The sequence below is a fragment of the Nuphar pumila genome, chromosome 1 (genome assembly GCF_984573655.1).
Source record: "Nuphar pumila chromosome 1, dmNupPumi1.hap1.1, whole genome shotgun sequence".
In the NCBI taxonomy this organism is placed as follows: Eukaryota; Viridiplantae; Streptophyta; class Magnoliopsida; order Nymphaeales; family Nymphaeaceae; genus Nuphar; species Nuphar pumila.
Window position 1 is genome coordinate 133788587 of NC_143249.1, and position 144179 is coordinate 133932765.

Sequence of the window (144179 nt, forward strand, 5' to 3'; positions counted from 1 at the left end):
GTGCGGAAGTGCCGCCCAAGCCAAAGCTAGTAGTGCCTGCACCAAGGCCATGGGGCAATAGATGGACCTTTTGGAGTTCGTCTTCATCAAAGAAATCCAAGTCTTAAAGAGACTGATGATGTTTTGGGGTAGTAGACTCATGTATATAGTTTCTCAACGCCTAAAGTCTGCCAGTGCGGCATGACGTTTTGTTTAAGGCGATGCTTGTGTAAATGTGATGTATATTAAGTAAATAAAGCTTTTACTTCCTCATATACATCGAGAAACTAAAAACAAGTGCTTGTGTGTGCATAGATAAATGGCTCCTACGACGAGGAGAACCATACCAAGCGAGGAGTCCCATACGCAGGGATTCCTGTTGGAGACACTCAACAACCTGGTTACAGTCATCCGTGAAACGAGGCCAGAACCAGTCGCACCACGAAACGAGCACCTGGGAGGAGTGACTTATGAGAAGTTCCTCAAGCTTGACCCGCCAGTTTTCATTGGCAGAGCCGATCCTGAGCTCGCGGAGAGTTGGATCGAAGAGACGGAACGTGCCTTCTTAGTACTGGGAGTACCAGAGGAAAAGAAGACCAATTTTGGCACGTATCGGTTGAAAGACAATGCACGGAAGTGGTGGGATACCACTAAACTTATCCAGTTCTCACAAGTCGAAGTCATTCCTTGGACTGACTTTCGGAGGACTTTTATGGATAACTACTTCCCATTGCATTCCAGAAACAAGAAAAAGATGGAGTTTCTAGAGTTGGAACAGGGCGGTATGAGTCTAATGGACTATACCATCAAATTTCAGAATCTAGAGCGCTACTGCTCTCGATTGTTCGAAATAGACCAAGAAAGGGCCGACAAATATATGAATGGTCTGCGATCTCGAGTGATAACAAGCATGCCTTCGACTTTTCAGGTTGCGGTAGCAGCAGCTTCAAAAATCCAAGAGGACTGGGCACGATCTAAAGTGATTGTAGCAAAGAAGCCCATAGTGAATGGTGGGAATCGTAAAAGGACATTCCCAAGTGGTCAGGGTTCACGACAACCCTTTCAAAAGAAGAAGTTCCAAGGAGGGAACAACACTCAGCAAGTCGTGAGGCCAAGACAGAACCCAACTCCGAATGGTCAGCAGTCCAACTTCAGCTGCCCAAGGTGTCGTATGAACCACCCTGGAAAGCCATGTCCTCGTGACATTGGTGGGTGCTTGTATTATGGCAAGATGGGCCACTTTATAAGGGATAACGCCAAGAAGGCTGCAGATGAACAGAGGAGTAATGCCGGATCTACCGGACCCTCTCGACCAGCACCACAACGTTCTCAGTTTCAACGACCTCCACCTAGAATATAACAAAGGCCTGCTGTAGGTCGTGTATATGCTGTAACGACTGAACAAGTCGAAAATGGTGACCTGATTGAAGGCACCGTACCTGTTAATGGACATGCAGCTTACGTCTTGTTTGATTGTGGTGCTACTCATACGTTTATCTCTGACGATTTCACCGAACAACTCCACGCTTCGGTGCAACCGATTGATAAAATGATCGAAGTATATAACCCGTTGGGTTCACGCACCAAATGTATCCGGTGTGTGAAAAATTTGGATATTGAGATAGCAGGGCAACACTTGCCTACTGACGCCGTCCTGATCGATATGATACAGTACGATGTCATTCTAGGAATGAATTGGTTGGCTCAGAATAATGTCAAGATTCTGTGCCGCGAGGGCAGAGTAATTCTATCTCGACCCGGATTGCCTAAGATGGAATACCGGTTATCCAAACCTGTTCCGCAGAAAAGGCTCATATCAGCACTTAAGGTACAAAAATACCTTAGGAAGGGTTGTGTGGCCTTCCTGTTGAGTCTCTCGGTGGAAAAATCCAACGACCAACCCCTTGAGAGTTTGGAAGTGGTACGGGAGTTTCCCAATGTATTTCCTGAGGAATTGCCAGGACTTCCGCCACTTCGTGAGGTTGAATTTGGAATTCAATCCTTACCTGGAACAGCGCCGATATTCAAAGCCCCGTATCGAATGGCGCCAGCTGAACTCAGTGAGTTGAAGTGTCAGTTGGAAGAACTGATGGAACAAGGGTTCATCCGTCCTAGTGTGTCACCGTGGGGAGCCCCAGTGCTGTTTGTAAAGAAGAAGGATGGATCCCTTCGGTTATGCATCGATTATCGGATGCTTAACTAGGCAACTGTTAAAAATAAGTACCCGTTGCCTCGGATTGAGGACTTATTCGATCAGCTCAGAACAGCGAGGGTGTTCTCCAAGATCGACCTCAGGTCAGGATACCATCAACTCAGAGTAAAGGAAGAGGATATACCTAAGACCGCCTTCAGAACGAGATATGGCCATTATGAGTTCGTAGTAATGCCCTTCGGACTCACTAATGCGCCTGTTGCCTTTATGGATCTAATGAACCGGATATTCAGACCATATTTGGATAGCTTTGTCATCGTCTTTATTGATGACATTCTCGTATATTCTGAGAACAAGGAACAACACATGGAGCACTTGAAAATCGTCTTGAAAACCCTTCAAGATAACCAACTCTATGCTAAGTTTTCAAAATGTGAATTCTGGCTAGACAAAGTGATGTTCTTTGGTCATGTGATCTCAAAAGATGGAATCGCAGTGGATCCTGCGAAGGTGGAAGCTGTGATGGACTGGAAGCAGCCAGAAAATATCACTGAGGTTCGTAGCTTCCTTGGACTTGCCGGATATTATCGGAAGTTCATACAAGACTTCTCCCGAATCGCCGTACCGATGACGAAATTGCTGAAAAAGGGAGTCAAGTTTGAATGGACTGACCAGTGTAAGGAGTGCTTTGAGGTTCTCAAACAGAGGCTTACCACTGCCCCTGTCCTTACCTTACCTTCTGGTCAGGGAGGCTTCGTGGCATATACCGATGCCTCAGGAACAGGTCTGGGTTGTGTGTTGATGCAGCATGGCAAAGTAATCGCCTATGCGTCACGACAGTTGAGAGTCCATGAGAAAAATTATCCAACCCACGATCTTGAGCTTGCCGCGGTAGTCTTCGCACTTAAAATTTGGCGACACTACCTTTATGGAGAGAAATTTGAGGTCATGTCGGACCATAAAAGCCTAAAATACCTCTTTTCTCAAAAAAAACTCAATATGCGGCAACGGCGATGGCTGGAATTCCTCAAAGACTATGAATTCACGCTTTCCTATCACCCTGGAAAGGCGAATGTTGTAGCAGATGCCCTTAGTCGCAAGACTGTTGGCACTCTGGCCAGCCTAACCGGACAATGGAAGTTGATGGAGGATTTCGTCAAGTGGAAGCCATTTTTGGCTGATTCTAGCATAATCCAAATGTCATGTTTGACGATCCACATTGAGTTCCTCGATCGCATCGTAGCCGAACATTTCAAGGATCCCCAGTACTTGGAATTGAAAGCTCGTGCTGAAAAAGATGATACTCTCTTCCATTTGAAAGGAGATGGAGGAATATGGATGGAAGAAAGGATTTGGGTTCCAAATAACCCTGAGCTAAGCCAGGAAGTACTCCAGGAGGCTCATAATAGCAAGTACACCATTCACCCTGGAGGTACGAAGATGTTCCGAGATTTACAGAGAAAGTACTGGTGGAGGGGTATGAAACGTGATGTGGCTACGTTTGTCTCGAAGTGTTTGATCTGCCAGCAAGTTAAGATCGAACATCAGCGCCCTGGTGGAAAGATGCAACGGATCGAGATTCCAGAATGGAAATGGGAAGGCATTACGATGGATTTCATCGTTGGATTGCCTCGATCCAAGAGACAACATGACTCAATATGGGTGATCGTGGACAGACTCACCAAGTCTGCTCATTTTCTGCCAATCAACACTCGATACTCAACTGAACGATTGGCGGAGATCTACATTCGGGAAATCGTTAGACTCCATGGAGTGCCGATTTCGATCATATCTAATCGTGACCCGAAGTTCACCTCTCACTTTTGGGAGCAGCTTTAGAGAGCCCTGGGGACGAAACTCAAGTTCAGTACAGCATTCCATCCCCAAACAGATGGGCAATCAGAACGAACCATACAGAACTTGAAGATATGCTAAGAGCCTGTATGCTGGAATGGAAAGGTGATTGGGATTCCCACCTAGCGTTAGCCGAATTTGCTTATAATAATAGCCACCACGCTAGCATTGGGATGGCGCCGTATGAAGCCTTGTATGGACGACCCTGTAGATCACCAATCCATTGGGGTGAAGTGGGTGAGCGAACCTTGGACTCGCCCATTGTGTTGCAGCATTACACTGAGCAGGTCCACATGATCAGAAAGAAGCTACTGACTGCTCAGAGTCGACAGAAGAGCTACGCCGATCAGCGGCGTAGGGATCTCACTTTTGCGGTTGGAGATAAGGTTTTTATAAAGGTCTCTCCAACCAAGAGTGTGTTTCGTTTTGGAAAGAAGGGGAAGCTCAGCCCCAGATTCGTTGGTCCCTTCGAAGTTTTGAGCCGGATCGGAGAGACTGCCTACCGAGTAGCATTGCCACCACAATACGCGCAAATACATGATGTATTTCACGTATCAATGCTTAGAAAGTACGTTCATGATCCTTCTCACGTCATTCAACATGAAGACATTGACATCCGAGAAGATATGACGGTAGAAGAAAGGCCAGTGGAGATCATGGACCGACGGGAGCAAGTGCTAAGAACGAAGGTCATTCCACTTGTTAAAGTGAGATGGCAACATCACGGAGTCGATGATTGCACTTGGGAGCCCGAATCAGATATGCGGGATAAATATCCTGAACTCTTCACTTGTAATCTTAACTGAATTTCGCGGACGAAATTCCTTTAAGGGGGTAATGATGTAAGACCCGCAATTTTTCAGGAAATATCTGAATAAAATTCATGAGGCATTCACCGGTAAAAGTAGCATTTTTCTCATAATGCGAAACGAATCAATTCCTGCGAGCCAGTTATACTTAGGATATTCATCGAATCACGAATATATCCTCAAACACTCTGGAAGCCATAACTTCCTAACTAAACAAAATTAATAGATTCGTACGAGCCAACTTTCTTAGTTACGTCAATACGAAGAGAATGGCGTACTCAGAATTTTTCGGAAAAAAATCACCGGAAACCCGAAATTCTTGCGGGACCCACGGAAATATTGGTGGGACCCACAGAAATATTCCTCAGAAAATATCTGGTGGGACCCACAAAAATATCCCATGGAATATCCAAGTGGGCCCCACACCAAGGAACCTCTTGGAATTAAAAAGAAGCCAAAGGGGTAAAATGGGCATGGAAAAACCCAAGAGGAGGTGGGCTTGGGCTATAAATAGCCCTCCCCACTCTCTCTCTTCTCATAATTTCGACCCCCCTCTCTCTCTTGCCTTCTCTCTCTCTCCTAAACCTCCCCTACCTAGCCAAGCCCACCTGACCTGGTCTAAGCCTGCCTGACTTAGCCTGAGCCTGCCTGACCTGGTCCTAACCCACCTGACCTGGGTCTGAACCCACTTGACATGGTCCAAACCCAGTTGACTTGACTTGAACCTAGTTGGGTTTAAAGTCAAAGTCAAAGTCCTTTTTAGTCCAGATTCCGGTTTGGGTTTCTGAACCCAGACTTAGCCTACTTGAGCTGAGTTCGAACCTGCTGAACCCAGTTGACTTGGATCGAACCCTGTTTGGTTCAAACCACTTAGGTTGAGTATTTTGACCTGCTCTACCTCTTTCTCAACTAAGTCAGCTTCATCTGACTTAGTCTGACCTCTCGAAGGAAGGCTCGAAGCCAAAGAAGCAACCCGGAGCCGTTTCTTCCACGATTTGAAGTAAGTTCGCTTCGTTGATCCATCTCTCTCAAGTATTTGATTGTTTGTATATAGAATATACTTTCTGAAGTAGTATCTTGCTCTAGTTCTTGGTTGAGCCCTCTAGGACGCTTCGGTGTTCACGCGCTCGCCTCGTAACTATCGTCGGATATATATGTTCGAATGTGCAGTATATGCGTTCTTCAAAAATAGTATCTCACCCTAGTTCTTGGTTGAGCCCTCTAGGACACTTCGGTGTTCACTCGCTCGCCTCGTAACTATCGTTGGATACAGATCTAGGTGTATATCTGCTGATTCTGCCGACGCATCTTATATCGCACAGGCTATGTAATTTACCTTTGCCGTCGCGTCGTATGATGCCAAGGCTCCCTATTTTCTGCACTTCCGATTACTGCACTTCCGATTATGCATTTACTTACGCCGTCGCGTCGAACGATGCCAAGGCTCCTGCTTTCTGCAATGTATTTACTTACGCCGTCGCGTCGAACGATGCCAAGGCTTCTGCTTTGTTATATATGTAGAATATTTCGTTCAGTTACACACCCTGAACAATAGTATATGCATTTCTTTACGCCGCCGCTGTATAAAGCACAGACTTCTGCTTATACTACATATATAGCGCATAAATGAGCGTTCAAATGGAGATCAACTCCAAATCGCCCATGCGATTCCTTGACCGCTCCTCGTTCAAGATTCTGCTTGACGAATGAAGCCCCTATTGGAAAGGCTTCGCTTTTTGGCAAAATGCTCTTTACGTAAAGACTAAGTTAATTACGTATGGCCTGGCTATGGCCAAGGGTTCCTGCAACCTTGATGGATGCAAAGTACGCACAACGGTGCGCATCCATTTCCCCGAATTAAGCGTGGCGATTTCCTACCAAAGAGGGGAGATGCCGCTGAAATGGATAAAAGAAACGCACGCTTTCTCCGTAAAAGAGAGGAAGTGCTGCTGAAATTTCTAAAGAAACTAAGAATAGCTCAGAAAGAACGTAGCAGGATACTCTGACATATAGCAGAGTGCTACCCAGTTCATGGTTTGCCCTCTACAACGTAGAAGGGTTCGTCGCACCACTGCCGGTAGAGCAGGGGAGGTGCTGACGAAATGGTCGGCAGAAGAGCTGCCGGAACCAATGGAACGGCATAATGATGTCCGTTGATGGAACGATGCCAGATCGGCTCGTATCCTTGTGCCTGCAAGGGCACCTTGCTCGTAAGGGCCGCTGAGCCGGAGTAGAGGTTGCGCCTTGGCTAGGTTTGGACTCGTTGCGTAAAAATACGTCGAGTAGCCGATCTATTTAGATCGAGTCATATGCATGCTCATTGAGAACGGTTACACAACCAGACTCGTAAGGGCCGAAGAGCCAGAGTGTGTTGTTTCCACCCAAAGAGGTGTGATGCTCGTGGTGGCCGAAGTGCCAAAGAGCGGTGTTCTGCATGCATATGAATAAGACTTAAGGTCGCACATACCCCGCGGTTGAAGATCGTGTTAGGGGTACCCCCTCAGTAATGACTGTGTTGGGGAAGACTGAATGGGGTCGGGTACATACTCCCGTAGTGCTGAAAGCACGGGCTGCCTAAATGGCATGCAGATTCTGTCCAAGTAATTATAAGACTGGCAGACCCCTTCAGGAATTATGCGCACTGTGGAATGATAGTGATGGTACAGCCTTGAGTGACATGTATTTTACTTTGGACCTGATAGAGTCCACGATGGCCTCAGTCACTCATGGGTTTTGGGGTCGTGGTTATCCTTAAGATCTAAGGATTGAACCTAACTACTGCAAGTAGAGGATGCATCCGAATATGGGCCTAGTAGGATTCTCCCAGTTGAAACACACTGCCCTACTATGGATAGGGTCAACAGGCCTCTGGGGTATCTAAAATACATAGAATAATCAACCCCCAGAACGTCGCGTTGATGTCCGGACAATAGCTCTACCTGCGTACCAAAGGCGGGAGCGGTTAATTATCAAACAATGCATTAGCTCTAGGTACAGCGATGCTTTGAATGTATGAGTGGATGACGTGTTGAGTCAGTCCTGCATAACCTTTGTGAAGGTGTCATGTTCGGTATACTACTGGACCGACTGGGCAAAGACCCGTGTTGTATCCGCACGACTAAGCGAAGCTCGAGGAGTTGTCCTTAGATGCGTGGGATACGGATGTGCCAAGTATGAAGACTTGAGCTAGACATCACTTTGAGACACGGAAGAGGTCATGGCTAAGTCATGGAGACTTAAGCGGCTATTCAAATCACAGCCCTGAAAAGGCTTGCTCTAAGTCATGAGGACTCGAGCGGATGTTCAACTCATAGCCCTACGGAGGCTCTTGCGATATACGCTAAGTCTTGGAGGCTTGAGCGTCGTTATTGCGTATTGCGACCCTGAGTGGTCATTATCGTACTTGAGTTGAATGGATGTATGACTGCATGCTTACCAGACCATCAGTGGTTCTGACCCCGTTTCATGGGGTTTTCAGGTGTTGTACCTGCGGTGCGATATGCGGAGCAAGGCGGCATCGAGTTCCAGGGTTTCTCTAGACAGAGTTGTACTGCTTCCTTTTATTGAACCTATACTGCTTTTCTAAGCAGTGATGTTGTAATAAACAAGTGGTTTTTGATAAAATGGAACACTTTGGTGGTCAATGAGTTGCTTGGCCACATACCTGCAACGTGCTCGGGGTCTTCTAAAACTGACGACTCATTATCATCTTATTCCGCTGCTAAAAGCTTTTCTAAGTTCCGCTGCAATGAAAAAAAAAAAGAAATTCATGAAAATTTTAACTTAGCTTCATTTTGGAAATCCGGGGCATTACAAACCCCTTTCCTCTTTTGGGGGCTGCCTAGAAGCAGCTGGAAACCGGGTGCACTTGGCACCCAGATTTCTTTTTCTTGGCGCACCCATCTGGTGGGGTGTAGGTTGTGGGTTGGACCTGGTCTGGACCCTCCCTGGGTCAGACCAGAGGTGCAGGCCCCTCCAGTACCTCACGCACCTCCTTTGCCTCAGCGGGGTCTGGACCCACAGGGTCCAAACCACGCACTTTGGTCGGCACCACCCAACTGGGTTCTAGTCACCCTTGGGCGCACATAGGTGCGGGTGCAGGCTGCGGCCTGCAGCCTTGGTCGGGACCCTCCCTTAGGGTCCGACCAGGGGCATGGGCCTAGCACACACCCCTGTGTGCTACCCTGCCTTGTTAGACCCAGCAAGGTCTGGACCCACAGGGTCCAGACCATTCTGGTTTGTGACCCACTGGTTGGGGGTCCTATTGGTTAGTCGCTCCCCCTTTGGGAGTTGAATAGGCATGCTACCCTAGTCTGAACCCCCTGGGTTCAGACCAGGGTCACGACTTGTGACCCAGTTGGGTCTGGTCACCCCTAGACCAGACCCTGCTGGTGGGGTCCTAGCCAGCCCCCTTGGGCATTTAGCCCAGTCGAGCCCACTTGGGACTCCCCTTTTGCTTAACTGGGTGCTAGTGCACCCGGGTGAGCTTGGTTTTTGGCCATTGGGCCAATGCTGCAGCCCAGCAGCACTCGGTCTGCACGTAGAGTGCAGACTCCGGGTGGACTTGGGCCTAGTGGCTCAGTCACGCAGCAGGCCCTAACTTTCCCCTTGGCGCGAATTTGGCACCGGGTGCTAAGGCACCCGGCAACCTTGCTGCCACTAGTGCGGGACTGAGTTGGACTGCACTCAGTTCATGGCCCGTTGTTGGGTTCAAACGGGTTGCCATGACCACGTTGAGCTTCCCGCAGAAGCTCAACAGGTGGTGGTGACTCCTCCTTTGTTGCCGCCAACCTACAAGACGAAGAAACTTGTTAAGCGAGGAAATTCGCTTGTGAGCAACATGATCATTGCGATCTTGGGCATCAAATGCTCGTGCCTCGTTGCCCCATCATGGCAGCGAGGTGGTTGAACTTGTAATGTGTGTCACACTACACACTTGCACGTTTTTTCGCTTTCGTCGGACACTTCTGGCAAATAGTATTGTTTGTGCCCCGTTTATGCGGGCAAAGTGCGGCCACACACTTGGATATGCGAATGTAATTCCCATACGAATGGGTTTAATTTAAGTCTCGTTTTCGACACTTGTGAGTGTCAATTTCGCGAAGGTCCTTTGCAGAAGGCTTCGCTATGCGAGATTTGTTGCAGAGTGACGTTTGGAATACACGTATTTGAGAAATATGTATTCCAAGCTCGGGACAATCTTTGCATGTACAATAGTTATTGTATATACATTTTGTGCCTTGTATCGCTAAAAAATAATGAATTGTGCCATTTTAATAATATATTGTTGTATTGTTGTTCATTACTCGATACTTGTGCAAATTTGAGATTTTATAGCTTTTCTTGTTTCGCACATGCACACTGGCACATCCTAACATGTATGTCACTGGTTTTGGTTTGTCGAGTATTAACTATTTTGGTTCACGTTCGTATATTGATGAATATATGATGCACTAGAGGCGTGCTACACACTCAATGTGACATATGCTTGAAAACTGAAACACCATGAGGGTATAGCACAGCTTGACCTGTTGAGGTTTGGAACTCAGTTGGAGTCTTCGGGCAATGGCCCCATGTTCGTGAGAGTGAGAGGTCATGTATTGTGATACCCTAGGTGTAAAATGAAAATGGTTTTGAAATCGTCTTCACAGGCGATGTGCTCTTTTGTGGCCGTGTGAGGCTGAGCACATGGATGGGCATGCTAAGTCCTCGTTTGCGTACCCCGCGAGGACCACGAGGCATGACTACCTTGAGAGGAGGTATGACTTGATGAATGAGCCTAAATAGGATAAACCTGTTGTGCCCCATTCACAAAGATGATCACCCAGAGAGAGGGTGAATGGTACAGCCTTGAGTGACACATCGTTACTACGACCCGTTTCTTTGAGGACCTGTAGCGTCCTTTGACCTCCAGTCACTCAAAGTTAGGGAAGTCGAGGTTACCATTTTCAGGGACCTCTACTACTGCAGTAGTATGGATTGCAATCTTTTGCTCCTGCGAAAGGTTTCTCCTAGTTGTGCACTGCCCGCAGGCGGTTTACTCAGTCTGTAGCATCTCCGGTTATCACACTAGAATTTGAATAAGAGACGTCGGGTGCATGTCTCACAGAATGCGAGGTTTCCTTCACGTACCCGAAGGAGTAATTAGAAGAACATAAGTACTAACCAAACAGATTGACATATTGTAGTTGTTTACTTGCTTTAGCACTGCTCGTACTTCTGTTTAGTTGTTGTTCTTTACTGCTTAGTTCTTGTTCTATTGTTGCACTTGTTACTCACTTCATTGTTTTACAGTCTTGTAGCATGTGCACCTACCTGACACACACTTGTACTTTTATTTCAATGTTTCTAACTGTTCAATCATGCTAGTTATAGTCTGTTACTTAGCATATTTGTATCATGCTACTTATTGTTTACTGTATGCTTTTCCATAAAAATGATAATGTATGGATGGTTTAGCTCACCAACTCGCAAGAGTACTGACTCTGTTTCATGGGGATACAGGTGATGAGTAGACACAGTGTGTGCGATGGCGCACAATAGGAGACTTGAGACTCACACTTAGCAACGGATCTTGGCTTCTTCTGGTTTTGGGGTTTGAGGGGTTTTTCTTCTCATTTTGAGAGACTGCTTCGTTTTGTTGTACCCAGTCTCGTTTTGTAATTTTGTAAAGATTATGGTAATGAAATATATTTTGTTTGACTCGTGGTTTGCTTTACTTATTGTGGCTCCCTCATACTTGCGGCCTTTGCTTTACCCCTGTTTCCCTTCTGTACTTTCGTTGATTGATTTCAAAACTATATATTCAAAAAAAAATTGCTACAAAACCAAAGGTTTTACATGGTCGGGGTTTGGGGCATCACAGATATTGGTATCAGAGCTATTGTGTTAAGTGTGGTCCAAGACTTCTGCGTGCATCGTTCATCGCACTGTAAGTGTGATTAAGTAGTTAACTTTGTTGCTTATGGATGATTATTGTTATAATTAGTTTTGCATGCTTAATAAAATATATAACTTGATTAGATGTTTGTTGATCCAAGACACGTAAGGATTCTTGGAGCTCTGCATGACTTGGTTTGAGGCTTAGAGGCCCTCGACCGAGTGGTTCAACAGATTGTGCGAAGTGCACAAGTGCTTGCACATCCGTGTGGGAGATGTGAGCAGCACCACGTGGGACAGATCTGTCCACGTGCTTTGAGTGATTGCCCCTACTGTGGCCTTAGGGGGCATATCGAGATCGAATGTTAGTGTAAGTTGGGCGATGTACTCGCGATGGGTAACGCTGAGACCGTAGAGAATGAAGCTTCTAAGATCGGTCAGGTAGAGACAACAGTTGACCTGGTGGGAGATGCACAGGTTGCACTAGGTTCTCCCGAGTACACGCCAGCTTCCTACTCACGATCAGTTTCTCCTGACTACACGCCAGCTTCACCTCTGTTGTCTCAGGCTGAGAGTCCTTCTGAGTACACACCTTCTTCTCCTCCTCGTCCAAAGCGGAGACGGTGCAGAAATCAGAACATCTACCGTGACCACTACACCCGTAGACAGTGAGGATGTGTGTTCAAATGCAAACATTTTGTGGTTGTAACACTGAGTCAGTGTTCATTTTGTTAGACCTGCTTTTGTTCTTGGATTACGGAGGAATATGTTTTGTAACCCTATTTTAGTAAGGGTATTTTGGCATATACGGAATATATGTATGCCTCTCTCGTTTCATGTAATGAAATTATATTTTGGACTTGTTCTTTTGCTTATACGAGTCTTCTTTTTGTTTAAGATGGTCTGGCGAGAGTGTTGTAATGATATTATTGACACCCTCAACAACCTGGCAAAGGTTGTTGGCAGGCAAGCTGAGGCCATGCGTGCTATGGGTGAGAATATTCAAGCCAACCAAAGACGGGAAACTCCTACTCCTACTTCAGTTCTAGTGACGACAGCAGTACCTTATAAGCAATTCATGAGTATGAATACTCCGTCCTTCGACAAGAAGTCTACACCGAAAGCAGCAGAGGACTGGATACGAGAGATTGAGCAGATCTTTCGAGTGTTGTAGGTCAGTGACGACAAAAAGGTAGACTTCGGCACATATAGACTTTGAAAGGATGCCGAAAGGTGGTGGGCAACCACCTTAGACATCAAGTTCGCAGGCGGTGTAGTTACATGGGACCAGTTCATGGAAGTTTTCTACGCAGCCTACTTCCCGACCCACGAGCGCAATCAGAAGATGCAGGAGTTCCTCGACCTTCAGCAGGAGAACTCTACCCTGGCAGACTACGTCACAAAGTTTCGAAGCCTGAAGCCTGCATTGCATACAAGGATGTTTACTCGTGCCCCTATGACTCTTGAGGAAGCCCTGGAGACTGCTACACTTTTAGAGCAAGACTGGACAGAGTCATAGAAGATGCAACATTCTAGAGAAAACCAGCAGTAAGGCCAAAAGAGTTGGCTTAAGAAGAGATCGTTTCAGCAGAACTCTGGTGGGAAGAAATCCACTCCACCAGCTAAAAAGAACTGTCATCAGAACAACAACCGTCAACAGCAACACCGGCAGCCCCAGCAGTATCAGCAGTAGAGGCAGACAGCGGCAATGCCAGGTTGCCCAAAGTGTCGTACTGATCATCCCGACAAATTGTATCCTCACAACATTGGAGGATGTATTTACTGTGGCAAGATGGGCCACTATATCAGAGATTGTCGGAAGAAGCAATTTGATGATAAGAAGAGGAATACGCCTAGAACACCGCAGCTGACCTACCAGCGACTGCCTCAGCAGCAGCAGTCTTACCTGCTACAGCAATCCTCTCAGCAGAAGATAGGTAACCAAAAGATAGTGGCAGGATGGGCCTACGCAGCCACTGTGGAGCAGGTGACCAAAGGAGACTTGGTCCAAGGTACTATCTCAGTTGCTGGACATGCAGCTTTTACTTTGTTTGACTGTGGTGCTTCGCATTCATTTATTGCTATTAGATTTGCTAGATCTTTGCCTATGATTGTTGTGTTGTTGAATTACCCGTTGGAGGTTCATACACCGACTAGTGATCACTATTTGTGTACTTCATATATTTCGAGCATTGAGGTGTCAGTGGCAAGTCAGAACTTGCCAGCTGATGTGATCTTGCTAGACATGACAGAGTTTGATGTCATTCTAGGAATGGATTGGTTGTTTGAATATCATGCTCAAGTTTTGTGCAGAGAAGGCAAGGTAGTTTTGTACCCTTCTGATCGTCTGATTTTGGAGATCAGCATTGCCTGACCCATTAGAGACAGTCGCTTGATTCGTTTAAAGTTCAAAAGTATCTGCGGAATGGGGGTACTGCATTCTTGGTCAGTATCACCCCAGTTGAACCAGTGTTAACCCCTATCGAGGATCTTGAAGTAGTTCGAAAGTTCCCCGATGTGTTTCCTGAGGAGTTGCCCGGATTACCTCCGAAGCGTGAGATCAAGTTTTGTATTGAGTTGTTACCTGGAACAACTCCGATCTCAAAGGCACCATATCGTGTGGCTCTAGCAGAACTCGAAGAACTGAAGCGTCAGTTGGAAGAGTTGATGGAGCAAGGGTTTGTTAGAAACAGTGCATCGCCATGGGGTGCACCTGTTTTGTTCGTGAAGAAGAAAGATGAAACCATGAGGTTGTGAATCGACTATAGAATGCTCAACCAAGCAACGATTAAGAATAAGTATCTGTTGCCGAGAATCGAAGATCTCTTTGATCAGTTGCAGAGAGCAAAGATATTCTCAAAGATCAACCTCAGATCGGGTTATCATCAACTCCGGATCAGAGAGAAAGATGTCTTGAAGATAGCGTTTCGAACTAGATACGGGTTGTATGAGTTTGTTGTGATGCCATTTGGGCTCACAAATGCACCAACAACATTCATGGATTTGATGAATCGTATCTTATGTTCGTTCGTGGATACATTCGTGATTATATTCATTGATGACATCTTGATCTACTTAGAGACTCCTGAGCAGCACCGAGAGCATCTGCATATCATTTTGGAAGTACTTCGGGAGCACAGATTGTTCACCAATTTCTCCAAATATGAGTTTTGGCTTCGGCGAGTCATGTTTTTGGGTCACATGATATTCAGTGATGGAGTGTCAGTTGATCCTACGAAAGTTGAAGCAGTGTTGGATTGGAAGCAGCCTCAGTCTGTTACCGACATTCGCAGTTTTCTCGAGTTAGCTGGTTATTACTGGCATTTCATTCAGGATTTCTCCAGAATTGCACTTCCATTGACGAAGCTTTTGCGTAAAGAAGTCAAGTTTGAGTGAACTGACTCTTGCAAAGAGAGTTTCTGGATCATGAAGACGAAGTTGACTACCTCTCTGGTGTTAACTTTACCTTCTGGTAGAGGTGGTTTTGTGGTGTACATAGATGCCTCAGGTACAAGATTGGGATGCGTGCTAATGCATCACGGTCAAGTTATTGTGTATGTTTCGTGACTGTAAGACCGCAATTTTTTAGATAACTTTTGAAGAAATTTATGAGGCATTTTCAAGTAAAAATAGCATCTGAATCCGAAATATGAATTGAATCGATTTGTACGAGCCAGATATACTTAGGATATTCGTCGCTTTACGAATATATGCTCAAATACTCTGGAAGTCATAACTTTCTACCTGAACAAAATTAAGAGATTTCCATGAGCCAACTTTCTTAGTTACGTCAATACGAAGAGAATGGCGTGCTCAAAATTTTTTAGAAAAAAATCACCGAAAACCCAAAATTTTTGCGGGACCCACAAAAATGTTGGTGGGACCCACAGAAATATTTCTCAGAAAATATTCAGTGGGACCTATAAAACATCCCATGAAAATATCTGGTGGAGCCCACAGGATAAAATCAGTGACTCATCTGGATAAGATCAGTGAGTCATCTGGATAAGATCAGTGACTCATCTGGATAAAATCAGTAAGTCATCTGGATAAGCTCAACTTGGATTTCCGAAAAAGGCAAGAGCATTAAGGTAAATGGGGTTGCTTGGGGGCTAAGCAACCTTGGCTATAAATAGAGGAGCCCCCCTTTAAAATAATTGCCAACCCCCTCTCTCCTTTGCCTACTCTCTCTCCTAAACCTCCCCTAGTGAGCCCACTTGGTCTGAGCCTGCCTGACCTGGCCTGAGCCTGCCTAATCTGGTCTAAGCCGGCCTGACCTGATCCTAGCTCACCTGACCAGGTCCAAACTCAGTTGACTTGACTTGAACCGAGTTGGGTTTTAAGTCAAAGTCAAAGTCCCTTTTGGTCCAGAAACCTGGTTTGATTTTCTAAACCCAAACTTAGCCTGCTTGGGCTAAATCCGAACCTGCTGAACCTAGTTGACTTGGACCGAACCCAGTTTGGTTCAAACCACTTAGGTTGAGCAGCTTGACCTGCTTTACCTCTTTCTCAACTAGCTTGACCTCATCTGACCTAGTTTGACCTCTCGACGGAAGGATCGAATCTCGTTCGAACTGTTGGAGCATTCAAGAGTCGTTTCTTCCATAATTTGAAGTAAGTTCGCTTCGTTGATCCATCTCTCTCAAGTATTTGCTTGTTTGTATGTAGCATATACTTTCTGAAGTAGTATCTAATCCTAGTTCTTGGTTGAGCCCTCTAGGACATTTTGGTGTTCACGCGCTCACCTTGTAACTATCGTTAGATATATATGTTAGAATATGCAGTATATTCGTTCTTAAAAATGGTATCCCACCCTAGTTTTTGGTTGAGCCCTCTAGGATACTTCGATGTTCATTCGTTTGCCTCATAACTATCGTTGGATACGGAACTTGGTGTATATCATCTGGAAATGAGTCGTTGCATCTTATATCGCCAAGGCTGTATAATTTATCATTCATCGTCGTGTCGTATGATGTCAAGGCTCCCTGCTTTCTGTAATTTTCAATTATGCACTTCCGATTATGCATTTACTTACACCGTCGTGTTGAATGACGCTAAGGCTTTTGCTTTCTGCAAATACATATGTAGAATATTTCGTTTGGTTAAACACTCTGAACAATAAGTATATGCATTTCCTTTATGCCGCCATTGTATAAGGCACATGCTTCTGCTTATACTAAATATATGGCGCGTAAGTGAGGGTTCAAATAAAGATCAAACTCCAAATCGTCAATGTGATTCCCTTAACGTTCCTCCTTCAAGATTATGCATGACGAATGAAGCCCCTATTGGAAAGGCTTCGCTTTTTGGCAAAACTGCTCTTTACGTAAAGACCAAGTCATTTACGTATGGCCCAGGGTTCCAAACAACCTTGATAGATGCAAGGTATGGACAACGGTGTGCATCTATTTCCCGAGTTAAGCGTAGCGATTTCCTGCCAAAGAGGGGAGATACCGCTGAAATGAATAAAAGAAACGCATGCTTTCTCCGCCAAAGAGAGGAAGTGCTGCTGAAATTTGTGAAGAAGCTAAAAGTAGCTCAGAAAGAACGTAACAGAATACTCTGTCATATAGCAGAGTGCTACCTAGTTCATGGAATGCTTTCTACAACGTAGAAAGGATCGTTGCACCACTGCCGATAGAGCAGTGGAGGTGCTGACAAAATGGTTGGCAGAAGAGCTGCCAAAACTGGTTAAACGTCATAATGATGTTCGTTGTTGGAATGATTCCAGAATGGCTCATCTCCCAAATATCTATAAGGGCACCTTACTCGTAAAGGCTACTGAGCCAGAGTAGAGGTTGCGCCTTAACAAGGTTTGGACTCGTTGCATAAAAATACGCCGAGCAGCCGATCTATTGAGATCGAGTTATATGCATGCTCATTGAGAACTGTTACACAACCAGACATGTAAGGGCCGCAGAGCCAGAGTGGGTTGTTTCCACCCGAAAGAGGTGAGATGCTCGTGATGGCCACAGTGCTGAGAGCAGAGTTAAGCATGCATATGAATAAAACTTAAGGTCGCACATACCTCACGGTTGATGATCGTGTTAGGGGTATCTCCCTCCGTTGATGATCATGCTTGGGGCATATTGAATGGGGTCGGGTACATATTCCCATAGTGCTGAGGCATGGGTTGTCTAAATGGCATGCAATATCTGACCAAGTAATTGTAAGACTGGCAGACCCCTTCAGGAATTATGCTCAATGTGGAATGACAGTGATGGTACAGCTTTGAGTGACATATATTTACTTTGGACCTGATAGAGTCCACGATGGCCTCAGTCACTCATGAGTTTTGGGGTTGTGGCTATCCTTAAGATCTAATGATTGAACCCAACTACTGCAAATAGAGGATGCATCCGAATATGAGCCTAGTAGGGTTCTTCTGGTTGAAACACACTACCCTACTATGGATAGGGTCAACAGGCCTTTGGGGTATCTAAAATACATGGAATAATCAACCCCCAAAATGTCGAGTTGATGCCCGAACAATGCTTCGCCTGCGTACCAAGAGTGAAAGAGGTTAAATATTAAAACAATGCATTAGCTCTAGGTTCAGCGATGCTTGAATGTATGAGTGTATGGACGTTGTTGAGTCAGTCTTGCATAACCTTTATGAAGGTGTCATGATAGGTATACGACTTTATGGACTGGGCAAAGACCTGTGTTGTATCCGCATGATTAAGCGAAGCTCGAGGAGTTGTCCTTAGATGCGTGGGATACAGATGTGTCAAGTATAAAGACTTGAGTTAGACATCCTTTTGAGACCTGGAAGAGGTCAAGGCTAAGTCGTCGAGACTTGAGCGGTTATTCAAATCACAGCCCTGAAGAGGCTTGCGCTAAGTCATGAAGACTTGAGCGGATGTTTAACTCATAGCCCTGAGAAGACTCTTGTGATATATGCTAAGTTGTGGAGGCTTGAGCGTCGTTATTATGAACTACGACCCTTAGTGGTCAACGCATTTACTTGAGTTGAATGGATATGTGATTGATTGCTTACCAAACCATCAGTGGTTCTAACCCCATTTTATGGGGATTTCAGTTATTGAACCTGCATTGCGATATGCGGAGCAAGGCGGCATCGAGTTCCAGGGTTTCTCTAGACAGAGTTGTACTGCTTCCTTTTATTGAACCTATATTACTTTCCCAAGCAGTGATGTAATAAACATGTGGTTTTCGATAAAATGAAACACTTTGGTGGTCAATGAATTGTTTGGTCACATACTTGTAATGTGCATGGGGTTTTCTAAAATTGACGACTCATTATCGTCTGATTCTGCTGCTAAAAGCTTTTCTAAGTTCCGCTGCAAAGAAAAAAAATCATGAAAATTTTAACTTAACTTTGTTTTGGAAATCTGGGGCGTTACAGAATTGGTATCAGAGCATGTGTCTGAGAAACCTGGTTCAAGATCTGTCATGTTTGCGGTATCGTACTGTAAGTATAAAATTTTATACTTTTTCTGATTTGAGTGCATCTGTGTGAATAGATAAATGGCTTTTACGACAAGGAGAATCATGCTGAGCGAGGAGTCCCATACACAGGGGTTCCTACTAGAGACACTCTACAGGCTTGTGTCTGTCATTCGTGAATCAAGGCAAGAACCAGCACTGCCTCGCAACGAGAACCTTGGAGGAATAACTTATGAGAAGTTTCTCAAGATTGACCCACCAGTTTTTGTTGGCAGTGCCGATCCAGAGCTTACAGAAAGCTGGATCGCGGAAACAGAGCGCGCATTCCTGGTACTGAGAGTACCGGAAGAAAAAAAGACAAACTTTGGCACATATAGGCTGAAGGATAAGGCACGAAAGTGGTGGGATACCACTAAGATTATCCAGTTCTCACATCATGAAATTATCCCTTGGAATGATTTTCGGAGTGCGTTTTTAGATAATTACTTCCCGATACACTCCAGGAATAAAAAGAAGATGAAGTTTCTGAAACTAGAACAGGGTGGTATGAGTCTTATCGACTATACTACCAAGTTTCAGAACCTTGAGCGGTACTGCTCTCGGTTATTTGATACTGACCAGGAGAGGGCCGATAAATATATCAATGGATCTTGAAAAGGGCTACGGTCTTGTGTGATAACTAGCATGCTCCAGACATTCCAAGCCGCTGTGGCGGCAGCTTCAAAGATTAGCGCAGACTGGGAGCGATCCAAAGGGGTCGTAGTAAAGCGACCGGTAACAATGGAAACAATAAGAGGACGTTCCCCGGTGGCTAGGAATCACGACCACCATTTTATAAGAGGGATTTTCAAGAGCAAAACTTTACTCCACATGTCGAGCGGCCATTACAAATGGTAGAAGCCAATCAGCCCTACCAACAGTCCAATATCCAATATCCAAGGTGTAGCTCAGATCACCCAGGAAAGGTTTGTCCTCGCAATACATGAGGTTGCCTATATTGCCATAAACTAGGGCATCGTATAAGTGAATATCGCAGGAAGGGCTCAGATCTTCAACGAAGAAATATGGGATCTGGAGGACCCTCTCAATAAACACAACAACAACAACTGCCACTACTCAGGGCAGAGCAGAAACCTGTGGCAGGTCGTGTCTATACAGTAACAATCGAACAACTCACGGATAATGATCGTATCAAGGAATCTGAATATCTTGATAGATAGAGTTGTAATGAGTAAAAAGTGATCGAAACACAAGATCCAATAAATGCTTGAGACAAGAGGCTCATGACCTTGTGTATGGTCATCTGAATTGATATGTATCCTTGCTCTCTAAAGTAATTTTGGATTTGTCAAATTAAATCTTAAGTGCTTATGCCCAAAATTGATGGCTATAGACCCCATGATTGAGAAAGTAAGTTTGTGTAATTAGAACGTTAAAAGTCACTGAATAAAATAAACCAAGGAATTATTCCCAATAAGAGAGTCATGTGAGGTTTTACATATTCAAGATCAGATAGTCTAGCTAGGGCGAGCCTGTGAGGGTATACAACTCCGTGTGAGTGTGTATGTTCCAAAACCAGTAGCTTGGCTAGTATGATTCTGTGAGGGTGTACTGATCCAATATCAGGTAAGTCTGACGAGGGCGAACCTGTGAGGAGGTACGTTTCCAATACCAGGCAGTCTGACGGGGGACTTGTTTCAAAATGGTTAAATCCTAATGAGAATGATCTGTGCGTATGAAATAGTTACACAATATGGCTATGTTGATAGCCAGTTGGAAGAACATTGATTCAATAAAACTGTCATGGTTGTAGCGTAATTTAAACTCAGATATGAGAAACATACATCATCGATCATGAATCATAATATGAGGTTATGATTGGAATAAATACGATGTTGAACTAAGTGAATAACATTATGAATCTAACATGTGGGAGAAATATACCGAGTTACACACTTAGTACTCTTAACTGAATTTCGCAGAAGAAATTCCTTTAAGGGGGTAATAATGTAAGGCCCGTAATTTTTCAGATAACTTTTGAAGAAATTCATGTTGCATTTTCAAGTAAAAATAGCATCTAAATCTGAAATACGAATCAAATCGATTTGTACGAGCCAAATATACTTAAGATATTCATCATTTTACGAATATATGCTCTAACACTCTAGAAGTCATAACTTCCTACCTGAACGAAATCAAGAGATTTCCACAAGCAACTTTCTTACTTACGTCAATACGAAGAGAATGGCGTACTCAAAAATTTTCAAAAAAAAATTATCGAAAACGTAAAGTTTTTGCAGGACCCACGAAAATGTTGATGGGACCCACAGAAATATTTCTCACAAAATATTCAGTGGGACCCACAAAATATCCCATGGAAATATTTGGTGGGGCCCACAAGATAAGATCAGTGACTCATCTGGATAAGATCAGTGAGTCATCTAGATAAGCTCAACTTAGATTTCTGGAAAAGGAAAGGGCATTAAGGTAAATGGGGTTGCTTGGGGGCTAAGCAACCTTGGCTATAAATAGAAGAGCCCCCCCTTTGAAAAAATCGCCAACCCCCTCTCTCCTTTGCCTTCTCTCTCTCCTAAACCTCCCCTAGTGAGCCCACTTGGTCTGAGCTTGCCTGATCTGGTCCTAGCTCACATGACCTGATCCAAACCCAATTGACTTGACTTGAACCTAGTTGGGTTTGAAGTCAAAGTCAATGTCTCTTTTGGTCTAGAAACCTGGTTTGATTTTCTGAACCCAAACTTAGCCTGCTTGGGCTAAATCCGAACCTGCTGAATCCAATTGACTTGGACCGAACCCAGTTTGGTTCAAACCACTTAGGTTGAGCAGCTTGACCTGCTTTACCTCTTTCTCAACTAGGTCAACTTCATCTGACCTAGTCTGACCTCTCGACGGAAGGATCGAACCTCGTTCAAAGCGTTGAAGCATTCAGGAGACGTTTCTTCCATAATGAAGTAAGTTCGCTTCGTTGATCCATCTCTCTTAAGTATTTGCTTGTTTGTATATAGCATATACTTTCTGAAGTAGTATCTGGCCCTAGTTCTTGGTTGAGCCCTCTATGACACTTTGATGTTCACGCGCTCACCTTGTAACTATTGTTAGATATATCTGTTCGAATACACAGTATATGTGTTCTTAAAAATGATATCTCACCCTAGTTTCTGGTTGAGCCCTCTAGGACACTTCGGTGTTCACTCGCTCGCCTCATAACTATCGTTGGATACATATCTTAGTGTATATCGTCTGGAAATGAGTCATCGCGTCTTATATCGCCAAGGTTGTGTAATTTATCATTCTTCATCATGTCGTTTGATACCAAGGCTCCCTGCTTTCTGCAATTTTCAATTATGTACTTTCGATTATGCATTTACTCATGTCATTGCGTTGAATGATGCCAAGGCTTCTGCTTTCTGCAAATACATATGTAGAATATTTTGTTCGGTTAAACACCCCAAACAATAAGTATATGCATTTCCTTTACGCCGTTGTTGTATAAGGCACAGGCTTCTGCTTATACTAAATATATGGCGCATAAGTGAGCATTCAAATTGAGATCAAACTTCAAATCACCAATGTGATTCCCTTATCGCTCCTCATTCAAGATTTTGCTTGACGAATGAAGCCCCTATTGGAAAGGTATCGCTTTTTGGCAAAACTGCTCTTTACATAAAAACTAAGTCATTTACGTATGGCTTGGCTATGGCCCAGGGTTCCAAACAACCTTGATGGATGCAAGATATGCACAACGGTGCGCATTCATTTCCTGAGTTAAGCGTAGTGATTTCCCGCCAAAAAGGGGAGATGCTGCTAAAATGGATAAAAGAAATGCACGCTTTCTCCGTCAAAGAGATGAAGTACTGCAGAAATTTCTAAAGAAGCTAAAAGTAGCTCAGAAAGAACGTAGCAGGATACTACATCATATAGCAGAGTGCTACCCAGTTTATGGAATGCTTTCTATAACGTAGAAAGGATCGTTGCACCACTGTCGATAGAGCAGGGGAGGTGCTGGTGAAATGGTTGGCAGAAGAGCTGCCAAAACCGGTTAAACAGCATAATGATGTTCGTTGTTGGAACGATGCCAGAATGGCTCATCTCCCAAATACTTGTAAGGGCACCTTACTCGTAAGGGCCGCTGAGCCAGAGTAGAGGTTGCGCCTTGACAAGGTTTGGACTCGTTGCGTAAAAATACTCCGAGCAGCCGATCTATTGAGATCGAGTCATATGCATGCTCATTGAGAACTGTTACACAACTAGACTCGTAAGGGCCGCAGAGCCAGAGTGTGTTGTTTTCACCCGGAAGAGGTGAGATGCTCGTGATGGCCGCAGTGTTAAGCATGCATATGAATAAAACTTAAGGTCGCACATACCCCGTGGTTGATGATAGTGTTAGGGGTATCCCCCTCGGTTTATGATCATGCTTGGGGCATACTGAATGGGGTTGGGTACATATTCTCGTAGTGCTGAGGCACGGGCTGCCTAAATGACATGCAATATCTGACCAAGTAATCGTAAGACTGGCAAACCCCTTTAGGAATTATGCTCACTGTGGAATAACAGTAATGGTACAGCCTTGAGTGACATATATTTACTTTGGACCTGATAGAGTCTACGATGGCCTCAGTCACTCATGGGTTTTGGGGTCGTAGTTATCCTTAAGATCTAAGGATTGAACCCAACTACTGTAAGTAGAGGATGCATCCGAATATGGGCCTAGTAGGGTTCTCCCAGTTGAAACACACCGCCCTACTATGGATAGTGTCAATAAGCCTCTGGGGTATCTAAAATACATAGAATAATAAACTCCCAGAACGTCGAGTTGATGCTCGGATAATGCTTCGCCCGCGTACCAAGGGTGGAAGAGGTTAAATATCGAAACTATGCATTAGCCTTAGGTTCAGCGATGCTTGAATGTATGAGTGTATGGACGTTGATGAGTCAGTCTTACATCACCTTTGTGAAGGTGTCATGATCAGTATACGATTGGGCAAAGACCCGTGTTGTATCTGCACGACTATGTAAAGCTCAAGGAGTTGTCCTTAGATGCGTGGGATACAGATGTGTCAAGTATAAAGACTTGAGCTAGACATCCCTTTGAGACCCGAAAGAGGTCAAGGCTAAGTCGTCGAGACTTTAGCGGTTCTTCAAATCACAGCCCTGAAGAGTTTTGCGCCAAGTCATGAAGACTTGAGCGGATGTTCAACTCATAGCCTTGTGAAAGCTCTTGCGATATACGCTAAGTCGTAGAGGCTTTAGCGTCGTTATTGCGAACTGCAACCCTGAGTGGTCAATGCATTTACTTGAGTTGAATGGATATGTGATTGCTTGCTTACCAGACCATCAGTGGTTCTGACCCCGTTTTATGGGGATTTTAACCCAATTTGGATTTCAAAAATCGAAATTGGATTTTTGAATCCAATTATTTCTAAATTCTTCTTTTTATTTCTCATATTTTATTTCACTTTTCATCTTAATTGTAAAATCAAAAATCAAAAATCAAAAATATATTTTCAAAGTGCCACTTGGCATTTTAAAAAACAAACCAAAGTTGTTTTTAAAATCTACTTTTAAAAACCCCTTTTGCTTTTAAAAACACACATGGGCATCCCTAGCCAAGTGATGCCATGTGTCAAATTTTTCATCAAATCCACTTTCTACCCATTTATAAAACTTTAAAAAGACCCACATGGGCACCTACTTGCGAAAGGGGTGCCACATGTACATTTTTTGCCAAAATCACTCTTTTGCCCATTTGCAAAAAGAAGGAATAACCACATGGGGTTGGTGCCACCATTGAGAGATATTTTACAAGTTTCTATGCCCAAAGTGTCCCCATTTCAAGCTATAAATAGACCCATTGGGGTCTTTCCTTTCATAAGTTAAAAATTTGAGAAATTCAGAGAATCAAAAGAATTCTCACTTTCTCCTCTCTCTCTCTCTCTCTCTCTCTCTCTCCTTTCTTTCTCTTTGAAGTTGATGCCACTTTTGGAGGAGTTTCAATCCCTCTTCATCCCAAGGTAGGCCTCCTTCCCTCTTTTGATTTTTTTTCTCTTTCATTTCTTTTGCAATTTTTAATTTTTGTAAATTAGATTTTTTTTCTAAATTTGTTGCTAATTTCAAAAGATAGAAGGTAGATCTATCTTAATTTCATGTTAATTTCCATTTTAAGCTTTTGATCCATTCAATTGGATATTTACTTTGTGCATTTTCATTCTATCCATTTGGAATTGGGATTTGATCTTCAACAGATCAAATCCCATATTCAATAGGCTAAATCAATTTCAATTTATGCCACAATGCTTTCAATTTCATTCTTAGATGTTTTGATTATATTTTTTCATCATTTTCATCATCTTCCGTGATTTGAAATGATAGATCTCATGTTTGATTCTTGGATCAATTCATTAATGAGATACTACTCTACTCAATCATGTTTAGATGATATTTTCAATTCTGATCTGATTTTAATATCATTAATTCACATGTAATTAGATATTATTTTGATCTAATTTTTTTACTTCATTTCCATACATATGTTTTAGGGATCTCCACCAAAAATCAGATCATTCTGAGTCGGTTTGATCCCTCAAAAAAATCAAGATTCGGACCCTATCATTTTGGTCATCCGAATTTTCCTTGAAATTGAATCAACTTGTTGGAGTGATTTCTCCCTAATCAGAGATGATCTTTCAAATATGTAAAAATGGATGCTTACAGCATTGACTCTAGTTTTTTTATTGCTAATTTTCATCAATTTCTATGGTGTTTTCATGCCCTAGTTTGGTTAAAAACCACAACCTTATTATATTGTATCACTTTTGTGGTCTTATTTTTAGTCTATTTTGTCAGAATCATATCTCCCTAATAGGAGATCATGTTTTAGATCGATAAAAAGTATTTTCTTTATCAGAATGTCTAGTTCATCTCTGTAAATTTTCATCCATTTTTATAAAGTATTTTTATTTCTTTTGCATTTTAAGTCAAGACTTTGTCTATTTGTAATCTCAGGCATTGCTCAGACCCAAGACCAACTTGTTGCAATTATATCTTCCTAATGGGAGATCATTTTTCAAATCTGTAAAAATGAGTTTTTTTATTAAAATGTCTAGTTTATTCATGCAATTTTTCATAAACTTTCATCAAATGTTCATATATCATTCAGAGAAAAAACTAGAACTCTGTCGATTTTCTTTCACAGGTTTTGATCCAAATTGTTTAGATGAAATCTATCCAATGGGAGGTCATTTTTTAAATCTGTAAATTGGAAATTTCTTATCTGAATGTCTAGTTTATCTCTGTAAAGTTTCAGCAATTTCTATAAAGTTTTCATATCTGGTTCTGATAAAAAATCAAAACCCTATCATTTTGCCTCATTAAGCATTTCTTAAATTTCATCTCAACTTGTTTAGATGTATCCTCTCTAATGAAAACTCATTTTTGAAATTTGTAAAAAGGGTTTTTTTTCTATTTTAAGTCTAGTTTATCCATACAAAAGTTTATAAATTTCTATGGTCATTTGATCATTCATCCATTGCATTTTTCAAAACCAATTTTGTATACCTTTTAGGAGAGTGTCATCTACCATAAAAACTGAAGGGCACCCTTTCAAAAACCTATCGATGTTTTGACGAAAGGATAAGAACATGTACTAAAATTGATCTTTTTGATTGGTTTGAATATACCATAATGATCCTTGGTTAACCTTCATCAGATGATCCAAATAAGAGAGAAGCATCCTGAAAGACTCTTCGAATAAACCATGTAGCACCACTTTAGTCTATTCATGTTCATGCCATAGTTGTTTGTAAGTAACCTCCACACCTTTCTCATGATTAATGTCATTTATGATTTCTCTTAGAGTTATCTTTGAGTTATCGTGCATGTGTTTATGAATAACACCTGAAATTCAATTAGAAAGCACTTTTTTCACTACATGTATGCTCGCTTTAATACTTCTTCACTTGAAAGAACTCTGCTCTATATACCTTTTTGCAATAAATGTTTTAGGGGCAATCAACCATAGTTTGTGAGCTCTTCCTCATGCATAGGACAATGACTCTGTTATTATAACTCTTTAAAAATTTTGCCTTAGAGTTATTCTTGATCACATGATCTTTTTAAAAAGTGCAATAGTGCTCAAGATCATTTAACCTTTTGTCGAAAGCAATTTCTCGCTCGTTTGAGCCTATTAGCCACTGAAATTGTTAACAATCATTAAGTTCTTCATTACGCAACTTGTTATACAAAATAGATGCCTCATTGTCGATATCATTTGATTTTTCATTATCAACGTGATTGCTGCTACCACTAATTAACTATTTGGTTGCATAAACTAAATCAAAATTCATCGTATCTATTACTTTTTTTACTTCTAACATTCAACATTCTGACATTTTCAACATTCAGAATTAAACATAAAAATTTTACATCCATCATTGCACATATGTCTCAATCATAAATTACAAAGTCCAATAACTTATACCTAGCTTTGTCAACTGCCCGGAAAGGCTGGATGTCACTGGTTTGCCCATGTGGTTCCACATCCGCTACAGTGATCCTTTGAACATGTACAACATTAATATCATTTACTGTTTGTAAGAATTGGATGATCAGCAATCGATAGGTGGTTCTTGGGATAAATGCACATCCTCTACATGATTCACATCATTCTATTCATCAATTGCTTCATGTATATCACTTCCAATTGTTTCTTGTTTAATTAATTTCTCCTTGTTTAACTTTGCTAACATTCAAGTAAACATCACTATTAAATAACATTGATTTTATATCATCGTCTTAAACATCTATCCATATTTGTTGGTTATCTAGGTTTTTAGAATAACTATACCGGAGGCTGAATAAGTCTTCAACATATTCGGTTTTATGATATATCAAAGTCATAAATTTCTTAAAGCTATTATTTTTTAAGACCACTATAGATCTCCAATTAGAGTAATCTGACCTACGATAGTATACTTTAGCCCTTTCAGACGCTATCATTAACAGCCTACAACAAGCACTATAGATCTTCAAAATCTAGTATAGTAAACCCTAAACATAGTAAACTAAATGATAAATTTAGTGGCAAATATTAATAAAACACATAAAAACATACAAAAAACATCAATAGCAACAACCAAACAAAAATATGCATGGGGTTATCAAATAAACATATCTATAAAAAAAAGTTCAGAATGAGAAACAAACAATATGCATATATATTGTTTGTATGGAACTCACTTTTTGAACTTGCAGATAGGGAAGTCAATGACAAGGAATGCAGAGGGTTTCATAGAGAATAACCAAATTACATGAGAATCGCCACAAGGGGAGAGGAACAATGCATAGGGTTCTACAAGAATGTTCTTTCCAGACAAAAAAAAAACAAATGACCAAAAAACAAGTTTATATATGATTCAGGAACTCTACAAAAAATAAGAAAACTTGCATAGTATCCATCCCAAACATATGCGATATATCAGAAAAAAACGCAAATATCTATAGAGATGAACACATATATGTCATAAATTCACAAATATTTAGCCAGTATTCATGATGTTGCGCCCTTCAATTTAAGTGGAGGGTCGCACATATTTTTATGCAAATTCATGAAGTATATGCAGATTAAGTAGGATATTTGCGATGTTGCAACATTCAGTTTAAGTAGAGGTTCGCATATATGTTTATTTGAATTCGTGAAGTATATGTGACTTAGTAGGATATTTGTGATGTTAAAGGTTTTAGTCTAACCGGATGTGCACAAATAAATTTATGTGATGTTTGTATTATATATGCGACTTAAGTAGAATATTTGTAATGTTCGAGGTTTCAGTCTAACCGGATGTTTGCAAATAAATTTATGCGAGCTTCGTGAGGTCTACATAAAAAAATGTGAGATTATACATTTAAGTGAGAGTTTGCACTAACTGACAAGGGGAGCAATATATTGCAAAACTCCATCTTTTCGTACGTAAAGGGTAAAAAAGTCCTAATAAAGTTGGGTATTTGCAATTTTAAACATGGGGAGAATAGAGAAATTTTGAGTATTTCAAAAAATGTGTCAATTTGTCGGTAGATCATTTTCTGTAATTAAAACAAATAAACCCACTTCTAAACTTATGTAGGACCTACCCAAGTCACTAATGGGGGCCCATTTCACAAGAAGCTGAAGAGTCTTGATGGCCTCTTGGGTGGTGCCAACAAGGTGGGACCCACACATCTTTAGAGGCTTATAGAGGGGACGCCCCAAATGGGTCTCACTTGTCATTAATGAGGGAGTGCCCAAGGGGATCCCATACGGATGAGGTGGTTGCATGGCTGACGTGGCTTGCAATAAATGAAGCTCGGGTAACGGATCCAAATCAGCTTGACTTAAATCCATTTTGCATGATTCAAACCTTTGGAGATGGATCGAGTTCACCAGGGACTTTCCTGTCCGCATCAACTTCCTACTCATTGAAAGTTCATGGTCGATAAAACATGATTATCGAATTGGACACACAAAAGATGAATGAGGTTATTAGCCTTTACCAGTCTAGATGCTGGTCTGATTCTATTCCAATTTCACGAGCTTTGGCTGCTGTTATATTTTATTCCAAAAACAGGGTCAGACTGGCAAATTCAGCATACAAAGAATTGGTGGGTCTGCCAGAACCCTTGTGGCTGGACCCGATGGTAACTGGACATAGAAATCACCCTAAAAAGGGTTGGCATTGGGGGGGGGGGGGGCTGACCACTAAACGGTGGTCAAGGTTTGATTCCCATGGGTGTCTCCTCTCTGCACAAGCCAAACCCCGGGGGAGGGGCTCCTAGCCTCAAAGTTTTACGCTGCCAGCAGGACGACTGTAGGTATGGCAGACTGAGCCAGTGCAACCAGGTCTTCATGCTGGAGTAGGGTTATGAATCCAAAAACAAAACAAAAAACTGGACATAGAAATCAGAAGTCAGCAGCAAAAAGGATCATGATGAAGTGATGTTGCTGCTCTTTGCAGATTGCCCAGTGCCCAACTCTTTAAGTGCATTATCCTGCAGGGTGGAGGTAAAGTGGGCGAATAATGGGCAGAAGGGCTTAACAACCACTGCGTGTAATGTCATCAGACTCTCCTGTGACTCCAAAAGACTATCTCTTCACATGGAGATTCCATATTACTAATGAAGATTGTTTTGGCAGTTACAAGTAAATGGGTGATAATGTCTCTAACCACAGTACTGCGCATGCTACATCTAGCAGTGTATAAGTAACCAACTTTTTTCCCAGATAGAAAACACATTTTATTCTTTTGGCCAAATCTTTCAAGGTTCTTTTGCTCGTCATCTTAACCAAGAACTAGAAACATGAAGAGAAGCAAAACAGAAAAAGAGAAAAGAAAAATGTCCAGAAGTTCTGATGAATAGTGAACAGAAAAATCAGTCCTCAGGATTAGCTGGTCCTTTCCATTTGAAGTTGTCTGCATAAGTCTTCACCTGCATCCATCGCAGACATATTAAATCATGGAAAAAGATTAATCATAAGCGAAAATTCCAAATTGCAATTTCCTATTTTATATGAGGTTTTAGAGATTTTAGATTTCCTGCCCTAAAGGCATAATAGCAACTGATGCATATCAAAGAAACCAGAAAGGTTTTATGGGAACAAAAAAGCAATCAAGTCTGTCACACACATTTCATTTAGCATGCATATCCCGTCTTGATAGGACACACCACTCGGAGACTTCATGGACACCACACGACACTTCATGGACACAGTCAAACCAGTTTTACACACAATCAACATTTTGTCATCGACTTTATCTATTTTCTTTTATGATCTTATTTATTTTGTATTCACAGTTCTTTTTCTGTTAAAATTTGTCACGAATTACATTACATTTAAATTTCAACCTAGTCTAATTTTTTTATTTTCATAATTATATGATTTAGAATTGTTTTATACACATACACATACACATACATGCATCTATGTGTGTGTATAATCGTGTCCTTGTGTCCTAGTTTTTAAAAATTATCCTAGCGTACTGGGCGGGTCTCACTCCTGCATCCATATCCATGTGACAGCCAATAGTCACTAAAAAGAAGCATTAAAACATTGCAAAGGTACAATCTGATTCAGCGTGAGAAACACAGACAAGATTAAAACACCTTTGGTGTATTATGCTTCTTATCTTCTGTGATAAGAAGCCCATACATAACTATTTTATTTGGACCAAGAGGTTCAACGTGTCCGACACTGACACTTTTTGACATGACTCAGACATAACTATTCTCGAACTTCAAAGTGTCCAACACTGTTGAACATGCTAGACACAGCGTATCAAGTGTTGGACACTGTGTGCAGTGTGTAGATAAGCGTTTAACATTTCATAAACCACCATTTGTTTTCCCAAGTACTGACTACATGGTGAACAATGATGATATTTTCTATGTGGCATTTTCGTTTAGGACACGACAGACTACAGCACATTTTGCCTTTTGGTGTTGTAGATAAACCAAGTCATTTGTCCTTGATAGTTGATACAGTCAAAGAGTATTGGCCAAATGTCATGCACTACCCTTTGGTATCAGTAGTGCAGGGTCCCTGTACCCTTTTAGTTTAGTTTATTTTGATGTTCAAACAGCCTCTTTGGTGCAGTCAAAAGAAGGGTCTACTATTTTCTTACTTTTGTAGATGTATAAGATTCACCTAAATATACTTTATGAAAAATTGGAGTTAGCTTTTTAGCTTCTTTAAACAATTCTGTAAAATGATTGATACTCAATTTACTTCATGCATGAAAGTTTTTCGCATGGATTCAGGGGAGCAGAACATTAGAACTAAAATGAATCAATTCCTTATTGAAAGATGAATTGAGCATTAGAGGATCTTGTCTCTACATTCCAAAACAGAATGGAGTGGCAGAGTGCAAGAATTGACATATTTTGGGAACTACAAAATCACTCCTCTTCTGAAGTAGCATTCTTAAAACCTTTCAGGGAAGAACTACTTGTATTGCAGTCAAATAAATCAATTACACACCGTTTAGTGCTTTAGAGGAGATGTATCTCATGCAAAATTATATGGTCACCCCCCTGACTATTTATACTTGGTATTTGGTAGCACTTGCTTTTCTTTTGATAATTCATTCATTCTTAATACATAAAATCATGCATTTTAGCATCTTTTATTGGTTTACATTTCATGCTTATAATGTTTCAGGGTTAAAGAAGCCAGGGTTCGAATTCCATGCGATTCGGAGTTAAAACGAGGAAGTTACGGCCGTTTTACGGTTGTGGAGTGAATCCCAAGGCAATTCAGACCTTGATCCAATCCAAAACATGCTAATTGGATCATGGATCCAATTCAGAAAACCTCTTTTGAAAAAAAAAACTTTTTGCATTAATAAGTTGTGTTTTGGAATTTAGAAAAAATTAGGAACTTAATTAATTCTTGTTTTAACCTAACCTACACTATAAATAATCATATATGGGGGGCCGTGAAAGGGTATTCAGCCCATTTCACGCCAACCCCATTCCTTCTTCTCCTCTTTTTTTTCCAAAGCAACTCCTCTTTTGCATTTTCTTTCTCTCTTCTTTCTCTCTCCTTTTTCTTTCTTCTTCTTTTCCCTTTCTTCGTTCTATTTCAACAATAGAGGCATGCTTTGAGATCAATCCGGATTGGAGCTGCACATCTCGTTGGTTGAAGATCATTTGAATTTATTAGATCTAAAATTTGATGAATTTTCTTGTCTCCTCTCTTAAAATCACGCATGGAATTGTGTGATTGCTTGTGATTTCAAGTCTTGATTCTCTTCTTTGCATTTTTTGATCATTCTGCAAATTTTAATTTTCTGCAATTCAATTAATGTCTGCAAATTGTTTTGAGCATAATAAGATTCATGTTCAAAAGTCAATTAGCCATTTGAATTGCCATTTGAGCAATCCAATAGGCCGATCGGCTCTTTGGAAGTAGAATAGTTGTTTTCCATTTTAATTTCAGTATAGTTTTTCTTCTTAGTTGTAATTAGATCAAATTAGATTAGATCCCATCAATGGATCTATATCTAATCTGGGTTTTTCTTGTTCTTTCCCTTTATTGAAAAACATAAAAAAGAAAAGAAGTGATCTATACTTAATTGATTTCAATTCAATTATAGCTTTAGATCAATCATTCTTATATCATAAATTTCCATTGTTTAATTGTTGTTTCTTTGATTCAATTTTCGCTATTAGATTAATTAGATATTACTTTAATACTGGAGTTTTAGATTAATTCACTCTTTGATTCAATCTAATGGATCAAAGAGAAAAAGATCAATAACTCTTATTTTCTGTTTTTATTTAAATTTTTGTCAGATTTTGTTTTCTGTAGAAATAGAGATTTTGAAATCCAAATTACGATTCGTAATATGATTCGTGTTTAAATATATTTGCTCTCTGCAAAAAATCAGCAGAATTGGATTTTTTTTACGGCATGTTCTATGTTTTTTTCGGCAGCATATTCCGGAATCTCTATTTTTTGCAATTTTTATTTCTTGCATTTTTTCTAGTTTTTATTTTTGATATATTTGGAGCTTCCGAAATCCAAATCCAAATCCGTAAAATGGATTGGATTCATGAACAAATTTAATTTCTGCTATGAATTTTTCGTTCATTTTCAATCTGTTTTACTATACTGAATCTATTAAATACCGGAAGCTGTCAGAAAATTTGACAATAATTTTCAGAGTTTTGAAGTTGTTCATTTGTTAATAAATCGAGTTTTATGTTGAATTTTACAATTCTGTAAATTGGATTTTATTCATTCACATGTTGAGAACATATCTGAAAATTTTGAGAATGATTGGAATTCAATTGATACCTAATTTGGTCAAATTACAGAAACCTATTCTGCTAGGGAATTCTGTAAATAACTAGTGGCAGAATTGTAATTTCGCGTATTAATTAAAATTAATGTAAAAAATCGTATTTTTGTGTTTGTGTTGTTTGTTTTTGCATGAAGGCGTCATTTGTTGATTCCACAGTGTTGAAATGAAGTATATTTGAATCTAAAGTGAAGAGGCAAAGGGTGAAGAAGCTTTATTTTTATTTTTTTCATTTTTTTTTCATTTTTCTAGTTAATTAGGGCCTTTTTGGCTACGTTAAAAACTTGTAATTAATTTCAATTTAGTTCTTGGGTTTGTAATAATTTCTAATTACATTTTATTTTTACATGTTTAGTTAATTCAAATTTTTCCTTTTAAGGCAATAAACAATTAGTATTTGTGGAATATGAAGTTTTATCAACTCGTTCCTCGTGTTCGATCCCGGTTCTCACTACTTATGAGAGTTGGATTTTTAAAATTTGGTGACCAACTTTCATAAATCATTTTCATCAAAATATCGTTTTAAAAATACATTAAAAAAGGGAACACCAAATTTTTGGCTCCCTTGCTAGGGAACGGCGATTGAAAAACAAGTATTCATTTTATTATCTTTTTGCTTGTTTACGCTTAATTAGTATTGTTAGTTTTTAATTTTTGTAAAATAATTAGGATTGTTAGTTTAATTCATTGCACTTTTGATTAGGATTATTAGTTTGTTTTCATAATTAGGATTAGATCCACGTTATTTGCAATCCATAGTGCCAAGCTTACTTTTCTTGCACGGCCCACCGAGTAGGATAACCCTTTCTAGGTGACTTGTGCATGATTGGTACCTTGCACTTAGTTTAAATTTTTGAAAATTTAATTGTGTGATTGCAAGTGCATGTTTGATTGTGTTTACTTGCTTTTGTTTTTTAGTTTACTTTTACAAATAATTGTTTGCTTCGTGGTTTGATCACGTGTGTACGCTAAGTTTAGATAGAAAACCCATTTAGGACGTGTGCTTATACCGGACTCGATCCAAGTGTATGCACGGGCGTAGATCCAAGGATCCCGAACTTGTATTGCCAATCGAAGACCCCGAGTCCTTAGTTAGAAAAATCAAGCGATCTAGCCCTATGGAAGAAGATTAAAGATTAACTCGTCTACTTCGGAAGTACTTTATTCTCAATGTCTATACTCCCGCCTCTTGCATCACGAGACCTGATGTGGGGGCGAACCAATTTGAAATCAAGGCCAGTGTTATACAAATGTTTCCATCTTTTTATTGCCTTAGCAATGAGGACCCATATCGTCATCTCGACGAATTTCTTAAGATCTGCTCTATTGTGCGGATCCATAATTTTGGGGATGACGCTTTGAGGTTAACTCTCTTCCCATTCTCCCTTAAGGATAAAGCAAAACACTGGCTTAAATCCTTAGATACAGTTCGTATTGCTACTTGGAACCAAATGCAAAAAGAATTTCTAAAAAAATATTTTTTCATTGGCAAAACCAACCAATACCGAAAGGCAATAACCAGTTTTCTCCAAATAGAGGGAGAACAGTTTTATGAAACTTGGGATACGTTGAAAGACCTACTCAGGAAGTGTCCTCACCACTAAATGCCCAAGTGGCAGTTAGTGTAGTATTTTTATGATGGCCTGTCTGACAAAGATAGGCAAATGATTGATTTGTCTTATGGCGGCACATTTATATTGAAAAGTGAGGATGAAGCATAGGCTTTATTTGAAACATTAAGTGAAAACTCAATGCATCATGTTGCATCCTCGCATCTTGATAGGACACCTGTGGGACCCAAGAAAGGGAGGATATACGAGGTAGGGGCCTCCCTAGAGCTACACCAAAAAGTAAAAACACTGACCCAAAATTTGAATCAGTTAATTTCATGCTCTACCCCAGCACAGCAGGTGTGTGCTTGCCCTGCACACCATGCCATGGATTGTCCAGTCGCGCCCTAGTATCCTAAATTTGTTTAAGAACAAGTTCAATTGGCACAAGGTTTTGCTAAACCTGGGAACAACCCTTTTGCACAGACTTATAACCCAATATGGCGAAACCATCCTAACTTTGCATGGAAGAATCCACAAATCCCACCCACCTTTCCTCCCCAGACCCAGGGTAGACACGGTAACTTCCAGCAAAGTTACTCACGTCCCAATTTTTCCCAAGCTCCACCTCAATATAGCCAGCCTTCTCCACAGGAATCCACTTCAAGCCAATCATTTCAGGAGAAGCTTTTGAAAACCTTTTGTGACATAAAAGCTAACCTCAGTTCTCAAACGCAATCAATAGCCAAGCTAAAGACTCAAATGGGACAGTTGGCAGAGGTGTTAAGCAGGCGTAGTGAGGAAAATTTATCGAGTCAACTCATCGTCAATCTGAAGGGTAAGCAACCCATGCACCATGGCTTGCATTTGATAGAGGATCATCAAGAACAAGCCAAGGCTGTGATGACCCTTCGAAGTGGGAAGGAATTTCACCCACCTAGGATGATGACCGAAGAAACCATTGCCCCACCCATAGAGCAGTCGAGTCATGCTACAAGGCCCAAGGAAAGTGGCCAAGGCACTCAGCCTGAGCCCTCACCTTCTTACATTCCTAGAGCCCCTTTTCCACGGGCCTTAGAGAAGTCGAAGTCATTTGCCAAGCAGGGAGTAAAAATGAATGAGATGCTTGAGTTATTCAAGCAAGTTAACATAAGTCTCCCATTGCTTGATGCAATTCAGCAAGTTTCAGCCTATACAAAGTTTTTCAAAGAACTTTGCACCCAAAAGAAGAAGTCAAGGTTCAATGCTCCCAAGCGAGTATATTTGACAGAGCAGGTGAGTTCAGTGCTTTTACACCAGACACCACCTAAACTCAAGGACCCAGGGGCGTCCATCATTAAATGTGTCATAGAAAACATTACTATTGAGTGTGCATTACTCGATCTTGAGGCAAGTGTTAATATCTTGTTGTGTTTCTTCTATGATACATTTGGGCTTAAGGATATCAAGCCTACACCTATGACATTGCAATTCGCAAATAGATCTGTCATGGTCCTGCGAAGGATTCTTGAAGATGTACTAGTCAAGGTGAAGGACTTCTTTTTCCCTATTGACTTCACAATTTTAAATATGAAAGGCGTAGACAACATCCGACAGACACCCATCATTTTGGGTCGACCCTTCTTGTCCACAGCTAATGCCTGTATTAACTGTCGCACTGGAGCCATGGATGTATCTTTTGGCAACAAGAAGATGTGATTAAACATCTTTAATGCTGCCATGGGACCTGCACGCAGTGACGCTTGTTTCCAGGTTGATGTTGTTAAAGACCTGGTTGAAGTCGAGCCTTTATGGATGTCAGTAGACCATCATCACAAGGAGGAGGATGTTTCATGTTTAGAAGATGAATTGGATGATAATGATGTGAAGGTGGTCTCACCAGGCAAAAGGAAAGCAGCCTGGACTTTTGAGACCCTACCTGAGATGGCAGAGTCACCTGCCAAACCCTCTATTGAGTGTCCGTCAACACTTGAGTTGAAACCCTTACCGGCTACCCTCAAGTTTGCCTTTTTAGTTGATGGCAAAACACTTCCCGTCATTATTGCTTCGGACTTGATCAGGAGAAACAGTTGATTCAGGTCCTACACGAGCATAAGACGACAAAAGGGTGGTCAGTCGCAGATTTGAAAGAGATTGATCCTTCTTTTTGCATGCATAGAATTAACATGGATGAGGGTACTAAACCTACCCTCCAGAGAGATGCAAAGGAGGTTAAATCCAAATATGAGGGAGGTGGTAAAAAAGGAAATGGTTAAATGGTTGGATGCTGGGATCATATATCCCATTTCTGATAGCCAGTGGGTGAGTCCTACCTAAGTTGTTCCCAAGAAATCAGGACTCAGAGTGATTATGAATGAAGGAGAGAGCATCCCCATGTGAACCACTATAGGGTGGTGAGTCTGCATTGACTACAAGAGATTGAACACAACGAGAAAAGATCATTTTTTGTTGTTATTTATTGATCATATTTTAGAAAAACTCGCAGGCCAGAGTTATTTTTGCTTCCTGGATGGATATTCAGGATATAACCAAGTGGTCATTCACCTAGAAGATTAGGAGAAGACCATATTCGCATGCCCTTATGGCACCTTTGCGTTTAGATGAATGTCGTTTGAGCTATGCAATGCCCCAGCGACTTTTCAAAGGTGTATGATGGCCATCTTCTCATATATGGTTGATGACGTCCTAGAAATTTTTATGGACGATTTATCTGTTTATGGCTCGTCTTTTGAGGATTGTCTTCAAAAACTGACAAGAGTACTGAAAAGATGTATGGAGACAAACCTGGTTTTAAGTTGGTAAAAGAGTCATTTCATGGTGAGACAAGGCATAGTGTTGGGTCATATTGTGTCCCAAAGAGGTATTGAGGTAGATAGGGCGAAGGTGGACACCATTGAACAACTTACTCCACCTACCTCAGTCCGCCAGATTCGTTCGTTTTTAGGGCATGTTGGATTTTATCGTAGATTTATCAAAGATTTCAACAAGATCTCTCGTCTTTTATGTGCATTACTCTCTAAGGAGACGCCCTTTGATTTCAGCCCTGATTGCATGCAGGCTTTCCTTAAGCTTAAGGAAGCCTTGATTTCAGCCCCTATTCTAATATCTCCAAATTGAGCATTCCCTTTTGAGATTATGTGTAACGCTTCTGATTTTGCGGTTGGAGCCATTCTCGGTCAAAGAATTGATCGGAAGTCATATGTGATTTATTACGCTAGTAAAACCCTATCTGATGCTCAGCTAAATTATACTACCACAGAAAATGAACTACTAGCCGTAGTTTTCGCATTAGAGAAGTTTCAATCATATCTTTTGGGCTCTAAGGTAACGGTCTACTCAGACCATGCTGCTTTGCGGTATTTGATGAGTAAGAAGGACATCAAACCGCGACTCATCCGGTGGATCTTGTTTCTACAAAAATTTAATCATGAAATTTGAGATAAGAGTGGAAGTCAGAATGTAGTAGCAGATCATCTATCGAGACTGACAATTGAGTCATCCCCTCAGTTGGGGCCAATTAATGACTCATTCCCGGATGGGCAGCGTTTTAGTGTTAGGTGTTTTCCTTGGTTTGCCAACATAGTCAATTATCCGGTGATAGGAGAATTACCAACGGATTGGAGTAAAATGGAAAATGATTATTTTATGGAGCAGGTAAAGCACTACTTCTGGGAGGATCCATAACTTTTTCGATTTGGAGCAGACCAAATCATTAGGAAGTGTGTGCCCGAGGAGGAGGTTCATTCCATCTTGAACTTTTGTCATTCCTTAGCATGTGGAGGCCATTTTTCTAGTATAAAGACTTCAGCAAAGGTCTTGCAGTTTGGATTTTGGTGGCCCACATTGCATAAGGATGCTTATGAGTTTTGTCAGAAATGTCCGCGATGCCAGCAAATGGGAAATATATCCAAGAGGGATATGATGCCCTTGATCCCCATCTTGATAGTTCAGATCTTTGATGTATGTGAGATAGATTTCATGGATCTCTTTCCACCCTCATTCGGTTTTGTTTATATTCTTGTTGGTGTGGATTATGTTTTCAAGTGAGTAGAGGCAGTGGCAACTAAAACCAATGATCACAAGGTAGTGCTTAAGTTCATTAAGCATAACATCTTTAGCCGGTTCGGTATGTCACGTGTCATCGTTAGTGATGGAGGCAAGCATTTCAAGAATGTACAGGTTGCTTCTTTCCTAAAGAAGTATTCTGTGCATCACAAGATAGTCACCCCATATCACCCACACACCAGCGGGCAGGTTGAGGTCTCTAAAAGGGAGATCAAGAGGATCTTAGAAAAGTCGACCAGACTAGACCGCAAGGACTGGTCTCAGCGTTTGGATGATGCTCTATGGGCATATAGGACCGCTTTCAAGACCCCCAATGGCATGTCGTCATATCGATTAGTCTTTGGGAAAGCATGCCACCTTCCTATTGAACTGGAACATAGGGCCTATTGGGCCATCAAAGTGTTCAATTTTGAGTTATCCCAAGCTGGTAAGGAACAGAGTTACTAGTCGAGGAAGCGGGAGCGGAAAGCGATACAGGAAGCGGGAGCGAGAAGCGAGGCACTTTCAAAAATTTAGGAAGCGGGGAAGCGTGGGACCACTTAGAAGAAAATTTCGAACTGTCTCGAAAGCGACCTAGGAAGCGAACCGAAAGCGAGGGGGAAGCGAAAAAAATGAAAAAATGGGGAAGCAAGGGGGAAGCGCGCTTCCCAAAAAAGGGAAGTGTGCTTCCCAAAAAAGGGGGACGCTTCCTCTCACGCTTCGGAAGCGCAACATTTCGCGTTTTCCCTTTTACCTAGGCACTTCCGGTAACTCTGGTAAGGAACACAGGCTACAATTGAGTGAACTGGAAGAGTTGTGTAATGAGGCATATGATAGTGCCAAGATCTATAAAGCACGAACCAAAGCTTTCCATGACAAGCACGTCAATAGGAAGCAATTCGTGCCTGGACAAAAAGTTTGGCTATTCAATGCAAGATTGAACTCTTTTCAGGGAAACTTAGGTCTAGATGGAATGGCCCGTTTGAGGTTCACGAAGTTTTTCCGCATGAAGCAGTCACGCTAGTGGACCCCAAAATGGGAAGGCATTTTAAAGTTAATGGGCACAGGTTGAAGCCCTACATTTTGGATCTTGGTGAGGGACAGGACGTGGAGTCCATCGATCTCATAGACTGTGAGGGCTAAGCACTATCTGACGTCGGGCTGAAGACGTAAAACTTAGCGCTAATTGGAAGGCAGCCCACACTAGTGTGTAAATTAGTAGTTTACTAGTTTTATTGTTTTATTGTTTTACTGCTTTATTGTTTTGCTTTTTGTGTAGTGAGAGTGAATGATAGATCATGCATACTATAATGAGTTACAGGATGAGGACAGTCTGGAGTTTCACATCACAAGGCACCATATCAAAAGAATTCCAGCATTTTTAAGCATTATTTGGTCGTATTTTTCCTTTTTTTGCTTCCCTATGTCTTTACGTGCATTCATACATTTATATAGTTTCATTCAAGCATGAGGGAGTGTCACTGAGAAGAGTGACATTCAAGCATGGGGGGAGGTATGATCTACCAAAAAAATTATGTCCATGAATAAAAATTTTGAAAAACTCATAAAATTGGGCATTTTTAAAGCAAAAGTTTAACAATATACAATGGTTTTTGCATATCTCTAACATTTTGAGATGAATTTTAAGCCCCATATGAAAATTTTTCCAAAATCAATTTAGATAAAAAGGTTACTTATGTGGCATTTAAAGAAAATATTTGTTTATAACTGTGAAAATCTATTATGATTTACATGAATACAAATTTATTGAATTTTTTGAAAATAAGCACATGTTAGCAAAGAAAGAAAAAGAAAAAGAGCATACAAATAGTATTTTGATATATCTAGTTATAGTGCATTTAAAAGCAAGATACAGGCATAAGTTGAAGTGTTTGTACTAATGTGATTGAATTCCTAATCATTGGGCCCAGACACGAGTTGAAGTATTTGTACTCAAGTGAATGGGGGCAGCTAGAATATCAAAACTCTTTGTGCAATTATCATATGAGGCCTTTTGGATTCGAGTAATTAAGCTTGAGGAGTGTTCTACACCTAGTGCCCTAAAGTCATTTGGTTTGGGAGCCATCGGCCCAAAGCTCGCTACAAGGATCCATTAGATAGCCCGATTAGTAAAGACATTGCTCAAGTAGAGAGAAAACCTATATGTAACTATGAAAATCCAAGATGTAGTGACTTGAGTAACTAAGTCTGAGGGACACTCTGTGTCTAATGCCTTAAGGTTGTCTAGCCTGGGAGTCACTGGCCTAAAGCTCGTTACATGGGTCATGAAATCTGAAAATTGACATAGTGCTCAATTGAAAAAGAAAATAATAAAAGAGCTTAAAGAAAAGAAAAACATTGTTTTGAAAATTTTTACAAAACAGTGCAAAAGCATTTGTGTAATGATAAATAGAGGATGACATGAGTAAGCAAATGGTTCTAAAAATAAAACATTGCTAATCCAAAAATCTAAAGAGATAAAAAGAAATTTTTCTAATGTGGAGGCATGGATGATTCAATAAACGAAAAAGAATGTAAATATCCGAAACGTATTTGTTAAAAAGCGCTTTTTACTTGCCTGATATTTGAGAGAATTATGAACAATATGCATGACAGAGATGTTTGTGGGTATCATCACTGGAAACCCTCACGAGACCTAAATCGTCCACTGAGGTAACCAAGGGGTTAAAAGGGTTTGTTGCATATACTAAATGCAATCGTAATTCCTACGAAAGTGAGTTAGGCATTTTTACTTTAGTTGCATTTTTTTAGAAATGAGCTTTTGTAGCCTAGAGTAGTATTTGCTCAAGGACTAGCAAACAATAAGCATTGGGGAATTTGATAATGCATGATAATGCATTCATTTTTAATACATAAAATCATGCATTTTAGCATCTTTTATTGGTTTACATTTCATGCTTATAATGTTTCAGGGTTAAAGAAGCCAGGGTTCGAATTTCGTGCGATTCGAGTTAAAACGAGAAAGTTATAGTTGTTTTATGGTTGTGGAACGAATCCCAAGGCAAGTTGAAACTTGATCCAATCCAAAACATACTAATTGGATCATGAATCCAATTCAAATATACTCAGCAAATACAAAAACCCAAATCCAATTGTTAAAATTTGAGAAAACCTTTGTTGAAAAACAAACGCCACCCTCTTTTTGCATTAATAAGTTGTGTTTTGGAATTTAGAACAATTTAGGAACTTAATTAGAAATTATTGTTTTAACCTAACCTACACTAATAAATAATCACATAAGGGGGGGCGTGAAAGGGTCTTCAGCCCATTTCACGCCAACCCCATTCCTTCTTCTCCGCTTCTTTTTTCAAAGCAACTTCTCTTTTGCATTTTCTCTCTCTTCTTTCTCTCTCTCCTTTTTCTTTCTTCTTCTTCTTTTCCTTTTCTTCTTTCTATTCCAGCAATAGAGGCATGCTTGGAGATCAATCCGGATTGGAGTTGCACATCTCTTTGGTTGAAGATCATTCGAATTCATTAGATCTAACGATTTGGTGAATTTTTTTGTTCCCTCTCTTAAAATGACGCATGGAATTGTGTGATTGCTTGTGATTTCAAGTCTTGATTCTGTTCTTTGCATTATTTTAATCATTTTGCAAATTTTAATTTTCTGCAATTCAATTAATGTCTGCAAATTGCTTTTAGCATAATAAGATTCATATTCAAAAGTCAATTAGCCATTTGAATTGTCATTTGTGCAATCCAATAGGCCGATCGGCTCTTTGGAAGTAGAGTAGTTGTTTTTCATTTTAATTTCAGTATAGTTTTTCTTCTTAGTTGTAATTAGATCAAATTAGATTAGATCCAATCAATGGATCTATATCTAATCTGAGTTTTTCTTGTTCTTTCCCTTTATTAAAAAACATAAAAAAGAAAAGAAGTGATCTATGCTTAATTGATTTCAATTCAATTATAGCTTTAGATAAATCATTCTTATATCATAGATTTTCATTGTTGCATGTTAATTGTTGTTTCTTTGATTCAATTTTCGCTATTAAATTAATTAGATATTAGTTTAGTACTGGAGTTTTAGATTAATTCCCTCTTTGATTCAATCCAATGGATCAAAGAGGAAAAAATCAATAACTCTTAGTTTCTGTGTTGATTTCAATTTTTTGGCAGATTTTGTTTTCTGCAGAAATGGAGATTTCAAAATCCAAATTACGATTCATAAATTGGATATGATTCATGTTTGAATCTATTTGCTCTCTACAAAAATTTAACAAAATTGGATTTTTTTTACGGAACGTTCTGTGTTTTTTCCGACAGCATATTCTGGCATCTCTGTTTTCTGCAATTTTTATTTCTTGTATTTTTTCTAGTTTTTGTTTTTGATATATCTGGAGCTTCAGAAATCCAAATTCAAATCTGTAAAATGGATTGGATTCATGAACGAATCTTATTTCTGCTGTAAAATTTTCGTTCATTTCCAATTTGTTTTACTATACTGAATCTATTAAATACCGGAAGCTGTCAGAAAATTTGACAGCAATTTCTAGAGTTTTGAAGTTGTTCATTTGTTAATAAATTGAGTTTTATGTTGAATTTTACAATTTTGTAAATTGAATTTTCTTCATTCACATGTTGAGAACATATCTGAAAATTTTGAGAATGATCTGAATTCAATTGATACCTGATTTGGTCAAATTACATAAACCTATTCTAACAGAGAATTTTGTAATAACTAGTGACAGAATTGTAATTTTGCGTATTAATTCTAATATAGAATTTCGTATTTTTGTGTTTGTGTTGTTTGTTTTTGTAGGGAGGCGTCGTTTTCTGATTCCACAGTGTTGAAATGAAGTATATTTGAATCTAAAGTGAAGAGGAAAAGGGCGAAGAAGCTTTATTTTCATTTTTTTTTCTAGTTAATTATGGTTTTTTTTGCTACATTAAGAATTTGTAATTAATTTCAATTCAGTTCTTGGGTTTGTAATAATTGCTAATTACATTTTATTTTTACATGTTTAGTTAATTCAAATTTTTTCTTTTAAGGTAATAAAGAATTAGCATTTATGAAATACAAAGTTTTATCAACCTGTTCCCCGTGTTCGATCCCGGTTCTCACTACTTGTGAGAGTTGGATTTTTAAAATTTGGTGACCAACTTTCATAAATCATTTTTATCAAAATATCCTTTTAAAAATACATTAAAAAAGAGAACACCATCTTTTATCAAAACATAGGGGAATAACTTCACTCAAAGCAGTCAAGTGCCGCTTTATTGGATATCAGTCGGTCAAAAGGGATATTGTTGCTTTGATCCGATAGGTGAGAGAGTGTTGACTTCTAGACGTACTTTTTGAGCATTTGACATATTTTGCTTTTGTTTCAATAGTGAAATCCAATATTGACTTGTCCTTCCTAGTCCCCATATATTGAAGAAAATAAAAGCTTAGATTCTAATGCCAAATCTCAAGTTCTTCAAACCTATAGTAAATAACCATCAGACTTTATTGTTGTTCCTTTTCTTGATAGACAGCTGGCAGTTACAGGAGACAGATGGCCTTCTTGATGCCCAACCTACATCTCCCACTACTAATCATGAGCAAACCTCATAAGAGACATCAACATTTCATGTAAGGTGTAGTTCTAGAGACTCTCTCTCTCTCTCTCTCTCATTTTGCTTCATATGAATCTTTTACTACTAGTGATCAGACCTTTCGTGCTTTAGTTCATTTCTATTCTAAATCTAACTCTTAATATGAGGCTGCTCTACAACAAGAATGACAGAGTTAGATGCAAGCATGGGATCTAGCGAAATTACCTCAGAGGAAGATGACCATTGGGGTGCAAGTGGACGTACAAAATCAAGAATATGGCAGATGGTATTATTGAAATTATAAAGCCAGACTTGTGACAAAGGACTACAATAGGAATATGACTTATTTATGAAGAAGCCTTTGCACCAGTTGATTAACATACATGCATTATTTGCAGTTGTAGCAATCAGAATATGGGATTTATTGCAGCTAGATGTAAAAAATACCTTCTTGATTAGTGATTTCGAAGATGAGGTAAGTATGCAACTGCCACCAAGCTTATTTGATTCAGAGGATAAGTATGTAGATTGTGTAGAGCACTTTATGATATTAAATAGGCACCTAGTGCTTGGTTTGAAAAATCTAGTACTGCTATTAAGGGGCTTGGATTTACTCAAAGCCATCATAAACTCACAATATCAGCATATGATCTTGTTATATGTAGATGACATGATTATAGCCGGAGATGATTCAACCATGGTAACTCATCTGAAGTAGAAACTTATAGAATTGTTTGAGATGAAGGATTTAAGAGAGCCACGCTACTTCTTGAGACTTGTAGCATACTCAAGGAAAGGATAATTGCTATCTTAGCATAAGTATGCAATCGACTTAGTGAGTCGTGCTCCCATTGAGGCTAACGTGAGACTACAATCAACTAATGGAAAATTGCTTGATGACCCTATGATATATAGCTAGTTGGTCGGAAGTCTCATTTGATGACTACTCGACCATATATTGCCTATGCAGTACATATAGTCAATCAGTATATCAGCACACCTTGGTGGTACATTTGGCAGCAATATTGAGGATTCTTTGGTACATTTGAGATACAATGCATTATGTACTATTGTTTTATCGACTTCAACACTTGATCTTACAGCCTATTGCGATTCACGTTTTGGAGGATACAATAGATGCATCATTCCACCATAGGCTATTGTATTTTTGTAGAAATTGATCAATCAAAAAAGTAAAAGGTAGCAAAGGTTGCCTTGTTTATTCCAGAGGTTGAATACCATGATATGGCACGAACAGTGGTTGAGATTGTATAGTTGAGATGATTTCTTAATGATGAGTTTATAGTTGAAGGCACCTACAACTTTTGCATTATGACAATCAAAATGTCATTCATATAGAGAAGAATTTAAAATTTCAGAGAGTATGAAACATATTGAGATTGATTGTCACTTTGCTCGTGAGATGTATTTGGAGGATGTTGCATCATTGTCCTATGTTTGTTCAGAGTATTAGATTGCCGATGTATTCACTAAAGCTCAATTAACTACACAATTTTGCTCTTTCATCTCCAAGCTTGCAATGGTACCTCTAAAGCCATCTCAAGTTTGAGGAGGGTTCGTGAAATAGAGCTCCTTGGGTCTTAGGGACATTTCTGGTATTACATATGTTTTGTGACAGTGTGTGTCCATACTCCACATTGTACATAGGAGTTTTATGTACTTTTTTTCGTTCATTTCCTCCACATTTTATGTAATGTATTGTACTAGTCAAACTATAAGGACATAGTGATTCAAAAACTGTGGAGTCAATACAAGGGGGTTGACCCCTAGTGGTGTTATGTCTACCTTTTCACGTTAATGAGGAGAACTCTTCACTTGTGCTCTCCTCCTTGTGTACTCCTTTTTGCAAATACCATTTTATTACCTTCGACTTCTGGGCAACCAGCTTCGCGCTGCAAGAGGGGTGCACACATGATTCAAAATGAGGATGCGAAGTATGCTATGCCCTACCACCTCTTTTGCTAACTACGTGCATGACCCCTCAGGGTCTAACTAAATACTTCTTTTAGTTTCATTTTCTAAAAGAGCTTAGTAATTTTCCATCTATACTTTAGGGATTTTACAAATTACCCATTTTTTATTTTTCATCATATATGTTCTTTTCGTTTTCTTGGGTTTCAAGCGAGGTTGCCAAACTAGGAAGCGGAAGCAGGAAACGATATGGGAAGCGGAAGCGAGATTTAAAATTTATAGGAAGCGGGAAGTGAAGTATCAATTTAAAAGCGAAATATTAAAAACAATGAAGCAATATGGTAATTGAATAGGAATCGAACAAGAAACAAATAAAAACTAAAATAAAATTGATCATTCTTATATTTCATGATTTTTGAGTAAAAGAGTTAATTTTTGTTAAAATCTAACAATGATGGTTACTAATTTAAAGAAAGTACATGAAAAGTGAGTGAAAACGTGAGAGAAAATACATGAAAAACATGAAAAGAAACGTGAGAAAAGCATATAGGAAGCATAGACCATGTGTGTGGGAAGCATAGAAGAAGCGTGGGAATCGAGATTCCCATGAAGTTTCCAAAGCGAGGAGTATCGCTCTTCCGAAGCGAGTTTCCGGGAAGCAAGCTTCCCACCTACCTAAGAAGCTTCCGGTAACTCTGGTTTCAAGACAATAGGTTGACCATGTTAGAATACAAATAGGGTTATTTCAGGAATTTTATATAGGGATATTATGGGAATTTGACATAGGCTGTATATAGGGTTTTTTTGTATTTTCTTCTCTATTTTCTGTATTTTTTGTATTAGTTATGTTAATAGATTTCCTAGTCATTAAACAGAAATTATAACTATTAGTTATCGGCAGTATGTGTTTGTGACAATGTACGTTAGCACCTACAACTTGGAAATTTAATTTGCATTCATCATTATAAGAACTGTCAATAAGGAAAAGTGCTTTAACCCAAACGCCCTTTGTATCACTTAAATAACTCATTATTATGTTTCCAAGGATAAGAACACTTTTCTGTCATGAAGGTGAAATATAAAGCACTATACCTTTACAGTTGGTGTGTGGTGAATCCTTACCTGCATAGAATTGTTTAAAGGTCAGATCAGAAGTAGATAAGATGATAAACATTCTCCTAGTAAAGAAGGAAGAACCAAATAATGAATAACCTAATCAGTGAATCAAAGCTTAAGGAGTTACAGAACTGTGGTAGTCTTCCAGAAAAGACAAAAGCACTAATTTGAGATGGGAATTAATGTTATAGTAACAAATGACTTGGTCGGCTATAAAAACACAAAATCCACCGCATGCTTTTTTTATAATGATTTTAGGGTAAGATGTGTGAACTTTCAAAAGCAAGCAATGAATAGTTTTGCCCAAGATAATGAAGTTATTACGGTATATCTCTTTTAATGTTCATATATACTCATTTCTCATAAAATTTATGTGGTCAAATCCCTGAAGGAATCGAAGTGACAATGTCCATCCCATTCAATATTGTCAACCAAGAAAGTGTTAAAGATATAAGTATATGCATATAAATGTATGTATATAAATATATATATAATACATATTATATATTTATTTTATCATTGTAATAGGTAAATACCCAATAGGGGTATTTTCATCTTTTCATAGTCTTGTAAAAGGTTGTGCCCATTAGGGGCACAACAGTCTATTTATTTATTTTTGTACAAACTAGGAATTTAGTTTGACATTAAGGGCATTGAGGTAACCCACCCATAGAGTCGTTGAGACCTCCCCAATGGCGCTGGCTCCATGCTCTCCTTGTGTATATATGGGGTATTTCCCCTGTTTTAATGTTAATGCTGTTAAATTATGTATATATAAATATATATATACATATACTTATATATATATATACATACGTATATATATACATATATGTATATATATATATACATATTTCTTTTTTTGTTTTTTGTTTTCTTATTTCTCCAAATACCCAATAGGGGTATTTTGGTAAATCCCCATGTAAACTCTTCCCTTTTCCTTTTCTCTCCTTTTTTTACTTTTTTCTTTGTTTCTTTTGCTTTTTGTAAGACCACAAGGGGCCCACTCATCTTGTCGTTGGGGCCCCAACGGTCATATTTATGACCGTTGGGGCTCCCAACGACTAGATGGGAGCCCCCTTGTGGTCCCTTCTTCTTGGCCTCCTCCTCTATAAATAGAGGAGGCTTTCTCTTGTATGGTATTGAGTTTTTTACCCTCTTCTTTCTTTCTTCAATAATATCCAACTTACCACTTTAAGTCATTTTTCCTTTAGTTGGTTTTTTGTATACACTTTTAGTGTTTGTGTTCTTGGCTCTTAAGATCACTCTTAAAGAGTGGTTTGCTTTATCGGTGCTTCCGCCCCTCTTCATTACATGGTATCAGAGCAAGGTTGGTAATCGGGCTTCTCTTTTTTGTCATCTTGGGACATGTGCCTCTCAAGTTTTTGAAGAAAGGAAGACTATTCGACACCTATGGAACACGATTCTAAAGTTGAGCTTTCTTTTAAGCTCAATGGATCCAATTACCTTATGTGGGCCTCCGCTATGAAAAATCAACTAAGAGGTAAGAAACTTTGGGGTTTTGTGATGGGAACTACTCTCGAACCCTCTCTTGTTCTCACTAAAATTGAAAATGGGGTTGAAAAAGCTTTAGATGGCAATGAGCGCATCAAAGCTATCAATGACCATCAATCCAAAGTTGAGGATTGGGAAAGTAACCATGCCAAAATTTTGGAATGGTTTATGAACAATGTGGACCTCAAAAATTGTGCAAACATTGCAAAATTTAGAAGAGCCAATGAGGCATGGTTCTTTCTTAAGGGTATGTATACCCAAAAGGATCTAGCTAGACAATTTTTTTGTCAAGAAAAAATTTGTTCCACTAGACAAACGGATATGAGTGTTCGTGACTACTTTAGTTCTTTAACCCCTCTTTGGGATGAGCTTGTTCTTCTTGAGCCCAAATGGGTGGCTCCGAAAGATATTGAGTTGAGAAGAGAACAAATTGAAAATGAGCATTTTTTCCAATTTCTCCATGGTCTTCAACCGGAATTTGAACAAGTTAGGGCATCCCTTCTCCATAGAAGTAAAGCCCTACCCATTGAAGACGCCCTTGCCGAAGTATGCCAAGAAGAAACTCGACTTGGCCTAAGTATTAAGAGTGATGAAGTTTTGGCCGTTACTAGGCCCGGATCAAATGTAAAAGCATATAGACCTCCCCACTTTAACAAAAATAATGGATATAGAAAGGGAGTGATTTGTCACTATTGTAATGAATCGGGACACATTAAACCGGTTTGCCCAAAGCTTAAGGGAAAAGTGGTCGCGGTTGGAGAAAATTCTCCAAAAAAGGAAGAAGAAAGTGTCAAAGAAGGAGATATCAAAGAAACTCTTAATCATATCTCTGAAGTTCTCCAACATCTTCTCAAGACTTCTTCATCTTCAACATCCGGAGCCGCTATCGCTTATTCTTCATCACCTCCAGGTATATGGATACTAGACTCTGGTGCTTCTTTTCATATGACATCTCATAAAAACTCTATTTCTAATGTTTTTTCCGAACCCATATTTTCTTATGTTTCAACAGCCGATGAGACATCTTTAAAAATTGAAAGTATTGGAACACTTGATTTTAAAACTTCTCAAACCTTTTTCGTTCCTAAAGTAAGAGTCGTTCCAAAAATTAATCTAAATCTTTTTTCTGTTTCCCAAATCACCGATCATGGATGTCAAGTCTCTTTCTCACCTAAAGATTGCACCATGCAGGATCTCCAGTCAGGGAAGCTGATTGGGCAAGGCCATAGAAGAGGTGATCTTTATTTTATGGACTTTTTTACTCTTCCACCGAAGTCATTTTGCAATCTTATAAAGGACAAAAGTATTGGAATTTGGCATAAGAGACTTGGTCATCCAAATTTTGTAAAGATGTCTCTTTTTCCTTTTTTGAACAATACTTGTAGAGACAAACACATGACTTGTAAAGATTGCATTTTTGGGAAATCTAAAGCTATTCCATTTCCTCAAAGAAATTATTTCACCACTCGGCCTTTTGAACTTGTTCATTCCGATGTATGGGGACCTTCCCCTATTTTATCCAAAGGAGGATTTTCGTACTATGTGGTCTTTATTGATGACTTCACTCGATTTACATGGATTTACTTCTTAAGTCGCAAATCCAAAGTTTTCTCCTTCTTTAAAGAATTCCATGCAATGGTTAAAAATCAATTTTTAGGAAATCTATCAATTTTTAGATCTGATTCGAGAGGCGAATACATGTCCAATGAATTTCAAATCTATTTGAAAGAAAATGGAATTTGCCATCAACGTTTTTGTCCAAACACTCTGCAACAAAATGGTCTTGCGGAAAGAAAACATAGACACATAATAGAAACCACAAGAACTTTATTAATCTCAAAAAATATTCCAAAATCCTTTTGGGCCGAAGCGGTTCTAACCTCAACATATCTTATCAATAGAACCCCTTCATCTTCTTTGAAAAATCTTTCTCCATTTGAGAAACTTTACAATATGTCTCTCGATTATAAAAGACTAAGAATTTTCGGATGTAAATGCTTTGTTCTAACTCACAAAAATGATAAACTTTCTTCTAGGGCAATTGAATGTATTTTCTTAAGATATGGCGAAAAACAAAAAGGTTATCGATGTTTTGATATATTCGAAAACAAACTTTATATTTCAAAAGATGTCACATTCTTAGAAGAAGAAAATGGTTTTTCGCATAAACCAAATGAAAATATTGATTATTCTTTTTTATTTGACTTGTTACCTCAAGAAAACGTCATAGATGATCATGTTGAATCTAGTGAATCTCTCGTAGAGGATCATTTTGAACCTCTAAATGATGACCAAAATTTAGAAGAAAATGTACCAAGGCAAACGCAAGTCTACTCTAGAAGAAATGAAAGTAATCCTCCTTGTGCCCTTGAAAAAATCTCTCAAAATGAGTCGATTGAAGAATCCTCTCAAAGAAGATCAAATCGTATTTCTAAAATACCAAATAGATTTGTATCTTCTGATTCTTTTTCTCCAAATTTTCGACTATGTCTGCTAGCTCTTCATTCAATTCATGAACTTACTCATTATAATGATGCTAAACAATATGCTTATTGGAATGAAGCAATGGAACTGGAACTTAATGCACTTAAAAGAGCACAAACTTGGGAAATCATTGATCCACCCAATGGCAAGAAACCCATTGGATGTAGATGGGTTTTTAAAGTAAAAACTAAGAGTGATGGCTCTTTAGAAAGATATAAGGCTAGGTTAGTGGCCAAAGGATATGCCCAAGAGTATGGGGTAGATTATGATGAAACTTTTGCCCCTGTTGCTCGAATGACTAGTGTTCGAGCTCTTATTACAATAGCCTCTATTAAAGAATGGCCAATTTTTCAACTTGATGTCAAAAATGTCTTTTTAAATGAAAATTTAAATGAAGAAGTTTATATGGAACCACCTCTGAGTATGAATTTAAATGGTAAAATTTTAAAATTAAAAAATGCCTTATATGGACTTAAGCAAGCTCCTAAAGCTTGGTATGACAAGTTTAGTAATGTATTAATCAATTTAGGATTTACTTCTTGTTATACTGACACTGCTCTTTTTGTTAAGAAGACAGCTGATTTCATTGTTATTCTTCTGTTATATGTTGATGATATGATCATCACTGGGAGTGACAAAAAGGGGGTAAATGATGTGAAGTCTATGTTAAAAGAAACTTTTGATATGTCTGACCTTGGATTCTTGAGATATTTTTTAGGAATTGAAGTGGCTTACTCCTCGCGAGGATACATTCTATCTCAAATGAAATTAGCAGCAGACATTTGTACCAAGTCAGGAATATCTGATGAAAAGAAAGTTGAGACTCCCGAAGTTATCAATGCAAAATTGAGACTTGAGGATGGTGTTCTTCTTGAGGATTCAACCCCCTATCGTCAATTAATTGGATCTCTCACCTATTTATCCATCACCCGTTTAGATATAGCTCATGCGGTTCATGCTGCAAGCCAGTTTCAGCATGCACCTACTTCAGTTCATATGGCGGCCGTAATGAGAATTGTGTGATACATCAAAAATACCATCTCCAAGGGACTCTTCTTATTTTCTTCCTCATCTCTTGAATTAACTGCTTTTACTGATGCTGACTGGGGAGGAAATCCCAATGATCGTATCTCAACTACTGGTCTTGGTATTTTTTTAGGTGAATCTCTCATTTCGTGGAGATGCAAGAAGCAGCAAAAGGTCTCACTATCATCCACTGAAGCTGAATATCGGGTCATGGCAATGACAACAATAGAAATTGTATGGCTCAGAAGTCTCCTTGGTGACATGGGCGTCCTCATTTCCTCTCCCACCAAGCTCTGCTGTGATAACAAAAGTGCGATCTACATTGCAAGCAATCATACTTTTCACGAGCGGACCAAGCATATCGAAATGGATTGCCATTATGTTCGAGACGAATACCTCAGAGGAACTATCACATTACCATACGTTACTTCAGAATATCAACTGGCTGACTTCTTCACCAAAGCGCTCCCAACTCCACGATTTATGTTTCTTCTTAGCAAACTTTCGATCTTCTCCCCGTAAAGTTTGAGGGGGCATGTTAAATTATGTATATATAAATATATATATATATATATATATACAAATAATTATATATATATATACATACGTATATATATAAGTATATATATACATATATGTATATATATACATATTTCTTTTTTTGTTTTTTGTTTTCTTATTTCTCCAAATACCCAATAGGGGTATTTTGGTAAATCTCCATGTAAACTCTTCTCTTTTCCTTTTCTCTCCTTTTTTTACTTTTTCTTTGTTTCTTTTGCTTTTTGTAAGACCACAAGGGGCCCACTCATCTTGTCGTTGGGGCCCCAACGGTCATATTTATGACCGTTGGGGCTCCCAACGACTAGATGGGAGCCCCCTTGTGGTCCCTTCTTCTTGGCCTCCTCCTCTATAAACAGAGGAGGCTTTCTGTTGTATGGTATTGGGTTTTTTACCCTTTTCTTTTTTTCTTCAATAATATCCAACTTATGACTTTAAGTCATTTTTCCTTTAGTTGGTTTTTTGTATACACTTTTAGTGTTTGTGTTCTTGGCTCTTAAGATCACTCTTAAAGAGTGGTTTGCTTTATCGGTGCTTCCGCCCCTCTTCGTTACAAATGCTTTCTCAAGCATTTTATTATACAAAATCCTATATTTTTCAAATGTAATCTAGGCCCTTGTGTGGCCCATGTGTGTGTTTTTGTGTTAACCCATAAGTGGTAGAGGGATTCTCTTGCATTATCTGTAACGCCCCGGATTTCCAAAACAAAGCAAAGTTAAAATTTTCATGAATTTTTTTTTTTGCAGCGGAATTTAGAAAAGCTTTTAGCAGCGGAATCAGACGATAATGAGTCGTTGGTTTTAGAAAACTTCGTGCACATCACAGGTATGTGACCAAGCACCCCTTGACCACCAAGGTGTTCCATTTATCAAAACTACTTGTTTATTACAAACATCACTGCTTGGAAAAGCAGTATTGGTTCAATAAAAGCAGTACAACTCTGTCTAGAGAATCCTTGGAACTCGATGCCGCCTTGTTCCGCATATCGCAACGCAGGTCAAATACTTGAAATCCCCATAAAACGGGGTCAGAACTACTGATGGTCTGGTAAGTAAGCAATCATACATCCATTCAACTCAAATAAATGCGTTGACCACTCAGGGTCACAGTTCGCAATAACGACGCTCAAGTCTCCACAACTTAGCGTATATCGCAAGACCCTCCTCGGAGCTATGAGTTGAACATTCACTCAAGTCTTCATGACTTAGCGCAAACCTCTATAGGGCTGTGATTTTAATATCTTGCTTAAGTCTCCACGACTTAGCATTGACCTCTTTAGGGTTGTGATTTGAATATCCTGCTCAAGTCTCCACGACTTAGCGTTGACCTCTTCAGGGTCTCGAAGGAATGTCTAGCTCAAGTATTTATACTTGGCACATACATATCCCACGAGTCTAAGGACAGCTCATCGAGCTTCGCTTAGTTGTGCGAATACAATATTGGTCTTTGCCCAATCAGTCTAGTAGTATACCGACCATGACACCTTTCATAAGGTTATGCAGAACTTGACATAACAACGTCCATCCACTCATACATTCAATATATTGTTGAACCTAGAGCTAATGCATTGTTTCGATATTAACATTTCACCCCCTGGTACACGGGAGAACTCTTTGTCCAGGCATCAACGCGACGTTCTTGGGGTTGATTATACTATGTATTTTAGATACCCCAGAAGCCTGATGACCCGATCCATGTTAGGGCAGTATTCTCGTACCGGGAGAACCCTAACAGGTCAATTCGGATGCAACCTGCTACTGCAGTAGTTGGGTTCAATCCTTAGATCTTAAGAATAACCGAGACCTCAAACCCCCTTGAGTCACTAAGGTCTCATTGAACTCTATAAGGTTCAGTATCAAATATATGTCACTCGGGTTATACCATCACCGCCTTCTACGATGAGCAAGTCTTGAAGGGGTCCGTCGGTCTAACTGTTACTTGTCGGATATGATCTTGTCGTTCGGACAAGCCAGTGCTTCTCGCACTAAGGATATATGTACCCGACCCCATTCAGTAATCCCACCTGACATGGACATTTAACCACGGGATTCATGAGACATTTAAGTCTTATTCATATGCATGCTTAACTGATCTCTCGACTCTTCGGCCATCACGAGCATCTCACCTCTTCGGGTGGACAACGTACTCTGACACGACAGCTCTTACGAGTCTAGTTGTATAACAGTATCCATGAGCATGCATATGACTCGATCTCTTTTGGATCGGTTGCTCGGCGTATTTCACCGCAACGAGCAGTTGGCCTAGTCAAGGCGTAGCAACCACTCTAGCTCAGCGGCCCTTACGAGTGAAGTGCCCTTACATGCAAACATTGGAAACGAGCCATTCTGGCAGCGTTCCAACAACAGGGCATCCTCGTGCCATTCAACTGGTTCCTGTTAAGACATATGTAATAATACATCTATATATATATATATATATATAAATATAGATGTATTCACCATAATACCCGATAGGGGTATTATGGTCTTTTCACAAGTACCCAATAGGGGTACTTGTTTTATTTCTTTTATTTTCCTGTTTTTTATTTTTGTTTTTTTATTTTCTAAAATGTATTTTGGGATACCAAAAGGGGCCCCACAATGGAGTCGTTGGGGCCCCCAACGATCACAATTGTGACCGTTGGGGGCTCCCAACGACTCTATTGGGAGCCCCCTTTGGTCTCCCTTTTCTTATAAATAGGGGGAACCCCCCTTGTATTTTGTATTGCTTTAGAGAGCTCCTCTCCAATAAAAGAGATATTCTTTTTATGTGTGTAGCCTTGTTATAAGTCCCTTCGTATATCCCTTGGTGGATTTCCTCTCTTATGCTTGTTTCATTTGTCTGTGTTGGACATAGTGAATGTTTTGGCATTCTTGGATACTTCCGTATACTTCATTACAGTTCCGGCATCTTTTCTGCCAACCATTTCGACAACACTTCCTCCGCTTTGACGGTAGGAGTGAGTCTAACATTTCTACATTGTAGAAGGTACTGAGGGCATATGGGTAGCACCTCCTCTGTATGATGGAGTAACATGCTCCATTCTTTCTGAGCTTGGTTGAGCTTCTTAAGAAAATTTTGCAACACTCCCTCTCTTTAACTGAGGAAGCGTGCGTTTCTTTTAAGCTCGGTGAGCATCTTTTTCAGAATTTTCATCAGCACTTCCCCTTTTTGACGGGAAAATCCCTACGCTTTAACTCGGAAATGGATGTGCACCGTTGTGCATACTTTGCATCCATCAAGGTTGATTGGAACCTTGGGCCATAGACAGGCCATACGCAAATGACTTAGTCTTTACGAAAAAACAGTTTTGCGCAAAAAAGAAGCCTTTCCAATAGGGGCTTCATTCGTCAAGCATAATCTTGATCGAGGAGCGGTAATAAAATCGCATTGGTGATTTGGAGTTGATCTTCATTCGAACGCTCACTTACGCGCTATATATTTAGTATAAGCAAAAAACTGTGCCTTATATAGTGATGGCGTAAAGTAGTGCATATTATAGGGTCCGATGAGGGAAATCGAACAAAATATCATGTCGAAGCAAGTACATATATATGTATATGCAGAAAGCAGGAGACTTGGCGTCATTCAACGCGACGGCAAGACAAAATGCGTAATTTAAGTGCATAATCGAAAATTGCAGAAAGCAAAGAGCCTTGGCATCATACGACGCGACGGCGAATGGTAAATTACATTTAAGCAGGAGCCTTAGCGATATAAGACGCGACGGCAATCTCAAGAAAATATATGCGAGAATCGGCATCCAACGATAGTTACAAGGCGAGCGCGTGAACACCGAAGTGTTCTAAAGGACTCAACCAAAAACTAGGGCGAAATACTATTTTTAAGAACGCATATACTGCGCATTCAAACATATACATCTAACGATAGTCACAAGGCGAGTGCGTGAACACCGAATTGTCCTACAGGCTCAACCAAGGACTAGGGTGAGATACTACTTCAGAAGGTGTATGTTATATACAAACAAGCAAATACTTGAGAGAGATAGATCAACGAAGTGAACTTACTTCAAATCGCGGAAGAAACGGCTCCAAGATGCTCCAACTGCTTCGAACTAAATTTGAAGCTTCCTTCGAGAGGTCAGACTAGGTCAAATGAGGTTGATCTAGTTGAGAAAGAGGAAGAGTAGGTCAAGCTACTCAACCTAAGTGGTTTGAACCAAACTAGGTTCGGTCCAAGTCAACTGGGTTCAGCAGGTTCAGACTTAGCCCAAGCTGGCTGGGTCTGGGTTCAGAAAATCAAACTAAGGTTTGGGACCAAAAAGAATCTTGACTTTGACTTCAAACCCAACTAGGTTCAAGTCAATTCAACTAGGTTTATGATGCAGCGTTGCTCGAGGAGGCAAGATAGATGCCCACCGAAAATCGGTGTGGCTTGTTTCTTTTTTTATTTTCAATAAACTTTCAGTAACAAATGGAAAGAACAATGAACAGTGAATGGAAAAACAATGACGATAATGGGAAAGGGGAATAAAGAAGTAATCAATAAACCTTCATGAAACCCTAGGCAACTTATTTAAAGGGCTTCAGCTGGATTCGGATCTCGGGTCCGGACCCAAACCCGAAACAACATATGCGTGTTGTTGGGCCTGTGTTGTCCATGCCTGCGCTCTTCTGGAGTAGGTACGCAGGGGTACATCAACCCTGCGTCGTGGTGCCATGGACTGGATCGGATCCAGCCCCTGGGTCCGACCATCTATCCCCTGAAGTAGATCCGGTGGTGCCTGGGCCGAGTCTGGGTCACGTGGTACCGACCCAGTCGGGTCCTGCTCTGCATCATTCTCCCCTGGTTGGGAAGAAGTTGGCTCTAACGACTTGTTGTCTCCGCAGTAAGCATGTAGATCAGACACGTTGAAAATAGGCGAAATGTGCCAATCGTCGGGTAGCTCAAGGAGGTAGGCATTCAGACCCAATCGCTGAAGAATCTTAAAAGGACCATACTTCTTAGGAGTCAATTTGCTATAGGTACCTACGGGAAAACGCTCGGAACGCAAGTAAACCCAAACTAACTGACCGACTTGAAACTGGACATCACAACGACTTTGGTCTACGAACGCTTTGTAGGCCTCGTAGCTTTCAACAAGTTTAGCTTGGACCTGTCTGTGGACATCACGCATACATTCGACGGCATCAAATGCATCTGAGGCGGGGTCTGGAATACCTAACACAGGGGCTAGGTCAACGACATGGGTGGGTGACCGACCGTAAACCACTTGGAACGGAGATTTGTCGGTAGACCGGTTGATGGAGCTGTTATATGCGAACTCGGCTTGAGGCAATACGAGGTCCCAAGTTTTAACATTCTCCCCCACGAGACTCCGTAAAAGGTTTCCCAAGGTGCGGTTGACAACTTCGGTTTGGCCATCTGTTTGAGGGTGATATGCACTGCTAAACTGGAGCTTGGTCTTCAGTAAGGCCCATAACGATTTCCAAAAGTGGCTCATAAAACGAGTGTCACGATCTGAGATGATCGTGTGAGGCAACCCATGAAAACGGACCACGTCCTTGAAATAGTACGAGGCTACTAACGAGGCGTCAGTGGTCCGTTTGCACAGGACAAAAATAGCCATCTTAGAAAATCTGTCAACTACCACAAAGATGGAATCAAAACGGCGCAAGGTTCTGGGAAGACCCACAATAAAATCCATGGACACATGCTCCCAAAGTCGCTCAGGAATCGGCAACGGGGTATACAGACCACTATTTTGACGTCGGCCCTTGGACACTTGACACACTCAACAACTCTGAACAAACTTGACAACATCTTTATGCATTTTGGGTCAAAAGTACCATTCATCCAACAATGCGAACGTCTTATCGTGTCCAAAATGCCCAGCTAGTCCCCCTTCATGCAACTCGGAAATCAATTGTAGTCTAAGGGAGAAAACAGGCACACATAACTTATTACCCTGAAAAAGGTAATTGTTATGAATAGCAAATGTTGGGTCAATTGTGCTATCAGGGGAGAGGCACATTTCCCAGACCTGCTGGAAATCTGGGTCTGTCGGGTACAGCTCCTTGCACTGCTCGAACCCAATGACCTGCACTGACATAGTCATCAGAAAGTTATCCTTCCTACTAAGTGCGCCAGCCACCTTGTTCAGAGTACCAGACTGATGGCAAATCGTAAATGTGTACTCTTGCAAGAAGCTGACCCACTTGGCATGATGAGCACTTAGCTTCTTTTGACTATTCAGGTACTTCAATGCCTCATGATCTGTGTACAAGACAAACTCCTTATAAATGAGATAATGCCTCCAATAACAAAGGGCTTGTTCAATGGCATAAAACTCGACGTCATAAGTGGAATACTGGCACCTGGCCTGAGTAAGCTTTTCATTAAAGAAAGCAATAGGTCGGCGGTTCTGACTCAAGACGGTATCAATTCCCACTGTAGAGGCATCACACTCAACCTCAAAGACTGCACTAAAATCAAGAAGAGCTAAAATAGGGGCACTAGTCATTCTTTCTTTGATAATCGTAAAGGCTTTTCCTGCGACAGACGTCCAATGGAAACTAGTACCCTTTAGGCATTCTGTGATAGGGGCCATGAGGGTACTGAAATTTCGCACAAAACAATGGTAGAAAGTGGCTAACCGTGGAAACTACGGATCGCTCCGATAGTCTTTGGGGTGGGCCATTCGACGATCGCACGGACCTTCACAGGGTCTGCCTTAACTCCATCAGAAGACACAATGAAACCTAATAACACGACAGTGGACGTCATAAATTCACACTTTTTGGCAATGACGTACAACTTTTCGTTCCTTAAGATTTCTAGGACCTGACGCAGGTGACTCAAATGGTCAGACAAAGACGAGCTATAAATTAAGATATCATCAAAATACACGACGCCAAACTTCCCTATACAAGGACGCAACACTTGGATCATCGTATTCATGAAAGTACTTGGGGGCATTAGATAACCCAAATGGCATGACTAACCACTCATACAACCCATCACGTGTCTTGAATGTCGTCTTCCACTGATCCCCCTCTCGGATACGAATCTGGTGGTACCCGCTTTTTAAATCTATTTTGGAGAAAATGAAGGCACCAGACAACATATCAAACATATCGTCCAAACGAGGGATGGGAAAACGGTATTTGACCGTGATGCGATTGATCGCACGACTATCAACACACATGCGCATGGACCCATCTTTCTTGGGAATGAGCAGGGCGGGTACTACGCAAAGGCTAACACTCTCGCGAATAAAGCCCTTTTGCAGTAACTCCTGAACCTGCCTTAACAACTCTGCATGCTCGGTTGGGTTCATGCGACATGCGGGGAGGTTAGGGAGACTCGATCCCAGCACCAAATCAATGATGTGCTGGACCACCCTCATCTAAGGCAACCCATTAAGCAGGTCATCTAGCATAATGTCGCGAAACTCCTTAATAAGAGGGGCAACGTCTGCGGGAACGGACAAAGACGTACTCATCAACAGCTTAGCCACCAGGGCATAACAATAGTCATCTTCCTGACAATAGTTCAAGAAAGATTGGTAAGAGAGGCCCGCGAGCCTGGAGACTCGCTCAGGCTTATCCACAGTGGGGTAACCGGTCTCCTTGATAGGGAGAAGGACTATTTTATGGTCTTTAAAGATAAAAGAGTATGTGTTCTTGCGGCCATCGTGAATTGTCTTGCGATCAAACTGCCAGGGACGTCCCAAGAAGGTGTGGCATGCATGCATAGGGGCTACATCACACCACACCTCGTCGTGGTAGTGTTCTCCTATGAAAAATGGACTAAACATCGTTGGGTGATGGGGACCTCGTTCCCCTTCTTGAACCAAGCCATCTTATAGGGTTGGGACAATTTCTCGGTGTTGAGTTTCAAGGTAGACACTACACTCTCGGACACCAGGTTCTCGCATGCTCCGGTATCAATGATAACATCACACGCGTGACCCTCACAGTTGCACCGAGTTCTAAAAATATTATTCCTCAACCATTTTGATGGGGCCGATTCCCGGGGTACGGTCAACACATGACGGATAGATAATAAATTTTCGACGTTACCATCGAACTCTACAACTTCCCTTTCATCCTCGTCCTCAACCAATGACTCACTCTCAGATGTTGACTCCACAATACCTTCGACGAGATGGGTGTTTTTGCTCATCGTGGGACACTTAGACGCGACATGTCCTAACTCCTGACACCTAAAACAACGAATGGTCGACTCACTAGGTTTGACTTTGGACCGGGTATTGTATGCAGGTCCTGACTCGTCAGGTTTGCCAAGGTCTGCTCTAGGCTTTGAGTCCTCCTGTCTAGGGGAGCTTGCTCCCCTGGTTGGGAAACTCGACTTTGGTCGACTGGACTGGTCACTACGGAAGGTCCTATATTTCTGCCTCCTTTTCAACTTTTCCTCGACGTTCATGGCATAACTGTTTGCCTGATCTAAAGTCTCAACTGTGATACAACTAAAATCGTTAAAAATAGCAGGACGGAGACCAAAAATGTACCTTGTGACCTGTTGGCGGGCAGTTTCCTCGATCTACACACATAGGGAAAGACAATGGAACTCAGAAGTGTACTCCGCCACAGATCGGGTGCCTTGACGCAGGATCAAGTACTCCTTGTAGGCTCTCTCGATGTGATCTAAAGGCACGAATTTTGACTGCATCAATCTGTGCATCTCCTCCCACGACTGTATGCGCTCTAGTCTCTGCCGCTCTCGACTTTTGCAGCTCAACCCACCATGTCTGTGCTAGGCCTCTCAGTCGAGTAGACGCTAGAGAGACACGACGGTGCTCAGCGACGGTGTGGTAGTCGAAGAAAAATTGTACGACATAAGACCAGTCGAAGAACTGCTCCGCATCGAACCGTCCTGCAAACTCCGGAAGGTCCAGCTTCACCCCGTAAGTGGAGGGTTGCTCTGGTGCTCTCTGCTGACGAGTCTCCACCATTCCTGCGGGATACTCATTCCAGAAAGCATCATCGTCCCAGACTGCTTCATCGCCCTCTGTGTGGTACTGCTCGCCTGGGTGCTGGTGCTGACGAACTCCACCAATGGGTGGTCGGCGCTCAGGTCGCGCCGGTCCCTGCCGATTCTGCCTCGGTCTGGCTTGCTCGTGGGCGGGAGCCATCTGTGGCCGGCATTGAGGCACCGGGATGACAGGAAGTCCAAGGTAAGGTGGATGGGTCTGGTGGGTCTCGAGTTCTAGGTGGGTAGGAATGGCATAATATGGGTTTGGGTTAGGATACTGGTGTTGGGTCGGATACTGTATTGGATTCTGGATCAGGGTTGGTTCGGGTTTGGGTACAGGGTCTGGTTGGTATATTGTTAGGTTGATTCGCCCGATGGGATGTGCATCGAGACTATTCCTAAACTACTCGTCGGACCCATCTGTGGATAGGTTGGATCGAGGATCGAGTTGTGGGGATAAGAGGCTTGGTTTGAACTCGATCCATGATCCATATGATTATGGGTTTGGTTTTGACCCGGCTCAAATCCAAACTGGAGCCCCGTCCGGGTCTGATATAGGTCTGGGTCGGCATTGGACACGTTTTGGGAGTCAAAAGTAGTGGGTGGGATCTGATTCGGGGCGACCCGCGAACCAGATCCAATTGGGTAGGTCGGGTAAGGGGATTCGAGACCCGGACCCGCTCCCCGGGACCCAACAGTTGGTCCCCGAGATCTGAGCCTGGGCCCTGCTGAGGAGAGTCCTGGTCCGGACCCTCTCGGGTTAGGCCCAATCCAGAGGGACCCACCTGTTCCCGCTCGCGGGTGTGCTGCCACGGGGCCTCCGCGTGCGGGGTTAGGAGGGAAAAGTGAGTCCTTCCCAAGTCGGGTTGATGAACCCGGGTCTGAGGTAGGGCCCAGAGTGACGCTGGGGCCCTGCCGGCTCGGCCTGTGGCGCAACCCTCGTGAGCCAATGCCACGAGCCAGGGCCTGCAGGTGGACCCAGCGTAACGCTGAGGCCCTGCTGGCTCGGGTCAACCTGCGACGCGGTCGCAGGGACTCGCTGCCATGAACCCAGACCTGCAGGTGGACCCAGCATAGCGTTGGGGTCCTGCAGGCTCAGTCCAACCTGCGGCACCATCGCAAGTGTTCGCTGCCTGGGGTGAGGTACCCCCACATGGGGGTTGTTGCTCGTCAGGACTCCCTGGTGCAGCTGGAGAGTGCCCGAATCAGAGGTGGGTATTGGAACCGGCGGGAAGGCAGCAACACAACCATGATGGGGTTGCGTCGGCTGACAGGATTCTGAAACATTGGGGCTCAAGCTTGCGGACGCCGTCAACGAGATCTGCGCCTGGTGTTGCGCATTGTTCCCTGGATGATTTGAGGGTTGTCAGACGATCATCAAACCCATCCAGCCGCTTCGACAGAACGACAACAACTTTACTCACGCGCCGCAGGTTCTCCTGGATTTTTGTCAACACGTCCATTATGTGCAGCATTGGATCGTCGTTGCCAACCTCCTCACGCTCTTCGCCTCGTACCGGATCGGCCCTTGCTTCAAGAGACATCACGCTGATGAAGGTGGGCGCTCGCGCTCTGATACCACTTTGATGCAGTGTTGCTCGAGGAGGCAAGATAGATGCCCACCGAAAATCGGTGTGGCTTGTTTCTTTTTTATTTTCAATAAACTTTCAGTAACAAACGGAAAGAACAATGAACAGTGAATGGAAAAACAATGATGATAACTGGAAAGGGGAACAAAGGAGTAATCAATAAAAAGAATAAAGGCTGCTATATTCTCAATCTTATGTATCCTTTACGAAACCCTAGGCAGCTTATTTAAAGGGCTTCAGCTGGATTCGGGTCTCGGGTCCGGACCCAGACCCAAAACAGCATCTGCATGTTGTTGGGCATGTGTCGTCCGTGCCTGCGCTCTTCTGGAGTAGGTACGCAGGGGTACATCAACCCTGCGTCGTGGTGTCGTGGACTGGATCGGATTCAGCTCTTGGGTCCCACCATCTATCCCCTGAAGTGGATCGGGTGGTGCCTGGGCCGAGTCTGGGTCACATAGTAACGACCCAATCGGGTCCTGCTCTGCATCAGTTTGGACCATGTCAGGTGAGCTAGGACCAGGGGTCAGGCAAGCTAAGACCAGATCAGGCAGGCTAGGACCAGATCAGGCAGGCTCAGACCCACTCAGGCTGGCTAGGCTAGGTAGGGGAGGTTTAGGAGAGAGAGAGAGAAGGTAAAAGGGGGGGTTGGCAATTTTTTCTTAAGGAGGGCAAGGCTATTTATAGCCAAGCTTGCTTAGCCCCTAAACAAGCCCCTTTTTCTAGTTTTTTCTAGAAAAATCTAATGCTTTTTGCCCCCTTCTTGCCCTTTCTTTCTGAGAAATTCCAAGAGGTTCCTTCTGGGTGTGGGGCCCATATGGGAATTCCATAGGATATTTTGTGAGTCCCACCAGATATTTTCTGAAGAACATTTTTGTGGGTCCCACCAACATTTCCGTGGGTCCCGCAAAAATTTCGGGTTTTCGGCGATTTTTTTCCGAAAAAGTCCGAGTACGTCATTCATTTCGTATTGACGTAACTAAGAAAGTTGGCTCGTACAAATCTCTTGATTTTATTCAGGGAGAAAGTTATGACTCCCTAACGGTTTGAGCATATATGCGAAGATACAAACATCTTAAGTATAACTGGTTTGTACAATTTGATTCGTTTTGCATTTCGAGTATAAATATTATTTTTACCTGAAAATGCCTCGTGAATTTTATTCAAAAGTTGTCTGAAAAATTGAGGGTCTTATATTATCTTTCTCATATCATTACATGGTATAAGAGCAATCAGTTAAGGAATTTGTTCGTGTGGACGTGAGAGCGTGGATCGTGTGATCGTGTGATCGTGAGCTCGTGGTGTCCAAAGAGTACTTCACCTCCATTCTACCTTCTCTCTTTTTATTCTTTTTATTCTTTTTATTTTTCTCTCTCATTGTTCCTTCTTTATAAAAATGGAAGAAGATAGAGAAGTTGTCATCTTCATTCCCATGAGACTCAATGATACAAACTATGTGATGTGGGCATCCATAGTAAAATACAAAATATGAAAAAAGAATCTATGGGGTTTGGTTGATGGCACCAAATCTCATGCTTACCAAGATCGAAATTGGCAAGTAGCACTCAAAGGAGAAGAAATGTCTAAAGTCGTTGGCGAATACGAGAAAAAATAGAAAGAATGGAGGATGGGTCATTCCAAAATCATTTGATGGTTGATCATTAGCGTTGACATCAAGAAGTGCTCAAGTTTGGCAAAATTTGATTTTGCTAGTGATGCATGAAAGTATCTTAAAAATATGTATAACGTGAAAAATAAAGTTAGAACTATAACCCAAGAAGAAATGAGCATTAGAGAATATTATAATGCTCTTTCAATTCTTTGGATGAATTAGCTTTTAGAGCTTAAGTAGAACTCCGTGAAAGTCAAATTAAAACGGAGCATTTTTACCAATTTGTTAATGGGTTTAGACCCGAATTTGAAGGGACTAAATCGGCCCTTCTTCATAGAGGAGGTGTTCCTTCCATAATTGAAAGACTGGAATAATTAACTATGTAAGATAATAGATTGAAGAAACCTTCTTTTACTAAAGACAAAGAATCAGTGTTTGCTATGTCAAGATCCGAAAATTACACAAGGGCTTATAAGCAAGGTTGTAAGTAATGTATTGTTACCCGTATTGGTCGACCCCAAAGTAACATCGTATTGTATCGTATCGTAAATTTTTAATAAAAAAATCAAGAAAAATCAGAAAAAAATATCAAAAAATCTAAAAAATTCATATCACATGAAACAATGATGAATTTCACAAAATACAACCATAAAATCATATATGAAGCATTTATATCTCTATGAACTGCATAAGACATCATCAAACATCAACTATCTCATAAGAATAATGCAAAATATTAAATATCTTGCAATTAAGAACATACTATAAGACTCGTACTTTCATATTACATAAACAAAAATATTATGGCAATAGTTGCACTCGATTTTAAATCAGTTTTCACTCATTACTTGAGTACCCCATTGCCATGCCGGATCATCTTACATCATCTTTGTTGGAGTATGGAGCCTGATTTCTACCTTGATATAAGTCTTTAATTTTTGGAGTAGCTTTGTAATTTTACTCATAATAGTCTTTTTTTAGCTTAACCCATTTTCTTGAGTGAAAAAATGTTGGAAATGCGTTGTTTTTTACCTCAACCCACTTCTTTGGGTGAAAAAACAATAAAAATGCACTTCTAGACAAATGGAGAAGTCGGTCGTCAAAAGGTATTTAAAATTCAATATGAAAAAAAGTAACTTCCGGCCTTTTTAAAATGCATCGAAGGTGTATCGTATGATACACCCTGTATCGTACGATACGGCACGATACAGGAGTGTATTGTACGATATACCCAATAGGGGTACGATACACACTTGTATCGCAATATGAGTGTATCATATCACAAAACTTAAAAGTAATGATATGTATTATATTGTATCGTACGATACAGTACGATACTTACAACATTGCTTATAAGCCCCCTCACTTTGGGAGAAGCACCAATGATTATGGGAGAAGTTCAAATGATCATGAAAGAAATGATTATGAATACAAGAAGAATGGTAAATTAATGTCACTTTTGCAATGAGTTGGGTCACATCAAATCGAGAAGATCGAAGGGATGAAAAGAAAGTGTGATCATGCATAATTTTATGCATATTAGATATATGTTTATATGCATGATTAATCGCAAAAATAGACTAAACACCCGTGGTTATCAACATTTTCCAGGGCACTACTCAATTTTTGAAAAAGAGAAAAATCGCACCAATTAATCTCACCCGAGTGTTTTGGGAATTTCATTTCTTTTAATAGTCGTCTTTTGAAAATAATTTCTAGAAAAAGTGGTTTTAGGAATTTTATAAAATTAGGTAGTGTAGAAAATAATTTATTTAACCTAATTTTGTTTTATAAATAGTATTAAATAAGAAGAGGGGGCATCTTCCCTTGGGAAAAATGCCAGCTCCTCTCTCTCCTCTTTCCTCTCTCTTCTCTTTCTCTCCCTCATCTCTCTCTATCATCGGTTTCTCCCTCGTTTCTTCTCATCTCCTTCCTAGATTTCATCTCTTGTTCTATCCTGACAATTGTCGGCGTCCCTTCCTCTTCATTGAAGCGTGTGTGTGACTTCGGGGGACGACTACTTCTCTTCTCAACACTTCCGTCGGAAGAGGCTGCGAGGTACGCTTCTTCACTCCTGTTTCTTTACTTTTACGTATTTAGTTAGATTTATTTTGCTTCGTCGAATGCATAACATGTTTTAGCATTGCATACATCATATTTTATTTTCTGCAATATCGTAGCATCTAGGGTAGTTTGATTTTGATTTTTTTTTTTTGTATTTAGGTTAGGAATAAATTGAATACATTGCATCGTAGAGTTAGTTTCTTGTATTTTGTCTTCGTTCTAGTTAATATTTGGATTTTTTAGAAAACACAGCCTATACTTATCTTTTTGAAGGCTAGCAAACAGATCTGCGTGATCTACACATTCACACAGGTCGGTTTGGTTTGTGAAACGCCCAGAGATCAACGTGAATGTCTGGTTTCGCGCAATTCTCGATCTGATGCTATACTGCATGATTTTTAAATCACGTTATTGTTTTTTTTTTGCCGACCTACAGTTTTGTGCACAAAGGAGATTAATTTTTGTTAAAACAGATCCAGCATCAAAACTTTCTTTTGTTACCAGATTCAATTGAAAACACTGTCTCATATGATTTTTAAAATCACACAGAACAACGTGTTTGGTAGATCACGCGTTTTGGGATCTGAAGTTTCTGATCTCCGATCAGATCTGAAAAATCTCGATCAGCAGAAACCAGCGTAAGCACGATATTTAAAATGTTTTTTTTGTTGCCGGATCTTCAGCAGACCGTGCGTTTCACGCAGATCACACAGTTGATGCGTGCATCCAGTTCAGCATGATTGACACTATCTATAATTTTCCGGCCGACATATTTTGTCATAAGCTGCATTAGCTAATTAGATTAATTTTATTTTAATTTTCTTAGTTAGTTAGATTGTTTTAAGTCTTTTTATAGTTAGTTAGTTAGTTTAATACCTCATAGTTAATTAGTTAGTTTCTTTTGTCTGTTACGTAGTTAGTTAATTAGATATTTTAATAGTTGTTATAGTTTTAATTGATTTTTGTTTTTAGTAATTAGCATTCGCATTTTAGAAATCGTGTGTGCGTTTTTGTGTTGTTTTGTGTTTTGTGTTTTGCAAGTGAATCTACGTGTGTGAAGGGATTATTATCGCTAAGGTCGTGCCCGTGCGAAGCAAAAGAAAGCTAAATCATGAAGGAACAGAGCCCTGCAAAAATTTTTACTTTTCTTTATTTATTTTTTAGTGCCTAAGGCCATTTAATTAATTGGGTTGTAATAACTTTTATTTCTGCTCGAACCTTTGTAATAGGGTAGAACGTTTATTTGTTCTTTTAATGAAGGTAATAAAGTCTTGTCTTTGTGTGGAATACGAAAGTCTTTTAAACATGTTCTATGTGTTCGACACGGACTTCAAACCAGAGTTACCAGTCAAAGAAGCGGGAGCGGGAAGCGATACAGGAAGCGGGAGCGGAAAGGGAGGAACTTTCAAAAAATTAGGAAGCAGGGAAGCGTGGGACCACTTAGAAGAAAATTCTGAACCGTCTCGGAAGCGAACCGGAAGCGACCTAGGAAGCGATCCGGAAGCGAGGGGGAAGCGAAAAAAAATGAAAAAAATAGGGAAGCGTGGAGAAGCGCGCTTCCCATATGAGGAAAGCGCGCTTCCCAAAAAAGGGGGACGTTTCCCCTCACGCTTGAGAAGCGTGACGTTTCGCGCTTTCGAAGCGTGCTTCCCCTTTTACCTAGGCGCTTCCGGTAACTCTGCTTCAAACTAATGTGAACCGAAAAATTAAGATTTGATGCATGGTTTGCCTAAACGATTTTTATTGAAAAATACCTTTTAAAATACTTTCACGAAAAGTTGCATCAAAGTGCCTTCCGTAGGGCCATCTTTTGAAAGAAATTGTGTAGATGAAAGCTCCAAAAGTGTTGACTCAATGTCTCTAGCACAACTCATGAAGGCACTATAACCAATGTTCAAAAATCAAGTTTCTTCCCTCTCCGGTGTGGCTGTGTCTACATATATTGATCCTGGTAAGACTTCTTGGATTCTTGATTCCGGAGCTTTTTTTCGTATAACTCCAAATGAGTCCATATTATCCGAATGTCGTATTAACCTAAATTATTCTTATTTTTCAACCACCGATGGAACTTCTTTGAAAATCATAAGTTTTGAAACTTTGCAAAAACATCAAATTTTTCATGTACCAAATGTTAGAATAGTACCAAAATTAAATCTCTTATCCGTTTTTCAAATTGTAGACCATGGGTGTAAATTTTCTTTCTTATTTAATGGTTGTTTGATACAGGATCTCTAGTCTGAGAAGCCATCTGGGCAAGGCCATAGAAGAGGAGATCTCTATATTATAGACAATCTTGAATTACCAAAATATATTTTTTGTAATATTGTGAAAAAGAAAGACAAAAAATTGGTTGGCAGGTCAAAATTACATTTGTTTCAATTTCTTACAAATTATAAAGAAAAGGATTTAGTTTGTGAAGATTGTATTCTTGGTAAAATGAAATCCTTGCCATTTGGATCTAGTTATTTTATATCTAAAAAACCATTTGAGTTATACATGCAGATGTATGGGGACCAGCTCCGATTGTGTCCAAAGGATGACTCATATTATGTGATTTTTTTGGATGATTACATTAGACATACTTGGATATATTTCCTTAAGTAAAAATTCGAAGTATTTGATTGTTTTTCAAAAGTTTCATTCTTATGCAAAAACTCAATTTAAAGCCAACATTAAAATTTTTAGATCTGATTTGAGAGGAGAATTTTTATCAAATGACTTCAAAATTTATCTTGATTTACATGGAATTATCCATAAAAAACAAAATGGTTCAAACGAAAGGAAACATAGATATATTGTTGAGACTACTAGGACGCTTCTTATATCAAGAAATGTTCCTAAAAGTTTTTGGGCCGAAGCTGTTCTTATAGCGGTTTATTTGATAAATAGAATGCCTTCAAATACTATTGAAAAAAAAATTCCTAGTGAAAAATTATTTAAAACTCCTCCCGATCATAAAAAGTTAAGAGTTTTTTGTTGTAACTGATTTTGTCCTTACCAACAAGAATGACACTTTCCGCTAAAGCTATTCCTTGTGTTTTCTTGGGATATACCGAAAATCAAAAAGGGTATAGATGTTATGAAATTAGGAATGACAAGTTATATGTTTCAAGAAATGTCACATTCCTTCAAACGAAAATAGATTATATAAGGATAAACCCAAAGAGCATTATAAATATTCTTTTCTTTTTTATCTTGCTAATGAGCAAGATAAATATGTTGAATATGATAGTAATGACACTTATGATGTACATAAGAATGGAAATAAAGGTCTTGATGACATAGACCAATCACATAATGAAGTTCAAACTTATACTCGACGTACCGAAGATCATCCTCCATGTGCCCTAAAAAGATATTCCCAAAATTAAGTCATAGATTAATCTAGTATTAAAAAATTCATGAGGATTTTGAAAGCCCCCAGTAGATTTGTGTCATATAACTCCTTTGAACCTAAGTATAGAGCATAATTGATGGTCATCCACTCATATATGGAACCATCCTCTTATAATGATGTTAAGAATCACCAAGAATGGATTAAAGCCATGATTGATGAATTAGAAGCTTTAGAAAAAGCAAAAACTTGGAAAATTCAAACATTACCTAAAGGAAAGAAAACCATAAAGTGTAAATGGGTTTATAAGATTAAAACCAAAAGTGATAAGACATTGGAGAGGTCTAAAGTTAGACTTGTAGCCAAAGGATATAGTCAAGAGTACGGAATATACTATAATGAAACATTTACTCAAGTTGCTCAAATGACCACTATTAGAACCCTTGTTTCTATAGCTTCGATTAAGAAATGACTCATCTTTTAAATGGACGTTAAAAATGTTTTCTTGAATCGTAATCTTAATGAGGAAGTTTACATGAAACCTCCACCAGGATTAAGGTTCACATATGGAAAGGTACTTCGTTTACGAAAGGCTTTGTATGGTCTAAAACAAGCCCCTCAGGCTTGGTATGATCGATTCAGTAGTGTGATGATACAACTTGGCTTTAAATCTTGTTATACTAACACTGCATTGTTTGTTTAAGCCTTCTAATGCAGATATGGTAATATTATTTTTCTATGTAGATAACATGATTATCACAGGAAGTGATAAACAGGAGTTAGTCATATCAAAGATATTCTCAAAGTTAACTTTGATATGACAGATCTTGGTTTTCTACGGTATTTTCTTGAAACTGAAGCGGCTTACTCACCGCGTAGTTATTATTTGTCATAGACTAAGTATGCTGCAGAGATCATAGACTGATGAAAAACGAGTTCATACTCTAGAGGTTACCAGTGTCAAAATAAAGAAGGATGATGAAGAACCTCTGAACGATACTTACAACATTGCTTATAAGCCCCCTCACTTTGGGAGAAGCTAAAATGATTATGAATACAAGAGTGGTAAATTAATGTAACTTTTACAATAAGTTGGGACACATCAAACCTTTTCGCCCAAAAAGGAGAAAAGAAGATTGAAGAGATAAAAAGAAAGGAACTTCCATAGGGCCATCTTATGAAAGGAAATATTTAGATGAAAGCTCCAAAAGTGTTGGCTCAATGTCTCTAGCACAACTCATGAAGGCACTACAACCAATGTTCAAAAATCAAGTCTCTTCCCTCTCCGGTGTGGTTGTATCCACATGTATTGATCCCGGTAAGACTTCTTAGATTCTTGATTCTGGTGCTACTTTTCGTATGACTCCAAATGAGTCCATACTATCCGAATGTCGTATTAACCCAAATTATTCTTATGTTTCAACAACATATAGAACTTTGAAAATCAAAAGTTTTGAAACTTTGCAAAAACATTTGTTTCAATTTCTTACAAATTATAAAGAAAAGGATTTAGTTTGTAAAGATTGTATTCTTGGAAAATAAAATCCTTGCCATTTGGATCTAGTTATTTTATATCTAAAAAATCATTTGAGTTAGTGCATGTAGCTCCGATTGTGTCCAAAGGATGACTATCATATTATGTGATTTTTTTGGATGATTATAGTAGACATACTTGGATATATTTTCTTAAGTAAAAAATTGAAGTATTTGATTGTTTTTCAAAAATCTTATTCTTATACAAAAACTCAATTTAAAGCTAACATTAAAAATTTTAGATCTGAATTCAGAGGAGAATTTTTATCAAATGACTTCAAAATTTATCTTGATTTACATGGAATTATCCTTAAAAAAAATTGACCTTACACTCCTCGACAAAATGGATTAGACGAAAGGAAACATAGACATATTGTTGAGAGAAATAGGATGCTTCTTATATCAAGAAATGTTCCTAAAAGTTTTTGGGCCGAAGCCGCTCTTACAGCGGTTTATTTGATAAATAGAATGCCTTCAAATACTATTAAAAAAAATTCCTATTGAAAATTATTTAAAACTCCACCTGATCATAAAGCTTAAGAGTTTTTTGTTGTAAATGCTTTGTCCTTACCAACAAACTTACACTTAAAGTTATTCCTCGTATTTTCTTGAAATATGCCAAAAATCAAAAATGGTATAGATGCTAGGAAATTAGGAAGGACAAGCTATATGTTTTAAGAAATGTCACATTCCTTGAAAACGAAAATGGATTTGATAAAGATAAACCCAAAGAGCATTATGAATATTCTTTTCCTTTTTATCTTGTTAACGAGCATGATAAAGATGTTGATTATGATAGTAATGACATTCATGATGTGCATGAGAGAGATAATGAGGACACTCATGATGCATATGATAATGGGAATAAAGGTCTTGATGACATAGATCAATCACATAATGAAGTTCAAACTTATACTCGACGTACCCAAGACCATCCTCCATGTGCCCTAGAAAGATATTCCCAAAATCAAGCCATAGATTGATCTAGTATTAGAAAATCCATGAGTATTTCGAAAGCCCCCAGTAGATTTGTGTCATATGACTCCTTTGAACCTAAGTATAGAGCATCCCTGATGGCCATCCACTCATATGTGGAACCGTCCTCTTATAATGATGCTAAGAATCACCAAGAATGAATTAAAGTCATGAGTGATGAATTAGAAGCTTTGGAAAAGGCAAAAACTTGATAGATTCAATCATTACCTAAATGAAAGAAAACCATAGGGTGTAGATGGGTTTATAAAATTAAAACCAAAAGTAATAAGACATTGGAGAGGTATAAGGCTAGACTTGTAGCCAAAAGATATAGTCAAGAGTACGGAATAGACTATAATGAAACATTTACTCTAGTTGCTCGAATGACCACTATTAGAACCTTTGTCTCTATAGCTTCGATTAAGAAATGGCTCGTCTTTCAAATGTACGTTAAAAATCTTTTCTTGAATGGTAATCTTAATGAGAAAGTTTACATGGAACCTCCACGAGAATTAGGGTTGGCACATGGAAAGGTACTTCATTTACAGAATGTTTGGTATGATCGATTTAGTAGTGTGATGAAACAACTTGGATTTAAATCTTGTTATACGAATACTACATTATTTGCTAAGTCTTCTAATGTAGGTATGGTAATATTACTTTTCTATGTAGATAACATATCAGAGGAGGTGATAAACAGGGAGTTAGTCATATCAAAGATATTCTCAAAATCATATGACATATCTTGGTTTTCTACGGTATTTTCTTGAAATTGACGTGGCTTACTCACCTCGCGGTTATTATTTGTCACATACTAAGTATGCAGCAGAGATCATAGAATGATCAGGGCTTTCTGATGAAAACCGAGTTCATACTCTAGAGGTTATCAATGTCAAAATGAAGAAGGATGATGGGGAACCTCTGAAAGTTCTAACTCTATACAGACAGATGATTAGAGCTCTAACTTATCTCTCTATTACTCGTCCTGATATTGCTCATGTTATTCACTCTGTTAGTCAATTTCAGAATGCTCCTACTACAGTATATATGAGTATTGTAATAAGAATTATTCGATATATCAGAAATACTATTAGTTATGGTTTATTTTTGTCATCTTCTTCCCCGTTAGAGGTTATTACATATTCAGACTTTGATTTGGGATATGTGAATGATCGTCGCTCAACTACCAGTTTTTGTGTTTTTTAAGGAGATTCTTTGGTCTCATGAAAATGCAAGAAACAACAAAAGGTGCCCTTGTCTTCTAGAGAAGCAGAGTATCAAACTATGGCAACCAGTACTTATTAATTGGTATGGTTGAAGCAATTATTAGAAGATTTGGGAGTTCATGTAGCAGAACCCTCAAGATTATGTTGTGACAAAAAAAGTGCAGTTTACATCGTCAACAATCACACATTTCATAAGCGGACCAAACACATCAAAATGGACTGCCATTATGTTCAAAGAAGAATTCTTAAAGAGCATTACACTGCCATATATACCATCCGAGTATCAATTGGCGAACTTCTTCATCAAACCACTTTCGTCACCAAGATTTTAGTTCCTCCTTGGCAAACTCTCGATAGTGGCATCGTGAGTTTGAAGGGGTGTTTATTATATATATATATATATATATATATATATATATATATATCATTGTATTAGGTAAATACCCAATAGGGGTATGTTTGTCTTTTCATAGTCTTGTAAAGATTGTGCCTATTAGGGGCTTTGATCGTTGCAAAAAATTTCTTCTTTTTTTAGGAAGAAAACTTTCGCAAGGTCCACTTGACCTTTTTGAAAAAGATTTCTGAAAATAACTCGCCTCCGTTTTTTAAAATGCGAGAAAAATAAGAGAGGGAGCTTGCTCGTCGGTATGAGGTTCAACAATTCATGACGCCTTTACTAGGGGTAATTGAGCCAAGGATCGAATTTATGCATTTGTTTTGCCTAAATTTGCCTATGAAATTTTTCTAAATCTAAATGCACATAGAATCATGCTTGTGCTATGAATTTTCAGAAAAATGTTAATTTTGAAAATATGGTGCATGCTTTGGGAAATTGTTTTGATTTGAAGATGCTTGGAAAATATTTCAAAATTGAACTTCCAAGTGATTTCGAAATTGATTTGAAAATACACTTTGGAAAATTGTTAGAAAATATCATGAGATTGACTTGAAATGATTTTGAATTGGAAAATTGAATTTTGAAATTGAAATTATTTGGGAAATGGAATCTGAATTTGAAATTAAATTTGAGATTTTGAAGTTGAAATTGAAATTGAAATTGAAATTATTTTGAAATTGAATCTGAATTCGAAATTGAATTTGAGATTTGAAGTTGAAATTGAAATTGAAATTGAGATTTGAAGTTGAAATTGAAATTGAAATTGAGATTTAAAGTTGAAATTGAAATTGAAATTGAGATTTGAAGTTGAAATTGAAATTGAAATTGAAATTATTTTGAAAATTACTTGAAAAATATTTCGAAAATGATTGAAAAATAAACTTGAAAATTACTTCAAAAAATGAATGGAATATCTTTGAAAATATTTTGAAAGTATTTCAAAATAACTTTGAAAATATTTTGAAAGTATTTCAAAATAACTTTGAAAATATTTCAAAAATGACTTTAAATAAAATTGAAAATGATTTGAAATAAACTTGAAAATGATTTGAAAATGTTTTGAACTAAAATTGAAACAGTTTTGAAAATGATTTGAAATAAACTTGGAAATGATTTGAAAATAAAATTGGGATAAACTTGAAAATATTTTGAAAATAAATTGAAACAAACTTTAAAATAAATTGAAATAATCTTGAAAAATATTTCGAAAATCACTTGAAAAATGAAAAATATTTTAAAATTTTTCAATATTTAGAAAAATGAAAGAAATGATGCAATTCTATCCTAAATGATGAATGCATTATTTTATTAAAAAGTTTTTAAAGAAATTTTATTAAGAATTATTCAAAAATTCATTTTAAAAGAGAATTTTGTGCCTTTATAGAATTGTAAACAAGATTAATTTTATATATATTCATGACTATGGTAACAAATATACTTTAAATTAATCTTTATTTTAATTCTAATAAAGAAGAAAAAGAATGAATTTTGAAATATGATTTTTTAAAATGACCTAAGAGTATAGGTCAAAATTTTCATTAATAAAGAATGATAATTCTAAGTATTATTTGTATTGTGACTATGACTACAAATACGAACTTTACTTAGTTTTATTATCCTGTATTAAAGTGGTGCATGTGTCATTCGTGTTTCACCATAGTGTAAATGAAATAAAAATAAAAAAATGAAACAGATTAATCATGAAAAATTGAAATTAAACTATATGCCCATTCATTCCTAAACTAAGCATAAAATAAAATTCTTATTAATTGTTTAATTACAACCCTTGAATTAATACAACAATTGATAAAATGGCAAAATAAAAGAAAAAATTCTGCAAAATTAGCAAACTTGTTAGAAATAAATGTAGGCTTTTATGGATTTTCCTTCAATTATTGGAAAATTAAAGAAAATAACAAAAATTAGGATTTTATACCCCAAAAATTAAACAAAATAAATGCAAACGATGCATGACTTTACAAAAGCATTTGAAAATATGTTTTGGAGTTTTAAATTTTCGAAATTGAGACTTGAAATATGTAAATCCACTTTAAAACTTGAATTTAAAATGAATATAACCTTAAAATTGAAGTTTTTATGAGAGAGAAATTAAAAATCATTGAAAATAAAGGCAAATGGACTCCAAAACTTGTTAAAATGAAGCTAAGGCATTCTAAGTTGATGAAAAACATTTTCAATTTATGAAATATACGAATTATATTTGAAAATTGAATTTTAAAATGTTAAATGCCCAAAATTTAACTTCATTTTAACAAAAAATCGATTTTGATAAAATCGATTTTGAAAAATGCAATGAATGAAGGGTCAAATGACCATAAAAATTTATGAAAATTGATATGGAGACCCCTAACGGCCTTAAGAACACTCTATAATTGAAAAATTCAAGAAAAGATTGAAGAAAAATCCAAATTAGGGTTTTTTATCCAATTAAAACAGGAATTTGCAGAATCAAGATTTACAAGAGAACGTGTGAGAGTATTTCAGGTGAATGAAGGTCTAAAACAACTCAAATGAAGATTAAAAAGAATCCATAGATTCAAAACACATCAGAGAAACATCTCTTTTTTACAGAACTTCAACATTATTTTTGAAACTTGAGATATGAATGAAACATCAGAACATTAATTTTAGAAGCAGGAGATTGGATTTTAGCAAACAAACTTCTGTAATTTTGGTGTTTCAGAGGCTACACTGACTCAATTTCTCCCAAATTTGTGGGAGAAGTTGCTCAACACAATCCGAAAACTACTCTAATTTACAGAAATGAAAAATCATTTCTGGTTTGGAAATGGTGACTTCGGGAAGTCACTGTTCCATCTCAGGGAATGAACTTATAACAGAACTTGATGTTCCGTAACCAGTCCTGGTTTTTAACAGAATTGAAATAGCAAATGAATATCAAAATTTATAAAAATTGACTGGGATAAACTAGACACATTTGAAAATGATTTTTCATTAGGAAAAGATAATCTAAACAAAATGAGATAAGGTCTAAGCAATGCCTAATGATGCAAAATGATAGGGTTTTGATTTTCGATTCAAATGGAATATGAAATGTTCACAAAATTGGATAAAAATTTGCAGAGGTAAACTAGACATGCAGAGGAAGAAAATCCATATTACAGATCTAAAAAATAATCTCCCATTAGGGAGATCTGATCCAAGCAAGTTGGCTCAAAACCTGTGCAAAGCCTGACAAAAAAAATTGCAGGGTTCTGGTTTTCAATCCAAATGAATACAAAATGGCAATAAAAATTTATGAAAATTGACATACATAAACTAGACATTTTACGGAAGAAACTCCTTTTTACAGATCTGAAAAATGATCTCCCATTAAGGAGATATGATTGCAACAAGTCGATCTTGAGTCTGAGCAATGCATGAGGTTGCAGACAGACAAGGTTTCGGTTTTAAATGCAAATGAAATAGAAATTGTTCAAAGTTTGTAGTGATGCACTAGACATGTAGATGAAGAAGATTCTTTTTACAGATCTAGAAAATGATCTCCCATTAGGGAGATATGACTCTGTTAAAATGAACCAAAATTTGATCTATTAAAATGACACAGAGTGACAGGGTTGTGGTTTTCGATCAAAATCAGGTATGAAATGACCATAGAAATTGCTAAAAATTGGCATGAACAAACTAGATTTAATGTTAGAGACCACTTTTTACGAATCGGAGAAATCATCTCCGGTTAGAGAGAAATCACTCTGGCAAGTCAGCCCTGATTTTGGGCATCATTGTAACGATGCAGAAAATAGGTTCTGAATCCTGATTTTTAAAGTGGATCAAACGACCTGAGAATGATCTGATTTTTTGTGGAGATCCCGAAAACATATGCATGAAGTTGCAGTAAAATATTTAGATCAAAATGAGCTCTAATTACATGTGAATCAACAGATCTAAAAACTGGTCATAATTGAAAATATAATCTAAAGACAATTGAACATGATAAAAGCAAATTACATATACATAGATGATCAAACATGAGATCTGGTGCTTCCATATCATGAATGAATGCATGGATGATGAAATTTTAAGATAAAATGCATTTATAAACATAATCAAAGTCTTGGAGCATAAATTGAGATTAATATAGCCAATTGATCATCAAATCTCATAATTCTAATAGCTAAAATGAAATTGAAAGAATCAAATAGCAAATTGAATGGATCAAAAAGCATAAAATCAAAACCAATACAGAAATGAAGTAGATCTACATTATTACTTATGAAATTAGAAAGAAATTGAAAGAAGTAGAGAGGAAGGGGGCGACACTTGGAAAATTTTAAGAAAAATGAAAAATTAATTGAAAGAGGGGAAGAGGACTTACCTTGGCTGAAGAGGGCTGAAGGAGAGGGCTGGATACTTCTCTCATTTGGCACAAATCCCAAGAGAGAATGAGAGAGAGAGAGAGAGAATTCCAACTTTCAAGGGAATTCTCTATTTTTTCCAAGATGTAAAAATCGTCCCCCTAGGGGGTTTATTTATAAGGCAAAGTCAGGGCAATTTGGCATTGAGGAAAAGAGGGTTGTTAGGCTTAGAGCTGATATGGCAAGGCCTCTAGAAGGCCCTTGCCACATGTTATCTTGAGAGGACACAAGGGGGGGGGTGTGCCCCCATGTGGGCCTTTTTGAAATTTTCAAAAGAGGCATATTTGGATTTTTGGTAAAAAGTGGACATGTGGCATCCTTTTCAAGGGTGTGCACATGTGGGTTTTTAAAAACAAAGGGAAAAGTTTTAAAAACAAGTCAAAAACTAAAGAAAAGATTTAAAGTGAAAAATCATTTTTGAAATTGAGGAAAAATGCCGAGTGGCGCCCCCCTTTAGAAAAAGATTTTTTTTTGTTTTTGATTTAAAAAGCTTAATAAAGGAAAATATTTAAAAGAGAAAGTGAAAATGAAGGAAATAAAAAGGAGATTTTTTATTTTTGAATTTAATGGATCTTGATTGGATCTAAGATCCATTTCGATTTTTTTGGTTTTTCTTCGAAATCCAAATCGAGATAAATTGGATCCAGACTAATTTTCAAAAGATTTTGTAAAAATGATGAATTTGGATTTGAAATTCGAGAATTGATTTTGAAAATTAAATAAAGATTGGATTTTGAATTTGGATCTGGATCCGAAATTTTGAATAACGTGAATTTGGATCTCGATTGAAGGTAAAAATGAAAGAAATTGGTTCGAAACGATGTTCGAACCCTGAATATGGGCTTTATGAAATGAATTGAAATGAAAGATCCAGGCTCGTGGTGGAATTTGGATTTGGATATTGGATCAAGTCTGGAAATGGAATTGGATCTTGGATCTGGATCAGAGTCCAAGAAGTGAAATTGGGTCTCAGATATCAGATGAATCTGAGTTCGAATTCAGAAATTGATTCAGTTGTCCTTCTGAATGAATCAGAAGGTGGATCCAGATGAAAATGGATCTGGAATGATTAATTGGATCCTGGATATCCAATGAGATATTCCAGGATCAGAAAGTGAATTAGACTCTGGATATGGATTATACAATGAATCAGATGAAAAATTCAGGTTCGGGATGAAAGATGGGCATCAGATCCAACATTGAATCCAATATCAAAATTGAAATGTGGATTGGATCTCGGATATTGATAAAATATCAGATAAATGAATTGATCCGAGTTCAAATTGGGACTTGTCCCAGTTTGAAAATTGATAGAAATGATGTTCGGAAGGAATTTTTTTTTTGTTTTTGCCCTGCAGGGGCAACGTAACACGGTACTGAACTGGTCTGAACTGACTGGAACTGGATAGAATTGAAATGAACTGAATTGGAAGTCAGTTATACTAAGATGAACTAAATTCGAAGCTAAAACACTAGCTCAACCAATTGGGGTTAGCTCAATTTGGACCGAATTGAGCTTAAATGAGCTGAAATGGGCTAAAATCAATGTCCAAAAATATGGAAAGTGGCTTAGCACTGGAACTGGACCGTTCAAACTCCAGATTAACTCATATTAGACTCATGGGGATAGGATCTACTGGGTTTACCTGACTCAAGGATAATTTAACTAAAATTCGAGCTAAAAATAAGTTCATTTCACCTAAAATAAACTAAATTTAGCTGAATTGAACAGACATTGCTCATCGTGAGCTCAGGGGAGCTAGAAATGATTGACATTCTAACTCTTTTGAACTTAAGATGAGTTTGGCTAAGTCTGACTGAAAAAAGGCTAAGGGTGACTCAGGGGTAAAATGATAATTTTATTATCAAAATGGAGTAAACTGATCTCTAGACTGGGATAAACCTAGGGGTGAGACTCTACACTGCCTTGCAGGGAGTTGGCATCTGCGAAAGGAGGGTGTTTACAGGGGCACAATAGTCTTTTTATTTATTTTTGTACAAACTAAGAATTTAGTTTGACATTAAGGGCATTGAGGTAATCTACCCTTAGAGATGTGACCTCCCCAACAACTCTATTTCTAGTTGTTGGGGTATGTCCCAATGGCTCCAGTCTCTCCTTGTGTATGTAGGGGTATTTCCCCTCTTGTAAGCCCATAAGAGGCATTCTCTTACATTATCTTTCTCATTTCATTACTGAAAACACAGCAGAAAGTGATTGATCATGGACAATTCTAATAGTTTCAACATCACAAACCATTTTTCGCTAGACTCATACTCAAGAGTGAATGATCTTATACATATTGTCCATGATTATATACTGAATGGAAGGATTCCATGGAAAAAGAAGAAAAAAAGACAGAACACCATAGAACTGATTGTACATTCTATTGTAAGTTGACAAGAAGCACATGTTCTGAAATTAGCTGTTTGTCAGACATTGGAAACAAATGAACATCACTAGTCAGTTAAGGTGGGCTCAGAAGATGTCACATTATTTAAGAAACAAACAACTGGGTTCATGTTTTCAAGGAATGGTTAATTATAGTATCTGAAACTGCAGTTAGATGAGTAGAGCAAAAATTGTGAAGCAAATACTCTTTTCTGAACAGAAAATCTGCGAGAAAAAAATGTCAGGACAGCACAAATACAACTGGTCATGGTAAACATAAGGATCTCCAAGTACCTGCAAAAGAAAGATGCATTTATAAAAGTAAAAATCATAGCAGGGGAGAAACTAGCACTCCTTTTTTCACAACGAACGTGTAATGTGGCGACTCAAAAGTCAAAACCAGCATAGACACCAAAAAGGAATGTAGGACCCACAAATATAGAAGAAAAAACATCCAAGAAAAGGGACTCACTCTTGACTTCGGATGATATTGAACAAGAAGATCTTATGTTTGATCCATCCAACGACATTACTTCTTCAATTTCTAATACAGTAGCTATTCCGATCAGACGATCTGAAAGAGCTCGGCATCCTATTGAAAAGTGGGTCAGTTATGAGAATTTCACCATGGATTTTCAGTGATTTTTGTCACAGATTGAGAAAGAGATCGAGCCTAGACATTTTCATCAAGCCATTAATTCCAAAAAAATGGATTCAAGCCATGAATGAAGAGATGGAAGCTTTGTACCAGTGTCAAACATGGACAGTTGTCCCTCGACCTCCAGATAGAAATGTTGTTGGCTCACGATGGGTCTACAAGATCAAATACAAACCGAATGGAAGTGTTGAACGATACAAAACTCGTCTCGTAGCCAAGGGATTCACTTGACTATGATGAAACCTTTAGTCCAGTTGTGAAAATGGGCACAATTCGCATTGTTCTTTCATTAGTTGTCGATTATGGTTGGAGAATAAGTCAACTAGATGTGAAGAATGCCTTTCTCCATGGGGATTTGAAGGAAGAGTAAATGAGAGGTCACGAGAAATGGGACGTTGCTTATTTTAATGACGAGAATACCCTTTAATTATCTCGTTGTAAGTAAAGTTACGGGAATGCCCCTTGTCTTGTCCAAGTGAAAATCTTAACCCGGTGGAGATCCGTTTATCAATATATGCACGGGTCCATTTCTGAGGTGGTGTTTGGAAAGAATTGATAGGCTTTGAAGGAATAGAGGGAGAATGGATATGAAACAAACTGAATAGAATCTTTTTCCTTGGTTAGACCTGTCTCAAGCATCTTAAGAAAAGAATTCTTTTGTCTGTCAATTTAAAAAAAAAAATTATCCGTGTTAGAAAGATTTAGCAATTACCCTCTCTCGAATCCACAGCAAAGATCTGAAAGGAACAGTTGGATGTTGATATTGAAAAGTTGGATTCCTATCTCTGTTTTTCTTTAGGGGTGTGTTTGAATCTTAATTTTGAGAATATGAGGGGGCGTGAGGTACAATGATGTAGTGCAAACCCTACCCCATGATCTAAGTCCATTCAAATGCTAGATTTGAGATCCCTCACAAACAAAGTAGGAACATAATGTCCAAGCTAGGGATGCAAATTGGCCGGATTGAGGATGGAGGTTTTGCAAATTTTGACTGTTTCGGTTCCGACTCTACAATGTATTTAACTATTTAGGATCCGAACCATTTGCATCGTAAGTCGAATCACCCTCCAATCTAAGATCCAATGGATTCAAATGCATTGTTTGGAAACTGGTAGTCCGAGGAAGTTTATATTTGAAAAGGTGGCAGCTGCCAAATTCAGAATTGGTACAAATACATGCAACAACCGTCAGGATATACAGAAGTAGATTCAAAGGAATATGTATGCAAATTAAATCGGGCTCTCTATGGACTGAAACAAGCATCCCGATCTTGGTTTGAGAGTTTCTCTCTAGAAATTCAAAGACATGGTTTCTATTGATCGCAATTGGATCACTCCCTCTTTATTCTTCGAGGTAAGGAGTTTACTACCTTCTTGTTAATATATGTTGATGATATAATTATTACAGGAAGTAGTGAGAATCATGTTCAAGAAACTAAAGATCTTCTGAGTCAAAGGTTCAAAATGAAGGACCTTGGAAACCTTCGGTACTTTCTTGGAGTAGAAGTGGATAGTCAAGGAAATAAACTTACTTTGACACAACATAAATACACCCTGGATCTATTAGAAAAGGGTGGAATGAAAGATTGCAAGCCTCTTGCTACTCCTAGTGTGCTTAACCAGAAACTAAGTGTGCAAGACGGAGACTTGTATCATGATCCCACCAAATATCGGAGTCTAGTGAGAATGCTTCAATATCTTACTTTTACCAGGCCTGATATTACATATTCAGTCAATCAAGTTTCTCAATTCATGCATGAGCCAAGGACGGGACACATGGATGCAGTAAAGAGGATACTGAGGTACTTGAAGAGTACTGTTGGAGATGGACTTTTGTACACCAAAAGCAGATCCATGAATACTGCTCATGACATAATTGTTTATTCAGATGCAGACTGGGCTGGAGATCCTGATGATCGAAAGTCAGTTTCAGGGTATGGTGTTTTCATTGGTGTCAATCTTGTTTCCTGGAGTAGTAGAAAACAAAAGGCAGTGGCTAGATCTAGCACAGAAGCAGAATACAGGGCGATGGTTGCTGCTACGGCAGAAGTAACATGGACTAGACATTTGTTAACAGAGCTCAAAGAGCCGATTGCTAGTTGTTCTCTCTTTTGTGATAACCAAAGTGCTATTCAAATATCTCTTAATCTCATTCATCACAGCAAGACCAAGCACATTGAGATTGATCAGCATTTTATCAGGCAGAAGATTGAAGAAAAAGAGATTGAGCCCCATTATATTAGAACAGAAGACCAAGTGGCTGATTTGTTCAATAAAGGACTCACAAAGTGCCGTTTTTGGTTTCTAAAGAGCAAGTTGTCAATGATCCAAAATCATGCACAACTTGAGGGAGACTATTAGACAGTGTAGTATACGTGTTTTGTATTTACAGTTTGGATTCGGATCCGGATCCAAACTATTTTGTATGTAATGGCATACTTGTAAATAACCCCAGCTTATCAGGGTTATTGTAAATGCTATGTATTAGGGCTTTTGCCTATATATTAATGAAATAGGTCACGATTTCTGATAATAAGAAATCGTGACTCATTGCAGCCTCTCTCTCTTTCTTTTCTTAGTTTCTCGTTCGCAGGCTCTGGAGAAAACTTACAATTCTTTCTTTCAGCAACACCATTTTGTTAAGTGTATGGACACAACCTTTTATGTATGATTCTCATCTCACGTAAGAAACTTTGGAAATTATGACCAATGTATTCTCCACTTAAATCTGAACGTAGAACTTTAATTCTAATAGAAAATTGAGTTCCAACAAATATGCAAAACTATTTAAAAATTTCAAGTAAATCACTTTTATATTTCATATATGAAAGTAACAAAATAGGTAGACCCTCATTTAGACATTACAGGAGAAGATCATCAAACATCAAAGTTCACAAGATCAGAAGGACTAGAAAACTCAATCTCCCTAGATGGAAAAGGAAGAGCATGACCCTTAACTAGCCTACAACTCTCATAACACTTGACCTAGTCATACTAAAAAACTATAGATATATTCACGAAATTTCATATGTTAATTAGCAATCAATTATCCATGTTCATTCTAAATTTCCAGTGTGATGTTGGAGGCGAGTACTCTTAGAAGGAATTCATTACTTATCTTAAAAATAATGGAATCATTAGAAGAGTATATTTCCCTTACACCCCTCAACAAAATGGATTGGATGAGAGAAAGCGTCATATTGTTGTAACTTGAAAGTGCCCTAGCAATGTTATATGTTGAAAAAACTCCTTTATATCTTTGGACAGAGGCTTTTCATTCAGATGTACATGTTATCAATACGTTACCTATTAAGATTTTAATTTACAAGTCTCCCTATTATGTACTGTTTGAGAATCATCCTAATCAATGTTGTACGTGTGTATTGTATCTCTATCGTAAGATGAATTTACAATGACACAATTGCAAGATGTTTAATCAGTATGTTAAAATATGCATCTCAAGGTTTACTTGCGTACATGTTCTTAATTGCAAGATATTTAATATTTTGCATTGTTTGTATGAGATAGTTGATTTTGATGATGTCTTATTCAGCTCATAGAGACATAAATGCTTCATATGTCATTTTATAGTTGTATTTTATGCAATTCATCATTGTTTCATGTGTTATGGTTTTTTCATAATTTTTGCTAGTTTTTTCTATTTTTCATGGTTTTTTGAAATTTTTTGAAGTTTTTATTAAAAAATTATGATTTTTTACAATACAATACTATATGTATCTTATTTTGGACCCAATCGATATGGGTAATGATACTTACAACCTTGATCTTGATTATGATTCTCTACGAGCTTATGGGTGTATTAGCTATGTTCATATATATAAATCCCAAAAAAATAAATTTGAACCCAAAGCTCATGTTTGTAAATTTGTTAAACTTATAAAGGGTTCAGGTGCTATGATATAAAAAATAGATATATTTGCATTTCTAGAAATGTAGTATTTGACAAAATTTCCTTTGAGTATGATTTAACTACATAACAGGTTCAAAAAACAAAGGAGGGCATCATTGAATATTATCAGCCATGGTTAAGTGATGAGTTTTCATAATCCAAAGAAAGTCCTATATCACAAGAAAGAGTTCCAAGAAAGCCTCAAGTAGGAAAGGGAAGTTCCTACCTTCTCTGAAGAAAATACAGCTATGGATAGGAGATATAAAGGACATGTATTGTAAAACCTGTAAATTTTGAATATTATAAATAAATAAAGAAGGCATCCGTGTTAGCGAGTTAGAAATTTGTTTCTAACCTTTAAATTTCATTTTTGGGTGAATTTTGTGTCCGTTCACTCATTTCTGGCCAAAATGGGTAAAATAGGCATTTTTAGAGTTATTTTAGACAAAATACAATTTAAAATATTTAATTTATAATCAAAACTATTTATTTTAGTGAGTTATGACTCATCAAGGAGTTTTCTAAGTGTTTTGAACCTAACTAGATACACTTTGGTGGTTTTTGGAAGAAATTCTATCAAAGGATATTTTGGTGATAAATAATTTACGTGGAATATTTTAATCAAGTATAATTATTATTTTAGAAAGTACTTAGACAAGAAACTATTTAGAATTAGTATAGCTATTTTGAGTTTATATGATTAAAGAATTTATTTTGGAAAATTTAATGGATTTTTAGAATGGACTCGAAGTCGATATAGGTTTGGACCCAAATGGGTCGACCAAAACTAGGGTTTTATGGATTTTAAAAGTGGTAAAAAAAAGGGGGGTTTATAACTAGTTCTAAGTATTCTATTTAGAAATATAAAATGAAATACATATATAGGGCATAGTAGTAGAATTTTTAATATAACTGTATATAGTTGGAATCGATATAGGGTTTTTAGGCTTTTGGATCCAAATTGGACCCAGTTTGGAATAGGCGCTAAAGGGGGCTAGGTGGGGCCCACTAGGGCACCCCAACCCTTATCTACCTCTATTCTCTCCCAAAGAGGTCGACACACCCTCTTTCTTCACTTCTCATTTTGGGTTTTAGAAAACCCTATCTCTTCTACTCCCTCTTCTCTCCTCCGCGGGAAATGCACTAGCCTAGGGATTTGCACCAGCTTCACTTCGGAATTGATGCCAGCCATGGCGGCCACAGCATGAAGGTGAGTTCCTCTCCTTCATCTTCCTCTTCTTTCTCTTTTTTCTCATTTTTCTCATTTTTTGGGGTTAAAACCCTAGGTGTTTTCCCTAATTTGGGATGTTCTTGGGATTTGTGCCTTTGCAATTTTGGGAACCATGTCCTAGCTGGTTTGAACCCTCTCACAACCCTATTGGCATGTGGAGGTATGTGTTCTTCGTTTTTCATCTTATTCACCAAATTCCCTTCTGATTTTGAGGTTTATTCTAGTCGATTGCCCTAATTAGGGGTTTCTCGATTTTTGTGCTTGATTCCTAGCATTGTGAATCGTGCCCTACAATTTGACACCACCTCTGTCAGCAGAGTCAACATGGGTTTCATACATACCAGCCTCTTCTTCGATTTTCATCTTTTTCTAATCGATTTCCCCAAGGAAATCAATTTAGCTTTTGTAGATTGGTTGCCTCGAGAATCGTGCCACCACATTTAAGACACCTGGATTTGCATACAGAATAGATGAGACGCCCAGCACAATCAATCAGTGAAAGACATTTTGACACCTCGTTGTTTGTACAGTGTTGTAGCACTCTCCATCGGTGAGAGAGAGTCATAGTTGAACGTAGTCTGTTGTTTCTACTTGGTGTTGCATGCGCACACCAAGTGTTCGGTGAATTTTCAAAGAGGCAATTCAGTGCGAAGTTCGCAAAACCCGTCGGATTTTCGGGTTTCACTATACTTATTATTGAATCTACAATTCAATGCGTAATTAAGTTGTTTGCTAGCAATCTAGTATGTTTTAGAGTTATATTGAATGATATGCATAGTGTAGTACCATGATTAGCAAATTAGGTGTTTGAATGCCTAATTAGTTGATTATGTCATGATTTAATTATTTAATATTATGACCACGTAATTAGCATGATTAAATTAATTTATTTAATTCTATATTACATGTCTATAATTCTGAAAATGTAGTTTATATATTGGGAATCATGTCGCACGCTAAGTGTTCAGTAAAATGCCTAAGAGAGCGAAATTTATAAATTTAGAAACGGTTTTGAATAGAATTTTAAATCAGTTTTCAAATATGAATCATGTGTATTTAAAACTCAGTTTTGAAAGGGTTTTATGCATGATTAGATCATGGTTATGATTATGTATGAGATGTGTCATAAAAATGCATGTGAGTGAGCTCAAATGTGCGTAGTTAACCATGTTAACATGTGTATTGTAGGTGCAGTTTCGCATGTGCACATGCATTGTTTATGTTCACATTTGAAAGTACATAGAAGCATATATAAATTTAGATTAGAATTTCATAAATACTTATATGTATGTACCATGCAAATATGAAAATTGTCATGCAGGTACCGCAAATAAATGATACTTAATGCTAAGTATTGCACGAGGCTAAAAAGTTAAAGCGCATAAAAATGCAATACACTGTGCAAATCGGGTAAATACCCATGGTAAGTGAAATTGATGCAAAAGCATCGCACAAATGAAATGTGTAGTTCGAAAATCATGTTGAGCATAATTTGAATGTATGAAAATAGAAATGTTTTTATGTTGTAGTTATGGAGATCATGCTTGACATGATTTTAGATAGCAGGATATGAAGAAGTTTTGCAGATACGTGTGTGCATATGCATAATTGAATTGAATGTTAAATGATTGATATGAATACATGGTGCAAATGTTGCATGTGAAGTATGTCATGTATATAATGAATGTATCATGCATATGAAGTTGAATTGAATGATTCATGGATAGGAGGTATGAATGGATCATGACATGTACCATGGATCAAAGCATAGTTGTATGAGTCATGCATATGGGCATGAACTGTTTAGTCATGCATGAGGGTATGGACTATTGAATTATGCATGAAGGCATGGGAGGGTTATCCTTTGAGATAATGGCACTAGAATATGACCTATGACTTAATAATAAAAATAACTCTGGGACCATGGGTCCAATTGAGGCGTCGGTGAAGCCGAGTTCTCAGAGATTGCTGAATTTGTCTCAATGTCAATGAGATGGTTGGGTTCGTCCCGATCTCGTCTTCCTTGAAAAGGGAAAGGCAATACAAACCTTGTTGGGTATTTTGAGTATTGGAGGACTACGTGTGCCTCGTCCCCGCCCCACAGAGGTTAAGGGGACAAGCCTAACCGAGGATTCACAGGGTAGTGCCAAAAACTTTGCAGAGTAAGAAAAGACGTCCCTTTTTGTTTTTAGCTCGGGCGGCGTAAGTGAGCATAGGCCAATACGAGGACTTTGTGCCCATCTCCCAATCGTTGCATTGCAGGATTGACTGTCTGAGATAGACCCAGTTAAGCCATAGGAAAGAAAATAAAATATATAGAATAATAAATACACCTATGATTGTTTCTAGATGGCTATACCCTATTTTATACCAGATGAGTCTAAATAATCAAGAGAAACAATGCATTAGATTTATAGAATCACTATTGTCATGTGCATTAACATATAGATGTAGACATATAGAGTTGCTAATGTCTACATATGTCATTGCATATGAGTATACATGTGAATGAAAAAGACATGTTTAGGGTAATGTGATTGACCTGTTGATACAAGTCACAAACTTGATTGTTGCACGAGAGGTGCATGTGTGTGTGAGACACACGAAAAAAGTCAAGAGAAAGGACTTATTCCCCCATAAGATTTAATGCAAAAGGGAATTAATGGTCCAAAAAACGGATATGATGATTTGATAAATGTAAAAATGCATATCATAGTCATGAGATAGATTGGTGTAGATTTTTTTTAGAAAATAATGAGAATGCTTACATTTTTCATAGACTGGTATGTCGTATTTACTTGAAAAGCATGCGCGTGGAATGGTCGAATAGGACTTCGACTTGTTTGTCATATGCAACTTTATAGATGCATATGTTATATTTGTGAAGGACTGTTGTCTTGACTTGTTTGAAAAGCATGTGTGTGTGTGAAAAGAAGCGTGTATTCACGACTGGGTTTGGATCTTATCCAAACCCAATTTGAGATCATCTAATTAGCACATGTTCATTAAAGGCACTAATGGCATATTGTAATTTACATTTGTTGTATGATGGGTATTTTCGTACCCTAGTAATTGTAACAGCATTATTTAATGGGAAGCCCAATACCACAGTCGGCTATTGGGAAAATTCTGCAGCTTTCTTTTCTCTCTCCCATTCGGTGTCTGCTCTTTATGTATGAAACAGGGAACCACGATTTCTATCATGGTATTAGAGCCACAGATCCAAGCTTAAGGATCTTCTTCCTTCATCCGAAAAAGCCTCTTCCCACTCTCTTGCCTTCAAATCATTTCTCTTGCCTTCAAAACGAATCAATCAAATCCTTCAAAATAAAGTATTTTTCCTTCTCTTATTAGCCTACCCGTTTCTCTACATTTTTGTTTCACTGTTTGCTGAACAGCCTTCTCTCATTAGCCTACCTGTTTCTCTACATATTTCTGTTTCACTATTTCCTCTCTATTTTCTTCATGTTATCATATTTTTGTTTTCCTTTTGACTTGTCGCTGCACGTGATCTTATATGTTAACAACACAAATAATCACCCAAGATCGGATTCACATCATTTGATCTTTGCGTGATTCCAAGGCTTGAATAGGGTCACGTCAAATATTTTTACAAGTTGACTGCATATCAGATTCAGATCTTGGAGTTATCCCAGGTCTGTCCTGATTAACTAATATCACATTAGTTGATCTTTCTCTATTTTCTTCTTTGTTTCACACTGTCTGTTTATATCCCAGAGTCATTGTTAGAAAGTGACTTGGAATACATTGGGTTCAATAATGAACCCATACTTATGCACGTGGAGTGCAAATATACCCATTAAAGGGAAACAACATAAGCACATAATGTGCTAACACATAAAACCCATAAAAAGGGAAAAATATGACATAAAGTCATAAGTTGCATATCATTGAAGAATAATGGAGAAGGGGTAAAAACCCCATTACAATGGAGCATAAGCTCCCTCAAGAATACGAAATACAAAGGGGAAATCCCCTATTTATAAGCATGAAAAGGGACCACCTTGGGGGCTCCCAAAGGGGACGTTGGAGAGCCCCCAACGGTCACATTTGTGACCGTTGGGGGCTCCCAACGTCACTTTTGGGAGGCCCCCAATGTGGTACGAAATCCAAAAATATAAAAAACAAAAAATAAAAATAAAACAAAAATTACAATGCATATTCCAATTGGAATATGCATAAAATGCTAATTTACAAGAATACCCTTGAGGGTATTTTAGGAAGATAAAATATATATATTTATATATATATAAATAGAGATATGTATACATATATATATATATATATGTATACGTATCTTTATATATATATATATATATAAATATATATATGTACATTTAAGGATCAACATATTTTAACACCCCCCCTCAATCTTTGCGGGGAAACGAAAAGATTGAACAAAGGGCAAGACTCCAAGAGGCTCCGGCAAAGATGCAATGGAACTTGAAAAGGCCTTCCTTTTATTGTCTTCAAATTTCCCGAACTATCCAGGGTACTTCTCTTTGTCCTATCTCCAAGATCCTGTGAAACAACAACAAAGAAACAAGTAAAACAAATCTTTGTACTTTTATTCAAATGGAACATTTCTAACTAGCACAGGTTAGAAGAGATGCAAATTATGCAAAAATGACACCAAAGTTTCAAAATCATATATCATGTTTAAAACAAAATGAGCGGAAGCAAATTATGCAGAAATAAATTGCAAGAATGCATAACGCATTCATAAGGTCCAACTTTGGACAAATATAACCCCATAATGGGGAATAACAAAATGGTCCACTAAGGGACACCACAATAAGCCTACGAAGAGGCATGATATACATAAACATTATTGAATGAGGGCCCAAAAAGGCGATAAAGAGCATATGCATATACTTATCATGAAATGAATTAATACTCAAAGAACTCATTAATGAACATGCTTCAAACATGTAATGAAGTGCCAAACAAGAGAAACAAAGTCTTCAAGCATACTTTAGGCAAAATAAACCCAAGAGTTCACAAGGTTTTAAAATCATTTATGAAAGACATACTTAATACACATTTTGCATATAAGGGTGGCAAAAACCATAAGCACTTAATATATAGATTAAATGCTAAGAAATCAACTTTATATGCATATCAAAAATATGATTTGCTTGAAAAAACACAAGTCATGAATGAAATTTTGCAAATTTCAACAATAGTTTATCCATTACAAACATCTTCCTCATTAGTCCTCCAAAGCCCATAAATCAAGTGTATAAGCTACTAGATCAAGAATATAAAGCCATTAAAGGCCAAAAACACACACAAAGGTGTGTAAAAGAACCTCTTGTCTACATATAATAATACTTGAAATAAGTGCATCTACGACAAGAACAAGAGAATACATGCCAACATGGACTAAAAAGTATCTCTTGTCTACGTAAAAAATACACTTAAAACCAAGTATGTTCTGCTACTAGAACAAGAGTAATAAGCCAACCATTGGCTAAAACATAATACATCTCTTGTCTACATATGATAGCACTTGAAATGAGTGAAATAAGCCAATCATGGGCATACATCTTAAGCGACTAGAACAAGGACACAAACGCCAACATAGGCTAAAAATCATACACCATGGTGTGAATCAACGTGCATTGTCTACATATAAAAACACTCAAGACAAGTGTATTCAGCTACTAGACCAAGAGAGCAAAAGCCAACAAAGGGCTAAAAACACACGAAGGTGTAATAAAATTCTTGTCTACATATGATGACACTTAGATAATGGGCATAAAAGGAAAAGACTTTTGAGGCAATAAACTTGTAATGAAAATAAACCTCGAATAAAACAATACTCCTTTTAAAATGAATTCTCATAACAATAATATGCATGTAAAAAATATCTTCAACAAGATACTATAATCGATAAAATAAAATTCTTGAGAACAAATGTGTGAACATACACACACCAAGAACACTTAGAATACTTGTGCAAAATCATAAGAACACAAAATCATAAATGTGCAAATGCACTCATAAGATTCATAAACAAGAAAAGGTTGGGCAATAATCCCAAAACCCTTGATTTTTAATATACCTTAAAACATTTAAGGTTTTAAAACACCATATGTCAATCACATTTACATAGAAGCATCCATAATATCAATGGCCACAAAAGAAAAAATGAGTGACACACTCATAATTAGAGATCATACAACAAATCATTTTAGAGTCCCAAGGTGCCCATAACTCACCTCAACAACCATCTATAATATGGAAGGTGGACAAACTAAAATGATATAACACGAGGTGCCCATAACTCACCTCAACAAACATCTCTAATATAACAATAATAAGGCCAAATAAAAGATGCATTAAATAACATGTGATGGACAAATATAAATGCCACAAAAAGGCAATAAACACTTAAGGAATAATTTTTCAAAGAAAAGAGGACCGATTAATAAAAATGAATCAAAAGGTCCAATAATCAATAATGTTCTTTATAACAACAATTTTGCATAAACACAAATTATGCTTAATCTTCAAACAAGTCATTTATACCAAAAAGGACTTATTAAGCAATAAACACAACAACATAAAGAATTCATCAAGACAATCAAGCTTTTAATCAAAGAAATCATAAGAACCGTAATGGTTCACAAAGAAGGCTTTAACACAATACTCAAGGAATGAATATTTAAAACACTTTAAAATTTATAAATTTGGGATTAAATCCCATACAACAAATTTTTTTTTTTAAAAACCTTTGATTGTGATGAGATATGCGGAAACATTCAAACTGCTAAAAGCACTTACAATGATTTAAAAAGGACTCAATATCTAAATTCATTATATTTTTCCCAAAAATAAATGTGCATAAAGGCTCCATAATGCAAAAATGTCTACGAAGAGACAATACACATGTGAGCACAAAAGGCTTTGTAAAAGATGTGCACGAAGGCACTCATACAATACTTGAACAAATACACACCAATGTGTAAACAAACATGCACTAAGGCATGTATTTCATAAAAAAGAGGGAATGCATACAAGCGCAAATATTTGAGAAACAAATGTGCACAAAACACAAAAATACACAAAAGTGAGCAAGTATGCACTTTATAAAAAGAGCAATGCTTGAAATTCTCAAACTTTAACAATTGCAATTGAGGACAAAGAAAACCATATTATGGCCAATGTAGGCATTTTTAAAATATGTTATTAAGAGGTTTCGAAACCTTATGAAAAATACAAACCAACAAGTTTATAAAGATGAAAAATGAAATCATTTATACCAAAAGGATGCAAAAGATGAACTATGCACTCTATGTAGTGTGAGAAATTCCTTTTAAAAAAATCTTTCCTAATGGTTTATCATAAACAATTTTTCAAAAAAGAAACATTGAAAAACTTTTATGAGTTCTTATAAGTTATCATTAACAAGAACTACTTTAGGATTCAACAAAGATTTTTAGATGTGAGAGATTTTCATATAAGGATTATATCAAATTTTTCAAAAAATGCACTAAAATTCATAATCAAAAGAGGAACTCAAATCAAATTAGGGTTCATATGAGAGTTAAGAAATTTTAAACAAAGATCATTACTTTAGCAAGAAATCATATATATAATTTTAAAAATTAACTTATAGGTCAATCATGAGATAGTTATGTAAGAATTATAAATCTCACATAATTGAAGGTAATTTTAAAAAAACATAAATTGCTATTATATGCGATGAGTAGTTCGATAAACACAAATTATATATTTGAACAACAAACGAGTTCACCAAATTTGAGGGAGATAATTTTAAAATATACGAGCATACAAAATGTGAAAAGACATAATTCAACTATCATAACTATTAAACGAACAAACTATATGCAAGAAACATATTTTCAAATGCATAATATTTTAAGAAAAAGGATACATACTGAATAACTTCAAAGCAAAAAGGAAGAGCAATGAATACTTCACCATTTCTTGAGCGACACGCTTTCCGTTGCACCAAAGGACAACCCCATCGTGACCTCGCTTTGATACCATGTTAGAAAGTGACTTGGAATACATTGGGTTCAATAATGAACCCATACTTATGCACGTGGAGTGCAAATATACCCATTAAAGGGAAACAACATAAGCACATAATGTGCTAACACATAAAACCCATAAAAAGGGAAAAATATGACATAAAGTCATAAGTTGCATATCATTGAAGAATAATGGAGAAGGGGTAAAAACCCCATTACAATGGAGCATAAGCTCCCTCAAGAATACGAAATACAAAGGGGAAATCCCCTATTTATAAGCATGAAAAGGGACCACCTTGGGGGCTCCCAAAGGGGACGTTGGAGAGCCCCCAACGGTCACATTTGTGACCGTTGGGGGCTCCCAACATCACTTTTGGGAGGCCCCCAATGTGGTACGAAATCCAAAAATATAAAAAACAAAAAATAAAAATAAAACAAAAATTACAATGCATATTCCAATTGGAATATGCGTAAAATGCTAATTTACAAGAATACCCTTGAGGGTATTTTAGGAAGATAAAATATATATATTTATATATATATATAAATAGAGATATGTATACATATATATATGTATACGTATCTTTATATATATATATATATAAATATATATATGTACATTTAAGGATCAACATATTTTAACAGTCATAAGTCCATATTCCCTCATATTCTGAAATTACACACGTTAATTTCAAAGTAACGTGTCTCTTTGATCAAATTCTAATTCAGAACAGGTTCTTACTGCATAGTTCTGGTTTTCTGCCTCTGCTTTATCATTCAAATAGTAAAAAAAATAGGCTGGCAGCAGAATTTTCTGATATTAAGTTTTTGTTCTAATTTTCATTAGATTTCAACCGCAATTGGGTCCTTGTCGTAAAGTCATTTTCTTATTTCTTATCTCTTCTTATATTTTTGGTTTCGATAGAATATGGACTCATTTCCTCACTCTCAGTTTGGTCTTTCCTCAAACTTTCTTAGTCAACTCGTGTCTGAAAAACTGAACAATTCCAATTTTCTAACTTGGAAGCGACAAATCATTTCATTCATAAGAAGTCAGGACCTTTCTGGACATCTAGATGGCTTTGTTCTTGTTCCTCCATAGTTCATATCACAAGAAACAAAGAATGATGAGGGAGATCTTTCTATTACCTTTGTCAGAAATCCAGAATACGTATCTTGGATGAAGCGAGATCAGGCGTTGGTTGCCTATATCACTTCTACATTATCACAGGAAGTGTTTGTGGCAATTTCAGATGATTGTTCTACAATGCAATTATGGCATCGATTGGTTCATATTCTCAAGTTTCTCAGGCCAGAATATTATTTTTGAAGAAAGAGTTTCAAATGTTAAGAAAGGACTCCATGACCATCATGGAGTACTTGAACAAAATGAAGACCATTACAGATCAACTGGCCATCGTGGGATGCGCAGTTAGTGACAAAGATATGGTGCAGCAGACTTTGAGTGGGTTGGGATCGGATTATCATATAATGGTTACTTCCTTATTGTGTTTGTCAAAGTTACCTGCTTTTAAAGATCTTCGTGCCAAGCTTTTGCAGTATGAGATGACCCTAAAGGGATTTTCTGAAGATACTCATTCTCAAGGTGGAGCACACACTGTTCTTGCCACAGGAGTTGCATATGGGCGAGGACGTGGTAGATATGATTTTCGAGATAGAGGGAGTCAAGAAAGAAATGGACAAGGAAGTCGTGGAATATTACCTACACCTAATATTCCTCCCAGTGGGCAAAGGCAAAGATCAATACCGACCTGTTTTCTATGCAATAAAATGGGGCATATCAAAGCAAATTGTTGGTTCAATCCTCAAAATAAAGATAAACGGCCAGAGATAAGCAAGGGGTCAGATAAATTGAAGAACAGTGACGAAGTCAAAGAGTTGTTACTCTCTGCTCTAGCTGAATTGAACTTAAAGCAAAATGATCAGGGCACTTGGTATGTCGATTCTGGTGCAGCCACTCATGTCACTAGTGATGTTGGTAAGCTCCTAACTCATGTTCCCTATATGCTGGTAAAAATAGTATAGTCACTGGAGATGGGTCTCACCATCGTATTTCTCACATTGGAAACTTTGTCATACCTATGTCTACTTCTTCCCTTGCTATTTCAAATGTCATTTATGCTCCGAATATCAAGAAAAATCGTGTTTTTGTCTCTAAGCTTGTTGATGACATCAATGCCTTAGTTGAGTTTACTCCTTTTTCTGTTCGTGTCAAGGATCTCCACACGAGAGAAATGTTCGCTGAAGGAAAGCGACAAGAGAATATGTACGTGTTTCAAGAGAATCCTTCCACTTTGAAGCTCGCATCATCATCTTCTTCAGCTTTTTCTAAAAATGTTTTTAGCCTTTCTGAGTGTAATAAGCCAAATCTTTGGCATGGTCGTTTGGGTCATTGTAGTAGTCGTTTTATTGAAAAGCTTGTTTCTAGCAGTCTTATTCCCAAGTCAAGTCTAAATTTAAATGTCGATGATAAGAAATGTTCTAGTTGTCTTCAATGTAAGAGTCATGTCCTTCCATTTCATTATATTAATAAAAGAGCTTCAAAGCCTTTTGAAATTATTTGTTCTAATGTTTGGGGTCCGGCTCCAGTTCCCTCCATGTTTGGCATCAGGTATTACCTCATTTTTGTTGATAGCTATTCTCGGTATACATAGATCTTCTTTATGAAATGTAAGTCTGAAACATTCAAGTTATTTTAGAATTTTCATTCCTTTGTTGAAAATAAATTCTCTGATAATATCCTTTGTTTCCAATGTGATGGAGGGGGTGAATTCTCCTCAAATGACTTTATTAAATTTCTCCAGACAAATGGAATACGCAGGAAGGTGTCTTGTCCTCATACACCTCAACATAATGGGATTGCGGAACGCAAGCATCGCCATATTGTCGAGAGTGCCATGAGCATGTTGCATGATAGTAACCTTCTGGTTACCTTCTGGGCAGAGGCCTTTCATTCAGTCGTTCATATCATAAATCGATTGCCCATGAATATCTTGAAAAACAAATCACCATACCTTTCCTTACATGGTGTTCATCCAAATTATCATGATTTGCGAGTATTCGGGTGTGTATGTTATGTTCATGTTGACAGTTCAATGTGACACAAGTTTCAGGATAAGGCCTTAAAGTGCAGATTTGTAGGGTATGTTGATGATTATAAAAGGTACAGATGCTATAATCCCGTGAGCATTATCCAGGAATGTTGTATTTGATGCATTGAATTTTGATCACAAGGTTGACACCCTTCCTGAAATTGAAGTTTATCACCCCTGGTTGAACTCTGACCTCTTCTCTAGTGTTAATGATGTTTGTCCTTCAGAATGTAATAAAAGAGATGAGGGAAACATGTCTGATGTTGTACAGACGACTCAGGAAAGTGTCATTTCTGATCCACTCTTGCCTCCCGAAAGGTATAAAGGCATTGTTTACTCTCGACGTGAGAAGGAGATTCTTCCTAATTCTAATCAAGAGATGAATTCTTCTTCTGCTTCTAGAAGATCCACTCGACCCCGACATCCTATTGATAGATAGGTAAGTTATGAGAATTTCACTATGGATTTTCAACTCTTCTTAACCTATCTAGGTAAGGAAGATCAGCCCACGACTTTCTATCAAGCAGCAAATTCTATGCGATGGATTGAAGCTATGAATGAAGAAATGGAGGCTCTTCATGAATGTGGCACTTGGGAGATTGTTTCTAGACCACATAATCGAAATGTAGTTGGGTCCAAGTGGGTGTACAAAATAAAGTATAAGTCGGATGGTACTATTGAGCGATATAAGGCTAGGATAGTTGCCAAGGGATTCACCCAGGAGCAAGGACAAGATTATGATGAGACCTTCAGTCCGGTTGTAAAAATGGGTACTATTTGAATCATATTATCATTGGCTATTGAATATCAGTGGATTATCAGTCAACTGGATGTAAAAAATGCATTTTTACATTGAACTCTAAAGGAAGAAGTGTACATGGAACAACCCACTGGGTATGCAGAAGGGAACTCCAGAGAATATGTGTCGATTAAAGAGAGTTATATATGATTTGAAGCAAGCCTCTCGATCTTGGTTTGACAATTTTTCTCTTAAAATAGAGAAATATGGTTTTAGTCGTTCGCTTCTTGATCATTCTCTTTTCATATTCAAATGTAACGACACAATTACCTTATTATTGATATATGTAGATGACATAATCATTACAGGTAACTCTGATGAACACATTGAGCAGGTCAAAGAACTCCTGAACCATAGGTTCAAGATGAAAGACCTTGGTAAACTGCGATATTTTCTTGGAGTAGAAGTTGACAGAACTATTGAAGTCATGACACTTACCCAACATAAGTATACCATTGATGTTCTCAGCAAAGCAGGTATGAAAGATTGCAAGCTTCTAAGCACACCCAGTGTACTTCATCACAAACTCAGTTCCAGAAATGGCGATTTGTATGAGGATCCTACAGGATATCGCAGGATACTGGGGATGCTTCAATATCTCACTTTTACTCGCCCTGATATTGTCTATTCAGTCAATCAGGTATCTCAGTTCATGCATGAACATCGTATTGGACATATGGAAGTTGTTAAACGTATTCTTCGATATTTGAAGGGAACTATTGGGGATGGTCTTTTGTACAAAAAGAGTATGAATGAACATAACATGCATGAACTTCTTGTTTACACAGATGCAGACTGGGCAGGAGATCCAGATGAGCATAGGTCAGTGTCAGGATACTGTATTTTCGTTGGCCTAAATCTTGTCTCTTGGAGCAGTAGAAAACAAAGAGCTATTGTCAGATCAAGCACAAAAGCTGAATACAGATCAATGGCAGCTGCTACAGCTGAAGTAACATGGATTAGACATTTGTTGACAGAAGTAGGATAATCAATATCTAAATGTATTCTCCCATGTGACAATCAAAGTGCCATTAACATGTCATTCAATCCTATCTACCACAGTCGTGCCAAGCATATTGAAATTGATCAACATTTTGTAAGACAGAAAGTCGAAGAGAAGGAAATTGAACCAGAATTTGTTCGAACTACTGATCAAGTTGCTGACTTGTTTACCAAAGGGCTTATCAAGGACCGATTCTGGATGTTGAAAGGCAAGTTGTTCATGGTTCAAAACCATGTACAACTTGAGGGAGGATGAAAAGAAGCTTGTATTCACGACTGGGTCTGGATCTTATCCAAACCCAATTTGAGTTCATCTAATTAGCACTCTAATTAGCACATGTTCATTAAAGGCACTAATGGCATATTGTAATTTACATTTGTTGTATGATGGGTATTTTCGTACCCTAGTAATTGTAACAACATATATTTAATGGGAAGTCCAATACCATAGTCGGCTATTGGGAAAATTCTGCAGCTTTCTTTTCTCTCACATTCGGTGTCTGCTCTTGTGTATGAAACAGGGAACCACGATTTCTATCATGTTTCACGTTGGACGTGGTAAAATGGGATTTGACCTAATTATATTGTGCAATTATACTTAATTATTATTCCTTTTTATGAATGAATGTCATGGATGTGAATGAATAAATGAATGTCATGCATGTGAATGAATCAATGAATGTCATAGATATGAATGAATGAATGAATGCTAAGTGAATGATTATTGTTGTAGATTTCCTTAAACCTCATTTTATAAATGATGGGAATCACACTTTACCTGTACAATTACAAACTTGATTTGTATTCTTCAAGTTTGGTTTTGGGTTTCCTACGAGAATGTGGTTAATGCTCTATAATATTACAGATATCATAGAGGATTACGCGAACGTCGAGCTACTGCAAACTCGAAGAGACTCTCTTACTCAGTATGATCCCAGGGAGATCCAAACTTTGTTTACATTTTTCAGGGTTGTAAAACATTAAACCTTACCGTTCTAGATAAGTACTCTTTTAATACTTGTAAATATTTTGGAATGAGATTTCCTTATGAATGTTGTTTTTTCTTTTATGCAATAATTGCGCATATGATTGTAAATTTCAAACTTTTACGTAACTCTTCAATTGTCTTAACCCTTAAATAAAATTCGTCTTCTGCATTTTTATAGGTGATGATCCCTAGAGTAATAACCTCAATCGGGTTGTGTCTAAGGTTGATTTCGTATTGTATCTGATACTGAGAGGCTAATATATGTTCGTGGTTGCGCTCAGGCGAGCCGTCCAATATTTGGAAGGGTTGGAATATGGCCATAGATGAACTCATTGACATATTATTCTTGAGTCCTGTAAAACTTTGTAATAATTGAAAATTTTTAAATATTCTCAAAAATTCTTGTTTTGAGAAAGTTTTAAAAATGTTTGATTTTTTAGGGACGTTATATCTATATATCAGAAGAAATACAAGGACAACTAGTTTTGAAGTTGAGGCACAAAGGGTAGCTAATAATAAAGTGGGACAAGAATCAAGAAACGTGGGCAATAACAAAGACACCATCAGCCCGTGTAATAAAACTATAACACAACCAAAGTTCAAAAGATCAAACAGGGTTAGACATTATGTTGATAGATGGGTAAGTTACTAAAATTTTAGCACAGATGATCAGTTTTTTCTTATGCAAACAGAAAAATAAGAACTGGTTTCTTATTCTCAAGCTATCCGAAATGAGTGGGTTGAAACCATGAACCATGAATGAAAGCTTTGCATGAATGTCAAACATAGGAAGTTGTTAAAAGGCCTCTAATAAGAATGAGACAAGATTTAAATGGGTTTATAACATTAAATATAAACCAAATGGAGGTCTAAGGCTCAACTTATTGCAAAGGGTCTCACGCAAGAATATGGTATGGATTATGATGAGACATTTAGCCATGTGATTAAAATGGGGATAATATGTATCATCTTGTCTCTAGAAGTAGATTATGGCTGGACGTTGAACCAACTTAATATTAAGAATGATTTCTTACATGAAGACTTAAAAGAAAAGGTCTATATGGAACAACCATAGGGATACACTGAAAATGATCCAGTTGAATACGTGTAAACATAAGAGGGTCATATATGGCCTAAAGCAAGCCTCTCATTCTTGGTTCGAGAGTTTTTCTTTGAAAATACTGAGACATGGCTTTTACAAATCTTCACTTGATCATTCTTTATTTATCCACAAAGGTAAGGGATACATGATTGTTTTGCGAAAGGTGAATGACATCATTATTCCAGGAAGTTCAAATAAACATATTCACGAAATAAATGAAGAGTTGAATAAGCATTTTAAAATGAAGGATCTTGGTTAGTTAAAATACTTCTTGGGAGTTGAGGTTGATAAAAGAAAAGAAGCTCTGGCCTTAACTTAGCATAAGTATACTATGAATCTCTTACGCAAAATAAGTATGTCTGATTGTAAGCTTTTGTTAACTCCCAACCCAATACACCAACAATTGAGTGTTAATGATGGAGAGTTATATAGTGATCCTACTGAATATAGGAGTATTGTTGGCATGTTGCAATATCTTACCTTCACAAGGCCAAATGTTGTGCATGTAATAAACCAAATGTCTTAATTCATGCGTCAACCAAGAGCAATCCATATGGAAGCAGTAAAGCAAATTCTCAAGTATTCGAAAGGCACCCTAGGGGATAGTTTGTTCTATAAGAAAAGAGATCATAAGGAAGATCTTATCATAGTTATAGCCTATTCGGATGTCGACTGGGCAGGAGATCTAAATGAGAGAAGATCAATTTCAGGATATTGCATATTTGTTGGAGGTAATCTAGTTTCTTGGTCCGGTCGTAAACAATGGGCTATAGCACGATCAAACACGAAAGCTGAATATCAAGCCACAGCAACAACAACCTCAGAGTTTATGTGGATTAGAAGCTTATTACATGAACTAGACGAGGCAGTCCCTAGATCAGTTTTATTTGCCATCAAAATCTCATTGAATCTTGTTTATCATAGAAAGACAAAGCACATACAAATTGATCAACACTTAAGTAAAATTAAAGATGGTGAACTTAAAGCAAGATTCATCGATTCAAAAAATCAAACTGAAGATCTCTTTACCAATGATTTGACAAAGCAAAGGTTTTTGTATTTGAAGTCCAAGTTGTCCATGGTGATGACCATGTACAACTTGAGGGAGGCTATTGAGAGATAACGATGTTGCATATAGGTCTAGACTCGGATCCAAACTCAGATCCAATACAGTTGACGTTATACCTTGTTTCCTTATTGTGTTGGGTTTCCTTGTTGTGGTGGCTTTCCTTGTATGTTAGGTCTCCTTGTAATTACTATTTGTAGAATTTGTATTATAGGCAACCACTTATATTGTTTTCTACATAATGCAATGGACAGAACTCATGATCCCTCATTGGGAATCGCGGAATAAGATCAGCAGCTCTAATCCCTAACGTCTTCACTTCTTCTTTGCCTATACTCTGGATCGTCGTAAGGTACCAATTCTAATAGTACGCACATATGTATATGAAGTAGCATTTTTGTAATACATCTAAATTTAAAGGTTTAAGAGCAACCAGTGAACATGATGACATTTTGTTAATATACTTAATTTAAAAATTATGTACAATTGAAATCATCATCAAATCAAAGTGAAGAATCTACCATCACATCAATCAAATAATAAATATTTACTTTTAGCATAGTTTTACTTTTTCACATTTGTATTGTAACTTGTAAGGACACTATTGTAATTGAGCGTCATCATCTTAAGTGGCATCAAGTGTTAAATGAAAGTATGAGACTATCATTAACTGTGACAGGTCATAGGACAAAAAAGAGAAAAAAGGGAATAATGTGTTGCGTTCTCTCTTTCATGCATGTCAGACAGCATTGACCGTGTCCACAACATGTCACAGCATAGTTGGCATCATACATCATGTCAAGTTGTATTTAGAGGAATACAAACTATGTTTGGCGTGTCCTTGTGAGAGGTGACAACCAAATTGCTAGAACCAGAGTATCTCAACCAGTGGTCTTTAGCTTCAGAATACCCCCACACTTGCCTTACTATTTTCTTTTTAGGAACCAAGATTCATGGGCAATAATAACTGAACTTGTTAACTTTTTTAAGATACATCTGGTTTTTCCAATTTAAATTTGTCTAGGATCTAGTTTATTTCTATAACTTTAAACGTGATAAAATGACATAAGAAAATCAAGTATCCAATCAAAACTAAATTCATAGTCATGATTATACATGTTAAAAGCACTAAATACATGCATAAGTACATGGCTAGGATACTGTAATACATATATAGAAGGAACTGCAAAACCATAACCAACATTAAGGGTGCATGTGTACTGTCAGTTTTATCATTTAAACCATTGGCATTTGTTGCTATAATGATTTCAATACATGCTAGAATGTGTGCAATGAAAGAATCCACTCCATGACAATATAAACTGACAGATAATAACTGAAGTGTTACTTGAATAATAGGATTTCATTCTTCTTTAAATATTCAAATACCCAACCTTTTACTTCATCAGAAATTTTTGGATTAATTGAAATAATAAACAATCAAAGATTTACAATCCTAAGAAAAGGTCATATATTAATCATGAAAGTCAGGCAAAAAGAACCCACTGTGTAATCCCAGCCATGTTTCTCAGCAAATGCTTTAGCAGACTCTTCACTGTCAAAACTAAGTCCTGCATCCCCAACATTGGCATATGGATCTCCAGTAGATGTCCATCCCATCAAAGGATTCTCCCACCTTCATAAAAAATGAGTGTTATTTTTACATTTATTTCGGCTGCAAATTTAGCAACAGGCCATGAGAAAAAGTTAAAAAGATAAACCTGGGTCTCTGCCATATGGAGACATCTATGCAGTACAGCATGAGCATGGGTATTATTTCAAAGGATGAGTACGGATAGGTAGCAGATCAATAGAAAAAAGAAATTAAAAAAATAAACGTGGATAGCAGAGTCATTACTGCAGTTAGCATAACAGACCCTTTATGAGTATGATCATGACATGAGCAATATATCTTTGGCTGCAGAACTTTTTGGTGAATTTGTAAATGAAAGGGTACCTTACACTAAAAAAGTTATATCTACTAAGATTGTGCATCTAATATAAATATATATATATATATATATATATTTATTTATTTATTTATAGTCAAATGTGACCATTGGGGGCTAGACCAACGGTCACATTTGGGATGAAGGCGTAGTTGTTGTTGTTGTTGTTATTTATAGTCAAATGTATGTAAACTGAAATACCCATCAGGGGTGTTTTGGTCATTTCACATTGTAATAGTGGTCAGCCCATTAGGTGCTGACTTTGTCTTTTTTATTTTTTTTATTTTTTTAAGTATTGAAACTTGTGACTGATGGGACAGCTCCAACTAGCCGTTGGAGCTGCTTCAAATGGTCACAAATGTGACTTTTGGGGACAAATGTGACCGTTGGGGGCTAGACCAACAACTAGTTGGGCTGCCCCCACTCTCCCTCTCTTGTTATAAATAAGGGTTCTCCCCTTGTATCCTTCAATGCTTTCTCAAGCATTAAAGCAAATATTTTTTATCCTCTTGACCTTTGTGTGAGTGATGTGCATTGACCCATAAGTGGTCCTTTGTGATTTCGTTGTGTTCTTGTAAGCCTATAAGAGGTACTCATTTGCTCTTGTTCTTATTTCATTACATGGTATCAAAGTCTTGGTGCTCTTGGGTTGTGATTCATTCGAAAAGGCCAAGAAGAAGGTTGTGAGATTGGTGGAGCATTTGTTTGTGGGATCGTTGCATTGGGAAACGCACCATCAAAGTTCTCTTTAACAAAATTCTTGCTACCTTCTCTTTTCTCTCTATCTTCTCTCTCTCATTATTGTAAAAATAGAGGATGAAAGAAAAGTGGTCGTCTCAATTTCTGTGATACTCAATGATACTATGTGATGTAGGCATCCATAGTGAAACATAAAATATGGGAAAAGGGTCTATGGGGTTTGGTTAATGGCACCGAAAGAGAGCCTAAACTTATACTCACCAAGATGAAAAAAGAAAATGAAGTGGCTCTTAAAAGGAGAAGAGATGTTTATGGTTATCACTGAATACGAGAAAAAATTGAAAGAATGGAGAATGGGTCATTTCAAGATAATTGGATGGCTCATCAATAGTGTTGACATCAAAAAATGCTCTACCTTAGTAAAATTTACTTTTGCTAGTGATGCATGTAAGTATCTTAAAAATATATATAGTCTCAAGGATATAGCTCACATATGCAATGTGCAAAATGAAGTGAGAACTATGACCCAAGAAGAGACGAGCATTAGGAAATATTACAATGCCCTCTCTCTTCTTTGAGATGAATTGGATCTCCTAGATCTAAAGTGGCATTACCCCCAAAGATGCAGAACTCCGTGAAAAACAAATTAGAACGAAGCATTTCTACCAATTTGTTAATGAGCTTAGACCTGAATTTGAAGAGACCAAATCGGCCCTTCTTCACAAAGGAGGTGTATCTACCATAGTTGAAATGCTTGAAGAATTAACTACGAAGGAAAATAGGTTGAAAAAACCCTCCTCTTCTAAAGAGGAAGAATGTGTGCTTGCTATGTCAAGGCCTGGTAATCCCATGAGGGCTTATAAGCCCCCTCACTTTGAAAGAAGTAATGAGAATGAAAGAAATTTCAATAATTATGAAAGGAGCCAAAACGATAAAAAAGGCGACCATGAATACAACAAGAGTGGCAAATTAATATGCTATCATTGTTATGAGCCGAGTTATATCAAGCTCTTTTGTCCTAAAAGAATAAGAGAACATCAAAGAGATGATAAGGTGGCTTCAATGAGACCATCTCTTGAAAGAAATGGTCTAGATGACTCCAAAAGCATCGGCTCATTATCTTTGGCACAACTCATGGAGGCATTACAACCAATGTTCAAGAATCATGTTTCTTCCCTCTCGGGCGTGGTCGTATCCACATGCATTCACCCTGGTAAGGCTTCTTGGATTCTTGATTCTGGCACTCTGAGATGACTAGATTCATTTTGATCTCATGTCCTCTCGGGAGAGGAAAGAGCGGTACAAGCCTCGTGGGACATGTTGTATTTCGATGGTTGAAGGCGCCTCTTGTCCCCGTCCTACAGAGGTTAGAGAACAGGTCTACCAATGAGTCTTAGGTGGTAGGACCACAGCATGACCAATTTTTTTCACCGGTGATTTTGGTTTGGTGTAGGCCAAGACCTGGGACCATGGGTCCGTTCTCCCAACCGCTGCACTGCAGGGTTGAATCGCTCGGGAAAGAACCAGTTAAGTCATAGAAAGGCGATAAAAAATACATACAATAATGAATACTCCTATAGTTATTTCTGAATGTCTATACTCACTTTTGTACCAGATGGGTTTGAATAACAAGAGAAACAATTAATTAGATTTTTAGGATAACTACTTTCATATGCATATTGTGAGCATGTAGAGGCTTATAAGGTTTTGCATGATTAATGCATATGAATAAAAAAAACATGTTTATAATTTGCTCATGTGATTTTGACATATTGTTACAAGCCAATGGCTTGGTTGATGCATGCGAGGTGCTTGTGTGTGTGAGGCATGCGGGAAGGGTCAAGACAAGACATGTTCCATTATTATATTTGAATGCAAAATGAATAAATGTCTGATAAATGACGTGAATTTGTAATTGAAACAATACATGCCTTAGTCATAAGTTGGACATGAGTGTGTTTCTTTTGAGCATAAAAAAAGTGAATGATGGCATTGAATGATAGATTGCATTTTTACTTCACTTTTGAGTATGCTATGAATTGTTAATTTCATACATTTATGCAAATGATTATCATGTATGTGAATGGTTATAAAACTGAATGCCATGAATTAAAATGAATGATTTTGAGTTTTAGTGTATACAAGTGATGTAATTATGAATGTCATGAAATGAATGATTGTTTATATGATTGAATATTATGTTCTTATTATGATCTGGATTCACTTGATTTTCATTTCTAAAATGATGGGAATTACACTTGATTGCATCATTTCAATTTAAATTGCATTCTTCAAGTTTAGTTTTGGTTTCCTACAGGCATGTGGTTGATGCCCTATAATATTTACAGATAACCTCGTGGAGGATTGAAGCAAAGTGTGGGTTGTTGCGTGGCTGAAGGCTCCACTCTTACCTACTACGATTCTTAGAGGGATCAAGCAAAAGTTTTGAGATAGTTAAAAACTTGTATACATTTTACTTTTTGTCTGAATCCTTACATTTAAAGAAGTGTAATATTTTGGAATGAGAACATTTTTAAATTTTGTCATTTCATTCCTGTTATGTTCTTGCATATGGTTTAGAACTTTAAATCTTTACATAACTTCTCAATTATCTCAAATCTTGATAGGTTTTGTCTTCCGCATTTCCTTTTTCACATGTGAAGAACCTTTAGAGTAATAGTCTCAATCAAATTGTGTCTACGGATTATTTCGTACTGGATCTGATATTGGAAGGCTAATATACACTCGTGCTTGCGCTCAGGTAGGCCGTCTAGTATTTGGAATGGTTGGAATGTGGTCATAGATAAACTTGTTGGCATATTACTTTCGGGAAATATGTGAATTGTTTGTATAACAAAAAAGTTTTTAATTTTTCTCAAAATTTGGGGTTTGGAAAAGTTTTAAAAAGGTTGGATTTTTAGGGATGTTACACTGCATCTGATATTTTTAAGGCTTTCATGCTATGTGATGCATCTGGAAGCCTGAAAACATCTTCATAATTCCAAGGCGACTATCTATAGTATGTTAAAAGAAAAATATGAACAACCTGAGAAAAGTAATATCACACTTAAAGAAACAAAACTGGTATGATGTGTATAACATGCATGGGAAGACACTATCAAATAGCTGTAAGAAAGATATACCACAGAATCCAGCTACAAAAATTGAAGGTAGCAGTTACTGGAAAGAAAGGATCATTACAACATACTTTTGTGTTGACAAGAAATTGATTTTCCACCTTCCAACTTTTCCAGATCCTTGTTGAGTTGCAGTACGAGCAGGTGAATAAATAACAACCTGCATATAAAAAGAACAATAAGGGCAAAAGATGCTTCTGTGCTATCAAGTAACAATCAACCTTAGTTATAAATGCAGCCCAGGGTCTAGCAAAATATAAAGGAAAAAGATGAGCAGGTTCAAGGCTGTTCATGATTATCAAAGCAAATATACAAACTGATTCACTTAGCTCGGTAGAGCATTAATGAAGATTCCAGAAAACAAAACCAAGAAAATGCATTAATCACATATAAAATGGCTTCACACAAATGAGAAAATATGGCCAGACTGAACCATCACATAGACTTGAGAAATTTTCCAAAAAAAAAATTAGATGCCATTGGCCTTCACATCTAAAATAATATAGTCATCGCTTTAAAGGAAAACAAGAAGGAAGATGTAAAGGATGGCCACATTTGGAGATGAGGTTGTGCCTTCTGATGGGAGGGAGCATGCTCACAAGGAAGACATGATCCAATTTCTTTGCCATTCATGCAAGTCTTTACATGTGGACATCAAAAACAAGCATCATAGAGGGGTATCACTTTTTAGGTCCTTAAATGTGTTGTCCTTCAAAAGCGATTGTTTACATTGCAGAGGGTGGCTTGAAGTTAAAGCAATTAGGACCCAATAATGTTGAAAGATTTCTTCAAAGGTTCTATAGTAGGTAAGAAATGATGAAAGGGAGAAGGCTTGGGGCAAAAAGAAAAAAGAAAAGAACACCAATCAGCTTAGTTTGTTCAGAGCTTAAGAATCTAGAAAGAAAAAGTAGATGTAAAATTTTCTTGGAAAAAGGTTTAAAGCGGCAAAATGCAAGAACTTCAAATGAAGAATGCACTCATGCTGGCATTTGCGACATAGGATGCTGATACTGTGTATAATCATCGAATATTGCAGTCATTTTGAATTAATTACATATTTAAGTTTTTCAAAAGTATGATATTCTGATAATCAAAAACTAAAGAGAAAATACTGCAATATCAATATATTTTTTGAGCAATTACGATATCTTGAATATTCTACTTTTTATTTATATGTATTGTTTAAGAATACCCAAGATTTTCCAAAGATTTGTTTAAGCCACCAACTTATGAAATCAGCATGATATTAAGTGGTGTCCAACGGTATTCTAATCAAGGGTATACTCAAGACTCAAATTAGAAAGGATACAAGGGAAGATTTGAAAAGATAACATTAGTTCTGTATTAGTGTCTTGAATCTGGATCGGATCCTTAAGATCCGGATCCAGTCACTTGTATGTCTAATTTCCATACGTCACCTATAAGGTGGATATGTTGTAATTTTTATTGTTGTTCAAGGGTAACTTTGTACCCTAATAAGTCTTGTAAGCTCTTTTTATATTCAATGAGAATGGACGCCCAGGGTGAAAGGGTTCCCCCTCTATTTCGTGCAGCCTCTTATCATCACTTTCTTTATTCCCTCTTCTACAGATAAAAGATTGGAGATCTGCAAATCTAACAAGATTTGCTAAGGACTACTAAATAAAGGCTTTATTGTAATTCGTATACATTACTACCAAGTTATAATTGTAAAACATTGTATAATGAATTATCGTAATCAAATCTTATACCCTAAACATGAATACACATCATCAAAGGACAACCCATAGAGATATTACGGGGCAGTCATTCTTCTAACGTATTATCCTTCTTCTTCTTCAGGGGTTGAATCTAATATTTACTAAAATTTACTGTATCCTTGAAGTAAACATTTGATGGTTGATGTCTTATTTACAGGTCTATTATATGGTGTAATTTATTAGTTTATTTAGTATTTGGTATTTTTAGTGTTCTAATCTTAGGCCCTTTTGATACATCGAATAGATATGTTTTTACAGCATAGTATGGTTGTTTTATTGTAGGTGTTATGCATTACTTTCTAATTGTTATATAGGATGACTTTAATTTTGCAGTTGCTCAAATATTCTTTTCTTTCTCTTGTGGTCAATTTCGTATTGATTTCTAAATAATTTTTAATTTTGTATATTTTCTAAAATTTAAAAATTCGTTTTGACACTGAATACCTTTTTCACGTATCTTATGGCATGACAGCATGACCATGTCAATGATTATTCCCCTGAAGATTCAACCTCTGCGAATGGTAAAGCCCTATGTACACCAATGTACGAATTGGCCAATCTCACATCAAAATACAACGTCCTAAGAAGAAGACAGTGCTCCTCCTAAATAGGTTCCGGAACTCCTCTTTAGACATGTCATTTGGAACATTTAAAGAAATTAAAAAAAAAAACTTGTTCTTGTTCCAACAACACAATGCCCCACCCGTGACTAACATAAGCCGATTATGGCATCTATCTTGAAATAACTATTTTCATTTAACTGGAAACTTGAATCCAAAAAATCATAATCAAACTGCATAATATATCTGTATTCGGATTTAGGGAAAGAAACAGAAACAAAATTAATTGGAGTATGCAAACCTCGAATTTTTTAAAAATCTTAAGAAACCTATCTTAAAGAACAAAAATCGATGGCAGTAGTGATCAAATGCGAAGAATGGAGGAGGAAAGCGTGGGTGTATGATAGGGTTGGGTACCCTTCTTCGGAGATGCTCTTCCGGAATGCCAGAGACGATCCCGATCTCGCCAGGCTTGAGCTCCACGAGAGATTCGGAGGAGAAGGATTTGCACCACCACGAGCGACACGAAGGAACAATTTGAGACGAGATGCGTCGTCGAAGCGCGCTCGACATGTTCGCCTCTCTCTCTCTCTCTCTCTCTCTCTCTCTCCAGTAAAAGGAGGACCCAATAACAATATGACGGGCTACCTATATAAAAATATGTATGTTGGGATCCATAACCACCGTTTTTGGACCTCAAAACCGATCCATAACCACCGTTTTTGGACCTCTTTATTCTAAAAAATATTTTTAGATAGGTTGCCCGTTATATTGTTAATAAAGAAATCGGCGTGCTGGTGACAAATAAGAACAACGAAAGACTATCAAAGGCAAAAATCTTACACCCAAACAAGGGAAAGTCACTCGTAAGCTGTTAGGCCTTCTTCAGGGTTGAATCAGTTCGAAGTTTGAACTAGAAAAGAAGCACGAACTAGCAACAAACAAGTACTTTAATTTGAGTTTGACAGAAGATCTGTATGTTATTAGACTTTCTAGACTCGGATAGATGCGTCCGGGTACTGACCGCCATTGGGCACGATGAAATAGTGGCCTAAGGGTAATTGTGATGTAGAGTTTAGGTAATTTTTGGGAAAAAATACTTAAGAAAACAAAAATTGGTCAAGACAAAAGGGTTTTAAGGCTAATCAAAAAAAGGGTTTAGATTTAGATCTGGTATGAATTGAACCAAGGGCTTGTTGGACCTGGGTATGTGTGTGAAGGTTAGGCTGGAGGTCAAGAATCAATAAATAAGTTATTGAGTAGTTGGGATGCTCAAATGATAAAAACTACATGTCTTGTCAAATTGAGAGGGTGTTGTTTTGGTATTTCGCATGTAGAATGTAGGTAGGGTCTCAACTAAGGTTAGGATCAGTCTTATAAAGCTCCAAAATTTTAACCCAAAATATGGCTAAATATTTTTTTTAACTCTTTAGAATACAACAGAAATATTCATTTCTTGGTTCCAAATCCAAACCATGAATCGTGTCTAACTTAGAAATCCAAAATCCAAGACAAAAAAGTGACAATACAATTCATAAATCAAATTAAATCATTGATCAATTAAATGAATTGTTTTTAAACGTTGGACTCTAAAGCCTACAACATTGTTAATAAAAATAACAAGTATTTAATGGACCATTTTCAAAAGAAATTCTCAAGACTAAAATAATTGATTTTTAGCACGGCCTGCATCCCACAATCGCTCAAGCTCATTCACTCATTACCTAAATATTTATGGTATTAGGGTAAGAGACATCAAGTCTCAATAGAAACATGATAATAATGCATGTATATAGAACCAAGCATACATTATTTCAGAACATATACAATGTAATATAACTATAATGTATTCAGATGGACAATTATAGCAATTAAATCCATGAAACACATTACAAAACATTAGCATATCTATGATTAATCATTTGAATTATTATGGCATATTTTCAACATAAGTTTATCATAAAATGAATTTGCTCAAGTATACAGCTTTGTTTCTCTTTTTTACCCATCCTATGGATACTCGCATGCCACTGTCTCGGATCAGAGGAAGGCTATAATGCCCCAGAATTTTATTAAAAATTTAAAAAAATAATGTTATTTAAAATTGATGCAACTTTGGACGGGTTCTGAATTTCCCAGGAAAGAAGAACGATGATGATCCATCTGACACCACCAAGCAACCTGCCATCACACCGGCTTAAGCATTATATGAAAAATATTAAAGTATGGGCATTAGTCCACATCCCCAGTAGGTTACACCAAAATACGTAAATACAAATATAATTTAAATACAAAATATAAGCAATGACACATTTTTAGATAAATGACTAAATCACGTAACACAACATATCATAATAAACATAATTTACATTTTCATAATCAATCATGCTTGCTGTCAAATTTTAGAATAAATATTCTTCAATGCATAAATTCAGGTAAACAAGCAATACATCTGAAATCCTACAATCATTCACATCATGAAATAAATGTCAGTGATTCAATGATTGATGTTTTGTTTCTCTTTTGTAGCCCTGAAGGCTACACACTTAGGGTTCCTAACTCAGATTCAATCAAACAAATGAGGTGTTTGTTGTCCTAGGTAGTTTACTAGCCTAATTGATTAGAAGAATTAGTGAACTCCCTTCGGAGTGTCCACTGGAGCAGTCTTTGATGGAGCAAGTCTCCTAGTGCTTCATACAGAATCAATTCATATTCTGCAGAAATTTGGGACATACCACCTAAGCCACACGGCAGTCCGACCCCTTACAACCGACAACTGGGGACCAACGGAGATGCCTTGCTCTCCAAAGTGACAACAGTTGATCGGTCGGGTTTATCATCACTCTCTGCAAGGTGGTCTCGAGTTTGAATGGGTCATAGGTATTATTTAATATTAGGCTCATGAATTAATTTCAAGTGCTCTCAGCACACAAGGTCTCTAGCCCAATCTCCAGTCATGGAGATTCTATAGTACAAGGTTATTTTTAACTCATTCAAACGGCTCGTAGTTCAAACCTAAACTCTGGGTGTCTTTGATCATGACCCTTTTAAGGCAATTATGTGATTATATGCTTGTATGTCTAGTCTTTTTTTCCTTAGTGTTTCACAAACACTCATGGGTCCCACTGAACCTAGGCTCACTCATGAGCCACGTTCAAGCTCATATCACACATTCATTATTATCATGCATGCATCATATCATATGCTCACATGCTTGCATAAAAGGCTACATCTATAGTTCAATCATGTCTATACTTCATTCACAAAATTAACATGTGCATTCATTTGTTTCTCATTGATCATACTTCATGATGCATAATGCATATCATGGTATATGGCAGTTACATTCTTAACATTCATAATTTAACATAAATAACATTAAGTTAGCATGCATATCAGACGCCAATCAACTTTTATGCATCATATATCAAGTTGAATAATATAGAAAATGACTAGGTACTAACACATGATAATTATGCAATTCAGGTCTCTGGTAACCTGATTTTGGAAAAGCTACAAAAAATCAAAAGTATTGGTTCTAGCTCTCAAATTTTAACTGGGGTTTTCCTAACATGTCAAGAATACAATACATGAAATACAACTTCAAAATCAGTTGTAACAAAACCATGAAAATTCTGAGACTGACCCCTGTTTTAGGAAAATTATAAGACAGATTCTATCAATTGCAAAAATTTATCCTGAATTAGAGCATTTTCCTGGGATTTACTGAAAATTCTTTTTGACAAAATTCTTTTTACATAATCTTCTTATATATGTTATCTTTCACTCAGATTTTTCATAATTTATTTAGAATAGTTTTGATTAGGTTTCTTTAAGTTTCAAAACCATTGACCGAAATAGTTCTGCTGACAGGGTAGAAAGCTTGTGTTTTGTTATAAAGAACATTTTTCCCTCAAAATGGATCAAATGTGACAGCCGAAATGTGTAGAACATTTTAGTATTTTTATTTTTATTTATTGAATTTGTACGCCCAAAGATATTGATTTTTTTTTTCAAATTTGGTTAGGTAAAAAACAGAAGCAAAATATCAGAGATTTCAAACTCATAAGACACTCATTAAGTAAGACTAAGGACGATATTAAAATCTAATCAATCATGATTACAACTATTCTAAATATATTTACAACACCATACAACACATATTTAAGAATGTTTGTGCTAAACTATGTTAAAACATTTGCATCCATCTTCGAAAAATCATATTGCATTCATGGAGTTACTCAAACAAATTTGCATATTTTCATTAATCACATGAGACTTAATCAATCATCAAATCATGGTTTACATATGCACTAACATACTGATTACCCATACTAACATGAATTAAACTAACTAACCACGCACATATTAATCTACCTTAACCATAACACATAAAACCCCTTCATGATTTTGTCGAATCCTATCTTCAAAAACAGTTTTGCATAAAAGAACATAGATCTAGGCACATAAAGAATTTCGATAATTTCTAGGATTTGTATTACATTAATCTATTATAATAATCACATTAAACATGTTGGAGTCGAACAAGTTCTAACAAATAATTAATATCTAAGCCTTCACGAATTATTATTTTTTGTTTTAGAAGCCAAAAATAGTCTGGATTTGCAAACAGTTTTTTTTAGTGCTTCTGTGGTGACAAGGATCCACCAAAAATAAGTTTTCTAAATTGAAAAAAAGTTTTAAAAAGGTATTTTCAGGTATGATCCCTATTGGTTTAGATCTGAAAATTGATCCCATGCATTACTCATGCATTTGGATCAATCTATATCTATGCAATTGGTGTACCTACTTGGTTCAGGTTTTCAAATTGGCGAAATCCGCCGTCTCCTATCTTCTATCTTGGATTCACAAGAACATCTCCAAGCTTGGTTGCAACTCTAATGGCTATTAGACCAGCCTCCACCAAGAAGAAAGAGAAGAAGAAGAAGAACAAAAACACGAGAATAATGGAATAAAATTTGGGAAGGAAGAGAGGTGAAAGAGAGAGTTTTAAAAAAGAGATGGAATTCGGAAACAAGAGAGAGAGGGCAAGGGGGTGGGGGCTGGATCTCCCTTCTTGTTTCCAAAAAAAATCCTACTTGATTTATTTCAAGTTTCCTTCTTGCCAAAAATTCTCTATATTTTTTTTCTTTCCTTGTTTTCTTTTTAGGAAACTTTTAGAAAGATATTTAACCAATGTTTTTAACTTACATTTTTAACTTAAATTTCAGCATGAGCTGCCACATAAGGGGACACCAGCCCTATAGACCTCTACAGTTTTATAAACTCAAGTTAAGCCACATTTTTCATTCCACAAACTTAATTTACTAATTAACATTATTTTGGATTTTGGATTTCAAATCCACAAAACTAAATCCTAATTTATTGAAATGACATTACATGTGTGTCAAATTAAATCTAAACTCATTTGTAATTAATTCCAAATCTAAATTCAAATTCAAGTTCCATTTAAATTCTAATTTATATGAAATTAACCCAAAGTTAAATTCGAATTTCATTTTAACTTTTAGTTAAAATTCCAACTCCCTTGAGATTAACTTGAAAGTTAATAAACATAATTAATTTTAATCTCAATGCATATTTGAATACCTAAAAATCCACAATTGACATAAAATTTCATCTTTATTTATTAAAACAACTGCTGAAAATTTATGGGTATTATAAAGGTTTCCTCAAAGGAGGGAGTAAAAGCTAGATACCACATTGTGCAACTAAAAAACAATGATAATGACAACCAACAAAGTTACATAATTAACAACATTTTCCCATTACTTGGATTTCTCTTTAAGATTTCCACCCGAGCAAGAACTTGCAAACTACTATCAAGCTATAAGTCCACCACCAACCTCACTTATGAGAAAACCAATACAACCCATCACTATTCCCCAACAAAAGAGAGCAACCCTATGTTTTGAGAGAAATCTCACCACTATAACATCCCTAAAAAATCCAACATTTTTAAAACCTTTCCAAACCCAAAATTTTGAGAAAATTTAAAACTTTTTATTCATTATAAAGTTTGTATGGTTTTTTAGAGTAATATGTCAACAAGTTCATCTATGGCCACATTTCAACCGTTCCAAATACTGGACGGCTTGCGTGAGTGCAAACATGAGCATATATTAGCCTTTCAGTATCAGATCTAGTACGGAATCAACCTTAGACACAACTCTGTTGAGGTGATTAGTGTAAAGATTATCACACATAAGAAAATACGAAAGACAAAATTCATTTAAGATTTAAGATAATTGAGAAGTTATATAAAGATTTGATATTTTGAAATTATATACGCAAACATTACATAAGAGAAAAGATAGTGTTCATAAGGATTCTCATTCCAAAATATTACAAGTCCTCAAATGTAAAGATTAAAAAATAACCAAGTTTAACTTTTTATAAGTTTATAAAAAACTGAGAATATCTGGATCCCTCAGGTATCATAATAGGTAAGAGTGGAGCCTTCAACCATGCAATAACCCTCACTCTGCCTTAATCCTCTAGGAGGGTATCTATAATGTTGTAGGGCATCAACGTGTTTGTAGGAAACCCAAAAATGAACTTAGAAAATACATATCAAGTTTCTAATGATACAACTAAAGTGTGATTCCCTTCATTTACAAAATGTGGGTCAAAGGAATCTACATCTAAGCATTCACATAACATTCATTTACATTCATAACTATTCATTAAATGGCATTCATAATTGCATTATTCACATCATTGACATTTATTCACATAAATGAATAACAATAAGCAATTCACATATATTTGCATAAATATAATTAAGCCAAATCTCATTTGACCGTATCTAACGTGAAACACACACACACTTCTTATATAATTTAGGACATCAGAGTCCCTTACAAACATAACAAATGCTTTAAAAAAGAACGCATATGACCAACAAGTCAAAGTTTCATTCGACCATCTTAGCGAACTTGATACACACATGCTTCAAGTGACATAAGACATAACAGTCAATGAGAATATAAGTATTCACTTTCTTTTTTTCAAAGGGGCATACACATGTCCAACTTGTGACTAAGGTGTGCATTCTTACAATTATCAAATTATTAGGTCCCTTCTCAAGACATCAATGTTGTAACACCCCAAAATTTATATTCCGAAAATCGTAGATTTTTTTTTAGAATACTTTTATAAAAACTGCAATGAAAAACTAAACAGGATAAAACTTGGTGCATTATTTCTCGATTATATTTACATCCATACATGCATTTAGTTCAGAAAGCAAACATTCATAAATTGAATAAACGTTCAAACATGTCCAAATTAATAACAAAAGTCCATCTAACAAATTAAATCAAATATCAGTCTTGAGCAATTAAAAATTACTCTCAGTCCAAAACACTCTAAGATTGGGAAAGACTTGGCTCAGTCCCCATCGCAATCTCCCACTACAAGAAAGTTGCATATTGGCAATGGATTTTGTCTATCGTTGTATATGTTTACGACGGATTTTGCGATGGATAGCATCTGTTGCATAATCCTAGTCGCTAAATTGCGACAGAATTTAGCTGTCGCCAATCCATCACTATGTTGCGCCAGATTATGTACGTTGTGAATTCATCGTTAAACAGAGACCGATTTGGTTAAGTGACGAAATTTAATATGTCGCTACCATTTATCGACGGATGAGTATCCGTTGCTAATTGGCGGCAGACATTAGCGATGGCTTAAATTCTGTCGCTACTCTGACTGCTTCAAATTGGCGATGGAGTAGCGACGAATAATATATGTCGCTACTCTGTCGCTAATTTGTAATAAAAACTTTATTTTATTTTGAAATATTTTAAAAATCGAGAAAAATTTCTCGTATAATTCATATATCCTGTTTATAAAAAAACATTATAAATAAAAAATGCATGCAAATTAAACAGAAATGCTAAGTTAAGCAAACTTTAACTACCGAGTACAGTCCTTGCGAAGTTATAATTAGTTACAAATTTGTCAAGCAAATTAAACAAAAAAATCTAATCCTCGCCAAGATTTTGGGCATCATCCTCTTCATTTTCTCGATCTGCCCTTTCCTCCATGCCTCCATCAACTCTTCTACGTTGATCATCTCCAGCATCCTACAAAAGGGAACCAAAATGTTAGTATTTATAAACAAAACATAATGAAATAAATTATATGCAATCCACCTAATCTAATGCAACAAAGTAAATGGTTGAATGACACATAGACTAGTAATAAACTGAAGGACATTAACAAAATTATAAGAAAAAATTTATAGCAATTCAATCATGCATACCTGACGGGCACCTGAGCTCATGTTGAATGTAGATGAAGTTCTTCTGTTCTGAAAAAAGTTGCACAACTCATTACGGACAAGGTTGAGAATTGCTTCCTTTAAAAAGTGTTGTATTTTGTCCTCAAGACGCTAACAAACACCATCCCAAGACATAGCAGGGTTAATAGGATGTTGAGAGTTGATGCTGTCGGGAGAACTCAATGAGCCCGGCCTGCAAGAGGCAACGATTGGTGTGGTGTTCATGTTACTCCCAAACCCGAACACACGACCCTTTTTGGGTTCACCTGTAGCAGTCACCCATGATGCAGGATCAAAAGACATATGCTGAGTGGAGTCATCGTCATATCGTTGTATCATTTGTTGCTTGTATGACTCCTACAAAGTAATAATTAAAAACTATAATATTTATGATAACATAATTCAAAGTAACTTGTATATTACAATGTTTATTAATACAATAAATACATATTGTTGTCGCTCTCACCTTTTCTGATACAAAATCTTCTATGCTCTTACGTTTATGTGTTTCAACAAACACATCCTTGTAAGGCACAATGCTTCTTTTTTCTGCTTCCTGCAATGTGACATGATAAAAAAAATCGATTAATAAGTATGAAGAAATACTTACAAATTTGACAATATATATATATATATTAATGACTTACCATTTTCTTCTAGTGGCTCCCAAAAGTCCTAGATCCACCTTTGTGTAGATGTGCATCGGGCATCGCTGCTCGATTGTGTGCAGCCTTTGCTGAGCGATTTCAAAAATCATTGCTCGCCCACTTGTTGCACATGCCCTCTCAATAATCTCTCCTGATAGTAGCCGGCCCATGGCCCTTCCACTATAGTGGATCATCTATCCCACCAGTTGCTTTTTTTGTTGTAGTCTTCATATTGTGCAGCATGCCAACAAATCAATTGACAACCACCTTCTACCACACTACCCTTGCGTCCTTCTCCTTGTTTGCACTCGCAGAGCGATGAGAGACCTACAAATACTTTCAGAACGTTAGCACACATAAATATAAAACATTGCTTGTTATGATAAATTATTGCATACCATGAATGAGAAAATTAAGTTGTCTAATACCTCTCTCGGGTACTCTTTCTATTATGCTATCGGTCCTGAAAGATGATGCAGTAATGGCTTCGTAATTCTTCGTATTACTTCTTGCTGCTCAAACCCCGCATTGCATATGAAAAGATACACATTAACAATCGACCGTCAATATACATTTTTATAAGTTAAATATTGAACAAGTGACAATGAAATACTTACGATCGACTATCGATATACACTATTTAAATTACTTGTCGTGGGTCATACTAAGAAGACCCTACATCCGGCGTAGGTGGGTCATGTGTAGGTGAAACAACACCTACAAAACAATGAGTTAGAAATTCACATAATGTAAATTTCAACTAATCAAATATACAATTATTTAAATGATATGCCTATCGAAGGAGCCCATAAAGATAAAGGCTTAGACTAGCTACCACTGGGTGCTCGACAACTGTGTCCTCCATGAACCATATTCTAATGAATAAAAATGTACTTGCAATACATTGAAACATTGTAATACATTTCAATATATTCAAATCAATACAATACATTTTAAATCATTCTAATCATTCAGATCAAATTAAAAAAAAAACTTCATGCAAGACATTCAAACATTGCAATACATTTCAATATATTCAAATCAATACAATATATTTTAATACATTCAAATCATTCTAATCAAATTGAAAAAAACTTTATGCAAGACATTTAAACATTGCAACACATTTCAATATATTTAAATTAATACAATACATTCAAATCATTCAGATCAATTTGAAAAAAACTTCATGCAAGACATTCAAACATTTCAATACATTCAAATCATTCAGATCAAATTGAAAAAACCTTCATGCAAGACATTCAAACATTGCAACACATTTCAATATATTCAAATCAATACAATACATTTCAATACATTCAAATCATTCATATCAAATTGAAAAAAACTTCATGCAAGACATTTAAACATTGCAGTATATTTCAATATATTCAAATTAATACAATAAATCTCAATACATTCAAATCAAATAAAAAAAAACTTTATACAAGACATTCAAACATTGTAACATATTTCAATATATTCAAATCAATACAATACATTCAAATCATTTAGATTAAATTGAAAAAAACTTCATGCAAGACATTCAAACTTTGCAATACATTTTAATATATTCAAATCAATACAAAACATTTCAATACATTCAAATCATTCTAATCATTCAAATCAAATTGAAAAAAACTTCATGCAGGATATTCAAAAATTGCAATACATTTCAATATATTCAAATCAATACAATATATTACAATACATTCAAATCATTCTAATCATTCAGATCAAATTGAAAAAATCTTCATGCAAGACATTCAAACATTGCAACATATTTCAATATATTCAAATCAATACAATACATTCAAATCATTCAAATCATTCTAATCAAATTGAAAAAAACTTCATGCAAGACATTCAAACATTGCAATATATTTTAATATATTCAAATCAATAAAATACATTTCAATACATTCAAATCATTCTAATCATTCAGATCAAATTGTATTACAAGTTGTATTTCACTAGCTCGTGAATGACTCATTATCACTTGTCTGACTTTCATAGTCTTCTTCTTCCTCCTCCTCCTCCTCTCCGTCATCATCTTCTTCTTCTTCATTTAGTGACTGTCCACTTCGTATATCATTTGGATCACATTCTTCCATGCATGTGCCATCAGCCAATGAAGATACGACATGCATACCATGTGTGACATCGTGACCATAAGAGAAGTCATACATATCATCTGATTGATAGTATTCACCCTCTTCAGCAATCTTGTTTTCCTGTAACTGATCATACTCGAGGTATAGTTTAGACTTCACCTTACAAACTGCCCACCATTCATTTCTATCTGACTTTCTTGTACTCGGATATGAAGTATAATACACTTATTGAGCTTGCGAGGCTAATATAAATGGTTCACATGTTTCAAACCTTGACTTACCATTCACCTCTATAATGCATGAGACTTTGTTGACTCTAGTTGTTGTGGGATCAAACCATTGACACTTGAATAAAGTTAAGCTATTATTTGTGCCTAAGTAAGTCAACTCCATTATTTCTTCTATAACACTATAGTAGTCATGTTCATTTTCACCATAGCTACTACCCTTTTCCAGTCCACATATGGATTATCGTGCACCACATCCACCCTTGCGTCATAATTATTCCAAAATTCTTCACCATGAAGCATCCAATTTTGATAACCACTAACAAAACCCTTCCTGTATAGGTGATGTCTAACGCCATGAGGTTCTACAAATCGATTGTTCTTACACATCGTGTAGGGGCATCTGATCCGACCGGTGGAATCCACTGTACTGACACTTGTCATTGCGAATTCAATAAAACTGTCAACACCATCTATATATTTATGCGACACCTCATTATCAACTATCCTACGATACATTCATTCACGATTTACAGCCATTTTGTCCTATAATATTACAGATATTTTTATCACTAGTTAAAAGAAAATCTTAATAATGCTATGATGAAACAAATATCTAATTTATCTATTAATTATGAAGTGAGGTAGGGAGCGACCCCTTGTCAACATCACAAAGTTGATGAACATAAATAGACTGATAGAGATACTAAAACAAATAGATATCTAATTCCTACGCCCAAGAGGGCTTAAAACATTGAAACAATGTTATTAATTTTGTAAACCTACAAAATGAAAACCTACAAAATGGGTCAGTTGTTAAATTAAACATGCTAATAGATTTTTGATATATTTTTTTGAAATTTTGACCCTATAAATGTGTTTAGCATCATCAACACTTGGATAATGCTTTTGGATCAAATAATTGGTATTTAGAGCCTAGAAAATTTATAAAAATTGTATGTCATTGATTTTTGAAACCATATAAAAATCTATCTATGCATTTAAATCAAATGCTTGAAGAAATGATTTCTTAATAATTGTTTGTGAGCAATTTTTTGTTTAAACTTTCATGTGAAATACACCATCACATCATATTTATACACATCACGAGGATATTTACAAATTTGAAATTAAATTACATAGAATGATACATTTATTTGAACAAAAAATTCATGATACAATTTCACATGGAAGGCATAATCAAATGAAAAATAACTTCATGCAAGCATGGATACAGACACATCAAACATTCCAATATATTCAAATCATTCATATCAAAGCAATATCAAACATGTATCTGCAACAAACACACTCCAATATCCCGCTAACTATTACCATACCTAGCATGAAATCCGTACTCCAAAAATAAGAATAGTTCTATTCTCATACATTAAAATCATGCTCAACATGATCTCCAAACTCCATCAAAGCAGTCCTAGATATCAACAACTAAGTGAGTGTGTGAACAGTAAAGTGTTGCATCCAATAAATTAAATAACATGTGATGTACTTGCATCACTTACTCACCATGGGTATTTACCTGATTTGCATTATTTTTGTCACTTACTTACCACGAGTGGCGGGGCACAAGCGAGATCCGTTGAGAAATCTGCAAGACACTGTGTTAAAATGAAGGCACTCTCTGCCGAAAAGAAAAAAACCCAGTCAACAAGGCACTTAATGGTGCACCAACAACTTATCTAGAGCTTAAAGCTATAAACTAAATATTGAATAGGATTCACAAGCAAACCAACATACTATATCGGGCCCTTGGTTCTTGCAATACTTTATCAAAACAACAACCAGTCAACTATTCAATGAAAAATAATTTAAATATCACAAAATTTTGATGTTGTGTGAGGATACTTTCTTAAGAATGTTGTTTGAACATTAGCATAACATTAAACAAGTCCGAACTTAGTAATACAAAAAAATAGTAGCATATTTACCTTTTTACCCATTTAAATTCAAATGTTTTCTTATTTGTGAAAAATAGAAATGCTTCACCCCTGAATTGGTTTGGTGCCAACACGAGTCAACTAATTAACTCGAGTCACAAGTTGACTCGCTGAGTTTTCCAACTATGCTTGCAGGTGTGGTCACCATGGCTTGTTTAGTAGAAAAGGACCTTTCAATGATCTAATTACAACATATGAGCAGGTTTTTATAAAGCTTAAAAAATCAATGGTCCAAAATTTTTATAAATTTTAATACTTATAACAAAATCATAATTTTCTCATAAAAAATACATAATTCAAGAATCAATTCCTAGCAAATAGACCATGTTAAACACATATATTGGGGTCTGATTTAAAAAAACAGAACCTAAAACATAAAGAATTAGCACCCTAAGCACCTTGTGATGCTCTAAATATCATTAGTCATTAAGATAATAAATACCTAAACGGTAAATGATTAACTTTTAATCCTATTAATTTTCAAGAAATACGCTGATGGCTCAAAGAAAAGAAAGGTAGATTTGAGCTTTAAGGTGGGATTTAGGACAATGTCTGAGGTCGAAATAATGGACAATGGCTACAGATGGAGGAAATATAGAAAGAAGTTTGCATATATAGAACTTAGTAACACCAATGAAAAATCACAAAACAGAGACGAGAAACCAAAACCTACGAGAAATTCCCATGTAAATAGATCACGATCAGGCTTCTTACCTTATGCAAATCGTTAGTAATTCCACCACCACAGCCACCTATCAGCCTCAGACTCAAAAACGAACTCCGCACCTCTCTTCCTGGCACAACACCCTAACATGCACCTAATACAGGAGTCAAAATAAAACCCAACCTTAAAACCAAAAAAAGGAAAAAAAAACTAAACAGAAGGCGGAGCCATCTTCTGCAACCAATCGTTGCCGCCATCAGTCTCGTTGGAGCCATCTTCTGCAACCGAGAAGGCGGCGACTCTATTTTTACAACATCAAAAGGGGATTTCTTCCCATTTGCTTCTGCCGGGAGGCCGGTGGTGGCAGACGGCGGTCGCTGTCGCTATCAACCGACCGTCAGAGCCAACTGCCCAAGTTGGTGATCGGCAACCATGATCGATCGCCGGTGGAGGAAGCAACCCCGACGAAAACAAAAGAAAAATGTGCTAACCCTTACCTTTGTTGGGGTTTCCGTCCTAGGTCATCCTCCAGACAAGGGGGTGACCTTCGTCGGGGGTTGCCGATTCACTGGCAGCCTAGCGTTTCGACGAAGAGAGGGAGGGGGTGGTAGCCAGAGAGAGGGAGGGGGCGATCGACAGAGAGCGGCACGAGTGAGAGAGAGAGAAAGCGGCGCGAGTGAGAGCCAAAAAAAAAATGAATTCGTGCCCTAGGGCGTTTTACATCGACATTTAGCGACGGATGAGTGATAAATTATTTCTGTCGTAAACACCGTCGCTAACTAGCAACGAAAAACAATCTGTCGCTATATCCGTTGATAAGTGCGTTGGGTTTTGTGACATAAAACTTTGGTCACGAATCCGTCACTACTTAGCGATGGATTTGGCGATAGAATGTTTTTCGTCACTAATTTCATAAATATTTACACAAATAGCGATGGATGGTTTGCTCTCGTTAATCTATCAGAATGTTGCGATGGAAAAAATCCGTCGCAAAGTTTCGTCGCTAATTAACATTTTTCTTGTAGTGTCCCGCCATTGCATATGAATTCACTCACTTCTTGAAAATATTAAAATTCATAAGGTTAGATAAAACTTGTCTCAGTAGGGTCGAACTATACAAAATATGCAAATTAGAACAAGCAGGAATCACTCTGATTTTTTGTGCAATCAATAAGATTAAATATAACACAAATTAAACATGGATTTCTAATATCTCATTCAAGCATACATCTGCGAAAATGCATTCAATCAAACATTCACTTAGCCATGAATAATTTAAAATGCATGAACAATTAAAGTGCATGTACTTACCATTGTAGAAACCGATTTTATGCATGAACCAATTCTTATCTTTAATTAACTCGTCTTTCTTATATGATGCATGTCATGCCTATCTAATGCACAATCACTTACGTTTTCACTTTTTAGCTATGTGGGTTCTAACACAGGCTTATACCTGGATCAGGGCCATGACACAAACAATATTTTCAAACATAGGTCGCTTTGGCCTGGCTGGGCACCTTTCACCAATCCTACATGTGAGGGACGAGCTTATAGAGAGAGTGCTCCAAACACCGTCATCCTAATGCCTCAGATTTTTACCCATGAGTTTATTTTCTTTATGTTGTAGTCTATTATCGAGGTTTTTTTATCTTCATGGTTGGAAAAGAGTAATCTTCTACGCTCAAAACATATTCCTATGAAGCTATAAGTACCGTTTGCCCTGTCCTTGCAAGCACATTTCTTTAGTGTTACATGTTTAACTTTTTTAAATTAAATAATTTACATGCAATACCTTATAGGAATCCACTAAAGGGATTCAGCCACTTCAGGGCCTATGAATGCATATTTTAAAACGTATTACATTCGACAACATGCTCATACTTTTTTCTTTACAAACATACATGCATATGCATAAACAACATGATAAATTTTTCTAAACTTTGCATGCATCCATATATTCACATCATCATCATCATCATCATGACAGTTATATAAACATAAATTATAGTAGGTACAGTCATTTTAATATTTTTCATTAAGTTCGCAAAATGAACATTGCGATCCTTAATTAGCGAAAGGCCATATAGGCAAGCTTATAACTTCGCTTAGCATTCAATTCAGACCTCATAGGTGAGTGCATAATTCCCTACAAAAAATCAGCTTTTGACAATGCATATACAGTTCGGGATTCATTCGTAAAAGCATACATTCCAATACATAAATTATGCAAGTATTCGGTAGTCGATTCCTAAACTGGTTCCAAACTGGTGTTAGGCCAAAAATATGCACTTTCGATAATTATGCATTCCGGTGGGCCAAAACAAAAATTCATACTTCTATTTTTTTTTCATATGAACACATCTCAAAAAACTGTAAAATCACATCTAAATTAATTTTAACTAATCTACTATAGACAAGTCTAGTTTTTGCTGTTGTTAGGCCGAAAAACAAACCCATCTTCCCAAAGCCTATTTCCTTAAAAATAGTTTTGGTAAAATTTACAATAAAGCATGTAAAACTCATAATTTCTCCATGTCATAAAATAAGAAAATCTTGCCATAATTACAGAGTATTCACTTGAACATTCACTATAATTTCTAATTTAAGTTTACATGAAAACAATTAAATATAATAGTTTTTTTCTAAAAATTATAGAATTTATTTATGAGAACCAATAACATAAAACACGTATCTTTCTATGACGAAAGTCATGGAAATCATTCTAATTTTTATAGTACATTCATATGAATATGATCTACTATTTCTAACCAAAATTTGCAGAAAAATAACTAAGTAATACATGTATTTTATAAATTTTGCAGATTTTATTTCTGACAAAATTGAGAGCATGCATATATGCTTTCTTTTTTATTTTTAATTCAAAATTTTGGATACTTTTGAGAGTGAATTGATTTCTTCTAGGAAAAATCAAGATCAACCTTTTTTCATTTAGGTCCAAAATGATTTTTCTTCATAAACCTCTTTTTAAGTATTTTTATCAAGGTTCGAATCGAGTCTTGAAACCTGATTTTGGAAAAATTGATTTTGAGAAGGGTTTTCTTTTGAAAACCCCTTTATATCATCTATCTCCACAACCCTAAGCCCAACTCACATGTGGGAGGCATGGTTTAGGGTCTTTCCTTATGAAAAATTGGAGGAATTTGTGCTTGCAAATTCCAGTGTATGTGTAGAGCATAGAACCCCATACCTCTTTGGCGAAATCGGCTCCTATGCTTGTGAAATCATACTTTAAGCACAAACTGACCATCCAACACGTGCAACAGTCATGCCACTCCTTTCTCTCTTTACATGAATGTGAAAATACTACTTGGTGAGCTAAGGTAGGATGCACCAAAAGATCGTATAGAAGAAGAGAGAAAAAGAGAAAAAACAAGGGAGCAAGGGGTGGAAGAGAGGCAAAAAGGGGAAAATTCCACAAGGGTGAAAATAGGGGTGGGGTGGGGTGGGGTGGGGTGAGCCCCTCCCTTGTTTAAATAGGGAGTAGGGGATGTCAAGGGCTGGAGTAAATCCTAGCCCTTGATCTGAGATCAAGGTTTGTTACCATTTTCCAAGAATCCCTACTTCCCTTTTTTTTTCTAACCTCTTTTTTTTTGTATTTCTATTTTAGCTACTTAGGCTTATGTTTTGTTTCATATATATCACAATATACCTATTATATTAGGTATATAAGTGGTCATATGGGCTGGTCAACCCCCATAGTCCAAGTCCTTTCAATATTAAAAATCGTCAACTTGCTTGCTTGGCAAGCAAGTTAACTAGTCCAGTTTTGTATTTATTTATTTATTTTATTTTTTTCTTTCTTTCCTTTTTGCACTTTCATTGTTTTTCTTTCTTCCTTTCTTTTTAACATTCTGAAATATCTAGGATGGGATGTCCTTCTTCCCTTAGGAGGTCTTTCCTTAGGCATTTAGAAACATTTGACTTTTTTACTCATGTATCATTTTGTTGGTAAGTTTTAAAAACTTATGATTTTAAAGTTAGATTTTCATTTTAACTTTTTTTTTTTAAATTGAAAAGGAGTGCCACATAGGATGGGATGGCCCGCCTATGGACTCCTATAATTTTATTAAATTTAGTTAAATTACAAGTTTCATTTCACTAAATAAATTCCTAATTAATTCACTTGAAATTGAATTTCAATTCTTTTAAGACTAAAGTGTGGAATTAAGTGAAATGACACTAAATGAAATTAAATTAAGTTCAAAGGTAAATGCATATCATCTTATTGATATTCGAATATACATTAGTTATTTACATATTTTTCTTTTCTAAGGATTTTTGAATTCTTCATAAATAGTTTTGAAAAAAAAAGAATTCAGTAGGGTCGATGAGACCTTTGGGCGTGTGAGTGTATTTCATACACTTAAAATTTTTTCTAAGTCTTTCATGATTCATGGTATATCACTTAGTATGAATTAACATTTTTAATTTATCTAGATTATTTCATTTTTTTTCAAAAATATCATTTTCTCAAAAATAAACTTTAAAAGCAATTTCTACCATGGTCTTTAGGACCCGTTGTCATTTTGAATATTTTATTTTATTTTCTTGTAAATTATATATCAACTAATACAAGTAAATTCAAAATTATTGAATTTACATTACATACATATAAAATTATCATAAATTCGTCTAAAATTCTATTCAACTTTATTTCGATGAAATTTATTAGACATTTTATTAAATTCTATCTTTTTCATAAATTCGATCCTGAATGCGAATTTCACTAAAGTCAACTAGAATCAACTTTAATTTTTTGTAGGATGTTTCTTATAATTTATTTTAGGCTAATTTATATTTTTACACTTATTTCTCGTTAAGTTCATTATTATTATTATTTTGTTTATTAAAATTACTTTGAGGAATCCACCGATACTCTTTGAATCATTTTAAAATTTTAAATTAAATTTCAACAAAATATAAATTATTGTATATTTTAAACTTAAATTAACATTCAATTAAGTCTTAATTTAGATTCGAATCAAACTCAAATCTAATTATAATATTCAAGACATTTATTAAATCCGAATTCAAATTCAAGTCCGATTGAAAATCGAAAGTCTAATTTAGAATTAATTATCCATTAAAAATTTATTCTAAATCCTAATAAATGTTTAAATCATAAAATAATTATCATCTTAATCTTAAATAATATTTTAGCCTTAATTCAATATTATTTCTCGTAAAATATCAAAATTTTATGGGTTTTACAAATGCACACTTGCATCTTAAGTTATGTAAGGAACATGCCCTAACTCGACCTTTCTCATGTGTCTCACGCACACAAGCACCTCACGTGCATCAAACAAGTGTGTGACTTGCATCAAAAGGTCAATCACATGACCCTAAACATGTATTTTTTATTCACATGCACAATTCATATGTAATGACATATGCAAATAATATAAATCTCTACATGTTTACATTTATATGTTTATCCATATGATAACAATGTTTCTCAATTTTTATTGCATTGTTTCTCTTGATTATTTAGACTCATCTGGTACAAAAGAAGGTATAGACTCCTAGAAACAACCATAGAAGTATTTATTATTTTATGTATTTTATTTTTCATCTTATGACTTAACTAGGTCTTTCTTGAGTGATTCAACCCTACAATAAAGCAGCTGGAAGAACATACCCATGATCTTAGGTTTTGACCTACGTCAAACTAATATCGTTGGACTAAAATTGGACATGCATCCCTAACTCTACAAGGTTGTGGTACTACCACCTAGGACTCTTTGGCAGACCTGTTCCTTAGCCTTCGTGGGACAGGAAAAAGAGGCACCTTCAGCCCTCAAAAACTCAATTTATCCCATGAGGCTTGTACTATCATTTCCTCTCCTCGGAGGATAAAGTGATTGGGATGGACCCAACCCTCTCATGAGATTTGGATGAAACTCAGCCATTTCTAAGAACCCGGCTTCACCAACAACTAAAATGGACCCATGGTCCAAGGTTATTTTTATTCTTAAGTCATAGGTCATATTCTAATGACATTATCTCACAGGATAACTCTCTCATGCTCTCATGCATGATATCAAAAGTTCATGCCTTCATGCATGACTAAATAGTCTATGCTATATACATTACTTAATCTTACATCCTATCATGCATGTTATATGTCATCTTGTAACTATGCCCTTATGCATACTATATGATATATTCATTTATGCTTTTATGCATAATCCTATTATGCCATGATTCGTCTACACATGCTGCAATACCCAAATTTTTTAATGATTTATAAATTCTGAAGAAAATTCAAATTCATTCTAGATATGAATTATAGTTTTAAAACCCTAATATTTTTTGTAAGTATTGATTAAAAATAAAGATTTGAATCCATAATTGAAATCCTGATAAAATTTTGTAGAGGCTTGTTAAAAAACCAGAATTTAGGGACATTCTTGTCATTAATAAAATTGTCAAGGGTTGATTAGTAATTTGCCAATCTAGTGGCATTTTTTGGTAAAATACCTAACTATATAAGGTCAAAATAGTAAAATTTTTTAGGACATTTTCAGGGAATTAATAGATTTGTCAGGGACAAAAACAGTAATTTGCCACCCTAATGGCAGACCCAGTAATTGTCTGAACTACAGAAGGGCAATAAAGTAACTTCCAAATTCCCATAAGGCATCTCTGAAAGATGGGATTTGAATTAGGGTATAACATGTATAAAAAAATTAGCAATCAAATAAAATATAATTTTTGATATGATTTTATTTCAGAGACCATGGTTTTGGAAAACCATTGGCCCAAAACCAAAGGCAGTCAAACCATGAGCTGACGCATGTCACCTCATAGTGAGGAGGTGACACTCAACCCTCTTCTCTCTTTGACAAATGTAAAAAACAATTAATAAAATATAAAAAATTGACAAGTGTCATTAAAATATGATTTTTTATTTAATTTAAGTCACAAATGTCACTTAAGTGGGACCCACAGGGGAGGAGCGACACCTCCTCTCTCTCCTATAAATACCCTCCTCACCCCCCTCTCTCTTTTCAAGTTCTGAAGACCTTCTCTCTCTAAGCTCTCTCTCTCCTACTTTCTCCCTCTAACCTTGAATTTCCCTCTCTAGTTTTCAAGCCTAAACCTTCATTGAATCTCAGTTTTTTTTCTTCTGAGAAACCCCTTCTAGCCTTTTCTCACTCTCTTTAGACGAGATTCGTTCCTTTGTAGGAGTTCTGACAAGCTAAATTTATCCCTAGGAGTGCTGTCTGCAGAAGTTCTACCAAATTTAGCAGAAAAACAGTTTTGGATCGCGAAAATGCAGCCCAAATTTTCTAAATCAGGTTAGTACTCAAATTCTTCTTCTAAATTTAAATTCGTAATTGTAGAACCTCCTATTCTCCTTCCTACTTCTCTTTCTGGATTTAAATTTTGGTAATTTTGCCAAAATTTAATCCAACCCTGCCTCTACATAAGGAAAGTTCTGTTAAAAATTTTAAAAATGTTTTTAAGTATTCAGAAATACTATCGCAGTGGTTTTGGCAAAAATTTTCTAAAAGATTTGGAAAAATTGAGTTTTTATCAGAAGTTTTGGCAAAATTATTTTAAATAAATTTTGAAAAGTAGAATTAATATAGCCATAATTCTAGCAATTTTTTCTAAATAAATTCTATTTTTAAGTTATTTTGATCAGAATTTTTTTTTCAGATGCTTTTGAAATTTTGACTTTGTTTAGTAAAAATTATATCAAAATTTTTATAGCTATTTAAGAAAAAAATGATTTTTATAAAGGAAATTATGTCAAAAAATTTTAAAATCCTTTTTAAATACTTGAGTCAATTTTTTTGAAAAATCTTTATAAAAATATTTGTGACGCAAAGTCATATTCGAATTTTTAGAACTCGAATTCAAGTTTGAACCCTTTTTCGAACATTTGAGTTATTACAGAGGAAACTCTTTGAAAAATTTTATAATAATTTTTAAGGTTATTTCTAAATAATTTTTAGATTTTCAGTAATTCTTTAAAAAGATATTTCTTTAAATTTATAGGCAAATACTGCCCAAAATTTAATATAAAAATATTGACTGATATGATAAATTTTATCAGATTAAATAAAAACCGAGCACTTTATACTATTCTTTCTCGTTCTATCAAACATCAAGTTAAGTTATTCTATCAAAATCTTATAATTTTTATATTAGAGATGTTTTTGATGCATACATAATTATTTGAATTTGATTCATGATCAAATGCATATTTTAATATATACATAAATTAAATACTTCTTTTGGATGACAAGATTTCAAATCTTATGATTTTGAATCAAATTTTATTAAGTACTATGGTCAAGATTTTGATGATTTTCGATTTTGATAAAAATAAGATTTTTGTGTAGCATATCGATTTTTGAAAGATTTTATTGTGCAGACTTTCTAAATTAAAAAGGTGCAATAAGGCGACCATTTGTTTTATGAGTCATGTCTACACATAAAGTTAATTCTCGTATTCACAGGCGAGTGCTCATTTTAATAGAGAAAAATTCTGGATGGGCTGGGTATATGTGACCCAAGTGTTTATTAAATAAAAAAGAATGATTTGGCTATTGAGCCTAGTTTTGAAAATATTAAAAGTCCTATAAAAGAATACTTTGGGCCCATCTAGGTTTGGCCTACCCTGGAAGGGGGAATGGTACATCCAGGAGTGACATTTGAAAGTTGATAATTTTTTAGAGCAATAGATTTTCTGAGGCCTCCTGTCACTCGGGTTGAAGAGGCTGAGGCCAACGGGTCTCAGACTGTCGCAGTCAGTGAATGCATCCGATTCTTCTGTTTGCTCGCCATTACCGAGAATCTTTTCGGTCATTGACCACTCGCTTCAGAGCCCATTTCATTCAGGTATCCGGATAATCCACAATAAAATAATACACTCTGATCATTGCAAACATTTTTCTTTCTTTTTTTAAGAAAAGAAAGAGAAAAATTCTCGCAAGCTCTACTTGACCTTCGAAAAAAGATTTTGAAATAACTTGCCTCCGTTTTGAAATTTACAGGAAAATTGGGAGACAGAGCTCGCTAGTCGGTACAGGGTTCAACCGTTCCTGGCGCCTTTACCATGGGTAATTGAACCAAGGATTGAATCTATGCCTTTACTTTGACAAAATTTGTCTAATAAATTATTTTAAGTCCTAAAATGCATGTAGAATAGGCTTGTGCTATGATTCTGAACTTGAAAATATGTATGCTTTGGAAAATATTTTACAAATTTGGATCTTTCTAGTGATTTTAAAATAGATTTGAAGATATATTTAGAAAAGTTATTTGGAAATGACTCGAAATGATTTCAGAATTGATCTAAAATCACTTAGAATTATTTTGAAATTACAACTTGAAATTGATTATGAAGTCGAAAATGAAAGTTTTTGAAATTGCAAAGAGAGTTGAAAGTTGAATTTGAATTTGAATATGAATTTTGAACTTGGAACTGAAATAGATTTGAGTTTAAAATTGAAAAGTTGAAGTTCAAACTTTGAAATCAAAATTGGAGTTTGAAAATTGAGTTTGATTCTGAAATGGAATTTGAAATTGAACTTTGAAATGGAAACCAGAGTTTGAAATTGAAATTTCGAATTGATTTTGAATTCAGAATTGATTTTGAAGTCAGAATTGAACTTAAAAGTCAAATTTTGAAATTGAATTTGGAATTGAAAATTGAAAAATGAAAAATGAAAAACTGAATTTAGACTTGAAATTGGAATAAAATTAAACTTTGAATTTTAAATTTAAAGTTTTGAAATTGAAATTATGATTTTGAAAGACTGAAACTGAGAATGAACTTGTAAATTGAAATTGAAAATGAAAAAGTTGAAATAGAAATTTAGTTTAACACTGAAACTTGAAATTGAATTTTTGAAATCGAAAATGGAATTGAAATTAAAGCTTAGAATAAAGAATTGAATTTGAAATTTCAAGTTTTGAAAATGGAAATCGAAATTGGAATTTTAAAATGAATTTACTTTGAAATTTTGAGAATTGAAAATCGAAATTGAATTTGAGATTTATTTTGATAATTGAAATTAGAATTGAAATTTGAAAATCGAATTTTGAAATTGAAATGGAAATTTGAAATTGAAAGTTAAAATTATTTTGAAAGGAGGATTTTTAGAGAATTCAAAAATTCAAAAAGACTTTGAATAAACTTGAAAATATCTCAAAAAATCACTTGGAAAATACTTTGAATTTGAAAATATTTTGAATAATTTTAGAAAATAGAAAATGATGCAATTCTATCTTAATTGATGAATGTGCTATTTCTTTGAAAATCATTTGAATTTTATGGAGAATTTTATACTTTATAGAATTAAAACAAGATTAATTTTCATATATTCATGACTAGGGCCATAAATATACTTTAGATTAATCTTTATTTAAAATTATAAAAAAGAGAAAGAAAGAAAATATTTTGTCTTTATAAAATGAAAACAAACTTAACTTTTAATATATTCATGACTAGGGCCACAAATATATTTTGAATTAATCTTTATTTTAATTCAAATAAAGGAAGAAAAGAGAATTATTTATGAAAAATATGATGATTTTCGAAAATGACCTAAAAGTGTAGGTCAAATTTTTATTTAATAATAAATAATAACTCTAAGTATTATTTGTATTCTGACTAGGGCAAAAAATATAAACTTTACTTAGTTTTATTCATTCATTATTAAATAGTGCATGTGTCATTCATGTTTTTCATTGTGTATTTTAAAATAAAAGGTAAAAATACAATAATTAATTATGAGAAATTAATCTATATCCTCATTCATTCTAAACTATGCATAAAATAAAATTCTCATTAATGTGATTATTATAGCCCTTGAATGAATTATAATAATTAAAAATAAAAGAAAGAAAAAATCCTGCAAAATGAGAAAATATGATAGAAATAAATGTAGGCATTTATGAATTTTCTTCAATGATTAAAAAATTAAAGAAAATCTATAATTTGGCCTTTTTATGCCATAAAAAATAAAGATAAAATCAAAATAAAATGCAAATGATGCATGGCCTTTGTAAAAGCATTTCAAAAATATATTTTGGAGTTTTATATTTTGGAAATTGGGGTTTAAAACATATAAATCTATTTTAAAACTTGAATTCAAAATGAATTTAACCATGAAATTAAGGTTTTTAAAGAAAATACTTTGAAAATGATTGAAATAGAAAGCAAATAAACTCTAAAGTTTGTTTAAAATAAAATTAAGGCATTCTAACTTGATAAAAAAAAATTAATTCATGAAATATACGAATTATATTTGAGAATTAAATTTAAAGTTATTAAAATGTGCAATTTAACTTCATTTTAACAAAGAAGATGTCTTTTGTGAAATCGGTTTTGGAAAATAAAATAAATGAATGGTCAAATGACCATAGAATTTTATGAAATTTTATATGGATGAACTATACTTAAAATAAAAGAAAACTTTTTTTACAGATTTCGAAAATGAGTATTCATTAGAGATGACACATCTAAACAAGTTAAAATACAAGTTAAAAAATACTTAATAAGGCGAAGAGACAGTGTTCTGATTTTTTATAAGAATCAGATACAATGACTTCATAAAAATTATTGAAAATTTATGGAGATAAAATAGACATGCAAAGAAAAAAATTTCAATTTACAGATATAAAAAATGATCTTCCAGTGGGGAGATCCAATCTGATCAAGTTGCCAAAAAAACTGTAAAAGCCTATGAAAGAAAAATGAATAGGGTTCTGGTTTTTTATCCTAATGATAAATGAAAAGTTGATAAAAGTTTATGAAAATTGGCATGCATAAACTAAACATTCTAAGGAAAAATTTACTTTTTATAGATTTGAAAAATGATCTTCTATTAAGGAGATATGAATGAAGCAAGTTGGTGTTGGGCCTAAACAATGCCTAGGATTACAAACAGATAGGGTTCTGACTTAAAATAAAAAAAATAAAAATACTCTATATAAATGAAAAAAAATTTACTGAGATAAACTAGTCATTTAGATAAAAAAAAGTCTTTTTATATATTTAAAAAATGAGCTTCCATTATTGAGATATGACTCTGACAAAATTGGCTAAAAATGAGACCCTAAAAGTGACACAATATAATAGGGTTGCAGATTTTAACCAAAACTAAGCATGAAAACACCATAGAAATTGATGAAAATTGGCATGAAGAAATTAGATTCAATTTTTGAGACATCTCTTTTTACAGATTTGAAAGATAATCTCTGGTTAGGGAGAAATCACTCCAACACGTTGATCTAATTTCAGATAAATTTTGGATGACTCAAACTGATTGAGTATAAATCCTGTTTTTTTTAAGGAACCAAACCAACTTAGAATGATCTGATTTTTGGTGGAGATTCTGAAAACATATGCATGAAAATATAGTAAAAAAACCAGATTAAAATAACATCTAATTATATGCAAATTGATGAGATAAAAAATAGATTAGAATTGAAAATATCATCTCAACATAATTGAATGGAATAGAATCTCATAAATGAATTGATCCAATGATCAAACATGAGATCTGTCATTCTAGATCATATATGATGATGAAAATAATTCAAAAACAAAATTAAACTATCTAAAATTGAAACTGAAAGCATTGGGGCATAAATTAAAACTGATTTTGCCAATAAAATGTGGAATTTGATCTATTGAAGATCAAATCCCAATTCTAAATGAAAAGAATGAAAATGTACAAAGTAAATAACAAATCTAATGAATCAAAACACAAAAATAGAAATTAACATGGAACTAAGATAGATCTACATTGCTATTTCATGATATTGAAAAAGAAATTGGAAGAAAGAAGAGAAAGGGGGGGGGGGTGATTTTGAAAAAAAGAAATAAACGAGAAAAAAATCAAAAAAGAAGAGAGAGAGGGCCTACTTTAAGCTGAAGGATTTCCTTCTTCTTCTTCACTTCAACCACCAAGAGAGGAGCCTAAGAAGAAGAGGAATGCTTGAGAGAGTAGAGAGGATAAGAGAAAGAGAGAATTCTTTTTTATTCTCTCAACTTCTCAAATTTTAACTTATGAAAGTTGAGACCCCAAGGAGTCTATTTATAGCTTGAAATGGGGGCATTATGGGCATAACCCATTTAAGATATTTTCAAGCCCTTAGGGATGATGTGTCAAGGCTCACATGGGGGAGGGGTTGGCGCCAACCTCATGTGGGATTTGTTGTTTGTTGAATGGGCAAAATGCCCTTTTGTGAATCTTTAAAATGCCAAGTGGCGCCCCTCTTTGAAAAACAATATTTTTCCTTTTTGATTTTGAAATTAAGAAAAAAAGGAAAATAAAATATAAGAAATGAAAAGAGGAATTTAGAAATAATTGGATTTAAAAATCCAATTTTGATTTATGAAATCCAAATTGGGCAAAAACCGAATCCAGATTGAATTTTGAGATTTTTTGCAAAGATACTGATTTTGGATTTTGAAATTCAAAGATTATTTTTGAATTTAGGAATAAAAATTGGATTTTGATTTTGAATTTGAAATCCCCAAATTTATTTTGAATAAAATTTGGATTTTAAAACTAGATCTGGATCCATTTTGATGTTTTGAAATCTAGATTGAATTACGAATTGGATCAAGGGTATTTTTCAATTTTTTTTTTGCAAAATGATGAATTTTGAATTCAAAATTCAAGAATTGATTTTGAAATAGAATAAAAATTGAATTTTAAAAAGGGCGTGGATCCGAGGTTTTGAAAAAGATTGGATCTGGATCTCGATTTGAAGGAAATTGGTTCTAAATGGGAATGAAACCCTAAATATGGATTTCTAAAGATTTGAAAATGGATAAACCCTAAATTCTTAATGAAATTTGGGATTTTTGATTTTGGATCTTTAATCCAGTTCAGAGAATGAAATTGAATCTTGGATCTGGATCAAAACCCTAAGAAGTGAAATTGAATCTCAGATGTTAGACGAATCTAAGTTCAAAAATTGAATCAATTGACCTTCTAAATGGATCAGAAGATGAATCCAGACTAAAATGGATCCGAAATGATTAACTGGATCCTGGATATCCGATGAGATATTCTTGGTTGAATGAATAAATTGGACTTTGTATATGGATCATAGAATGAATCATATGAGAAATCTAAGTCTGGAATTTGAACACCAGATCCAGCATTAGATCCACTATTCGAACTGAAGTGGATTGGATCTCGGATATTGATGAAATATTAAATTGAGGAATTGATCCAAGCCCGAATTTGGGGTCTGTTCCAGTTTAAAATTTGTTGGAAACAGTGTCCCAGGTAATTTTTATTTTTTTGGTCTTCGCTCTACAGGGGCAAAAACATGATACTAGACTGGTTTGAACTAATTTGAACTGGACTGGATTATAATAAACTGAATCTGAAGCCAGTTATACTCAGATGAACTAAATTCAGAGCTAAAACACTAGCTTAACCAGTTGGGGCTATCTCAATTTGGACTGAACTGAGCTTGAATGAGCTAAAACGAATGTTCGAGTGTGTAAAAAGTGATTTTGAACTAGAACTGGACCATTCAAACTCTAGATGCACTCATGAGGATAGGATCTACTGAGTTTGGTTGACTCAAGGTCAGTTTGGCTAAAATTTGAGCTAAAAATGAGCTTATTTTGTGAGAAATGAACTAATTTTAGCTAAAATAGACTAACACTGCTCATTGCGAGCTCAGTGAAGCTAGAAATGACTGCCATTCTAGCTTTTCTGAACTTAAGCTGAGCTTGACTAAGTCTGATTGACTAAAGGATTAAGGGTGACTTAGGGGTAAAATGGTAATTTTGTTGACAAAGTGAGGGTAGATTGATCTCTACACTGGGATAATCTTAGATGTGAGACTCGATATTGCCCTGCAGGGTTTTGGCATCTGCGAAAAGAAATGTTCGGAATGGACTTAAAAAATTTGGGGTGTTTACAGATGCCCCTCTTTGCTGCTAAGCCAGTTGAAAGCCGAACTTAGTAAAAAAGAAAAACACACCAAATTTCAAAAATAAAAATGCCCTAGTTAGGAAAAATCTGTCTGGGTGCGAAAGAATTGACAGTAAAAAATGATTTTCATGAAGTGAGGTTCAGGTTTTACACCTTATCCTGAATGGCTTTGAGGAGGACGAAATCCTCAGAAGTGAAATGATTGTATAAAAGAAATGAGGAAACTCTGATGAGACTTTTGAATTTTGTAAGAAAAATTCGAAAGAGATTGCAAAAGGCAAGGAAAATAAAGTCCCTGAAGCTTTGAAAAAAAGAAATTTTGATCATAGAGAAGTCTCGCGGCTGAGACAAGATAAGCTTTTGAAATTGTAGAGATTCAGGTTTAGCCATTAACCTGGATGGGATGAAAAATATACCTCATTAGAATGAGGCTCAGGTTTAACCCTTATCTGAACGGGAATGAAAAAATATACCTTGTCAGAATGAGGCTCAAGTTTAACCCTTACCTAAACAGGAACGGAAAATGTACCTCATCGGAATGAGGCTCATGTTTAACCCTTACCTGAACGGGAACGAAAAATACCTCGTCAGAATGAGGCTGCGAAAAAGGCATGAAAATGAGGTTCCCTAAAGCTTTGGAAAATGAATGAAAATGAATGGGGCATCTCATGACTGAGACTAAAATGACCTTTTTGAAAAAAAATTAGGTTTAGCCCTTAACCTGAACGGGGACGAAAATACCTCATGTGATGAGGCTCAGATTTAACCCTTACTTGAACGAGAATGAAAAATATACCAAAATCCTTGAATGAGGAAACCATGATGGGACTTTTGGATCTCACACAAAGAATTCGAAAGGGGTTGCGAAAGGTAAGGAAAAATGAGATAGCAAGAGGCAACTTGGAAGATGAATAAGGCAATTCTTTTGAAGAAGTATAAGATTTTTTTTATCAGTGCGAAAGATGAATAAGGCAACTCTCTTAGAGAGGAGCAAGACGATTCTTTTGATAATGCGGAGGACGAACAAGGTGATCCTTTCGAAGAGGAGCAAGGTAATTCTTTAAAAAATGAGAAAGATGAATAAGACAATCTTTTTGGGAAGGAGCATGGCGATTCTTTTGACAATGCGAAAGACAAATAAGGCAATCCTTTCGAAGAGGAAGTAGGGCGATCCTTTCAACAATGTGAAAGATGAATACGACGATCCTTTCGAAGAGGTAGCAGAGCGATTCTGTCAAAAATGCGAAAGATGAATAAGACGATCTTTTCGAAGAGAAGTATGGCGATTCTTTCGACAACACGAAAGATGAATTGGGCAATCCTTTCAGAGAGGAGCATGGTGATTTTTTTGGTCAAAGCGAAAGACAAATATTGCGATCCTTTCAGAGAGGTGCATGGCGATTCTTTCAGTCAAAGCAAAAAACGAATAGGGCGATCCTTTTAGAGCAGAGCATGTCGATTCTTTTGGCAATGCAAAAGATGAATAGGGCAATCCTTTCAGAGTGGAGCATGGCGATTCTTTGAACAACGCGAAAGACAAATAGGGCAATCCTTTCAGAGAGGAGCAGGGCGATTCTTTCAACAATACAAAATATGAATAAGGCAATCCTTTCAGAGAGGAGCATGGCGATTCTTTCAACAACACGAAAGATGAATAAGACGATCCTTTGGGAGAGGAGCATGGCGATTCTTTTGGTCAAAGCGAAAGACGAATAGGGCGATCCTTTTATAGAGGAGCAAGGCAATTCTTTCGACAATGCGAAAGACGAATAAGGTGACTCTATGAAAGAGGAAAAAACAACTTTTTTGACCATGTGAAAGAAGAAAAAGGCAACGCCAGGATGTATAAAAAGGAAACCAAGTTTTCATTTCATATCAGGAAAGCTAGAAAATATTGCCAATAATATAAAATTGTATTTAATTCAACACATATATGCAAAAGATATTCCCTCTTTTACCTAGAGTATTATCTCTCCATGGAATCATAAATCAAAACTCAAGCTTTGTTGTTGATGAGTTTTCCTCGAGGAAGCTATCCATTTTCCTTGATATGAAAAGAGAGGAATCATTCTCAATTTCATAAAAACAAGTTGATGAAAATGCTTTGATGAAAGAATTTTGCATAAGTAAAGATAATTTCTGGTAATTTTGACAGTTTGATATCTGAGGTTTTCCCATGATGATCTTTTTGCACTCTTTTTGAGACATATAAATTAGGCTCTCTTGGGGTTTGGTGAGAAGTTCATCACATCATCCTTCATTTCTGAGATGTTTTGTCTTTCTCTGGAAGGGTACATCACACGCGCTTTCAACTTGAAGATGATCTGAGTCTTCTTTGCCCTCAGGGATTAGATTGATGATATTATCTTTTTGATTGGAAATCTATTGGCTATAACATAAATTAAACATCTTTTAGGGTTTGTTGGGAGGTTCATCGCATCAGCCGTCAACTTGGCTATGGTTTGAACTTTTCCTGAAAAGACTCATCACATGCTCCTTCAACTTGGAGATGGTTCAAATTTTCTTTGTCCCCGGGTCTATCTCGTCTATCAACCTTCAACTTGGTGATGATTGAGGAATCTCTTTTACAGATAATTGATTATGTTTGCACTATTAAGAAGATCGAGTTGAATCTTTATCACTCAGAATATCTCTAGTGCCTTATTGCCAAAAAAATTGTCTTTAAAAATGCATCATGGCTATGATCAATATCAATTCATTTCTGGCTTTTCAACATCATTGAATGCTCCTTTGCGGCCATATCAAGGATTTTTTCTTCATCCTTTTGATTGACCAACAGAAAAAAGAATTGAATTTTGCTCTTTTTTGGAAAAAGTTTCACCTTTTTGAGAAAGAATACTAGAGGTAATTTGAGGTGATTCTTTTGTGCAAATAAAATTTTGAAATCAACCAAATAGTTTCAGTAATAAATTGGCAAAGTGTTGGAGAATCATGTCGTTCCTTGGAAGTTGGAAGACTTGATCAACATGCCTTCCTTTCAATAGAGCAAGTAAACCAAGCTGAGCAAAAGAAAAAGTCTTGGTATTACAATATCAAAATTTTCATAGAGACTGGCAAATTTCCTTCAGAGCTTTCAAAGAAAGAACAACGAGCAATTCAACACATATCTACGCGCTATTT

The 144179-nt window shown here is 36.7% G+C and overlaps 1 protein-coding gene across 1 annotated transcript; it reads right to left on the bottom strand.

The window, feature by feature from the left end:
* Positions 1-30341: 30341 nt before the first annotated feature.
* Positions 30342-112785, bottom strand: FRO1 (NADH-ubiquinone oxidoreductase-like protein). The gene is made up of 5 exons (XM_089998808.1): positions 112581-112785; positions 109936-110024; positions 105586-105715; positions 48110-48139; positions 30342-30558 (listed from the first exon to the last, which is right to left on the bottom strand). The coding sequence occupies exons 1-5, from the start codon at positions 112734-112736 to the stop codon at positions 30502-30504; spliced, it is 462 nt and encodes a 153-aa protein (XP_089854934.1). The 5' UTR covers positions 112737-112785; the 3' UTR covers positions 30342-30501.
* Positions 112786-144179: the final 31394 nt, after the last annotated feature.

Coding starts and splice junctions, on each gene's coding strand:
- FRO1 (XM_089998808.1), bottom strand. CDS start 112,736: ATGTCGAGCGCGCTTCGACGACGCATCTCGTCTCAAATTGTTCCTTCG. Junction 110,025..112,580: donor AAGAGCATCTCCGAAGAAGG/GTACCCAACCCT, acceptor TTTTATATGCAG/GTTGTTATTTATTCACCTGC. Junction 105,716..109,935: donor AATTTCTTGTCAACACAAAA/GTATGTTGTAAT, acceptor TTTTTTATGAAG/GTGGGAGAATCCTTTGATGG.